The sequence below is a fragment of the Mixophyes fleayi genome, chromosome 5 (assembly GCF_038048845.1).
Source record: "Mixophyes fleayi isolate aMixFle1 chromosome 5, aMixFle1.hap1, whole genome shotgun sequence".
In the NCBI taxonomy this organism is placed as follows: domain Eukaryota; kingdom Metazoa; phylum Chordata; class Amphibia; order Anura; family Limnodynastidae; genus Mixophyes; species Mixophyes fleayi.
In genome coordinates, this window is record NC_134406.1 from 93,028,706 (window position 1) to 93,172,884 (window position 144,179).

The 144,179-nt window shown below is 39.4% G+C and overlaps 1 protein-coding gene across 2 annotated transcripts; it reads left to right on the forward strand.

The window, feature by feature from the left end:
• Positions 1-42,047: 42,047 nt before the first annotated feature.
• Positions 42,048-106,915, forward strand: SEPTIN7 (septin 7). 2 transcript variants are annotated; one of them, XM_075212552.1, is made up of 13 exons: positions 42,048-42,144; positions 70,044-70,150; positions 75,423-75,523; positions 75,821-75,955; positions 82,105-82,222; positions 84,212-84,304; positions 85,788-85,884; positions 92,615-92,666; positions 94,128-94,253; positions 100,574-100,594; positions 103,176-103,311; positions 103,740-103,879; positions 105,850-106,915. In XM_075212552.1, the coding sequence occupies exons 1-13, from the start codon at positions 42,135-42,137 to the stop codon at positions 105,887-105,889; spliced, it is 1,176 nt and encodes a 391-aa protein (XP_075068653.1). In that variant the 5' UTR covers positions 42,048-42,134; the 3' UTR covers positions 105,890-106,915. The 2 variants fall into 2 exon arrangements, with proteins under 2 accessions (XP_075068653.1, XP_075068654.1); XM_075212553.1 differs by lacking the exon at positions 100,574-100,594.
• The last annotated feature ends 37,264 nt before the right edge of the window (positions 106,916-144,179 follow it).

Here is a 144,179-nt window from a genome sequence, read left to right on the forward strand (position 1 = left end):
TTTAGGTGAATATCAAGAAGGTGAACTTAGAGACGAATTGGACTCCGCGATCCGAGATGATTTCAGAAGGGCAGCCATGGAGGCGTAAGATCTCCTTCACAAAGTGCTGAGCCAAAACCGCTGAGGAGGGTAGCCCAATCAAGGGAACAAAATGTGCCATTTTGGAAAAACAATCCACAATATCCGAGATGGAATTACATTTTTCGCTAGCAGGTACATCCGTGATGAAGTCCATAGAAATATGGGTCCAAGGCTTGGTGGGCAATGGGAGAGGAAACAAACCGCACACGTGGTTACAAAGTCCTTAACTTCAGACTGATACTTGGGCCACCAATCATGGCGAGAAATTAGCTCAAAGGTCTTCCGGGCTCCCAGATGTCCAGCAAAACGTGAGGCGTGAAACCAGATCAAGAGTCTCTTCCGTAGGTAACGAGGAACAAATGTTTTCCCAGGGAGAGGAGTGGAGGGAGTAGATAGTTTGACACACTTAGAATCCAGAATGGGACGTTCAAGGAAGTCCTCAGGTTCAGAGTTCTCAAAGGCTCGGGATAAGGCATCAGCTTTTTTATTCTTCAGACCAGGTTTGAAAGTGACATGAAGATTGAAGCGTGAAAAGAAGAGCGACCAGCCAGCTTTACGAGGATTTAAACACTGGGCAGACTGGAGATAAAGAAGATTTTTATGATCCGTGAAAACAGTGACAATGTGTCTGGCTCCTTCCAGAAGATAACGCCATTCACTCAAGGCTAGTTTTATGGCTAGAAGTTCCTTGTCGCCTATGGAGTAATTCCTTTCAGTTGGCAGAAATTTGCGGGAATAAAAAACACAAGGATGAAGTTTCCCTTGACTAGACCTTTGAGATAGAACAGTTCCTACCCCAATAGTAGACGCATCGACTTCAAGAATAAATGGGAGAGATAAGTCTAGTTGTTTCAAAATGGGGGCAGAAGAAAAGTCTTTTTTTTAGTAAAAAGAAGGCCTCAACAGACTCTGTACCCTGAGATAAATCGTCTATAGTAGTTGGTGAACCCAAGAAATTGCTGGATAGTCTTGAGGGTGTTGGGACATTATGACTCCCAGCAATTACCACTAACGAATGGAACAGCAAGCGGAGATCAGTGGCAGTACACTGGAAACAGGGCAGGTAGAACAGGTGAGTCGATTTGCACAAGCGCAGGACCGCCGCCAACATGACACCGGCGAGAAAAGCAAAGAATCTGGAGGAAGGTAGGCACGCCAGTCCTCGAGTGGTGGCCACAGGAGGCCAGCGTGTGACACTTACATTATAAAACATATGGTATCGTGGAAACAAACCCAAAAAAAAGAAAGAGTTTATGTAATCTGTAATACTGTAGGATTGGATTTAATGCAAAACTATTGTTAAAGTGGTGAATGCTTCTAATCCCTCCTATCTTTATTAGATGGGTTAACCAAGATAAATATCTCTACTGAAGACAGTATAATTAACTCTATACCCCTTTTATGTTGGTAGCACTGGAAATATTAAGAAAGTGGTCATTCATTCTCAAGGAAGGTCCCCTAATCGAAATCTAAGTTAAGGCCTTTGGGGTGGAGAGTTTGTAAGTCGCAGATCCACCTTGCCTCTTCCCTAGATATGTTTTTAATGTAATCCCTTCCCCTCCAATATCTGGAATTTTTTGATACCTATAAACTTGAGGGTGGTCGGATCATGATTATGGTAGACGGAGTAATGTTCTGAAACGCTATGTGTTTCTAATTGTTTTCTAATATTTCTGATGTGTTCTGAGATCCTCGTCTGCAGACTTAGTATTGTTCTGCCCACGTATTGGAGTCCACATGGACACTCTAACGTGTATATGACTCCTGCCGTTTAGAATCAGATTTTTTCTTTAATGGTGTATTCCTTTTTTGTGACAGGGGATCGGGACGTTTTAGTGGGCTTAGTTGTTCCACAACTAATGGTTTTACAGGCTAGGCAACAATTACAGTGGACAAATCAAGTAGCTTTTTCTTTGAGCCATGTCTCTGTTGTGGGATGTTTTTCTTGTGGTAGACAGCTGGACACTAAAATGTTTTTCAAATTGGGCGCTTTTTTGTATATAAATTATGGATTGTCAGGTAGTATTTTCGCGAGTTGGTCATCTTTTAAAAGGATGGGCCAATGTTTCCAAATGATATGCTTAAATTGTTTGTAGTTCTTGGTATATTGATTGATGACAGAAATCCTATTCTGTTCTGTGGGTCTCTCTTTGGGCTGAACCAGGGAGTCCCTTTCCATAACTACAGTCTCCAGAAAGGCTGAATTCACCGTAGTGGGGTCATATCAGTGAACCTCTCCTTAAGCTCTGTGGCCTGTTCCCTGAATACATTAAGTTCAGAACAATTCCTGCTTAAGTGCATAAATTGAGCTTTGGAAATGTTCTTTAGCCAGTTTTAGTGGTGTCCGCTGTATGCAGGTATAAAAGTATTGCAGTCTGCTTGCTTAATGAAGGTTTTGATTTTCAGATTCCTTCTTTCGGTACAAATTTCTAGGTCTAGAAATTCCATCTTTGATTTACTTTTATTGGCTGTAAAATGTAGGTGAAGATTGTTATGGTTGAGATATGCAATAAAAGCATCTAGATGTTCCTCAGTCCCCTTCCATATGCATAGGATATCATCTATGTACCTACGTCGTAGACAAATGTCTTCAATATGAGGGTTGTGCCAGATTGAGGTATCCTCCCAATGGGCCATAAATAAATTTGCATAACTGGGTGCGAATTTACAGCCCATTGCAGTGCCCCTCACTTGCTGGTAATATTGTCCATCGAACCAAAAATAATTATGGTTAAGGACAAATTTTATGGAATCCATGATGAACTTGATCTGGGTAGGGGGAAAATCAGATTGGTGAGTATGTTTTCAACATGTTTGCAACCTGCATCATGGTCAATCACTGTGTATAGAGATGATACATCACATGTTAAAGTATATTCATTATCCCAATTGAATTGATCGAGTGTGCGTAGAACGTCTGCAGTGTCTTTAAGGTAACTTGATTGTATGGTAACAAATGGTTGTAAGAGGTGTTCGATATATTCAGATAGATTGGTAGTCAGAGAGCTTATACCCAACACTATGGCCTTCCTGGAGGGTTTTTTAGGTCTTTGTGAATCTTGGGAAAACAATATACGACAGGGATTTTGGGATGTTTACAGTAGAGGTAGTCAAATTCTTGTTTTGTGATATTCCCCTCTGAGTACGCTTAACTTAAGAGGATCCCCAAATTGTTGTTAAATGTTGTGATCGGATCACATGTGACTTTGAGTAATTTGTAAGTTGACCTATCACTTAGTTGTGAGGCTAACTCTTTCTCATAATCTTTCCTGTTAAGGATGGTAATACCGCCCCCCTTGTCTGCAGGTTTGATAACCAGCTTCTTGTTTTCCTTTAGTTCTCTCAGTCCGGTAGTTTCAGCTTTGTAAGATTAGATTGATTGGGCTTTTGGGGGACTAGTTTGTATAGATCATCCTCCACCATTTTTTGGAAGGCCCCTTTCAGGTGGCTGGGGTAGAAGTTTGATTGTTTTTTCAGGCAAGTGTTTGTAAAGAGTATGATTGGTGTTGGAGGAACTGGTTCATTTCTTGTCATTCAGAAAGAATTCTGAAGCTGAAGTTAGGGCCAACACTCAGGAGCTCAGTACACAGGTGAGTGGTCAGGAAACAGTCAGCAATAGCAATGTTATGATCCAGATTTCAGGAAAGCAAAATAAATGCACGAGTGCAATAATCAGGCAAAGGCTGTACCAGCCTGATAGCTTTATATACTGGTTTGGGTGTGAAAATTACACAATGTAGAAGAAATATGTCTCAGTACTTGTGTCAGCACCAGTGCAGGGAAGGATGAAACCTACATGGAGCGCCGTCATCCCAAGGCCCAAGCATGTCATGTTTCCTACATCCTAGTCCTAATGCCATTTTACTAAAGCTCTGTGATAAATACTTGTCAGCCAGTCGCTTATAAGTACTGGCTCTGATTGCATAGGCAGAATGGACTGTAGGGATGTATGTTGCTGCAAACTGTGACACTACTACAGACTATAGACAGGCAACATCACATCATTCTTTATGAAACTAGTAGGCTTTGGAAAGCTGAAGGGGTTAAATTGCTAATGACCTTCCAGAATTTTGTGTATTTGATAGATTAGTATTGGGCTTTAGCTAGTCTTGTTTGCTTAGTGAATGTATTCTGCTTGTGTCTGTAATTGATACGATCATAAATAACGCCACTTCGTTTACATTTTTTCCAAAAGGCATCTCTAAAACTATAGCATTCTATGAGATCTGAAGTAACCCTGGGAAGGTCCGCTTTGCTGACTCTGGGCCTGAGTCAGAGGGACATGTATGCCCGTTTGCATTGTGTATCTTAGCATTTTTTGATATGGATGAAAAAGCGGTTTTATTTGCGGGTGGTCAGTGACAGGTGTAAGTAGAGGATGACAATGATGACTAATACCTGAACTAGCAAAACGCTTGTAATTAGAGGTTTGCAAATAATTTGCAGACACTTACTGAGACTTTAGTAGTTGCTCGGCCATAGATTAGAATTGGCAGAGCATGCTGAAGCAAAGATAAATAAATTATTTTGCTTTATACGAATGTTAGGAAGATGTTCTTGCTGTAATAGCGAGGTAATTCAAGTTTAAATAATGCTACATATACAATTTGTTCGGAAAAACCTCACCAGGCATAAATAACTAATTGCTACCTCCGAATTTGTTGCAATAAAACTGTTCTAGAGAGCCATACATGTTCTAGAAGGGTGCCCTAAAAACATTAATTTAGGAATCTAAGTTTAGAAAGGAAAGAATGTGTGTCTCAGAGGCATTCTGAGGTAGCTATTGGTAAAATTTAACTTTTATTAAATATATATTAAAAAGATTGGAAAAAAGAGCAAAATAATAAAAACAGTGAAAACAAAGTGAAAATAAAATAAATGTGTTCTGTGATCTTAAAAATTCTAAATAAATTGCATAGCCTCACTATAATCCAGAGAATTATTATTCAGCTGAACCTATATAGGATTTATTAGTATAAAGTATAAACTTATCTGTGGAGATCTGCATAGCAAACGTAATCAGTACTGATTAATATATTGTTGCATCTATCAGAATCTCCTTGGTCTCAAGAAAATAAATTGCCAAATAAATGAAATAGTATAGCTTAATACCCAAATAAGTTTCTGAGAGAAATAATTTCTATATAGAAAAACCCAAGACCAAAATTAGGACTCAAAATATGCTTAGATATCAGAGAGTTCCTTCTTCCTTTTTATAGATAGTTAAATCCAAAAAATTAACAGATGTCTTGCTAATTTCAGATGTTAGTCTGAGATTCAAATCATTGGTATTTAGGATGGTAGTAAAGGCAATTACGCTTTATTCTTAGAAGTTCTCCTTGCGCCCCCGCGTCCCGGCCGTCGTCATGAGGCAACGGTCGGGACGCTCTCTGGTTAGAGCGCCGCGTCCCGGCATCTAGGGCATCCGGACGCGCGCGCAAAGTAAATTAAGTTATTGCCCAGTTGGGTTGTTCACTCCCCCTGCTGCTCAGGACATTTTCTATTGGGCCACATCTGTATATAAGGCAGGAAGGGGCAAGCCCTCCCTGCCTGCTATTCTTCGTTTGATTACCGTTACTGACCCTTGTCTGGATATTGCCTTTGTGGATTGCCTGTGACCCTTGACCTCTTGCCTGGATTCTGACTCTTCCTATTTGCCTGTGACCCTGACCCCTTAGCCTGGACCTCGACACTGCTACTTTACCTGTGACCTTTAGACTCTGGCCTGGACCTAGACGCTGTCATTGCCGGCTACATATATACCTTGCCGGGACATTCACTCCACCTCTGTATTACATCAGCGCTACATTCTCAGGTATCAGCTCCTACTACTAGAGTAAAAGACCTGGGGGCATCAGAGTACCTGTGAGCGCATCTAGCTCTATGGGAAAAGCGGTTCCTATAGGCAAAGACCTCTGAAGCGGTTCTAGGAGCTGATGCCTGGGGCGTGAGCCGTAACAAAAGCTAAGACGTCCGTCTCAGAAAGGGTCAGAGACCCAATTTACCCAACAAGAAGTCAAAAGAGGGACAATCTCAAACTAAGGATGATAGGCACTTTTTGTGCCGAATGGCAACAGCTTCTAACAATATTCCAAAGACATTGGCATATTTTACTATCAGATAGGGATCTTAAGGGCAATCTAGATGAACGGATACTCATTAGTTGGAGAAGAGCAAAAAATGTAAAGGATAGTACATAGTCACCTTCAAAAGAATTCTTAATCTCTTGCAAGACCATAGGGTTTTTTTCCAACGTGGTACATGCAGAGCATGTCAATATATGATCCCTACCAAAACATATTAAGATAAATAGGACATGGTATGGAAAATCAAAGACTTCTTAAACTGTAATTCTTCAGGGGTTATTTGTTGTCTCTCCTGACCCTGTTCTAAGATCTACATAAGAATGACTACTAGACTTTAAAAAACGTCTACTCGATCATGTGAATAATATTAGAAGTGGAGCTAAGGACCAAGAAAAATTTAAAACACTAACTACAGTTGACAAACATTTTTTGTTTTATCACAACAGTAATCCCAAAGATTTGCAAGCCTTTGCCATGGAAAAAAAATAATTTTGGGATTAGAGGAGGTGATGTACAGAAATAATTACTGAAAAGGGAGACTAGGAAAATATTCCAGATGGGGAGCATGATCCCATGAGGTCCTAATGACTATAATAGTTATATGGCTTTTCTCTAAATCAAGTCATTGTAATATTTCTGACTACCTATCTCCCTTTATCCCTCCGCTTCCCCTTATAATTATCAATAATAGGTATCTATGATGTCTAGACTCTCTGAATTCATCTCTGATTTTGTGTTGATGACTACATTTCTCCAATTCTTAGAAGAAGTTAGAATGGCTCATATATTTTGATTTACCTATGTGGTAAGGATAAGGCGAATTTATTATGTCCTGAGGAAATGTCTTCCCCTAATCTGCCTTGGTAGCAGTATTTAGTCCTGATTTGACTTAATCTATATCAGTGTATCGCATGCTGTACAATAAGGACTCGTCGTGGTGATCATTCTTTCTTCAAATTATTTGTTTTATAAATCCAGACCAAAAATATCTACATAGATGTAGACAATATGCCATTCAGTTAGAGTGGATGATATACTTACCTTCTAATTCAATATATCCTCTTATAAGATACATCCCTTGGGATGTGCTCTGATGTGACTTAGTAATGTAATTATCAACATCCACCTTACATCTTAACAGATCATGAATTTGTATTAACATCAATTGTATATTTGTGTCTGCCAACAATTCGTGAAATTGGCACTCAATGATGTTTGAGTATATGTTTATTTTCTTGCTAATTAATTATATCATTGTTGTAATATGATACAATTATCATCGACAGGATAAATCTGGTTATTTTCAATCCTAATGATATATCAGTACATCAGCAGTTTAAGTAACATACTTATCCATTGCTCACAAAATCTTCGTATACTCGTCTTAAATGTGACTTTAATGGGAATAGTAGTATCATCTTAATACCTTATGAAGCGTGATGGTTGGATTTATATTCTAGCACTTCAAATTTATATGCATTCATTCATCTAGTAACAATTATTATTATTATTATCATTTATTTGTTGGGTTCCACAAGGTTTCCGCAGCGCCGTACACAGTACAAACAGTAGTACAAAACAGGGTGACAAAGTACAGAACAATAAACACAAAGTACCAATGCAAAAACAGGCACGAAAGGGAGCCAGTGAAGCAGGGGGAGAGAAGAGAGGGGCCAGGGGAGAGAGGGAGAATGAAAAGAGTGGATGAGGGGTTAGCTGGCTGGTTGGTAGGCTTTAAGGAACAGGTGGGTTTTAAGTGCCCGTTTGAAGGAGCACAGGTTGGGAGAGAGACGGATGGATGGAGCGAGGGAGGTCATTCCAGTGCAGGGGGGCAGCTCGGGAGAAGTCCTGGATTCTAGAGTGGGAAGAGGTGATCAGAGTGGAGGAGAGGCGACGGTCATTGGCTGAGCGCAGGGAGCGGGCCGAAGTGTAAGTGGTGAGGAGGCTAGAAATATAGGGGGCAGTAGACTGGGAAAGAGCTTTATAAGTGGTGGTGAGGAGTTTGAAAAGGATCATGTAGGGGAAGGGGAGCCAGTGTAGGGCGTGGTAGAGAGGGGAGGTTGAGGAATGGCGACGTGAGAGAAAGATGAGTTGAGCAGCCACATTGAGAACGGAGCGGAGGGGGGCAAGATGGGAGAGGGGGAGGCCAGTGAGAAGGTTGCAGTAATCGAGGCGGGAGATGATGAGAGTGGATGATTGTTTTGGTGGCATCTTGAGAGAAAGGGCCGGATGCGGGCGATGTTGCGCAGTTGGAAACGACAGGCTTATGCAAGGGATTGGATATGGGTGGCAAATAAGAGAGAGGAGTCAAGAGTGACACCCAGGCATCAGAGTTGGGTGACAGAGGAGATGGTAGTGTTATTGACGACGATAGAGAGGTTGTGATGGGAGGGGAGTCTGGCGGGAGGAAAGACAATAAGTTCAGTTTTAGAGATATTGATGTTGAATGAAACAATGTTGAACAATGAATGAAAATATATTTTTTAATTCGTGAATCTATATTGCCAATAGGGGATAGTTAAGGGCTGTTCACGTGGTAGGAGTTTATTTTGATTGGCTATGGTAAATGTCAATCACTCTGATTTCGGAGTATGTTTGCCATAGGTTCGGACACTGAATCTTATAATATGGTCTGTTGGCCCGTAGTGACATACAGGAGTCCTACTGCTCCAACTATAACTTGGATTTTTATTTAATGTCACTAGTTAGCTCTCTATATTGTAACATTCAAACTATACAAACTCTTCATATCACACTATAGGTCTAATGCCACTGTTGGATGAATAACTAAATCATATGGCAGATGACATATTTGTTTATTTAATAAAAGGTTTAATAATCTATTTATGTTTTTGATTTTGCATTAATTAACAATGATATTGGTTAGGGAAGTTTGTATGGGAGGATCGTAATTGGTTATGATGAATGTCGGCCACTATGACATCATGGCATGACTCTCATTGGTGACATATTGAGTGTCGTTATATGACACGCCTACTCTCCATACTATATAAGAGCTGTCAATTTACCTGTCACTTTGCCTTAAAAAAACCTAGGAGCTTTTGCCGTCTCGCCTCACTATATCTTGAAGCTATTACTCCCTCCCTGAATCGCTCCCCAGTTTGTAATTAGGCAGGGCAATACACAAAATCCTGCTATCTTATGGGGTGGCATCCACGGACTCTCTGATATCTAAGCATATTTTGAGTCCTAATTTTGGCCTTGGGTTTTTCTATTTGGAAATTATTTCTCTCAGAAACTTATTTGGGTATTAAGCTATACTATTTCATTTATTTGCCAATTTATTTTCTTGAGACCAAGGAGATTCTGATAGATACAAGAATATATTAATCAGTACTGATTACGTTTGCTATGCAGAGCTCCACAGATAAATTTATACTGTGTTGACCAATAAATCCTATATAGGTCCAGCTGAATAATCTCTGGATTATAGTGAGGCTATGCAATTTATTTTGCATTTTTAAGATCACAGAACACATTTTATTTTCACTTTGCTTTCACTGTTTTTATTATTTCACTCTTTTTTCCAATCTTTTTAATATATATTTAATAAAAGTTAAATTTTAACAATAGCTATCTCGGAGTGCCTGTGAAACACACATTCTATCCTTTCTAAATTTTTGTAAATGTTTGCAAATTGGATGTGTCTGAGGTGTGTGCCTGTTAATGCTAAATTATATAATGTTGCAGCTGTCCATTCACATTGATATTCCCATTTGGACAAATGTAGGAAAGAAGATTCTGATTTAATTTTAATTTGTAGCTGTACATAAGTACAACTTACATTGAAAAGGTGATTTTCACATTTATTAATAACACTGTCAAGACACTGTTTCCATTTGTATATATGACATATCATTACATTATTGTGTACAAGTAGGGTAGAGCAGCTTTAGCATTTACTACCAACACTGTCATGTCTTATCTCTACGCTTTCTCTGTTATTGACAGGCAAAAGCATACACACATTACTCCAGATATACAGCTGTTGCGAATGCTAATGATGTAACAATGGGAGGCATCTAGAGTTGTGTAAATTCACCTGTCATATGTGCTTCTTCTCCTCCATACATTTGGTGTACAATTACAACCAACTCTAAAAAAAGCATCTAGTTGTTCATATGTAGATGGACTAGAGAGGATATTTAAGAGTATAAAATGTAAGCAATTCCAAACACATTCTTTGACTTGTCTTTAGTATGTGTAGAATACACAGGAATAGCTATAGATGCACTATTTTGTGGATCAACCAAGTTTCTCTTATGCCATAACCTTAGTCCACATAATTTCAGTAGGAGACTACGATTATTTACATGGACAACAAACAGCATTTTAGGGAGTTAGAAACGTAGGTGTATATTTACTAAACTGTGGATTTGAAAAAGTGGAGATGTTACCTATAGCAACCAGTCAGATTCTAGCTATTGTTTTGTAGAATGTACTAAAATAGAATTTGATTGGTTGCTATAGGCAACATCTCCACTTTTTTCAAAATCGCAGTTTAGTAAATATACCCCTTAGTGTAAAAAAATGGTTTAGAGCTGGTTTGTGAGCATGGTACAGTGCAGTGGTTCTTAAACTTCTCAGTTTGAGGCACCCTTAGGGTCTCCATAATTTTTTCAAGATCCCCTTAAGTCAAAATATTTACCAGGTAGTCCCATTTTTTAAGTAGTTGGGTCAAAATAATGTAATAAGTATTTAGCTCTACCCACAATAGTGTTGCCACAGTATTGCTGTATATGTCCTAAGTATACCCCCTAGTGATAGCTCTCCTACATCTGCAAGTTACTGATCAACTAAATTTATGAGCGCCTATCGATACCTACATTAACCAGCACTTATCTCACGCAATACCTAAAAACAGCGGCCTTATGTGTTAAAATTTATCTCATTCCCAAGCAGCTCCCTTAAAGGAGTGACAAGTTGTTCTTAAAGCACAATAAAAAGATCTAGAAGTGTTCATGGAACAAGATTTTTTTTTTAATTCAATGACTTTTAAAACATATTTAAAAAGCTATAAAAAATGTCATAAAAAATATGCACATATATTCATATTGTGATGTACATCTATAAGTATAAGGTAAAGGTGGTAATAGTTATTGGTAAAGGAAGGAAAATTACATGTACAAAAAGGCTGTTTAAATAAATGCAGAAGAATATATATCTCCATCACACTGTGCCCCTTCATTATCAATTTTGTTCCTCCATCATTACACTGTGCCCCTTCATTATCAATTTTGTTCCTCCATCATTACACTGTGCCCCTTCATTATCAATTTTGTTCCTCCATCATTACACTGTGCCCCTTCAAAAAATCAAACTGTGCGCTTCACAATTTCACCATGTGCCCCTTCAAAAAAAAAATAGCTTTCCTTGTCTTACACTGCCCCTTTCATTTTCTTACCTTTTACTTGCCTTCTTTCTTTTGTGTTCTCCTCGGTCTTCTTTTCATCTGGCTTCTCACTGTGCCGCTCTTCACTGAAAATGTTGGGCGTGATGACGCCACAACACTTATGGGACCGGCGGACAAACAAGCAGGGCCGTCTTTCCCATCGGGCACAATGGGCAGGTGCCCGGGGGCCCTGCAGCCCAGGGGGGCCCATTGGAGGCAGCAAAAAAAAAAACAACTTGAAAAAAAAGAAAATACTTACCTTGCGGTCAGCTGGCGATATGGCTCCCTCCATGGTCTCCTCCTCCGTCGCGCTCGCAGTGCATGTAGGGCGTGACGTCATCACACCCGCCCGACATCCATTGCGGAGCACGACGGAGGAGGAGACCATGGAGGGAGCCGGATCGCCAGCTGACCGCAAGGTATTTTCTTCTTTTTTTCAGGTTTTTTTTGCTGCCTCCGACGGTCCCCCCTGGGCTGCAGGGCCCATATATATAATCATTATTTTTTTTTTGTATATATAGGGGCCCCGGTGCACTGCTGTGCCCGGGGGCCCAAGATGTTCTTAAGAGGGCCCTGCAAACAAGGGATGTCAGGTAGAGGGGAGTGCTTACCCCACCCAAGCTGCGGGACCTCTGTGTGATCTCCATGGCACCCCAGGGAGCTGCAACGCACAGTTTGGGAATCACTGGTATAGTGCATACTTACCAACTTTTTGGTCTTACCCTCCAGGAGATCCCAGAGAGGAGATGGAAGTGGGAAGGAAGGAAGGGTGAATCTTGTCATCTTGCCCCCAACTCCACGATGCAGTGACACAAAAGCGTCATCTTAATGCGGGGGAGGGACCAAAATGACGCGATTCACAGAGAATCGCGTAATGGAGGCTCCCATCCTGTGCACCACTAGAAATGCCTGCTCTACTAGGAGAACTACACAGAATTTGGGAGCCTGTTGTACATTCCAGGAGAGTGGGCAAGTATGGTATAGTGTTGATACCAGGGCCGGCCGACACTTCATGGATTCCTGCACCTCTGCTGTGCGACGGACGAGGGCTCCTCTGCTCCCTCCCCCTTATCTTGTGCAGTGTGCCCTGCAATGTGGACACAGTTTTTACAGTTTCTATTTTTTTTTCTGACTAGGGAGGGGTGTCGTGATTTTCGCGGGAGGGGGGTGCGCGAATTTTTGCACGGGAGTCGCGGGGGTGCCGCGACTTTTGCAGGGGGTATGCGGATTTTCGCACGGGGGGGGGGGGGGCGCGATTCTCGCGGGGGGTTCTGGAGCAGGGTTTCTGGGGCAGGGTTTTCACCAGTGTGGGAGAGCCAGGGGGGAGCTGGTGCTGGAAGAGGGTGAGAACCATGAAGGAAGAGGGTGAGAACCATGGAGGAAGGGGGTGCTGGAAGAGGGTGAGAGCCAGGGGGGAAGGAAGAGGGTGAGAACCATGGAGGAAGGGGGTGCTGGAAGAGGGCGAGAGCAAGGGGGGAAGGAAGAGAGTGAGAACCATGGAGGAAGGGGGTGCTGGAAGACTGGAAGAGGGTGAGAGCCAGGGGGAAGGTAGAGGGTGAGAACCATGGAGGAAGGAGGTTCTGGAAGAGGGTGAGAGCAAGGGGGGAAGGAAGAGGGTGAGAACCATGGAGGAAGAGGGGGCTGGAAGAGGGTGAGAGCAAGGGGGGGGAGGAAGAGGGTGAGAACCATGGAGGAAGGGGGTGCTGGAAGAGGGTGAGAGCAAGGGGGTGAGGAAGAGGGTGAGAGCAAGGGGGGAATGAAGAGGGTGAGAACCATGGAGGAAGGGGGTGCTTGAAGAGGGTGAGAGCAAGGGGGGAAGGAAGAGGGTGAGAGCAAGGGGGGAATGAAGAGGGTGAGAACCATGGAGGAAGGGGATGCTGGAAGAGGGTGAGAGCCAGGGGGGAAGGAAGAGGATGAGAACCATGGAGGAAGGGGGTGCTGGAAGAGGGTGAGAACCATGGGGGAAGGAAGAGAGTGAGAACCATGGAGAAAGGGGGTGCTGGAAGAGGGTGAGAGCCGGGGGGGGAGTGGGTGCTGGAAGAGGGTGAGAACCATGGAGGAAGGGGATGCTGGAAGAGGGTGAGAGCCAGGGGGGAAGGAAGAGGATGAGAACCATGGAGGAAGGGGGTGCTGGAAGAGGGTGAGAACCATGGAGGAAGGGGGTGCTGGAAGAGGGTGAGAGCCAGGGGGGAAGGAAGAGGGTGAGAACCATGGAGAAAGGGGGTGCTGCAAGAGGGTGAGAGCCAGGGGGAAAGGAAGAGGGTGAGAACCATGGAGGAAGGGGGTGCTGGAAGAGGGTGAGAGCAAGGGGGGAAGGAAGAGGGTGAGAACCATGGAGGAAGGGGGTGCGAGCAAGGGGGGGAGCGGGTGCTGTAAGAGGGTGAGAACCATGGAGGAAGGGGATGCTGGAAGAGGATGAGAGCAAGGGGGGAAGGAAGAGGATGAGAACCATGAAGGAAGGGGGTGCTTGAAGAGGGTGAGAGCAAGGGGGGAAGGAAGAGGGTGAGAACCATGGAGGAAGGGGGTGTTGGAAGAGGGTGAGAGCCAGGGGGGGAGTGGGTGCTGGAAGAGGGTGAAAGCCAGGGGGGGAGTGGGTGCTGGAAAAGGGTGAGAGCCATGGAGGAAGGGGATGCTGGAAGAGGGTGAGAGCCAGGGGGGAAGGAAGAGGGTAAGAACCATGGAGGAAGGGGGTGGTGGAAGAGGGTGAGAGCAAGGGGGGGAAGGAAGAGGGTGAGAACCATGGAGAAAGGGGGTGTTGGAAGAGGGTGAGAGCCAGGGGGGGAGTGGGTGCTGGAAGAGGGTGAGAACCATGGAGGAAGGGGATGCTGGAAGAGGGTGAGAGCCAGGGGGGAAGGAAGAGGATGAGAACCATGGAGGAAGGGGGTGCTGGAAGAGGGTGAGAGCAAGGGGGGAAGGTAGAGGGTGAGAACCATGGAGGAAGGGGGTGCTGGAAGAGGGTGAGAGCAAGGGGGGAAGGAAGAGGGTGAGAACCATGGAGAAAGGGGGTGTTGGAAGAGGGTGAGAGCCAGGGGGGGAGTGGGTGCTGGAAGAGGGTGAGAGCCAGGGGGGAAGGAAGAGGATGAGAACCATGGAGAAAGGGGGTGCTGGAAGAGGGTGAGAGCCAGGGGGGAAGGAAGAGGGTGAGAACCATGGAGGAAGGGGGTGCTGGAAGAGGGTGAGAGCCAGGGGGGAAGGGGTTGCTGGAATAGGGGTGAGAGAGCCAGGAGGGAAGGGGGTACTGGAATAGGGGTGAGAGAGCCAGAGGTAAAGGGAGTGCAGGAAGAGGGGTGATAGCCAGGGGGGAAGGGGGTGCAGGGAGTAAAGTGAGAGAAACAAAGGAGAAGATGGTGCAGGGGCATAGGTAAAAGAAAGTGTAAAGAAAGAGACATCTTAAGAATGGGAATGTCAGGCAAGCAGCCATCATAAAACACAAGTAGTAATGAAGAATGGGAATGCACAGAGGGGACAAGAAAAAGAAAATAAAGAAAATAAAAAATCAAGCCTTCATACTTCATTCACTTATATTTTCCATACCCCCACTTCTAAATTTCCACTTTGACCACTGCCCTCGATCCCTGCTCCCGACTGGCTGTGTGAGCTGACAGCTGCAGATTCCTCATTGCCCAGCGTGCCCAGTAGGAATACAGAACACAGGATGCCATAATCAGGGAAGTTCATATTTTTTCTCATGTGCAATGTGTTTTAACCATCCTTTGTTGAACTAGGGGCACTACTGTGTATCCAATGATGTTTAAAACACTGTGCATTGCTCATTATTGCGCTGTAATTTTCTTGCATATTTATCTGTACAGAGACTTTTAATTAAGAGGAAAAAACACTGTTTGTCATAAATTTTATCTGTGATTGTGTCAATATATCTATTTTTGTTTGCATTGTAAATGGTGTATTAAGCTGCTCCTGGGACTCACACTCTAGTATCTGATATGCTGTACCAATTTTTATTTGTAAATTAGTTTTTTGTCTGGGCAATACTGTATGGCATGTTATTTGGGGGCACTATTGTGGCATAATACTGTATGGTATATGATTTGTGGGCACTACTGCATGGCTAAATATGAATTGAGGGTAATATTATGTGGCATATGACCTGGGGGCACTACGGTGTGGCATAATATGAACTTCTGCCAAAGTCAAGTCTCTCATTGTTGAATATGACGGGGGCCCAAAGAAGTTGCTGTACTGGGTCCCAAAATTCCTCTTTTCAGCCCTGCCTGTGAGTCAAGGGGGTTAGATGTCTCCAGGTAAATAATCTAAATGTTTCCTATCTAATCAAACTGATGGATCACATCCAATTATCTCTCACCCACCTCCTCTATCCCCCTTAATTAATATACTGTGTTATTTAAAATGAATAGAAAGGACGCATAACCAGTTACAGTAGTATAAAAAAATATTTTTCTCTGACATTTTTCTGTAGTTGGAAATACTTTTAATGCAGCCGCGTAGGTTCAAATGATCATTCAATAGTTATGTTTTTTCTGATATATTTGTTAGAGTTTTATATCATGTGGAATGATTCATGAAAATTCTGCCATTACTATTTAATTGAGGGAAAAGGATACCTGTTACCTATATGTGTGTAAGTATTCTGTTGTTGCTATTTTGTGGGAGATTTGAAAAAAGCAAAACATTGGTTTCCTACAGTGGCGCCTGTATAATTGGTGGTATTGCTGCAGTATGGGGTGGCGTGGTGGTGGCAATGTTGTAGTGTGTTTGGGGTTTAGTATTGCTAATAAGTATGATAGGGTATTGCTGTAATGTGAGGATGATGTCAGTTGCTGTAATGTGGGGGGTGATGCTGGTTGCTGTAATGTGGGGGTGATGCTGGTTGCTGTAATGTGGGGAAGGGGGGTAATGCTGGTTGCTGTGATGTGGGTGGGTATCGATGTAGTAGGAGTGTGTGTGGGGGGTTATTTATTACTGTAATTTGGGTACTAATAATGTAATGTCATGGTATTTATTGATGTAATAATGTAATATGGGTGCTAATAATGTAATGTTGAGGGTCATTTGGAGAAATAAATACCCCCCCCCACACACACTCATACTACATCATGTTGTACTGCACCAGCAACGCACACTGCGCCAGCATCAGTGTACAACAATATAGTGCATGGAGCCCACAAGAGGTGGGCCTGTGTGCTTTAAATGCCAGGGCTGATTTTTAGTCCCAGTCCGGCCCTGGTTAATACCTATGATTTACAACTTGCAGGCACAGTGTTATGAAACAGTCTGCTATCACAGTAGCACTAGTATAAGGAAAACATCAGAGAATACAGTAATGTTAATCTGACTGTAGCAACAGCAGTGTGTCTTATAACAGTTGTGAATGTGAGTTACAATTGCCGGATACTACTGGCTCCTGGCTAATGCAGTTGGGATACCGTTTGTGCAGCAGTACAAATTGGCATAATTTGTGAATAGGAGAAACATACTGGGGCGTATTCAATTGTCCGCGGGTTTGAGCGCGGAAAAAACTAATACCGTTAATACGGTAATCTCTCGCTGGATTTCGGGAGCTGCGAGCTGAAATCCAGCGAGTAAATTACTGTATTAACGGTTTTTCCGCGCAGGATTACCGTAATAACGGTAATCCTGCACAGTCCGCGTGATTTTCGGCAATCCCGCCGACAATTGAATACCCCCCACTGTGTGTTGTCTCATCAGACTAGCATATTGTTTGTGGAGGTACAGGATTTTAAATTCGAAGTACTGATGTGTATAGAATTGTCAGTATTGCTTTACAATGTATATTTTGTGATATGGCAATCAGTTTATTATCCACTCTCAGCTACATTTTCTCATCTCATGTCTCAGCTCTGCCCTTTCTCACTAGATTATAATCATTCTCACAAGCAGGGCCCTGCCTATCCTTTGTTTGCATGTCAGCATTCATTATTTATTGTGTCTACCTTGTATGTCTCTGTTCTAAGTATGCTCTTTCACCCACTATCTGGCACCTGGGAGTACCATGATGATACAAATTAAGAACAATAATGTTAATGTACTGTAACTTATATAGATATACATCTATTTCATAAATGTATCCACTTATCGGAACACCCCCCACCTCCTGGAAATGTTTGTCTGCCCTGGACTTTTTGCAAAATTGTTTACCCCTTCAAGATCCTCGATTACCCCCTGCCCCCAGAGTATATTTTTAACAGCATCTTCAATGTGCCTCAGACACTGAAAATATTATCATTAGTGGAGGTCCTGAAGCTTTAAATCAGGGGTGTCCAACCTTTTAGCTTCCCTGGGCCACATTGGAAGGCGACAAGTTGTTTTGGGCCGCACATAAAATACACTAACACTAATGATAGCTGATCATCCAAAAAAACCATAGAAAACATTACTAATGCTCCTTGTTGTTGCTCAGTGCTTCAATGACATGCTAATGGCTTCTGTCAAACATCAAGTGATATTGTTACAACATTTTATGAAGGGCTTCAATACAGCAGTCATTAAGACAGGAAGATAAGGTCCGTGATGCTCCAGGACCAGGTGAGTTTATGCACTGGTCAGTGTCCCTTGAAATAATAAAAAAAAAACAAAAAAACCCTTAACTTACCTTTAAATCGGCTTGTTCTCTGATCCTCTTCTCTTATTTTTTCTGTTTCACTGCTGCTGATAGTTCACGCGGGTGACTCCTATGTGCTGTGCTCCGCAATGGATGTTGGACGTGATGATGTCACGCCCGACATTCACTGTGAGCGCCGCACGGAGGAGGAGACCAGGGAGGGACCGCGTGACCACAAGGTAAGTATTTTCTTATCTTTTTTTGCAGGTTTTTTTTTCATTAACAGCACTGCCCCCTTGCCACAACCAAAACTCCTGCTGGGCCACATTTACAGGCATGCTGGGCCGCATGCGGCCCGCGGGTTGGAAAACCCTGCTTTAAATGACCTGACACTACTGCATGGTATAAGTACCTCATAAACAGTCTGCCTGATGCATAGCTGGTTTAATTAATTGATCTGAAATACATTTAGAGATTTACACAGGATAAGCTATGTTACCAGTAAAATGACTTATTTCCATTTTATCACAATATGGGATTTGTCCCAAAGATACCTTCTGACGTCATATGCAAATGTAGTTTAAGTTTTTTAGAACCAAACAAAACAATGAAATAAATTAGTCCAGGTCGGTATTTAAAACAAACACATACATTACATGCTGCATGATTGCTTTGATGTATTCTGCTGCTGATGCTGTCCATACAGGTCATGCATCTGGACTAGCAACATAATATCCAAGAGATGTGAATGGTTGCACAACACATTACTATAGCCCAGTCGTCTGACCTGGCTGTTCTGTTCATCAATTGATTTCCTATTTATAACAAAACAAAATGAATACGGACACAAATAACCCAATTGATTGGAGGTGCCTGGGGCTGCTTACTATATCTTTGCCTAAGGTAATCTTTTGTCCTACTTGCAGTAACAAACACTAGCTCTCATAACATCAGGTTAATCAGTCTAAATATATGAGTTAATTCTAGTAACAAATAGTTCTATGGACAAAAATTTTTTTTATTCTGAAAATCATTTGCCTAAAACCCATCTGGCAAACACATTCAGCAGCATAACTGACTTTTTAGAGGCCTGTGACTCATTATTAGGCCTGTGGACAGCACCGTAGCGAAACCTACAACTTGTACCCCTGTATACTTGGTGCTTTTGTCCAGAGCTGCTACCAGAAACTGCGGGGCCCAATACAAATGTACCAGGCTGGGCCCCCTCCTCCCTTCTCTACCCCACCCCCATTTTTAAATCATCCTTTACCCAACACCTGCCTTCCTAGATTTCTTCAGTCATCCCCAGTCCCCGATTCTATCTATCCCTTGCAGTAGCTTACTTAACTAACTGCTTCTTCTTGCTGTCTCCTTACGGCTCCTCTCTATTGACAGTGATGTGACTTTATTTATTAATTAGCATCTCAGTAGAAGCTGCTGCTTAGAAATGGAGCCCTTTACCTCCCTTAATTCACTGCAGAGTTCCCCTTCCTCCAATAGATTTGTTTGGACCCCACACTGCTGATCATCATCATCATTTATTTATATAGCGCCACTGATTCCGCAGCGCTGTACAGAGAACACACTCACATCGGTCCCTGCCCCATTGGGGCTTACAGTCTAAATTTTCTAACACACACAGAGACAGAGAAAGAGTAGGGTCAATTTGTTAGCAGCCAATTAACCTACCAGTATGTTTTTGGATTGTGGGAGGAAACCCACGCAAACACAGGGAGAACATACAAACTCCTCACAGATAAGGCCATGGTCGGGAATTGAACTCATGACCCCAGTGCTGTAAGGCAGAGGTGCTAACCACTACCCCACACTGCTGATGGCGCCCCATACTACTGTACTCCCTCGATGACAGTCCTGCTTCTGTCTACATAAAGCAAACACACCCACAATGACCTGGTTTTCCATCACACTGTAGGCAGCCTTGTGGCCCTACAGTTATTGTGGAACAAAGCATATGCTTGGGATAAGCACAGCAGTGACACTGTTGGGGCCATGAGTTTGTTTCTGACAAGACACAGGTAGTTTGTATGTTCTCCCTGTGTATTTGTGGGTTTCCTACTACAGTGGAAAAACATATGGGTAGGTTAATTGGTTTCTGACAAAAATGCCTAGTCTGTGTGTGTGGTAAGGAATTTAGACAGAAAGTATGCACCAATATGAATGATACTGTACTACACTCTGTGTCGGTTGGTGCTATATAAATAAATAATAACATAAATGAATGGCCTGTAAATGCTAGAGGGCATAACGTTTTCATGCTGGGATTTGTAGTTACACAACAGCTAAACAAAACAGCCACAAGCTACCAGGCCTTGCACATGTGGTAATACAGCAAGGTAGCTGTGTCTCTGAAGGTGAGGTTGTTATAGTGTACAAAGGAAACCACAGAGACCATCACTGCAGTGTGCCTCTGCTGGATGCAAGGGATCACACTCCTCTTATCCATAATCGTTAACGTGTAAGTCACAGCACAAAAATAAAGAGGTTGATAGCAGTAATCCGATCTTGTATCATCACAAAGAACAGCACTGACTGTGCCGCTAGACAACCGCACTGGAAGACATGTTATTCATATGCAGGATGTCCACGTCACATCGTATAGCCTCCATTTTGTTAAGTACCAAAGCAGCAGCTTTCGTGATGTCACTGCGTCAGTCGTGCGCCACCTATTGAGCGTTCTCTATACGCAGCCTATCCTTTCAATCTGGGCGGAAGAGTCACGCGTAGTCACCCCTCACGCCAGTAACCCCCCTCCCCCCCCGCTTTGGAAACGGGGCGTAGAGATTCCATAGCAAGTGTCCCTCCCACCTTGTGACGTCAGAGTGTGGGCAGAAGTCGCAGTTTCCTTGCCGTCCGTAGACGTAGCGCGCACGGCAACGTCCCGGGGCTGTGTCAGTTAGACAGAAAGAGAAAGAGTGTACGGAGACGCGCACAAGGCGAGGTAACGGCTGTACAGCACCACAAGCACCATGGGTGAGTCTCACATCCAGCCCGTGCATCTGCTGGGAGGCTGGAGGGAGTGTGTGCTGGGAGGCCGGGCTGAGGCCCCGCTGTATGCTGCTGGAGGGAGAGAATGATGGACGGAAAAAGAGGCCCCGTAGGAATAGAGGAGGGGGAGCTGGGCAGCAGTGCTGCTAACTGAGGTCTGAGTGATGGGAGAGGGCTTCTGTACAGGGGCTGTAGTAGGGAAGAAGTACTAGGGCCTGCCCGTCCTGACAGTGGGATTGTGTGGGAATATCAGGCACTGTGGTGAATAACATGATATGATGACAGTTCTGAAGTATATATTAATGGCTCTGTAGAATAGTTTGTGTTAACCCCATGTGTTCTTCCATATCGGTGGGTATATAATGTGGGGTTAGCACCCCTTATTGTAGATCTAAGCTGTATATAATTGACTGGGTTATGTTTACTTAAGTTTGAATGGTCTGTTTGTAAACTGGTTATAGAATGGGAAGATGAGGGATGGTAATGAACACTTGTAGTATTGCATGCAAAATATTGTCATGTTGAGTGGTTAGTTTTTTCCACTCCCACGGCAGACACTCTCTTACCAGCTCTTTATATTATTAGAGAACTGAATGTGTGTAACAAAATGGAAAATGACAGGTTTATACTATAGCTACATGCATTGGTATTTACATTGTTTAATATTTTCAGAACTTGTATAGTAGTTGTAGGCACACAAGTTGTGTTCTTGGATGGTGACATATTAGTGTGCTGTGTTTTTCTTTTCATGTGGGTAGTTCAATTTCCAGATTACATTTTCATTTTATTCACAAGTGTATGTAGTTTGGCAAAATATGGAACTTTCAAATAAATAGTCTAGATTTCCAAAAATGTTATTTTTTTTGCATAGGAAGTCTAAATTTAAATATTATTCATTACTTGAACCTAGTAGAACACAGCATGGACATGGAAGGATCCTGACTTTTGTGTAGTGAATAGGTGGCTATTTTGAACTGTGGAAATCTTAGACTCTATCAAACTAACATCCTTAGAAGCTACTGTGTTATTGTGAAGTTTAATAAATAATCAGGTAACCTAATACCAACTTTAATGGCTATTTGCAATAAACAATGATGTTAGAGCTGCTGTAAAAGCCTGTTTTTTAGGTTTTTGGTTTGCTTAGAGTTTAGATCTTGTAATATAGCAAACTGCACTTTGCAGTAAAAATAATTTTATGCCATGCTTTCATTTGGCCTCATAGCATGAAAAAGGAATTGAAGCTTACAGGATATCATCATCATTTAGTTATATAGCGCCAACATATTCCGTAGCGCTTTACAATTGAGGACAAACATAGTAAACTAATAAACAAACTGGGTAAAACAGACAAAATGGTGAGAAGGCCCTGCTCGCAAGCTTACAATCTATGGGATATTAAACACAGTGGTGGTGGATTAAAACTATTTCTACAAATAGGGTGTTTTCATTTGACTAGAAGCCATGGTACTGTATTATGTGGGCGGCAATAAAAGTACAATTAAGACTAATGCTTTTTGCTTCAAGTTCAAATCTCCCTCTGGTGTAGTTGGCAACATCCATGGCAAATGCATCTTTACCCTCTATACAGTATGGACCTGAAAAGCAACATTTTCTGTTTTTGGTGCATCCTGCCCCCCAGTCAGTATATAGGCATACATCTACTGCTCCAAATTTATCATGGACAAGTATATCAGTATTTTCTATGTTGTGTCATGCGCATTTACAAAAATGCCCCTGAATATGTGAAACTTAACCAAAGGATTTGGGAAGGGAAGTTTTGTTTCTTTGGAGTTTTTTTTTTTTTTTTTAAATTTCTCTATGCTGGGCAGGATTTAAGAAAGAGACTCCTCCCTGTCATTGTCAGGGATGTCTGCTTCTGCAAAGGCTGTCAGAGACCAGCATTTATCTAATTTATGTCCGGAGGGCCGGATAGCTGGTCTCCTGCCGGAAAGGCAGAAGAAGAGACCTTCATGTGGGAGGAAATGGAGGAACAGGGTTTAGAAGGTGAACTTTTATTATATTTTGTTACCCAATGAAATACGATGGCAGTTTACTCTGTTTTTTTTTTTTTTTTTTATTTAATGGTCTTGTTTGCTTTTCAGTTCATTTAAATTTAAATACTTTTTTGTGGTTATATGTAGCTGAGAATAAATAAAACAGTATTTTCTTTTCTTAGCTGTGTTAATATGTTTGGTGGATGTAGGCGATATATAAACCAACATTCACACAATGTTTGCAATATTGGCATTGGAAAGCTGTTTTAGTTTTTTTTAATTACGTTGAAACTATGGCAACAATCTCTTGCATTAGCCAAATTACAGTTGAAGGCAAATTGTTCTGAAAATAATGCAAACTAAGAGATGGCTATAGATGATGCATTTTATTTGTCATTTTCATTTTAAAAGCAGCTTAGGATACTTTTGGTGATGCTTTATGAATACATAGTAGCAGAAAGAGTTTTGTGTTGATAACTGATAAGCAGTTCACGCTAGTGAAAATTCAAATCGGGTCATGTGGATTGGCTACTCGCTTGATTTTTAGTTACGTGATCTTGAGGTTAATCTCCTAACGCAGATTGCATGTTTTGCAACTGGTTGTTCCGTATGTGCTCACTACAGAAGTGTTTTCTAATCGTTTTGTTGTGCGATAATATTTAGTTGCGCAGTGCCGCATTTTAGTCTCCTGGCATGAACTTCAGGCAACTGTTCTAATCAAGAGTATCCTAAGATGAGCGATTAATTGGTCAGTCAGGAGATCGTAAGGAATTCTGGGCAGGAAATTGTCACTGAAATAAAGCATACAGGAAAGATTTTCCCTTTGGATGATTAACCTCATGAGAGCACATCATCATTTAAAGACATGGGATTGCCTTTTATTAAGAAAAATGAGATTCTGAAAGATAATTGTATGGAATACTTGTAATTTGCTCCTGCCATATAATATTCCAGTCATTTTAATTGTTGATTCCTGGTAGCCCTGTCTACACTCTTTAGAATGTCTTTAAATTGCAAAATTGTTGTCATTCAACATAAGTGCAGATTATATTTGTATGTTGTAATTTTGTGCGTAGCTTTTTGTAGCCAAAATGAGCCTAATTTTTGTTATATTTGCAGAGGATTAGAAAAAGTAGTAACAGATAACCTTTTGGCACCCCTACATGAACAATCTATATTGTAGGGAGTTCTAACAGCTAAAACCTGTACAATTAAAAGATTGTATGGTAATTTCATAAAATCTTTCAATAGTAAAACTGCAAAAAGTCATTGGGACAAACCGGGCACAAAATGTTTCAGTTCATGTTTCAGTATTTGTCCACAATGTCTCTATGCCTCCTTCAGTCCCTACAGTGTAAAATATAGAGCTTTAAAACAGAAGGTTAAGCTGGGTACACATTTATGCAATTTCTGTAACAATTTCACCAATAATTGAAAGTCCTAATGAGCATGCCGATTCATGCGTACGCACCTACACAATTTATCTTCTGATCTGTGATCATCATCTGCTGAGAAGATTGTACACACTGTACTGATATATGCCTAGGCTGCTGTTTGCGAGTCCATACACACTTCCACATTTGACCGACATCATTCCGTAGTTGATCGTGATATTTAGGAAGTTTTAGAAAACCAAATCAACAGATGCTGATGTGTTTTGGTACAATAAAACATGATAGTGGGAGCTTACACACTCTTGCAGTATCTGGACAAACACTCAAGAATCGTGTGATCTGCACGATAATTCCATAGATGTGTACCCAGCTTCACACTGCATTATTTTTTTAAGGTGTCCTGTGATTGCACATCTTTTTAATATACTGTTTGAAGATCTAGGTGTACACACACATTGTAATAAGCAGTGGTATTTTGTTTGAATAAAGAAAGTGTAAATGAAACACATTGTACCATGATGTAATGCATGTTATCCATTGCTACAGACAGCGTGATGTATGTAGCTGTACCACATAAACTCGCGCTAAATCCAGCATAAAATCCAATAATTGTTTGACTCCTCAAATACATTATCATGTTGTCTTCTGTGTTAAATTATCTTCTGAAAGTGATAGTATTGAAGTGTATGCATTGTAATAAAGCCATTAAAGTCCAAGCATCTTACAGCCGTCCCACATTGCAAACAAGGGGCAAATCTAAATTGTTGCATGTGATGAAATACAATTATTCCGTCAGAAACAAAACACAAAAAAGCATGCGTGGACAGCAAATGCATCTATGAAACGTTGGGTTGTTTGTTGCGCAAAAGGGTCCTGGACTTAATGCTGGGTTTATGTATGTTTCCATGTAAGGAACAGCACTCTTATTTCACGTTTCATGGTTATCCTGAAGCAAATGGCTTTTTGTTACATTGTATCTTGGAGGAGGGAGCTCTTGTTGTGCAGAGATAGCAGAAGCCTGTTTCTCCTCATAACTGCCCAGCCCTGAAACTTGAGTTGTTACTGATAGATGAGTTCCCATGAATTCTTACTCTCCTCTTGGTCTGACATAAGGAGGCGGTCTCATGGCATAGACTTATTGTTCACACATCTGGGATAAATGAAAGCGCCAGTGTACATTTTGTTTGGATTTAACCATGTAATACTACACTTTTGTACTGTGCTTGTTACCTGTGAAACTGTGCTTTGCAGTTACCATATTACCATATTAGGCATTTAACATGCACATCATTTAGCAGGAAGTAAGCCTATCAACCACTGCAGTATTCTTTCCACTAGTATTTACTTATTAATCAGCAGCTTTAAAATATGTTTCAACTGCACTAGAATTTCATAATGTAAGTTTGATTGGTTGTTCTCAATTTAGTTGTAACTTCAAATGTATTTGAAACAATATGTAGAGTTCTGTTTGCTTTTGAGAATTGCATTTTGGATTTATAGTTCTCACTTTTGACTCAATGCATATTGTACAGCGCGACAGACTATAGTGCCACTTTAAGGATGGTATAATAATAATAGTAACTTTTCTTACTGACATAATTTATGGTATCTTGTGACTGTCTGTTTGTAATAGCATTTTATTATGCCTAATTCAGCCACCACCCCCTCTGTCTCTTCCCCTGTCTCCTAGAAGTGTGTCCAGTCATGCGTCAGGCATTTCCTCTTCCGATTTTCCTGTTTTATCATATTTTTTTTTTTCTTTCTGGCTTGCCCAGTATATGTAATATGTTTCTTTCTTCACAGAACACTGCATGCAAACCTGAGATATATAGGGGACAAAAAATAGTTTCTGCTTTACCTCCGTTTAAATCACGTGAACAGAAATAGGCTTCTGCAATGTGGTCTATCAGCCCACAAGCATGCTATCTTAACATGTTCCTTACCAAGTTAGATTTTATAGTGTAACCGTTTAATTTCTTACTGTATAGGTAAGAAGCATCAAAAACGGGAAAGAAAATTGTGTTGCTTTAATATATTTTTTAGATTTTCTTTAGTGACTAGAAAGAGTACAGTTTTAGGTAATTTCTTAATATATCTTTTTGCAATGCAGAAGTTGTGAGCTTTGTAAATGTAGTTTTAATTCTGATTTTTGAAACTGCTCTTTGTGCTGGAGGAACAATCAGAGCTTGTCTTGCCAGATGTCCACATGTAGAAGAACCAGTGCAGAGCTAGCTGGAGATATGCGACAAGCTAGTAATTGTGAGGGTGGGGGGGAAAAAAAGGCATACATTCCTTACATTTTATGGTATCCTGCTTTTATTAAAGAATGTATACATGTGTCTCGTAACACATGACTGTGAATGTTCCCACTGTGACATGGCTTGATGTAATTATGTTGCTTTATTAGCTCTCTGACACTGGCTTGAGATACACTTTTTGAATTTGCTATCTTAAATGTGTATTCAGTATGTGATTTGTGCCTCATACCCACTAGTGTCCATTTCATGCATTGTTCTAGCTTTATTAATGCTAGTAAAATGGGGTCTGATAATGGAATTCATTGTTTCCAATAACCCCATATCGCACATAATCAACACGGTGGCTAAGTGGTTAGCACTTCTGCCTCACAGCGCTGTGGTCATGAGTTAAATTCCCGACCATTGCCTTATCTGTGAGGAGTTTGTATGTTCTCCCCGTGTTTGCGTGGGATTCCTTGGGGTGCTCCGGTTTTCTCCCACACTCCAAAACTATACTAGTAGGTTAATTGGCTGCTAACAAAATTGACCCTAGTGTGTGTGTGTGTCTCTCTCTCTCTCTCTCTCTCTCTCTCTCTCTCTCTCTCTCTCTCTCTCTCTCTCTCTCTCTCTCTCTCTCTCTCTCTCTCACAGCAGGGACTGATGTAAATGTTGATGATGGTGATTGTGTTTTTCCCATTGCTAACAAATGCATGCACTTGAATTTATCAATTTGGGGAATTCTCTTGAACGTGTGCAAAACTGACGTTTGCGCTTGACTTGTCGTTTCACTGGCATTTGTAATTGTGTTTTTAATGCAAAACCAATGTCAGTGATTATAAGGCCGTAGTCATTAAAGATCCGTGAATAAATTCATGGCAAGTAGCTATATTTGAGGTCTTACACAATTTGTGTTTGCGTGGGTTTCCTCCGGGTGCTCCGTTTTCCTCCCATACTCCAAAAACAAACTGGTAGGTTAATTGGCATCTAACAAATTGACCCTAGTCTGTGTGCCTGTCTGTGTGTGTGTGTGTTTTTGTGTGTTAGGGAATTTAGACTGTAAGTCCCAATGGGGCAGGGACTGACGTGAGTGAGTTCTCTGTACAGCGCTGCGGAATTAGTCGCGCTATATAAATTGTAATAATAATACTGACTTCTTTTAGTGCTGCCCATATTAATTAAATATTTTAGTATTTATGGAAAAAGCCAAATGTAAAAAATAATCTTTGCAAACAAAATTCTGTCAACAAGTGTTCAATAGTCTCTTTAAGTTCCTATATATAATGTGTATTTACCTGATTTGTGACTACAAAACTCACCAGTCTCAGTCTTGACAGAAAAGAAATCATGGGGTAAATGTATCAATCTCTGGTTTTGTCAACTTGCGGGAGTTCGGCGAGATGACAGCTTAAATTTAAAGCGGCGCTGCCTTGTAAATTACCCTTTACAAGGCAGCGCAGCTTTAAATTTAAGCTGTCATCTCGCCGAACTCCCGCGAGTTGACAAAACCAGAGATTGATACATTTACCCCCATATGTGATCTTTCTCAGTGACTGTTGTGCAGAAAATTTCAGATGAATTTTTAAATGTTCTACTTTACAACTTATTTTTATAATGGTAATATTTTTGCCAGAACTGTACAAAATGACAGGTGTTAATGCACGTGAAAAAGGTGATGTTGCATAAAGCAACCAATAGGACACTAGCATTCATTGTGTACATTGCTATCGAAACAGAAGAGAATCTGGTTGTTTACACCTTTTTTGTGCACCTATTTTCATAAATGTCCCAATTTATGTAGTGTGAAAACACAGATCAGCAGAAATCGGAAAGAGGACTCTACTTAGTGTCTTTATTTTTTGGGGTACAAATCTGTTTTTTGTAAGTTTATCTTTATAGACTAAAGTGATAAACTGCAACAGGCTTTCATCTTTGAGATTCCACAGCTATTTACAATTTGATAAAATCATAGGGTTTTGTTATTGATACTGGATGTATATGTTGATATTGTCCATGTGCTACTATCAAGTGGCTTCTAGTCTATTAGAAGCATGTTTGCAATGATATAATGGTCCCAATGTGTCAGTGGTTTTATAGTTTGCTAATTCAATGTCATAGGGCAGAAGACTACCATATAAATGATTACAGCTGCTTCTCTAGTCTGTTAAACAAGTGGCAAAATTATAAGAGTATTCAAAATAACAGATCCAGTAAACTAGGCAGAATGTAGATTCTTTGTCATTCTTGTCAGTATGGCTAATGATGTTGGTCAGCATATGACATATTTAGAATGGCTTTTCCAGTTTGCTCAGTATGGCAACACTAGAAACACTTGATTTCTAGTACCAGGCTAATTACAAACTCAATTAGCCCATTTAAAAACAGAATAAAAATGAAAGTATCTGCTTGTAAATGGAAAGGTGACATAGAATGATACTTTATTAGTATATGAAAAGACATTCATTGAGTGTGTAACTTTATTGAATTGCAAAGACATGTTGAAATGTTCTAAATATAAAGAAAAATATTGTGTTAAGTTGCACATTTTTTTTAGAAATAAAATCTTTATGTATCTTTACCTACATAGTTTATGTATAGAAGATCTTCACAGCAGATAATTTGGTGTGGGATTTGCAGACTGTTTTGATGTTATAAGTACAGAGCGTATAATGCTGCACACAAGACCACACAGCACATGATTTAATCCCTGGGTTAATGCAGTGTTCTGTGATAGTGAAGCCACAGCTCCACCTCTTAGAAATATAGTCTTCAGAAACACATTCTGCTAGAGCAAAGTTTCCCCAAACATTCATCTATATTTTTTAATATCGTATGTATTGCATTGTATTGACACATTTAAAACTTTTTAGACTCCTGTTGCTTTTAGATGTACAATGTAACATTGTAATGCATCTATCTATGTATACTAGATTAATAACAAATGCTTTGATTATGTATATTACCATTGCAAACTATGGTTCCTTGATCACATGTGGACTCTGTCTTATACTTTTATCATCTACAGTCATGGCCAAAAGTTTTGAGAATGACATAAATATTGGTTTCCACAAAGATTGCTGCTTCAGTGTTTCTATAACTTTTTGCCAGACGTTGCTATGGTATACTGAAGTAAAATTACAAGCATTTTTTAAGTGTCAAAGGTTTTTATTAACAATTATATTAAGTTTATACAGAGTCAATATTTGCAATGTTAACCCTTCTTTTTAAAGACCCCTGCAATTCACCCTGGCTTGCTGTCAATCGACTTCTGGGCCACATACTGACCGATGGCCGCCCATTTTTGCCTAATCAATGCTTGGAGTTTGTCAGATTTTGTGGGTTTTTGTTTGTCCACCCGTCTCTTGAGGATTGACCACAAGTTCTTAATGGGATTAAGGTCTGGGGAGTTTCCTGGCCATGGACCCAAAATTTCAATGTTTTGATCCCCAAAACACTTATTTATCACTTTTGCCTCATGGCAAGGTGCTCCATCATGCATGAAAAGGCATTGTGCATCACCAAACTGTTCTTGGATGGTTGGGAGAAGTTGCTCTCGGGGGATGTTTTGGTACCATTCTTTATTCATGGCTGTGCAATAGTGAAAAACAGCACTATTTCTATTAAAAATCTCACTCCAATGTAGTAGTGATCTGGAGGTGCACACTCCAGATTAAATCCTTATTGGTTAAACAAAAGAGCTGGGAATGTCCAGTTGAAATAACTGTGAAGAATAAACTTTGGTATAAATCCCAATACTGACTGAAGGATGCCAATCGTACAGTCTGCAATCAAACACTGTTCCAAAGAAACGGGTCAACACTGCAAATATTGAGTCTCTGCATAAACTTAATGTAATTGTCAATAAAAGCCTTTGACACTTATGAAATGCTAGTAATTTTACTTCAGTATACCATAGCAACCTCTGACAAAAAGGTCTCAAAACACTGAAGCAGCAAACTTTGTGAAAACCAATATTTGTGTCATTCTAAAAACTTTTGGCCATGACTGTATATAAGATATCGCCATGGCTTGGATCTTGTTAGGCGTTATGGGGATTTCAGCCATGAGCAAAGATTTTCTCTTAGCTAGGAATAATGTCTGTAAGCTGATATGTACAATGTGTCTTCGTTGGTTATTACTATGCACACATAATGAAAATATACACCTGAAATAGCACAGTAACAGTATTTCTAACTAACCTGTGTCCAGCATGCCCTCTGTCTTATAACTCTGTAGAAGCAGACATCTACTGCTGGTCAAAGGGGTGGAGCTTCTGTATTCTGCATCACTCTAGAACTGGCAATGTGGATATTGCGTGCATCATCATAGATCTGAGTTATATGTTTCCATTCTTCTGGGTTTTGCACAGGTTCATGACCAGAGAGCTTGGCAGAAAATGTGCCCACACACACACATCGTATTACTATTTAGTATATGCCTATTCATATTTAGTAGCAATGGACTTTTTTTTCTTTTTTTTTAAGAAATGTAGTTATAATTGCCTAATGAAATTATGTGCCGCTTACTGTATTGTAGAGATTAGGGACTGCTTTTCCAGTATGTGTCACTTCAAATTGGTAACGTTGGATTTCTATAAAAGCCCTATAAGCTTTGCAGTAAATCATTAAAATTCCCATTTAGCATCAGTATAAAGCTCTAGGAAAACAGATATTTATTTCCCCTAACTGTATTATTTCCTATAACACTTTTATCATTCTCTGTTTCACTAAAATAATTCCGGACTAACTGCCTTCATCTGCAGCGGTGATTCTTAACTTTTTTTGCGGCTGGCATCACTTTAACTCTCAAAATAATTTGTCGCACCTCCTTGAAAGTATGTTCAGGAAACATAAATTTAGTGCAAAATACTTTTAAATACATGTATATTCAAATTCAGCTTAAAATGTCAACAAAGCCTCAATTCTCAATTACTATTTTGCTGTTGCTTATTAATAATATACATAAAGCAGACTTTTTTTATTTTTAGAAATAGCCACACTGTTGTGATCACTTGTAGGCAGTTTCTGTCTTTTATTTGTACATGCATAAGAGGTGAAAATCCCATCTCACATAGGTAAGTGGTGGCAGAAGGGTATCCGTATCTACAATGCTGCCTTTGGCAGTAGTGGAAATGGTGGGAACTGAGCACACCAGAATTATTCAGAGGTCATATTTTTCAGTCTCTAAGGGGCATATTCAATTCTCTGCGCTTTCTGCCGCGGAAAAACTATTACCGTTATTACGGTAATAGTAAGCTGGATTTCAGCTCGCCGCTCAGGGAGCCGCGAGCTGAAATACAGTGAGAAAAGTACCGTAATAACGATATTTATGCGCACTATTACCGTAATGACGGTAAAAGTGCGCGCGGTGCGTTAAATTTGGCTGTAATGCCAACAATTGAACATGCCCCTAGATGTTCATTTATTTTCTGTTAAAAATCTACCATGACCACTTTGCACTTCAAGAAGTGTTGTCTGACTCCCCTGGTTAAAGTTATTGAGGCTTTTCTCACCCCTGTGCTGAGCTTATTTTGTTGCTTTCTGGTCACATTCCAGCATCAATTTCAGTAGTACCCACACCATGTTGCTTTCAGAAGACTGAATTATCAGAACCATTATGTTTGCTTATACCGCATCACACGGCAAAGGCAAGCTACCCAAAATGGACAAAAAAGGTTGTTGTTTTTTTTTGCAAGAAGGTGAACTGAAAGCAAATGTGTGTTGTTTTTCTTTTTCTAACCCACACCACCAAAATACTTTATGGTTCTTGATTTGGTATCAATCCACATTTTCCATAATAAAGATGTTTTTATTTTCATAATAAAATATGCACTTGAAATTGATAATGCTGTATTGTTTTTTTTTGCTACTTTGCATCTTTTTTTCTGACATGCATGCAATGTGTAGGAATAAAATGACAGCCTAACAAGGTGTACCATTTTTACCAAAATGGTTTTACCATTTTGAAAACTAGACAACCTATCGCATTAAATGAGGGTAGCTCTGTTTTTATTTTGAAGCCACGATGGTGGAGATCTGAGCATTAGATCTTTTTAAACTTTTCTAATGCTCTCTTTAGTGTAGGGTGTTTTAGATTTCAGATCACCAAACAATTAATACTAATGGGCAAATCATTTGAGAGAGGGACTCCCCTCTTTCAAATGAGGGTAACCCTGAGTCTGTGGGCGCCAAGATTGGGGAGGCGGTGTTAGTCACTTCTTCCATTCCATGGATCTTTACAATTGTCTGTAGTCCAGTGGCTGACAGAGCTTAATGACGTCATCGTGGCTCTCCCACTACCATGCTCTCATCGGCAGTTACTTCTAGGTCAACCCTCCATTTGAATCTATGCAGTGCTAAGGACGAGTGGGGCTGTTAAGGTATATTTTGAGAAGTACTCCCACTCTCGTCCTTCACACGTGTTTGCAACATTTTTATATAGATATCTATATATAGATATATACAATATCTCTATCTCTCCCTCTCTCACACAGATGTCAAGCCTTTATAATATGAAACTACACACACACTGTTGGCCATTCCCGTAGTACGCATGTGGATGTCAAATTTTTATCAGATATGGACAATTCCCAGATAGCCAGTGTACCTTAAAAAACAAAGAAAGAAAGAAAAGGGGTCTGCCACCTTAATGCCCAATTATGTATGAGTAATGAGTGGCGTAAGGTTAGCTCTCTCCAGGTCAGGATCTAGCGTTTATCCACTTAAAAGAGGCTTGTCTGGCTTCAGTTACTGGAGATATTGAATTTAGGGGTTTGGCATATGGAGATGCGAGAGGTTCGGTTGGTTGAAATATTCCACAAAGTCAAAACCTGAGTGTTTTCTTTGTTGTTTAGGTGGTACATGTTTTTTTCAATGCGTACTATGAACCAAATGCAAGACTCAAGGGGGGAATTCAATTGGCTGCGTTACTGGTAAAAGTAACGCGGCCTGCGCTTTATTACTGTTATTAAATTATAATGGCAACAGCTTTAATGCCACGCTAATTCAGGGGAAAATCGTATTCCCCCCCCCCCCCCCCCCCCCCCAAAGATTGAAATGTGTGTAAGAGAAAGGGGTGGTGTATCTCGCTGCTTCCAGGACTTTGCAGCATAATTTGTATATTTATGTGCATTTCCATTGTGTTGAAGTGTGTGTATAGAAATATATAGATATAGAGATTGTTTGTATTATGTTTATTAATTTTGCGTCTTCATCCTTTCGAGTGTGCCTAGCTTGTATCAATGCAGTTATAAACTTGCATTCATCTTAATGTGAGCGCTTTGTAAATGCGATGAGATACATTTGATAAGTTTAAATGTATTTCCACTTCAGTTTAGCTTGAATGAGATGACAGTTTTACAAATGTATGATAAATCAATGCATTGCATTTATGTATGCTTTAAGTTTTTACTTTGTGTTTTAACTTTCTAGATAAGAGCATTGCAAATGACCATCTTAAAATATGTTTCCCTTAATGCTATGCAGACTCGTAAGTTTTTATTTCTGGTGTACTTTTACTACTTTTTCTATGTAGCAAGCACATTGTTTATTTCTCACATTTTTAGCTGTTCCCAGAGATTCAATTTAGAGGCTTTCCTGTCAGCAGGTTTTACAAGATATTAGTTGCTATTCCAAGTCATCAACTCTAATTAGCGCTTGATACCTTTTCTACTGTCAACTGGTGTGACACGTGACAGAAAAGATTACTGTAGAATAGGGCTTACCGGCTGTCTTGGAGAACTCTGCATGAAAGTAAAACAAATTTCAGTGCAATTTTTTCCCCATGTATTTTCAGTGCTTGTAGTTGCTTCCCAAATAAAATTGTGCATTCACAAAATGCTGGTTTCCTGTTTCATATGGCTGTGTATGACCTCACCTCCAGAATATGTCATTGTAGTCAGGGTTAGCTATGAATGGAGAAAACATGAAAAGAAAAGGAAATGAGAGCTTTTTGCAGTGCTCAGCCTTCTGAACAACACTTTTTGTAATAGATTTTAGCAGTAAATGTTATAGACTAATTTATGTTACTTTATGCAAAATGTCCTCTTCAGTATGTTAAGAGTATGCTGTATTAGGAAACAGGCTACTTTAAAAAGCCCATGGCTTCCTTGCAGAATGCATTTTCCATGATCTTATTCAATCCTCTCAGCTCTCCCCATTTTTTTTTTTAAGGTGTTTTTGTTTAAAGTCACAGCATTTAAAGCAAAAGCCAGTACCTGTTGCAATCAAAATATGTTGTTTTACTTTTGACAGTACTTCACAGCTCCTGAGTCAGACATCCCTCTTATTGCAAACAATGTACAGCATTCTTAATATACATTCAGTGGCTCCTTTATTAGGTACACCAGCTCGTTAATGCAAATATCTAATCAGCCAATCATGTGGCAGCATTTTGATGCATGCAGACATAGTCAAGAAGTACAGTTTTTATTCAGACCAAGCACCAGAATTGGGAAGAAATGTGATAGAACTGATTTTGACTATGGAATGATTGATGGTGTCACATGAGGTGGTTTAAGTATATAATGAACTGCTGATCTCTTGGTATTTTCACACACAGCAGTCCATGAAGTTTGCAGAGAATGGTGCACCATCATCCAGTGAGTGGCAGTTCTCTGGGTGAGAATGCCTTGTTAATGAGGTCAGAGGAGAATTGCCAGACTGATTGAAGCTGACAGGAAGGCGTCAATAACTCAAATAACTATATAGTACAACAGTAGTATGCAGAAGAGTATCTGTGAATGCCCAGCGCACCGAACCTTAAAGTGGATGGGCAACAGAAGATCACACAGTGTTCTAGTCCTGTCAGCTAAGAACATGAAACTGAGGCTACAGTGTGCACAGGCTCACCAATACTGGTGAAGATTGGAAAATAATCACTTGGTCTGATGAAACTCAATTTCTGCTGTGATATGCTTATGGTATGGTCTTAATTTGGGGTAAACAACATGAATCCATGGATCCATCCAGCTTTGAGTCAACAGTGCCTGCAGGTGGTGGTGTAATTGTGTGTGAAATGTTTTCTTAGCAGACATGAGCCCCGTTATTACCAATTGAGCATCTTTTTTTTTATTTTTATTTTTTACGTATTTATTTATACATTGCAGAAAATAACAGCACATAACAGTAATAGTTCACATAGAACATACATAACGGAGCAGCAATATAAGAAAGTTTTCAGTGTGTATAAGAGCATAAACAATCATTAGGGAAAAGACAGGCAAATTGAGCATCTTTTAAATGCCATAGTCTACCTGAGCCTTACAGTTGATCAAGTGCATATTTTTATGACCACTTCCAGAAGAAGGATCACATACCATGTCAGAAAGCACATGTCCTCTCAAGCTGGTTACCTGGACATGACAATGAGTCAAGTGTACTCAAACTCCACAGCCACCAGCTCTCAATCCAATAGAGCACCTTTGGGATGTGTTGAACCGAGATATTCACAGCATGAATGTGCAACCATCACATCTGCAGCAACTACATGATCAGCATTGTGTCAACATGGACTAGGATCTCTAAGGAATGTTTCCAGCACTTTGTTGAACCCATGCCACAAAGAAATTGGGCTGTTCTAAGGGTATAGGTATGTCCTACCCAGTACTAGAAAGGTGGGCCTAATAAAGTATATTCTCATTACCTTTTATTATCGAATACTTAAAAAACAAAACAAAAAAACCACTGACATTACACTGACAGTACATTGAGGAGATCATTACACAAACAAATCGCATACAATGTAATGAAGCTTATGGTAAAGATGACTCTGCTCAACTGAGCTTACAATATAATAGGTGTGGTTAACACTTTATACTTAAGGTAGGGGATTGATATAAACTTGGTGGCAGCAGTACTTTTTCTAGGAGTGAATGTTTGTAATAGATGTCAAGGGCACTCGAACTCCAAATTAATCAGTGTCTGTTGCAGTTTCAGTGCTGTAAATATGGACTGCACTGAATGCAAAATGATCTTCACTGCTAACTTGTTCTTGAGCTATTAAGAGTGGAAGAGCCGTTAAACATTGGTGCTCCTTGAATCTGTCCCAACACCTAGCAGTAAAACGCTTCATGCGAAGCAGGTCCCCCTACTCCCAAGGTTTAATCTTCTATAGATACATAAACATGGTTTCTGGTTTTTTTTTGTGTGAACACAACAGCGGTTGGATGCAATAATGTTTCTCTGATTATTGCTGTCCTTTTTCCTGTCAATGTGAAATACTCATTCAATATTGTGTTAATTTAAAAAAAACCCTGCCACAATAACCTAGGAAAATATTTTCCTAACACCCCCACTCCCCTGGGGGGGTGCTACATGCAGTAATACAGATCAGAAACTCAGTAAATATCCCGTCTTTAAATATAGGGGGGCATATTGGCAGGACATCCTGTTTTGTGACTTGTTGCCACCCCCCACCCCCTTCTCCTCTTTTCCCAGCCAGGGCAGTGAGAGAAGGGTGGAATAACAGCAGCACAGTCTGCGGCTAGGGGCTGGTGACAGGTTGGAAAAATAATTTCTTAGGTGTTAGTGTGGCTTTAAAATCTGCAAATGAATATTGAAGGATAAGCTAGAGGACCAATCATAAGCTGAGAGAAACTGAGAAGACCCAAGAATAACTGCTTCATGGATCTGCCTCTGGGTCTTTGGCTAGTGGAGGGAGGACCCTGGAAAAATATTTTACTAGATGTTAATGCAGTTTTAAATGGACAGAGTATGTATTTTTAAACTAGTTGATATGTAGATGTTTTGCCTGAAATGTTTGTATGTTCATAGTTGGCAACCTCTTCATATACTGATATTACACTAACAATAGGTGTGTGTGTCGGGTATTAGAATAGAGTACGAAGTGGAGAAAATTCAATGGCATTACAAGTTTTAATCAAAATTTTCAGAATGCAAATAGTTGGATTTAGAATATCAGTTCAACTGTTGAAGAATAAAATCATTGAACTAGCATTGTCTCTAAAGGTTAGTGATTGCCTTTAGCAAAATTACTACAAAGTCAAATTTACAGGCCTTATGTAATAGCAAAGTCCAATTTTAGTGGAAATTGTAGCTTTCCTCTCTGGATACTGCTGCCCAGATTGGGTACAAAATAAGGTGTAATATTCATCTATATATATTTTTTTTTTTTTTGTTAATTTACATTTTATAAAAGCAATCAGTTTAGTGCTGTTTTTAATGATCTTCAATATCAAAGCTGCACTGCCAATTAGGGTGGAAAAAAACACTGCCCACTCCTCAGTCCTATAGGATGCGCCTTCCCCCAACCATCTTGATGGTTGATGGAATTAATGGACACCCTTTTAGTATCCATCCTTTTGTAGAAAACAGGTGAAGTTGTTAAATGGTCAGAATAGAGTGTGTGTATGTATGTATATATTGATGTATATGTGTGTGTTTAAGTATGTATGTGTATGTATAATGTATAAAATATATATATTTTTAATGTGTGTGTTTCTTTTGTAATGGCCTTTAAAACGATGTGCAGATAAACATGTTATGGTACAATGAGAGCAGTCTCATAAATGCTAATGTTGTACAATGGCTGTGTCATTCTCCATACATACAGAACAGAGAGATGAGACTGCTATGAATTTCTTTTCTATACAGAGGAATCTTTACACAAAACACATTCATTTACCTGCCTGTGATGATTTTTTTGGAAAATGTTTTAGGTAGTTGGTGAGATTGTGCAATTCTATTGTAATGGTGATCGTTTGTTCCCAGCCCCATTGGCTCCTCTATATAACCCTCATCATAGAAAAGGGTGAGTTTTGTATGGGTGTTTTTGACAGGATTGATTTTTCTTTAATTAAGTAGGAAATGACATAAAAGGTGGGAAGGAGATAATTGCAGTTACTTGTTGACGTTTAAAACCGTTAACCCCTTTTAAGTCATTCATAGGATAGTTTTTCTCCTGAACAAAAAATGTTTTGACTATTGTAATTTGTTTGGTCATATAGCTGTACTAGTCCAGTTTTCAGTGCTTTGTAAAGGCTATTGGTTCCCTGAACAGAAATGTGTAATAAAACGTATTGTTATGAAAATGGGCTTGGTTAACACATGTGGTGTCCCCTCAGGTGTGAGTCAAACTTCAATATCCAGATGAGAATAAAAACCTGACTGCTCTACTAGCAAAAAACTAGTGGAGGCCAAGCCTAAAATGTATGAATGAATGTAGATAATACTGAATATTTCTGGAAGGACTTTTTAAGTATTTCAGTGTGATGCAGAGTGCCCTTGTGTAGAGAGCTGGCATCATAGGGAATTGTTTAAGGGCACCAGTTTATTCAACTGCACTATAAATATATTGATTATATTCTAAATGTACATGTACATATAACTAACATTGTTTTTGTTTTTTCTCCCTCTCCTTACATGTTCTCATTTCTTACAACTGGATCATTTACCACACCACTTGGACATCCACTAAACCTCTGATGCTGGAAATGTATTATTTACAAAGTAGCTGTAAGTATCCCTCTTATGCATGACTGTATTATTATATATTTATCAAAGATTGTCCTCTGTCTTCATAAGTATCCTGAATCTCTAACCGATCTATTACATCTGTATACAGGTGTTACGCACATTTATTCTGTACATCATGTTCTCCTATTAAGGCTTGCTGTTCTAGCTGCCCACATTTCGTTTGTCAGTATGACCAGATTGATCAACCATTGTATTATGTATGGACTTCAAAATAATTGTTATGTATTAGCAAAGTCCTCTTGATCTAGGATTTCTTGGAATCCAGGTTAACAATGACATCTATTACTGCGTGTGCGGTTAGTGCATTGCAACTGTTTGGCACTGATCCGAATGACCCGATCAGTTTGACCATCCATGGGTTGGGCAAATTATGCACTGAGCCAGTTGTTTGGTTTACAGAATGAGTAGATTGCAACATATGGGCACCATTAATGCCAACATTAAAGAAAAACTTCGCAACTTTTTCTATGGGGCTGACTCAATTAGCCAGGAGGTTCTGTACTAAACTTGCATTTGTGTTACCAAGTGATGTTTTAGGCAATGATCTTTATTTTTGCTCACTCGTTATAGCAACATTTACAGTTTTCATTACCAAAATTGCGGGTAATGTGAAAGAAACATATCTCTGATGTTACTATGCAAAATAGCGGCTAAATGGATCACCCCCAGTGAATGTTGTCCTTGGCAATTTGTTTTATTTTTTTATTTTTTTTATTTTTTTCCTAATATGCTTTTGTTCTACGCTCTTTAAGCATAGATGAAATACTTTTAGATGAGATTTTTCAAACTATACGCACAGCTGTTTGACAGAATCTCTATGCAGGAGTTGCGCATATAGTTTGTGCCCAAGAAATGGATTGCAATACTCCTTTCAGTGGGTCTCTTAAACATTCTAAAGGGTAATTCCACACAAAACAATAGCTGGAATTAGGTGACCTAAAGTAAAATACAGCTTTTACTTATCAGAGTCCTGTGGATCCAACAGGGTCCCATATATTTGTAACAGTCCGAACGGGAATTCTTCTGGCAGTCCTTTTGTGGTTGGCTAAGCACATTCACATGAATGGTAAGTTCACTGGAGAGAGGAGTTTTAACAACCTGAACCAGACCATTACATACATTGCTGGATCCACTGATCCATCTCATAAAACTTTGTATTTCTAGCTTGGGTGGAGCTAGCCTTTAGGTGACATTCCTCATGCCCAAGCGTGTTTTAGTATGGAATCTGATGTTAAAGTACATTGTTCTTTTATATTTTAATAGCTATAGGTGTTGTCAGTAATACAATCATTAAAATTTACACACAAGTGTGTTTTGCTCAGCGTATATTTGTATTTTGACAGGATCAGTGGTAACATGAGCTTGAGTTTATAAAATGTAAAAGTACTAGGAAAATGCAGTCATACTGGTTATGTGTTTATATGTTAAATGGACTGAGTCTTGACAAAAAGTATTTGTGTAATTTAGTTCCAATGTCTGGGTAAATAGGGCTCTTAGCCTATGGTCATGATATATCGATGTTGGAAGGTGGGAATGGTGCCCTCACTTGCCACATTTAATGGGCCCACAGATGGCCCAGTGATCCACGGAGTAGACAGGAACTGACTGATTTGCTTTCTGCTCTCAAAAATGTCAGTTCTGGGTGGTTGCTAGTGACATTTTCAGAATTTTCTTTGATTACTTTTGGTGTGTAGTCTGAATCTAATACCAGGTTACATGGAAACTTCTTCTAGAGCCAAATACCACTCTTGCATATAGTGTTTGTCTGCAACAGAGATTCATCACACCCTTTTCTTGCTCTAAAGAGTTTCTCAAATTTAGAATATTTGGATTGGTGTTATTTGGATTTACCCCAGCTCAGTGAATCTACCTCCGTCATTGTATGTGATATTCGTGTATTCTGCGTGACCTGAGGTAAAAATGTATTTGTCACAGAATGAAGGTCACCCCAAAATTGTGCAAAAGGTGCGAACCATATGTCACATTCACCCATCCACAGTCCTACCCTACTTCCATGTTTAAAGAACCAGGAATGTAATGCTTAAATTTTAGCCTGACATTCTACATCTCTTATGTTAAAAGTAAAGTATTACCCCTATAGCTTTATTTGTTCTTTAAGGATTGTGCTTAATTTAGGGATGAGGGTAAAAAAGAAAATTACAACTAAAGTGTAGACCTGTATCCCAAGATTCTATAAAGATGTCAGTATATGTACAATGTGTACATATTTGGTATCTCCATACTGAGGAAAACAAGCATGTTGACTAACACATTGGAGGTCTTTCTAGTTTTTTACATTTTATATCTATTTTTTAGGATTGCACCAGCCATTCATGAAGTTCTTAAAACAAAGTACATGCAAACAAAATTAAATGATTGGTTGACAGCTGTTTCAAAGCCCTATTTTGGGACCCTGATAAAATATATTAAGTTTATATTATATAAAGTAGAACACCTGACAGTCCCTTTAATTGATTTTGCAAAGATAACACTTTTAGTTAAAGGGCATCTTGACCTGCATTTGTACTGTGGATTTATTGCATTCTTTAGTTAAGGGACATCTCCACCAATAGTTGAACAGCTTTCACAGAGTTCTGTTGTAAAGTTATGGATAATTTACTACTCAAACCCTGAGATCTGCAGTTGTGGGGTGATTTAGAGTTGAAAGTAAAGCATTCACTTGAGGTATTTGTAACACTAAGAACAAGACCGTGCCTTATAGTTTAAGTAAATAAATAGTGTGCTCCAATTGAATAAAATAAACTTTGCTAACAGTTTATTCTCTGTATTGAATACAGCAACAGAAGAACCTTGAAGGATATGTGGGATTTGCCAATCTGCCAAATCAAGTATACAGGAAGTCTGTGAAGAGAGGCTTTGAATTCACACTTATGGTAGTAGGTGAGTTATTGCATCTTTTAATATAAATTGAATATCTATTTTTACAGTTTCATAAAGGTTGTGCTTTGTATAATCTATTCCTTCTGAATCCTGATGGTGGTGGTTTTTTATTGAAGTTGAAAGGCTAACTCCAGAAGGTTCTTCTCATTTTCCCCTTGCTTACTGGCATGAAACAAGTGGTTTTCTACAGTTACTGTGCTTTTCTGGAAAGCCGCACAGTACACTTGTCTTCATCAAAACCACATAAAAATGCTTAGTGCTTTTAAAGCACTTTTGGCAAATTCCAGCAGTAATAAAAGTGCCACTGAACATATTTTAGTTTCAAAATATTTTCCTGCAGTTTCTATTTGAAGTTACAAACTTAAACAAAACTAAAATATAAATACTGATGGTATTTGTTATGTTTCTATATCATTCTCCATAAGGGAAACCTGTCACCCGGTGCCCTGATCCCCCTGGCTGTACTTTTACCCCTTCCATACATAGACATTGTGGTAGAATTGTTTTATTATTCAAACAATTAAATAAAGTCAACTTTACTAAACAGAAGCAGAGGGTAGAAATGAAATCTGTTCTGTAGTATGCGTATCAACCTGGTGAGAGTTCATCCATTACATTTGATGATTGTACATTGTTCTCTCCATTCAGGATCTCTAATCAGGTAATATCCGTTTTGTAAACTTTGACTGTAAAGAGTTTGCATGTTCACTAGTGGAATTAATTACTCTGAAAAACATCTAAAAGCAGTGATGTTTACTTGACTTGAATATGCCAACTTGCAGTTCTGCTGTTGGTGAATGTCTCCACTTGAAAGGTCTGAAGCTGTAATCCATGTTGGATGCCAAATTTAAACATGATTATAAAGCTATTTATCACCTTACCACTGTGGAATGAAACAAATTATTTTGAGCTATTCACCATCCTAGGTGTTGCGTTAGTGATTTGTTTGGTGCAGATAAATGGCGCCTATGAGATGCCTGCATTTATTTGACTTGGCGGTTAACCAATTAATACTTTTGCTTTAGTTTCAAAACCACCGACTAGATCATCTTCTAGTATGCGGACTGTGACAGTTATTACACCAATGTAATCTCTATTTCTGTGATTCTTTTTTAGCATAAAGATAAAAGCGAAGGTGGATATTCATGTTGACGAGCATTATCGGTAAAACTGCCGTAATAGTGCATATGGAAATCATTTATTTTTTCCTTGAATTATTTCACATTTCAAAACTATTTTGTAACCGTATCTATTTGGTTTTATTTAATCTATATTTTCTAAATATTGCACGCATTGTTTAGAATAAAAATTTAATAGACCACCTATATTTAATGTGTGACCTGCATCTCTCTAGATCAAAGTGCAGTGGCAAGAGATATGTTCATTGCAAATCTAGGTCACATTCTAGAGTTTGGAAAAAAATTAGTTTTATGTAAGGAAAACATGATGGCAGTGATTATTTCATTTTTGTTGTATATTTGGTTAATTATGTGTGGATTTCATACGTTCTTTCTGCTTCATTGAAAGAGAGTTGAAAGCCCTGGTTTTAGTTTAATAGTTTCAAAATATAATCAAATTATGCTGAAATATACCTTGCTGTAACTAGGATAAGTAGTATTTTGTACACAAGTAGGTGAATAGCGTATGCTGCTTCCAAATGGTACTTGTACAAGCAGCCTTTATCATCTGAAATAACAGATTTCATATGTGTTATTGATTCAGAGAGAAAATTGCCTGTTTATCCTGTACCCTAGCAGCTTGGGTACTAATTTATGTTGCAGACTTTTGAAATAATATTTTAGTTTTGTCCCAAAAATTATTTTGGTCAATTTTTGTGGTCTTGAGACATATGAGGCCTTTTAAGTAAAGTAATCCAGAAGTCAGTTTATTTTCTTGTCTCTGAAGAGAAGCTCACAGACTGACCCAGATTTCAGTTAATAAATTGGTTCAGTGTTTTACTTTTTCCATCCTCTTAAAAAATGTTTTTAATAGAATATGAAATTAGCAAATAATCTTTTTTTAGTCTATAAAAAGATAGCAAGTGGTTCATGTGCTAACAGTTGAAACTAAAAAGACACAACACCTTTTCTGCAACCTGAATTCTTGTACTATGTAAAAAGCAGAAGCAAATCCTGCACACCAAAACAGAACGAGTATATATCCTGACCCCCCTCCCCCTCCCCCAAAAGGCGTCCTTTGTGAAAATATATATATATTTCTTTCTCGGCAAGAAGATTGTAGATAGAATATATTTTCTGAAGCATAGTCCAAAGAAGTAGTTTGACCTGTGAGTGATTTTTTAGCTCTTGGGGTGCATAATGGGCATACCAAGGAATTACATGAGGTGCTTTGTTGCTTGTTGAATTGTTGCTGAAATACAGAGAAATGCTACATACATTTTGTGAAAATATGAAAGGGCTTGTAGGAAGAAATCTCTACACATTACAAATAGAAATGCACTTAATGTTCTGTGCATTTCAATAATAAGCACTGAACAAACACATTTTTTTTTTTTAAAAAGTATATTCATTTTTTTAGTTGGGTGGGGGGGGGGGGGGAAGTACACCCTCTTTACAGTAGAGTTTTAACATAAGTACATACAGTAATTGTCAATGAACTGCACCTCACTAAGTCCTAACATTTTAATTATTCTAATACCATGCTAAGTAGCCCATGACAGATTGTAGTTTCTCATTATTCATCAAAAATAAGGAGACAGAATGGAAGCTGCTGTATGTATTCACTTTTTCTTAATGACTAGCATTGCTGTTCCAAAAGTCTCTCTGTGTATGGTACCCCCCACTCGCTCCCTCCCCCTACCATGTGTATAAAAACAAGTCTAGTTTGAAATGGCGTTGGCAAACAGAGACCCATATGGTTCAGCTTGTGGCCCCCCTCTCCTTCCCCACATCCGTTCATAAACTGTAGTAGAGATCTGCTTTACAAACATGACACTGTGCAGTGTACTGTTGTCTCTATAAAGAGTTCGATGTTAAGATGTTGCTCACAAACGTAGCAGCATTGATGATGATCTTCTCATATAAGTGGTTTTCCAGCACTGTAAACAGTGACCCATAAAGCAGGAAATACTTGTGGGGCTTGCATGGATCATGGACCTGATACTGGTACAAAAGAATAATCTAGACAAAAACATTATTCGAGATGTAGATATATATATATATATATATATATATATATATATATATATATATATATATATATATATATATATATTTTGTTTTATTAAGTTGAATAATATATGAAGCATGTCTATACATAACTAAGTCTGACCATCATGCTCTTTCACGGTTATGTGGGAGCTGCATCTCTAATTAAACGAGCAGGCAATGACATCTAGGCAGACCTACTTTTCAGAAATGCACAGACTGGATTGGCTGATTATTATATGAGGGCGAGTCCATTGATTTCAAAGCAACTCAGTTTTGGCTTTTTGGCTGTCCGCTATGATGAAAAGGTTGGAGAATTTGGAGCAGTCTACGATGTGGCGTGAATGTAATACTTTTTAATCTGACAGACCACTGAAGTTCTGTTAACACTGAGCAATGTATATTACCCTCATGGTTCATATACATGGTTGTTCTAGTGGTTTTTAAACATTCTATAAAATCGCTCTTAAGAATGATATGGGAGTTGTCCCAAAATAAATGCCATAAACATAAGCTAATAATATAATTTCTAATTAATCACTTTATACAATCCAATGAAAACCCAATTTCTATCTTTTCAATTATGGGGAATCTCTCATTCTCCTACTGGTGTATGAAAGCCAACACAGCTGGATTAATGGAGTTAGTCCTGAACAGAGTGGCAAGATGTCAGTTTGAAGTTTGCATGCAGCTAGGTCTCCTGGCTTTTGCTTTCCAGCTGTAGCATAAGACATTTTAAAGCCTCCTGATTTTAACTGGTTTATGGCTGTCAAAAAGTGGTCTGTGCTACCATTTCACTATGTACTGCACACTTTTCGGGTCTACAAAAACCCTGTACTAAATATACACGAATGATTCAATGAGGAGAGCATCAACACCATCAAGTATGCGTCGCTTGCTGTAGAAATGTACCGGTAGCTTTCAAATTTAGGATTCTAGCCTCAATTCAGATACGGTATTGTGATCAATTTTGAAACCATATATTTTTAAAAGATTAACCAACTATAAAAATAATTGCCACATTAAATATTTTGTTTGAGTTTAGTCTGAAGATATATTCTTTCAAAGATTATAAAGACAAATTACACTAAAAATGGAGTTTTGACTTGGAGCTTACGAAGATGGTTTGTTTGCCTTAATGGTCCAGATCTGCAGTCCTCTTCTACCACTTGTCTGATTCAAACAGGGAGAGTTGTTGTTGATGCTCTTTCCTGTGAACTATCCATTCATATGAATGGAAACCTCACCAGTAAAATTTTATTAAATCTTCATTAGCGTCAGCTACAAAACCTCCATGCACTAATCTTGATGTTTATTCGGTTTCTCCTGTATACATCCTTACTATATGACATCACTGGCTTGTCACTAGTTCAGAGACTTTCACCTCTTAAAACAAGCGCAAAGCATGTTGAAACTTGTAGTTAGTTGGGTACTGCCCACTCAGCAGGGATCCAGTTCATATTAAAATATCTATTGGAGAAGCAGATATGAGCCAAAACAAACTTAATAACAAGCATGGAGGTTAATCAAAACAGGCACACAAATAGCTATTATCAGAGACCTAAATTGAAATTATGGATAATCATAGAGATCTCCTTTAACATAATCCCTTTGTTGGATTCTCCAAGAGTTGTGGACCTGTTTGTATTCTTCAAGCAACTTTTGGATTGGGTTTTCTATGCAAACTAGTGCTGATGTTATACTTCCCCAACTTTTTGTTTTGTATTCTTTATCTTCAGGATTGTAAAAAGAGAATATTAAGTTAATGTCATTTTATTTGGTACTTCCTTTTGATCTTGGTTCCATGGTTAGCAGCAGTATTATAGTAAGGATTCTAAAGAATGTAGAATAATACTGCAGCTTCTGTGATTTGAAATCAAGTCATTGTAGCACAATTGGAAGTAAAGTGCGATCATCCAAGTAAAGGTTAAAAACTATTTGTTTCTTGGCATAACTCATTCCCCATCCCCCAAGCTCTTTTAGTTTGGTCTGGGAAGCTTCCTGTGTTTTTCATTCAAACAACAAGAGCTTGAAGCCAAGGAACTGAATATTGTGTTTGAATTGCCTGAGTACTAGAATCCTAATTTCTTAGGTTTTCCACAAAATGCAAAACTGGGCATTACCTGCTTTGGTTATGTAATTTGACATTAAGCGATTAGGATCTTTTGTATTGGCTTTCCTGGAAGTACATTAAAACAACTTATTTTGGGGCGTTTCATGAAAAATGTAATACATTCAGGACTGCCAGTTTAGTAAGCCCTTGGCCCACTTCCTAAGGCCACATATGACAAATATCTTAAATTACTTGTCATAGATTATTTTTTCCCATATTACTTTTATTAGCAGGTCTGGCTGTTCAAAAAATAAGGAACTGAAGTGCCAAAATAAACTATTGCATGATGTGTAGTAAATTAGGGATGTTAATAACTAAAATAACTTGTTTGTTTTTTTGTGTATGTTTGTGTTTATGTTTTGTTTTTTGTTTTTTGTTTTTATAAGACTTCATTCATTTTTTTAGTCTATAATAGAAACAAATACTATATTTGTTATGGGATATTAACTTAACCTGTGAATGTGCTAAACCACAATACTATTCACAAAAGTCAAATATTAAGTAAAAAATGTAAATGACAGCAGCAGCCATATGTTTAGCATTCTTGGGGGGGAAGTGTATTAAGGAGCGATTTTTGCAAAATGCTATTTGATTTGCCTTTAAACACATTGCAGTTTTAAATTTAGCTGTCAAAGTCGACGAATATAGGTGATTTGCAAAAATCGCTCCTTAATATATTTACCACTTGTTATTTATTAATAAAGTGGTAACATCTCAAGTAGTGCTGTACAAAGTAAGCAGTACAGGGCATTTTAACAACTACAGAATTGTAATATTTAAACAAAGTTGTTTATGCTACTAGTGTTCGTATGGTAAATAGTTTCTATAGGAAATTCTTAATCTTTGTCTTTCCATGGCCTAATATTGCTCGTAGGTTTCTGTAAAAGTATAATATTAATGCATTAATCTGTGAAAGAGCATAGATTGTACTAAGTTGGAAGCAAAGGATCTATCTATTCATAACCACTGCTATTTGTCTTTAACAGCTGTTTGTTAATGTAGTATTTTTGTTTCCATCTCGCTGCTTTTGCTTCCATGTTATGACTGGCATCTTCACAATATTGCCTGGATGAGACACACCTAAAGTTGAAATGAAAGTAATCCTTAATTATGTGCCAAGGAAATATTCTCCCTTTTGGAAATACTTCCCCTTTTCTAATCTCTGATGAAACTGAAACCATTTGTCTGATGGACTAAGAAGCAACATGTGGTTTAAATTAAGTTGCGAACATTCCAAAAGAATAACTAGTGCATATCCATTTTGATTTATACCCACTTTGCAGTGTAGTAATCCATATGCACATCTATACTCCTTTCTTTATGCATGTGCATATAAAAGGATGTGTGTTTTGCTATTGCTTAAATTGAAATACCCATATTGTAATAGCAAGCTCTGTGCCCCATGTAGCAAATAAACTTCACAAAGCACGAGAGTCACAATGTTACTGTTCCTGGCTACATACTCCATACTATAATACTTCTGCTCAGATTTGATCTGTACAATATAAACATTATTTGCTCTAAAAAAAAAAAAAAGTGTTTTTTAAACATTTTTTTATGGAATTTGCTGGTGCTATATAAATTAATGTTGATGATAGCCAATGTGTATTCTGTCAGGTTATTTGGTTACAGGACAAATTATGTGAAGAATAATTGAACCTTGAATGCCTCAGCCTTTAGTTACTCAGTGCTGTACTTTTATGCAAAGTGTATATACACCAAGCAGTTTGCAAAACAAATTGTTTTAAATATATTATCTGCGCTTGTAAAATACTATAAAAACACCTTTCCTACCTATAATGATAGTGGTACCATTCCCAACATTGTGTTCTTAAATTTTAACTTTATTTGTAAAATTTAAGAACATGGCATACCCTGTTTCTGGTGCTTTAATAGGCGATACCAGCACTATAGATTTTATTGGTTAAAGTACATGGAAAATGACTCATTACTAAAGCAGGAGTTAGTTTTCTCACACTTTTTTTTTTTTTTTTTTTTTCCATTTTCCCAGTGCACATGTGTAAATGTGGTCTAGGTCAGACTATTACTGTGGCATAAGAAGTTTGCATTCTGTACTATACAAGTTGTATTGATCCCTTGTTTTGTTTTTGTAGAAGACTCCTTCTGTAAAGTTTTTTTGTTCTGCTCTTAGAGAGAACATATATCTTAATCTGAGATGGGGGCATGACCACCTTACCACGGGGCAGCACCAGATCTCTGGTGAATGCCCAGCCCTCATCTTTCTGCATCTCCTCCTATATTGTTTCTTTAGCTCTACTCACTGCTTCATAGCTCGGAGTCTGAATTAAATTAAGCTTGTTTACTTGGATTAACTACTGCTGGCAGTTTTTTAAAAACCTTTCTTCCATTAATTAGCCGCATAGTTTTCCTTTTACCATGGGGATCGCACATGTTTCTCTTGCACTGTATAAAGTCTGTAATAAACTCAAGGCAGGATATGCTGAATCTCTATCCTCTTTTAAACGTTCAAATTGAAGCCACTTCATTCAATAGAATCGGTGGTAAAACTGGCTGAGTTTTGGAAAGTATATTCCTTTAGGATTCATTTTTTTCTCCAATATGTGCACTATGTTTAGTGTTCATAGAAGAAAAAAAATTATAACATACAACCATTTTTGGATTGCATGCTCTTTGTGCAGCCTTGAAAACACCAGTGTATTGCTAACACTTCACCGCATTGTCTACTGGCATATCTACTCAGTAATGCTATGGAGTAAAAGTGTATTGAAGATGATGCCAAAGGCTACATCAACACAGACATCCCCATATATGTCTTCAGAGTGCTGGTGTCTTGTTACGGTGTCTGTTGGTTCACAGGGTTTCAGACACTTGAAAAATCACAGTTTTAGTGCACATTGCGATTGTCTGCCACAGTTTCCATCTGCTACATGGCATATGATGCTTGGCTTATTTTCCACAGTAAGACCCAATGTCTTCTGTAGGAAAAGGCAAACGAGTTTCTTTGCATAATAAAAAGTTAATTAAATTGAGCCACAAGTAGTAAATGCATTTGGGGACTTCTGATCAACTTAAGTTTTGCACATTTTTTAAATCTTTTTGTATAATATGAGTCCCATTTCTCTTAACTGTAGCCATTCAAGTAGGGGAATATATCTCAATTTGTATTACAATTTAAATATTTCTATGAAGTTTTTCTTGGAGATTATAAAAAAAAATGTAAAACAATTGAGCAAAATTTGAGGTTCTTAAAATGTTATGACTGTTACTTTTTGCCAGCATTTTCTTCAGGCTTCAGATATAAGGCTGTTATTTTAAAGCACTTAACATGCTGTGTCTCAGCCTATTAAATGTGCTGTGGCGCGTATAGTCCAAAAAATAATGTAAGTGAATGGACTTTTACATTCTCCTTTTGACAAGTGTTCACTTTGCATCAATTTCAATGTTACTTGCAGTGTTAAGAAGCATTAACACTTTGTAAAATACAGTGGAGTACTTGCTCTTATTCTAGTATATGGCACTCTTTGCTGCATGGAAGCTTTAGTGAACTTTCTACCAGCATTCTATTCTTGCAAGGACAAAGCACACATTTTTTTGTATGCTTTAACACATTTTCTGTTGTTCTGTACACTTTTGTAGCCTTTTACATACCTGAACACTTGTAGTTTTTTTTCTTTCTATTTTTCCTTTGTCTTGATTTTTACTTTTCCCAATATTAAAGGGCCATTCTGAAGCGGAAGGAAGGGAAAGGCATTCAGAGGAAAGGAATGTGAAACAAATGTTAACTCTTTGTAACAGTTAATGTGAAACATTTGCATCCACCACAGTCTACTGAAATCTGCTAAAAAAAAAAAAAAATATTTTTTTTTTTTTTTTTAATATTTATGCACTTTGAGACATTGTGCATATTCTTTAAAAAGAAGCAACATATTTAAGTAACTCAATATTTTTATAACCTTAAATTTTGAAAAAAAATCCATCTGACCATTTTGTAGATTGTATTTTTTGTTTCCACAGCTGCTAGGGAAGCAATTGGCAAACCCGGGCAGCTGCTGCTGGCAATCTGTTTCTAGCATGCCCAGCATGGCTAAACTGAAAGAGGGTAAAATAGGTGGAAGTCTTTAAGTGCCTGTAACAGACCGTTCCTGAATACTGTTTATGGGTGACTTCATTGTGCAATGTATCCCCTTGCATATTTTGGCAGTGGACCATAAGACTAACAACGTCAGCTGTTATGCTAATAGCATTGTCTTCATACATGTTTTAGGAGCTAGATGTCAAATATAAGCAAATTATTAGCCAAAGGGTAATTATCACACCCATAAGAGCTTTTACATCTCCATTAAATTATGTGCATTGCAGAGTTAATGCCTAATAATAATAATAATAATAATACATTCATGGGAAAATCACCAAATTATTAGAAATTACATTTGTTTCTCCCACCTTTTTATTTTAACATAATCAGGGTTTTAAATTTGCAAATACATTTTTACCTTATAAACATTTTGGATATAAAATCATTGTTCTATTTTCTACTCGTTTAAGAAACTGTAATGTTGGATTATTCAGCGTTTGTACCCAAAAGGTATAATGTATTAGTTGTTATGAAGGGCATTTAAGTAACCGCCATCCCCTCTTAAAAGAAAACCATATCACCTTCCTCTTCATACAGGTGCTTAGGCTGTCAGACGCTGTGGTTATTCTACAGGAGTAGCTGCATAACTAAACTCCTGCATGTTCCGACATTGGGCAGAATTATGTTGAACTGCAGGATGAATGGGTTCCAATTTTTAAATCCGCACTTTTTGAGCTCAAAGGGGGGCACATCCTAGCTCAACTCTAAATCCATGTAAACATAAAGCTAACCACTATTTGTGTGCTGCATGGAAAAGCAGATGGTAGGTTTCCTACATGCAACAACAAAAAAAGCATTTTTTTTTTTTAGAGAGAATATACTTTTTTTTAACATTTTGGGGTGTCCGTCGTGTGCTTGGCCTTTTCAGTCACACCCATTGCTAATGACTGTATAAAATCAAGCATACAGCCGTGTGATCTCTTTGGTCAAACATTACTGGTAAAATTGGATAACACTAAAGAGCTCATTAACCAACAAGTCCGTTTTTCATATCGCCAGAGCTGCATCGGTCAACTGTGAGTGGAAATGTCTAGAAGCAACACACAAACTTACAGAACAGAAGAGCTAAAAAATAGTCTGTCCTCGGTGGCAACACTCGCCACAGAGTTGCAAACAAATTCTGAAAGCAATGTTGGCACAAGAACTGTTCGTTGGACTTTTCATGAATTGGATTTCCATGGCTCAGCAGCTGCGCACAAGCCTCAGTTCACCATGCACAATGCTAAACTTTGACTGGAGTGGTGTAAAGCACCATTGGCGCAGTGGATAACGTTCGCCAACATTACAGGCTGACAGACTAATCTGGAGAATGCATTCTGCCAACCATAAAGTTTGGGGGAAGAGGAAGAATGGTCTGGGGCTGTTTTTCATGGTTTGGCCTGGGTCCCGTTATTCCAGTGAAAGGTCATCTTAATGCTACAGAATACAAACCCATTCTAGAGAATTGTGCTTTCAACTATGTGTCCGTTTGGAGAAGCCTCTTTCCTATTTCAGAATGACAATGCCTCCATGTACAAAATGTGGTCCATCAGAAAATGGTAACTTGGGTCCGGTGTAGAAGACTTGACTGGCCTGCACAAAGCACTGACATTAACCCTATAAACACCTTTGGGATAAATTGGAATGCTGACTGTAAGCCAAACCTTATTTTTCTCCAACATCCATACCTGATCCGAATAATGCTGAATGAATGCAAATGTTCTAAAATCTAATGTAAAGCCTTCCTTGAAGAGTGGAGGCTGTTAAAGCATCAAAAGAGGACCAACTCCATAATAATGCCCATAGTTTTAGGATGAGATGTTCTGGTGTCCATATACTTTTGGCCATGTAGTGTATCTTAAACATAAAATAGACATACTCCAACTTGCTCCAGATTGTGTGGCGGGAGCTGCATCTTTTGCACAATACACACTAATGATAACGGACGCTAGCACTAGCTAGCCGCTGTTTGATTTCACCTCTGAACTTATTAGGCGCTTTATGCAGTGATCATATATATTATAGGATTTTGTTGCCATATTTTAAAAATCATATCTTTTTGTTTCTTTCATTTGTATGCGAGAATGTGTATTATACTGCTATATTATGTGGATCTTAACAGAGAATGGGTTTTTTGTTATCAAAATAAATGGTAATAAATTATTCTTGTGTTTATGGCCTGGTTTCGTATGTAGCTGTGTATGTATGCATCATGTAAACTTGGCATGTATAGTACAGGTGCAGAACTGAGCATATCTTGAGATGCCTACCAGTCGGCATATGGACATAAATAAGCTATTTTTACAGGCTTTTTTGTGTGTGTAAATATATGGCAAACTCTGCATCAGGCCCAGTGTGTCCACCCATAACCTCAATATCACCTCTGTCACCAGCAGATTGGACAGGTGATGTGCTGGCCATCTATTGGGTACCTTTACATACATCAAGTACCATATGAAACTCTATTTGGGCTGTCCGACCTCCTCATGCTGCATGATGGACTATATTTATGAAAGGAAATTGCCTTTCATGAATCAAGAGCTACAAACTGTATTGCTTGCATTTTACTGCAGTACTGTGATATTTGTCTTTTGTGGACACAGTGAGGTGGAGTTGTTGGTTCATAAGTTTTGAGCCATTTATTTAGACCAATGTAGAAATCTCTGAGCATGGTTAGTTCTACACTGGCAGTTTCTTGAAACCGCTATAAAATAATTGCTTAGTAAACAGAAATTGTAACACATTGCTGGCGAACGCACTGCAGCAGTAGCTTTCTCCTGTTTTGTAGCCAACAATGCGATTACTATGTTAATACGAGCAGTACCATGTCTGTCTTTAACAATAACTTTGTTATAGGTAATGGATTAGTGACTTGATTGTGTGAGTCATTGCATCACGTTTCTGGAAAGAGATCTGTTGCAAGTTTGGCATGCAAATGTTTAAAGAAAAAAATAAAAAAAGCACCATGTTAACATGCTATTAAAGGAATTTTAAAACCCTGAATTTTCTCTCAAAGTAAACAGATCACAATAACCTGAGAGAAGCAGCTGACACATACACAAATGAACAGACAGAATTCTGTAAAACCATTAAAACTTCTCATGAACCCAGCAGAGCTCTCAGTAGATTGGTTGCAGTCATGGTTATGCAGAGTTAAGCTACAACACAAGCATGCTTCAAATTCCTTCTAAACCACAGGACATTCTCAGCAGAGAATGAGAAAGGTCCTTCTACTTGATCACACAAACAACCAAAGCCATTTTCATATTTTGCACTTTCTAGTTTTTTGTGCCAAGCACATGTCCTCCTTGAATTGGCACATAAGCTTTTATTCTGAGGATGCCAGCCATACACTTACTGAGCTGCAGCATCAGTTTTCAATTTGGTTACACATATGTAGCCAAATTGGACTATATTCGGCCGAACATCTGACTTTCCTTCAGTGTCCGTGGTGCCTTGTAGTGCTGTAGTTAAATTCTGACTGTACTTGCCAGCATAGCCAGTAAGGATCCAGTCCATTTTAATGGAATGATTAATGGGCAACTGAATCACTATGAAGTTATTTACACAGGGCCGCCATCGGATAGGGGGGGGGGGGGTTTTGGGGTGGTACGGGCAGTGCTAATGTAAGGGGCCTTGATTTGCCAGGGGGCAGTGAGCTTTTCTTCATCCTGATTAAGGGGGGGCAGGCACATTATCCAGGCCCCGCTCTTCCAGGTGGACCTGGCGCAAGGCCGTACCGAAGGCGGCACCTGTTTCGGGCTCCTACCTCATTCCATCTGTCTGGAAGCATCACCAGAGGAGTCAATAGGTTCTTACAAGGAGAGAAGATGAAGAAGAGAAGCAGGGGAAAGAAGCAACAGTTAGGAGAGGAGCCTGTAAGTAAATTACTAAGGCAGGGGTCTTAGAAAGCGCAGTACTTGATCTATTAAAAAAAGAAAAGAAAAATAAAGTAAGGGGTTTGGGGAGTGGGTGACATTTGGTATTTTTAAAGCAAGAGTGCAATTTCTGAAACAGACATCAACTTTCAATCAAAAGTTGTGCTGGTTATACCACAAATCAGATTAGAGGTTAGTTTTCAGTGAATTATTCATTTTAAAAAAGAAAATCACAGAAGGATTACTGTTGGGAGAATGTTCTGTGAGACTGTTCATTTATCAACCAGCGATATAAATGTCTTGCTTATGGCCTAGCAGAATTTGCACTGCACATAAGTCATAAAGTTATTGCTTTAGTAAATAAGAACTTGAATACCTCCTGCTAATGTTGCTTAAGTGCCTTATTTGTAAAAATTATGGGACTGGTTGGGAGAAATATGCTGGGGAAGGAATTTCCAGCTATTTATCATCAAACAGTGTTTAGAGGCAATTTCCAAATGAATGGTAAAGATCTGAGGGACATGTGGGCAGTTCCGAGCACCGTGGGCTCCACAGTTAACCGCTACATCCACCAGTCCCGAGTGGAAGGTTTGGGGTGGGGACCCCACCTTTTCATTTTTACTGGGCCCCACAATTTCTGATGGCAGCCCTATATATATACACTGCAGTATTGAAATTTTTATGTGTGGCCATCTTAATACTTTCGCTACCAGGGCCTTGGCGCAATTTTGCCCCTTGGGTGGCCCAGTTAGTTTGATATCTCGTTGGCTCATTTCTGAGAACACCCATCTTTAATTTTATATATAACTATATTCTGACTAACGTAGGAAAGCCAAGATTAAAGAAAATGTTCAATTTTTTTTCTATATGAAAAAGAAACATTACTCACCAAAGTACGTTTATACAGTCTGTTTTCAGTTCTCACAATAAAAAACCAAATATATCTTACATACAACCCAAATGTCCTTGCGATGGTAACAAATCTTCACGGAGCGGGGCAGTCACACAAGTGGAACTGCCCCACCAGAATCGGGACATTTTGCTACCGTTGCCTGTGTGTTTGAAGGGGATGGAAAGAGTTGGAGAGCAGCCGAGCACTGTCTTAAATTTACTCTGGCATGGAAATCCCAATCTAGAAATCCTGTGTTTGCAGGTGGATCCTGAAAACTTATTTATCACTTTTTTTTTTTTTTTTTTTTTTTTTTAAATCGACCTGTTTACTTATTATAGTTGCCAACTTTCAGTTGTTTCTATATTTGAGGATGTTCATTATCGGATGTCCCTTGGAGAATACTAATAACTTATTTAAACTAGCTTTTGTTTAAAATATTAATAATTCACTAGTAAATGATCCTACTTTTATGTGAGAGCAGACTGGTAAATTATATTTAGCCTGTAATCTTTTGTCTAGTAAATATTTGTAAGTGCTTTACTGTGAAATATAAAGGTAATGGGGTGTTACTGAATACACAAAGTGAACCTTGTTCCGGTTTTTTTTTTTTTTTTAAATCTTTTAATTGTACAACTATGAGTTCTATACCAGGGATGCTGGTATTCTAGAGAACTGAGCCCCACCTGCGCTGCAGTGGTTCTTGTCCCAGAGTGGATGATTGGGAGCAGTTTATTCAAGCAGACACCTAATGCTGCTTAAGAGCTTCTGTGTTCCATTACAGCAAAATAAAACCCGTGTAATGTGATTTATTTTCTATTTCGGTGTGGATGTTGGAATAAGTTTACTTTTGTATTTGATTGCCGTTTTGTTCAGTATCCTGTTTTTTAGTCTGCTTGGATTATAGACAGACTTCCTGACCCTATTAATTTTGGCCCTAAATGAATAATTTATAATATGATGGTACCATGCACAGTAATGATTAACAAATATTTTTATTAATCTGTTCAAGAACACATTAAAGTTCAGTTCTCAATCATTATCTGTTGCTACCACTCAACCTTTTGGCTTCTGACAGATCTTTCTCTTTTTATCTTGTTCTCCGTCTGGCTTCCTGCATGCCTCTATTGTGTATCATGAAATCCTGACCTTACTTGCAAATTCCGCAAAAGTAGTAAATCCTTTCCTCTAAGATCCAGAGTTGGCACCCTTGTAAATACTTTGATGCTACTGTTAACATTTTTATCGCCATCCTACTAAAATGTACCATGAAAGGAAAAAGCTTGAGAAGAACACACCCTGCCCACATACTATCCGATTATTCCCCCATTGTTCTTGAGAATCTGTCCTAATCTCGCTGGATTCTTCAGACATCATTGCCTAGCTAACTGAGCAGACAATTGGTTAATCCTTTCGCTACAGTTTATTTCTATCTTGTGGTCTGTATTTTTTAGCTTTTATTTTTGCCTATTTTCATCATTTCTTAGAATAAGTAACCACAACATACTTTGGATGTTAGAGGAATGGATGGCTACTTTGTGCCCTCAGGCATGGAAATGCTTTACACAACATTATGTATGGGGCCTTCCTTACAACATGTTCAGGAATTTTACTTTATTGTTTTGTAAAATATTTGTTGAAAAAAGTAAATACTGTCCAGGTTTAACTTACACTAGGTTATCAAAGCGGTAAATGAATAAATACAGGACAGAACTACAAGATATTTTGGTAATGCAACAGACACTTGTGACTGTATCACTTCTAAATAACTTATGGTATAAATTTATTTAAAGGAAATGGCGCAGGGAGCATATTTATATAATTGCCAATGCACATATTTTTGATATCTGTGTATATTTTGATATAGGAAATCGTTATTTCTGAGACCATGGTAGACAATTTGCTTTTTCTGTTTTAACCTTGCTAAAGGAAATGCCTTATTTCTGTCTGATATAATGAGCCTTTGTTTAGAAAGTGTTTGTGTATCATGATGTGGGGAAAAGACGTATTTGAGGTTTGTACCTTTCTTTGGGAATGTGTATTCTGCAACTGTCTGAAGAAAGTATTCATGTGAATTAGACCTTTTGATTTGCTAGATTTCCTGCATCTAAAAACAAGATGCAGGACATCACAGCGTTTCTAGAATTTCACAGATAAGTGTAAATATTGTTAGCTTTGCAATGCATGTAAATCCATGTTTGTGTAAACACATTGCATCCTGATTCTAAAAATTGCCTCTGTCCAAATCAGTATAAAAAGCACTGTCTTGTACACTGAGATGTATTATTCTGATGTTCCGTCTGACCTGACCACTGATGCCTTTAATTAGTGGAACTGTCCTTGTCAGGACACTTGAGCGAAATAAAACATCACTCTTTGCTTCAAGACCTGCTTGACAACTTCTTCAATATTGCTGTAATCCTGTGACCTGCAGATTAGACCCTAAATCTAATCCGTCCTCCAACTGTTTCTGAGGTTGGACCCAGTTCCCCAGTACCACCGCTCTGCCGCTACCCAGCAGCTTTGGCCAGTGTGATATTTCAGAAGGATCCATCCACAGCACCCTGACCCATAGTAAGCTGTCTGGGGTACTAGCACGGGGGTACACTAGCAGCGAAAGTTACTCAGAAGGAACATGGTTCTGGGCACGATAAAGGAGCCCAGTGGTGGCAGCAGACTCCTCCTACTGCGGCAGGAGGTGCATATTTGGAACAACGAAAGGGGACGGTGGCAAAGTAAGCCTAGCCGGTTCCCAGCAACACCAGACAGGGTGGCATAGGCGGTCCATCGTGTCACAACACTGTTATAACACATAGGAATATTAGACTTAATAAAGTGTAGCCAAGTGTCTGGATATCAATACAAATAATCCTTGAATTGCTAGTAGTATCCATAACAGTCAAAGAACAAACAAAGGTACATTCAAATAAATCAGGAAACATTTTATGTATTTCCCAGTAGTAAGATCAATATGATAGATACAACATTAAAACTGCCTGCCTAATACTGTGTAGATCCTCTTTGTGCCTCCTGCAGCTGACTCGTTGAGGCATGGACTCCACAAGACCTCTGAATGTTTCCTATGATGTTGGTTATGTGTGTGTGTTTGTATACACGTGTGTATATATTCAGTAGTAATAGTTCTTCTCATCTAGTGAAATAATTCAGACTTGTTATATAGAGGGAGTTTATCTCCAGTGTCTTTACCTAGTTTTTCCTGTTGCATGTTAGATAGAAGAACAGAAAGAAAACTATTGAAGAAAAAAGTTGTGGAAAGTGGATGAACGCCCTGAAGTGTCAAATGTATCTGGTACATAGATTGAAAGGGACAGATTTAGAACATTCGTTTTGTTTAGAATAAAAGGTCATTCAACTCCAAAAACCATGCAAATCTCACTGGATTAACATGTACAAATAATGCTGGCACATTTTCAGAGCTGTATTGTCCAGTGCCCAATAATATTCTGATAAAAATATACTGTATGTATTAACGGGTATGATGGCGAATGCAAAATGTGCACTGTCCGCTTCTATGTGTAGTCCTCTTATGACCACATTACCAGGCCCAGTGATGCTGGAGGTGATTTGGCCAGTGAGGGCTGAGCAGTAGCTCTTGCACACCCGCCTGGGTGTCCCAGGCAGAAACGTGTCGTTGCTCATTGATCGAAGTGGCAGAATTGGCGTTTGTGTTTCTAGCAGATTCAGTTTTTTTATATCCTTTTTTTTTCCCGGTGTTTCTTAAGTCTTTATTGAACAACATTACCTCACTGGTAATTATAACATATATAGTAGTATAATATATCCTAGTCTTACAAGCACACACGAATCCAAACTATTATTGTGTATGATACTGAATAGTAGAAAAACACGTTCAATTTACATGGCTCTTGACAGCCAATTTCCAGGTGACATGAATACTATTCAGTGTCTTCATGCTGCATTTTGCACCGTTTATAAGCCAGTGCTTCTAGGATAACTACAAGCAGTTTGTAAAAGTTATGCAAAGCAGTCCCCCTGCTACCATTATTTGCACTTTTAGGTTACCAAGTAGAATTGTACGTTAAGATCCAATTGGCTGTTTCTGTGCATACATATGAATTTGTATCCTTCACTATCTGAATATAATCATTAATATCACAGCCCTGACAAGACCACTTTCTGGCAAAGCTCTGCATATATGCACATATGTATTTTGGACATCCACACACAGACCACCGATCACACACTTGACTGATATTGCTAAGACAGGACTTAGTTTTAATGGTTTTAAATTGGACTCTTCGCACACCAGTATGTTTGCAATTAGATGAAAAACTGTAATGCATATTTATAAATGCGTCTACCACTGAATCCCCCCCCCCCCCATTGTTATGTTTGAGCAGTCCTGCAAGTGTTTACAATCCTATGGGAAAGGCATTTTGATTGATATATTTGTCCAGATTTTGTAATATTTTAAAATGTGCAGCGTTACTGAATGTATTTTCTTGTAACATACTTTTTCTTAAGTAGAAAAAAAACTCAATGAAGGATTTCTAACTAAAATGTGCCAAATATAGCATGAATTACTTCTGTTGCCGAATTCTGTTTTATTATACATATATTCAGTTGTTCAACACTGTTATATGCAGTCACAGCCTGGTTGTGGTAGTTTTTTTTTTATCTTTGCCCATTCAGCATCAGTTTCTGGTATACGATGATTGCAACTTTCATGCAGAGTTACTGGCAGGCTCTAGATATTATAAGCTGCTAAGACAGTTCAGTACATAATAGCCACTAGAATTGTCTTCATCTTGTTTTGCTATATTACACAGGACATGCATTAGAGCATAAAACCACAGCAGCTGAAATTAAATAGTCAAATGACGTGTAGAAGATGCCTGTTGGACACTGTCCTAAAGATCTTACAGTGGCCTCAGCTTCGGCAAACAAATGGAGGTGTAATAGTTTACTTTTTACCGAATGCTGTAATTTGAGTTGCTATGACATCAATGCCACTGCCATGTTCATGAATCTGCACAGTGCTTATCCGCAGAGCAATTCTGCCAGACTGTCAGGCGCGCTGTCTACTCTGTTAATGAAGCACGGATACCAAAGAGGGTATGGTGGACGTAGTTCATAAAGCCTCCGTAATCTAAACACAAGCTGGCTAACACTGAATTTTGCAAACATTTTGGCAGGTTTATGGACAGATCCGACAGTGCTGATAGTAAAGGCATGCGCAGGCTCTTGGTTTTAAGTAACAGAAGGGTCAGTGCATGCGCTGGAGGGGCCATAGTCGGTGGCCATTCCAGCTGATTCTTACCTCGACAGGTGTGGGTGGCTTACTTGAACTGGAAGTGTGTAGCTTGGCTGTGACGTATCGTTATGCACTGGAATGGAGCAAGCAGTGCCAAATGCAAGTCGTTATATTCACAAGCGTGAACACATATTACTATTAATAGAATGGGGTCGTTTTTATATACATGCGTTTGCATGCTCTGCACAGGCATTCAAAATACAGGTCAAACACCGTGTTTACACACACTATTTAATCTGCAGAATGACCAACTCTGGCAGTGAGATTGAATTGTAACTCTCATTGTGCACAGTGGCTAGCTAGAGACATCACAACTCTGTTTTGCAATGAGTTTTGGTTTATTTATTCCTCTTGACTTGGCCCAGTGGTCCTGAATCATAATGAAGAGGTGAGGTTTGAGCTAATCACAAGATGCTTAAAGATGTTTAGCTACAAATTTCAGAGTTTGAAGATATAGGTTGTGCAGTTTACAGCAACGTCACAACCAGATGCCACAGTCAGAAAGGATGATATTTATTGCAAGGAAAATCTTTATATAAAACTTTACTATCACTGATATTCAAACATGTAAAATTAATAAACATATATTTTTACTACTGAATGATTTTAACTGTACAACTCTAAACAAAATTGTATATGAAGATAGTGTTCCCAAAATTTAAATAAAAAAATGCACTGTTTTTCATTCATAATTTTTTTTTAAAAAAAAGACAAGACACCTAGACACCTGTACAATGCAGGTCTGTATATGTCTTTATTACAAAGCAGTGGTAAAATTTTGGGAGTTAATTGTTTGTGTTTCTTTGTTTTTTAACTTCTCTGGTCATCAGCACGGAATAGTTGTTGTCTGGTGTGAATATTGGATAGATGGTAGTGCCCATGAAATCCAATTCTGAATTCAAGGCATTTGATTTGGGATATTAAAAGTGGAAGATAAACCTATTTGGCTGTATTTATGCTCTTTAGTATTATCTCTTTATTATCAATATAGATATTTATGCATCTGTACTTTCTTGATTTGCTGCAGAAGAGAAGCAATTCTTGATTGCCAAATGAAAATATATTTTTGCTTTACAACTTTAAGAAATACGATATCTTGATGCAGTTTAAATGGACTTAGAAGAGTGCAAGAGAAAAGGCCTTGCCATGTCTAAATATCAGGGCATTAGCTTTTTAGCTGCCTGTAATCAGAAGCTTAGTTGACAAATAGAAACCTACTGAGAAAGGAGCCACATAATAGCGATTACCTTTTGAGCTTGATAACTGGTATGGTCATAGAAATCATAATCATGAACACTAGGTAGAGAACACTGTAGGGTGTGTACAATATGTGTGTGTGTAAAGTAGGCGTGATGTAAACTAGATTGTAAGTGCCTTCCAAATGTTAGCTACCATCTGTGTTGTTGAAAAATGCATTGCTACCTGACGCCCGAGATTTGTCCCGTTCTGGGACAATATGTCAAGTCAGATTTTTAATATCCATTTACCAATTGCTTACAAAGCTGCACTATACTCTCACTATTGGCAAATTACCCATTTTACAACAATCTCTATTGTAAATCTTTAATTTCTTTGCAGAACTTGATCATTTTCCTTTTTAATATGTAAAAGTAAAGAAGTATATTTCTAATTTGCATTGGCTTGAATAATGCAAAATGTAGGGCTACAATTGTTCTATAAACTTGCAGGATACACATAATATAAAAATAGTACAACTTTTCCACTAGATTACATTGCTAGTTTCATTTTATTATTATTTATTATTATTATGGTACAGTGCTCCACAGCTCCGTACAGTAGGGAAGACAAGGACATACATCAAACAATACATATGTAAGACGAGAACAGACAAGGCAGACAAAATGAATGGAAACATGAAAACAAATGGTACGAAGGACCCTGCACATTAGAGAGCTTACATTCTAAGGGGAAGAGGGCACAGCTGAAACGAGGAGCGAGTGTGCAGATTGGCATAGTTGTGGGGAGCAGCACGGGAGAAGTCTTGTTGGCGGTACTGAGAGGTGGTTATCGGGGACGAGACTAGGTGCAGGTCAGCGGTAGATCTTAGAGGACGGGAGGGAGAGTATTTTGATTTGAGATGTATGCAGGGGTATTGTTGAGGGCTTTGTAGGTAAGGGTAAGTAACTTGAATTTGATTCTGGAGGACACAGGAATCCAGTGTAGGGATTTCCAAAGTGGTGCAGCAGATGTGGAGCAGTGAGAGAGAAAGATCAGTCTTGCAGCAGCAATTAAAGTGAAGTGTGAATATATGGGTGTTAGGAATGCCAGATAGGAGGTTGCAATAGTCGACAGGAGATGAGAGAATGGATAAGAGTTTTGGTAGCATGTCGAGTAAGAAAAGGGCGTATTCTGGCAATGTTTTTAAGCACTGGGAGAGAGTCTGGATGTGAGGAATAAGGCAGAGGGCAGAGTCAAGTGTGACACCAAGGCAGTGGGCTTGGGAGACTGAGGAAATTGTGGTGTTTTTGAAAGTGAGGGGCACGTCAGGGCAGGTGGTGACTCTGGCAGGAGGGAAGATAATAAGCTTTGTTTTGGACATGTTGAGCTTTTAGGTAGCGTTGGGACATCCATGTGGAGACAGCAGAAATACAGTTGGTTATAAGAGAGCATACAAAAGGAGAGGTCAGGGGAAGAGAGATGTGAGTGTCATCAGTGTAAAGGTGGTATTGGAAGCCGATTGAGCAAGTTAGTGCCTCAAGAGAAGAGGTTTACATCGAAAAAAGTAAAGGGCCAAGAACATAATCTTGTGGGACCCCAACTGAACAGATAGTGGGAGTGGAGAGGAGTATGCGCCAGAGGTAGAAACACTAAAGGAGCGGTTCAATAGGTAGGAATGAACCAGGAAAGGCCAATGGATTGAAGGGTGTGTAGGAGAAGAGGGTGATCAAGAGTATCAAAAGCAGCAGAGGTGTCTAGGAGAATGAGTATGTAAAAATCAGTATTAGATTTTGCAGTAAGAAGATCATTGGTCACTTTTGTGAGAGCAGTTTCAGTGAAATGTTGGGGGCGGAAGCCTGATTGTAGAGAGTTGAGAATGGTATGAGAGGAGAGAAATTGAGACACGTGTTTGTACACTAATCGCTCAAGTAGCTTGGAGACAAAGGGGAGGAGAGAAAAAGGGCGGTAGTTGGAGAGAGAAGCTGGATCGAGAGATGGTTAGTTTAGAATAGGTGAGATGAGCGCGTGTTTAAAGGAAAATGTAAATGTGTCCATGTAGAGAGACAGGTTGAAGAGGTGAGTTAGAGGTAGGCATGGAGGAGAGGGAGTGGAGACGTTGGGAGGGAACTGGGTCGAGTGGACAGGTTGTAGAGTGAGATGATAAAATGAGTGCAGAGACTTCGTCTTTAGTTACTGGAGAGAATTAATTAAAGGTGGATTTGGGAGTTTAGCTAAAGGTGGGTAAAGTGAGTGAACTGAGTGGAATTTGGAATGAGGAAATATCTTGTGGATTGGTGTCAATTTTGTCTTTGAAATAGGTGACACAATCATGGGCAGTGAAGGAGGAGGTGGTGCTGATGGGCAGATAAGGGAGTTGAAGGTGGCAAAGATGCGAGTTGGGTTAGAAAACTAGGTAGATATTAGAGATTTGAAGAATGTTTGTTTTCAATTAAAAGGGCTGAAGTGAGTGTTTTGTTATAGAAAGAAGCAGCCTGTTTAGGACAGGACAATGCAGTCATTGGAGAAAATAGTTGTTTTAGTGAAAATGAGAAGTGGATTGGGTTAAGAGTAATTAGGTTTTGTTGTGTATGTGTGTGTTTAGGTGCAGGAGGAGGGGCATGAGGTGAGGCTGAAGGAAAGGAGGTTATGGTCGGAGAGTGGGAATGCTAAATTAGAGATGGAACAGTTCATGTGTACAGACTAGTGAGGAGGGAAGTAGTGAAGGGGAAACCATAATTGGGGAGGGAGGAACTGGATGATGGAGTAAGAAAGGGAGTTTGGAGAGAAGTATGGTGACCGTAAATGGGAGAGACTGTAATTTGAGTAGGTGCATGATGGAGAGATGTGAATGAATGTGTATTGGTTAGGGTAGGTAATGAGAGAGTAGAAAGGAACAATTTATCCAAAGTGTGGGACAGTGGAAGAGGTGAAGGATACTGGCTGGGGTTAATGGAGTAGGTAGTTTCTGCCGTTCTGACACGACGAGGTCCAGGAGGATCCTAATAGTTGGGTGCAGAGGGACTTGCAGCCAAACAGATGGTAACAGAGATCACAACTGAGCTCAGTGAGTAGCTGAACAGATGTTGAAACAGCAAAGGCAATTGAGCTCTGTAGGTCCCACAACTGGACAGAGATGGTAGTTCTGTAGATCCTAAAACAGCCTTGTTTTTCCAGATTCACTGGACACTTTCCTTTCCCATCTTGAATACTTTTGGGAGGACTTCCATGGGTTGATGTGTCTTGGCTGCTAAGCATATTTCCTTATGCTTGGCATTCTGTCTTTGTCCCCACCTTAGCAACCAAACACAAGCATTGGCTTTAAAAATGCGTTATTCAGCATTGTCCACAGCGGATGTGGTTGAATAATTCTTATGGAGACAAATATTTTAAGGATGTGTTTTCTAAGCTACTTGCCAGTGACCTGTCATGCAGTCATTTAATAAAAGGGAGCTTTTGACTTCCGAATAAAATGTTTGATATATTTTGTTTCTTAAGAAGATCTTATTTGGCACAGCCTGTATGCAAGTGTTCCACTTAGTCTAAACGCCACTGTTGCCTGTCTTGTATGGTAAGCACAGTTGTGCTGTAATGCCATTTTATATAGCATTATATGCCATCACTATTTCAACTTTATTTACTGGATTTCAATTTGAAAAATGATATTACGTTATCCTGTTGACTGTTATAAACTTTCTTTGCAGCATGCTAACACACTTATGACGAGGTATACATTGAAAACTTTGACATTATTTTATGAAAGGCTGCAGTTTTTGATGTTTACAATATGTTGAGAAGAACCCTCTTAAGAATTGGAGTGCAAAACTTCTAATCACCTTTTGTCTTACTACATCTACATCCTGTTGAGGTGTCTGGATATCACACATTCTATATATGTACTAGAATATTAGAAGATGATGTGGGGATAGATTTTACATCCATTAGTGATACCAGTATTCTACAACAAATATCTGTATGACCAAAATCAGAATTTGAACCATGTGTAAGAAGTCTTCCCAAAATATCTTATACTGTACTGGTGTGTGTGTGTGTGTGTGTGTGTGTGTGTGTGTGTGTGTGTGTGTGCGCGCGCGCGCGTGTGTGTGCTCCCCCTCCCTCCCCCGTAGTCTTTGTTCTGACTCATCTGCCAATATATAATGTTTTGTGCTACCTCTGCAATACAAGGTATATCACTTGCAGAATGCCAGCAAATGCTTCAATGCCAGATCATCCAAAATAAATATTGTCCACAGGCTCTAATAGAGCAGTGTTCACTATGGGGACTGAATGCTTGTTTCAAATCGTAAAGTGACAATTTGTCAACATGGCAAGTAATGGGCCAACCATTATTATACCCAGCAACATGGATCCTTAAAAACTGCATTTATAAAACAGAGAATATGTAACTGGACTAATTACATGATATATTAAGGAGCAACCAATTTATTTAAAAAAATAAAAAAATGTCCCTAAAGGACCTTGCACTAATCCTACAACAGATCTCACCTGTTAGAAGAAATATGCTAAACACTTCCAATATTGTTCTGAAAGAGTAGGTCTAAGTATGGATGATCATTTTGTAGGAATCTGTAATGGCCTGCAGCTTTACAAGGCTCTGCAGGTGTATGGCAAACTGAACTCCTAAACACTGCTTATAGTATGGACGTTTTTTACAGTGATTAGAGTGGGTTATCTTTACACCCCAGGCTGAATTGTAAAATAGACACTTCATATATCTGAGCAGCAGATAGGATAATTGTACAGATCTTGTGCATCATTCATGACTTTTTTAGAACAATGTTTTGTACCTTCCTCTACTGAAATTCAAGCCATGGGACCCCAGTGGTCGTAAAAAATTTAAACTTGTCAATCATTATTACCACTGCTTACATGTCCATTAACCTTGCTGAGGCAATCTCTAAAGAAGGGTAAGTGGTGTAGTCAAATTCCAAATGATCATTATCCATCCCTCAGGCGAAGTAAGGAGGTGAAATCAAACAGAGTTTTTGTAATTAAATGAAGTGAAACAAAAATGCAAGATCAGATGCTATTTCCACCTCTCCCCTTATGCATGTAGATTGCTGACCTATAACTTGTTAAAAGCATAACCCCACTTTTGGTGTAAAGTTTACTTTTTCCGACCACGCCCCAGCAAAGGTCAGAAACTCCGGGCTTAATAGTATGCTCTTGAATGCATCCAGGCAAACCCTGGAAACCTTTGTTCTTACCAAATTGATTATTTGTGTGCAAAATAAAATTTTTTATTTTTTTTTTGCTTCATTTAGAAAAAGTGTCACAAGTTCTATCAATACCTACAGCTACAAAGGCATGGCTAATGGGGTTAAGTTGTCTGTTGCCTAATCTCCCAGTGTATTGTAATAGTCTATCTTGTCTCCATTCCCTGCTCAGTTTTTTTTGTCCACTTCTGATTCTTGTTTGTTTTGCTGACACAGAAGTGTGGGCAACACATATATACAGCACTGATAAGCGTGTACTATATACTTAAACATTTGTAGTTGTGGGAATTACTCTAATAGCTCAGTAATGCTAGTAAAGCATTTTTACTAATTAATAGTAATAGTTTATCATGTATTTAGAAGAGTTGATGTAAATGCTCTGTAAATAGCCAATTGTTCACTCTTGGTGTTTATTTTGTATAGTTAAACACAATTATGTATATTGGTGCTGGGTTCATTTTCTTATCTACCTTAGAATAAACAGTAGATGTATAATCCTGAATTGCAGAAGAATACTAGCTAGATAAACATTTACCTTTGCCAGAGTGAAGTTACCATTACCATCATAGTGGGGGCTTCCCTCACCAATAATTAACCCATATAGGTTGCAACATAAAACCGTGAATCATCAGTTTCATTTTCTACAAATGTTTTGCATTTGTATCTAGTGGAACAATTATTATTTTCTTAGATTTAAATGCTTTTTGGCTTGAATAGGTGTGTATATATACATTTGTGGTGGAAAGTTTGAGAATCATTTTAAAATATTCTGCATATGTGACCTTATATATTTTCAGACAATCAGGTGTGAGTTTGGGTGGCCCTGCCCTATTTAAAACTTAGTCTTCACTACCATCTGGTCTTGACCACACAGATTTGTGAACACATGTCATGCCTCTGTTAATGGAGATTTTTGAGGACCTCCAGATAGTTTTCAGTGCTCATCAATCTGGAAAAGGTGATTTACAAAGACTTTGTGCTTCACCATTCTGCTGTCATTCAGGTAATGTACAAATGGAGAAAATTCCACACCATTGCTGCTCCTCCCCGGGAGCAAGGTGTGTAGTATTCCCAGAGGCCACAGAGTGCCCCAGGGTAACATCAAAGGATCTGCAGGCCTCTAGTGAACTGGCTAATGTCCACCTGGCAAACAACGAACCAGAATAGTGTGTAAGGGAGGCAAGCAAGGAGAAAACCACTTCTTTCCAAGAAGAATATTGCAGAATACTACTGGAAGAATGTTTTGTGGACACATGAATCTAAAATCGAACTTTTTGTTCTTAAATGAGAAACATTGTTTTTTGGGAAAGCTAAACACTGCATTCCAACATGAAAACTTCTTCTGAATAGTAAAACACAGTGGTGGCAGTAGAATATCCTAATTTCTGGCAACATTTGTTTGTGATCAGGTTAGGTAGTGCTGTTCCCTTTTGTATGTAGCAGGCAATAATGGACTAGATCAGGCCTGTCCAACCTGCGGCCCTCCAGGTGTTGTGGAACTACAAGCCCCAGCATGCTTTGCTGGTAGACAACCAGTTGATAGCTGGAAGGGCATGCTGGGACTTGTAGTTTCACAACATCTGGAGGGCCGCAGGTTGGACAAGCCTGGACTAGATCATAATAGAACAGTTTATATAGGCAGGTTACAAGTAACCATATCTCGCCTACATTACTTCCTTGTTTACCTATATTTCCCGAGTGATTACATTTGTTCTGCTATATGTGTTAGTTAACCCTTCCATATCGGTAACAATGGCACAGTTTTTAATAGCTTCTATGTAAGTTGCATTTTACCTTTTGATTTTAATACTTATTAAATTGATGAGGGCAAATTGTTCATCATGCTGCCAATGCTTTTATCATAGACTGGTGGAATTCAGCTTTCTTCTGTTTCATATACAATTGGAGAACCATTATTCATTTAAATGTTTTAATCTTTTAAAATTGTTTGGTTTGCTTGTTTGTTTTTTAATCTTTTTTTTGTTTCTTTTGTTTCTTCCCACAATGTGTTACCCATTAACAAACACATTTATTTTTCTGTTGATAGGTGAATCTGGTCTGGGAAAGTCAACTCTCATTAATTCTCTCTTCTTAACGGATTTATATGCCCCAGATTACCCTGGTCCATCACACAGAATAAAAAAAACTGTTCAGGTATGTTGAGAAAAATAAACAGAGGGTGCAGTGCAATATTTGGAGACAAGTCAATGGCAGTTTAAATGTATCATGTTTTTACAATTTACATGATAAGAATGACTAAGAATGTTATCTGGTATTCCACTTTTTTCAGACCATAATTTTGCAAATTTTTCTGTGTCATTATTTTTTCAGACAACAGTCTGAACATGAACGTATGCTGGTTGGGCATATTGTGGAATGTGACATTGGACAGACTAATAGATCACAATTGTTCTTTGTTTTACCTATGTTTACCTGTAATGTATTTTGTTTTGTCTGTTTACATTCTTTAGCATAATGTATCTAATTATCTACTATATAGGTGTTCTCTTGGGGGGAAGGTATGTTTGGGGTGTGCATAAGAGAAAAATATTGTTGTGGGAATGTTTTAGTTGACCTATGCTAGATATTGTTTCTAAGAAATGAAACAATATAGTAAGGGGAAGTAATTTAGAAAAAATACCCATTTAAGATGCATTAATAGTAAAAGAAATAAAACACCAAAAGTGGTCTTGTCCTTAAAATATTTTGATACAAATTAAATAAGTCTTTAATCAAGCTGAGAAATAGCTGTATGTGGTTGAGAAATGTGAACTACTTTCATTTAGAAATGTTACAGCATAAAAATTTCAGTGTGAAAATCTATTTGCAAAATGTAGCTGGGCACAACATATTATGATTTCATATTGGACATTTGTGTAATCAAATCTGTCCATAGTTAAATGTTACAGACAAATATAGTTGGCAAAAGCTTACAAGACTCTATACCCGATAAGTAAAGCAGTTTACATTATCACTCATTTGTTTATTATGAAGTAATGGGACTTTCCTTTGGCCTTATTAGCAGTACATGCACAACTTATTGCAAAATACTTTCTAAAGAAGACCAACCACATTCTTAGAGGCATATTCACCCGAACATCGCACATCTGGAGGCACTCAGCCAATAATTGAATATGCACCTTTGTACTCCAAACAAACAAAAATATGACATGCAATTGCTTGTAATATATGGCAAACTTTGGTTTCTGTTGTGGTTATTGAACATTTATTTCAGGTAAAGGAAGGAGCAGGGAGGTGTTGTCAGTAAACATCTGAGTGCGCCCCCTTATTTCTCATTTTGCATTGTAAGGCTGGTGACTGCCTCTAAATACAGGAGAGCCCAGCAGTACTCCTGTCACCACACGCTTGACATGAATGGGCTGTGGTGGATCCTAATCTTAGCATGCATCACATTCCAAGTACATATATGGAAAAATGCTATACACTCTTTAATCAGATGCAATAGTGGTTTGATCGAGTACTGACAGCGCTCCAAAAGATCTACTACCCAATATGTACACACTAGGAAAGGTTCCCTTCCTCCTATACACAACAACAGTATTATAATATCAGCTGTGTACATACATAAGGTACCAATCTATGGTCTCAACAGAGATGGAACATTCTTACTTCAAACATATATGTAAATAGTAATGCAAATCAACAATATACGTACATTAGGCATCAAATTATGTCCCAAAAGAAAGTGGAACGTCCCTTCTTCGATACATCGGTATTAAGTCAGCTCATTCTCATGGCTAAAACTTAAAAAGGTGAGTATTAAACTTTTCTTAGATTTGTTTCACCACTGAGGACACTTTTCAGTTTGAGCTGATATTTTTGGCAATAATTTAAGAGCAGATCACTTGATTGTGACCATTCAACGTGCCCATAATTGTAGCAATAAAATTACTAGGTGATCAAAATTTTTAATCTTGGATGATCATATTTCTGAATGATTTGTATTACACAAAGTAATTTAAATATAAGATCTCCTCTAATTGCATTGTGATAAACTGTGTGAGGGCACATTGAAGGGATTTATTTGGGGATTAACGCCAGCTTAATTCAAAAAATTAGTTTGGCAGCAAAAATTGTATTTTGTCCATTATTTGATATCCTAAATGAGAAAAAAAAATATACATCCTATAAACAGATATACTCATGTGCAGCACACAGAGGATATAATGACCAAATTACAATTTTATATTTTCCATGTGATCTATTAGTGTGTTGTTGTTTCCCCCCCTTTTTTTAGGTCGTGGGGCTCTTTAAAGTGGTATCGCTGTGTAGTTTTCCCAAATGTACCCAGGAAGTATGATCTGACCCCACCCTCTGCTGTTTAGGTTAGGCATTTAGGACTCCTTCATTGTCCCACGCTGTATAAAAACATATGTGCTAATACTACATTCCCCATAAGACCTTTTTCGTAAGTGATGTGTGTTTGGGGCCACAAATAGATCTTTAAAACGGATGGAAGTGACCTGCCTTAGAAGTGCATGGGAAAGCAGCCATTTGGAGTGGATCTGCTGAGAAAAGTTTGAAATTCCAGGACTCGAGCTAATTTGTTTTTCATGAGCCTCCTGGGAATTCCAGCTACAGCAGATGATGGGATACAGTCGAAAGTTTAACCATGAACGACACTGTTTTACAGTTATGTTTTCTTGGATTATTTCCAGATGTTTTACTGCATGTTTGACCATGTATGGACACAAAATGCTATAGGCCACAATATTCAAATAGATTGTGAGAGAGCTTGAGAAATCCCGCCCTACCTCTCCCTCCCACATTCTGTAAATTAGTCTGATGGTTTACATGTGTCCGTGGCTAGTAAACAATGCTTCTTGATGTTGTAATATCTATCCACCCAAAAAAGCAACATAAAAAACATTTATATTTTAAAAAAATTTCATCAATAGGCTGAACAAAAGAGTAAATTATTTTTAATTAAAAGCCGAGCTTATCCTTATGTTTGAAAGTCTACACAGACATGGGAATTATCATTTTCAACAGATAAGCTTTTGCCTACCTATGGCTGATAACCACTGCAACGTTTCTGCAAGAAATGTGAAGGGGGGAGGATTAACATCTGTATTGCTGGGTCCTTAAAACATATTGTTAAACAATTGATGTTGAACTGCTGTCTGCGTGCCTTTGTTCTATTGCTCTGCTGCTCCTCTAAAATATATCTCGAGTGATATAATGCTTTGGTTAATATTCCCCATGTGTAGCCAACTTCTTTACATGGGAGCTGCCATATTGATCTTGCATACATAAATTATGATGAGTACAAGCGGTGCATATATATAGATATATAACAATATTGTTTTGAAAATACAAACATTTTAAAAACATATGCTAAAATGTTATTAAAAAGTGAATATACAATAGTATTACTTTACTAACTAGTTAAACAAATGTATTAAAATGTATAGCACATTCCCAAATGTATTAAAACATATGGGGGTTTATGCAAAGTGGGACATATGCCATTTTTTTTAGCATCTCTAATGTGAAATTGCTGATGCATATACCCAGAAAGTGGGCGCACCCATATGCCCTTGTACTTTCACAATTCTGGCACTTACGCACTTCAGCACCTGGAGTGGAAAGTGGCGTTCTAATGTTAGCATAGTACTGTAAAGACGTATTCACGCAATTGCTGCTCATGCAAACCTACAGTAATACAGATCTATACGACGGTTGAGTGGCATATCCTATAGGGCCGGTGCAAATATTCGCTGATGATATGATGATATGTACAGCTCAGCATATAGGCAGTAACTGTGCTATTTTTTAGTGGTAGTTTGGGGGGTTGGGAGTTCCAGAAGAATATTTTATTCCATGTCACCGACTTTGGAAGAAGCTGCTGATCTTTTTATCTACCATCACTATAGATAAAACTATAACTTTAAAAATATACTTGAATTCCTGTAAAAACAATTCAAGGTTTTCATTTGATTCTTATTGATATGGTGAATTTTTTTTTATTATTTTTTTGTATGCTTGTGTTTTTGAAAGCTTTTTCAGCCTTTTGCTGCGTTGGTGTATTTTCAAGAAGGAAATATTGCAAAATTGCATAAATTTTTTTTGGGTTTATTTAACCACTATTTACAAAATTGAGACCTATTTATTTAACAAAAAGTACTTTAATACCAAACATAGAAATGTATGCTTAAAATACTTAATTTAGTACACTTTGCATGCAAATTTAACATGGCAACATTTGGTCAACATTCTAAAACCGCTTATGTAAATAAATAGCACAAGAGTAAAGCACAGTTTCTATATCCACTTTATACTTAAGGCAGCTTTCCTCCTTCCTGCACATTTAGGCTGGGTAGACACTACACACTATAGGAGTGGAAGGACATCATTCCATAGCTGAACGAAATTTATAGTTCTGTTGAGCAATCAAATGAAACGATGATCAGTACTTTGGAACAACTTCTATTCATCGTTTATGTATACACACTAATGCGATATTGGCCCAAATGGTCATTTATTGCTCGATTTGACCCAGTAGTTGGATGAAAAAACCTGTAGTGTGTACCCAGCCTTAGAGAGTAAACCTTTTCTCACCAAGGTCAAGATTCATTTATTTTTTAAATCGAAACACACTGACCCACTAGCCAATATATCTTAAATACAGTAAGTCATATATCCGTGGCATTTTAGAGAGATCAATAATAAAAACGATCCCTATCTTTAAGAGTGCTTGGCATTGTTAACTTATAGACATTTTGCAATGTCTGTTAAAATGGGTATTTTATCAGCACAATGACTTTCTGAGAGGTGTAGAGAGACATTTGCTTAGAATATCATCATTTTCAAGAGTGACATTACTGCTTTTATAGCTGGGTAGCATGTATACATTATTTTGATGCCCATAGATTGTATGGCAGTATATTGAGACAAATGATTTTGGGGGAGGACAAGCATTGGCAATAAGGGTACTTGGTCATGGGTAAGTAGTAGCTTAATTGGTCTGGTTTGTTAAATCGGTTCTATACACGAGGATATGTTTTGTGAATAGCAGTGAGTGGTCCACAATAAGCCGACCTAGCCTGCGGCAGACAAAAGTAAAAAGTATGAAATTCACACTCGCAGTTCTCAGACTCTGGGAGGTTTAATAGAACATATTTTTTGTGTAAACATGTCTTATTACAGTAGTTTACAGAATGCTTAACCAATATGAACATAGGAACCAGGGACCAACAGACTTTATAGAGTTCAGGAATGCAATGCAACCATGAAGTTATAAGAAAGTGCCCAGTAATGCTGGGGGCCAACTGTGAAGTATTGTAGGCATTTGGACAGTCGTGATTTTCTTCATTCTTTTGAAGTATGCATAATTTCAGTTCCAGTGAGATTGCTCCATATTCTAACAGAATTTTTGTAACTATGTTCGCATTTGTTTTTTCAGGTTGAGCAGTCAAAGGTTCTAATCAAAGAAGGTGGAGTCCAGCTGCTGCTGACGATAGTAGACACTCCTGGGTTTGGTGATGCAGTGGATAATAGTAACTGGTAATTTGTTACACCTTTATTTCAGAAGAAGCTTGCTTAGTGAATAGATCCAATAGCCTAGCCACTATGTAAAGAAACAATACCTATTACAATTAGTGCGTTTGTTTCACAACATGAGTGTTATATGGATTAAATGATATTTTAATAATGGTCGTCTTTTGTTCATCTTAAAGGTAGACATGCAAAATTATTGTATATGTAAGTTTTATCAACTATTATTCTTTTACAATAAGACTATGATTAACCATTTTGTTCTAGTAAGAGCTCTTAATACTGAACTGTTTGTTCATCCACCAGTTGGCAGCCAGTTATTGACTACATTGACAGTAAATTTGAAGACTACCTTAATGCAGAATCACGCGTGAACAGACGTCAGATGCCAGACAACCGTGTGCAGTGCTGCTTGTACTTCATCGCTCCTTCAGGCCATGGGTTAGTGTTTGGAATGCATTTTCCTGACTTTTCCATACCAGACTAACAGAGCTGATCCAAATATGTGCTTTTGGGGGGTTTTGTTTGTCATTGAAAGTGAACAAGTATCTTGGTCGTCCAGGATGTATCCAGTTTATTTGCCAAACAGATCATCCAAATGTTCACATTAGCACAAAATATTTCAGCAGATGAGTGTGCTGATCTTGTGGGAACCAGTACCTTGTCCACTTGTGTAGTTATGTTAAGGATGTGACAGGGACAGTGTCATGATGTGTGGTAGGGATTGTAAGCAAGCACATAATACAGGTAGAATTAGATTGCGGAGGGAGAAAAACTTCATTACTGTTCTAAAACTGGAAGCTCAAAGTTAAGCTGGGTTCACACTACAGAAATTTCGACCAACTTTTTATGCCGAGCAATTTTACATGCGACCTATGGTCCGATCGCTCGGTTCATGGACTGCATACACACTACCCATGTTTAGGACGATAAAGGGAAGAGCGGACGTCCCTTTAGCGACTTTTTACAGCCATGTTGTCGTGAGCAATGACTGTAATTTCGTACTCACTGTTGTGGATCAGTCGGATATTTATACACACTACACAGCGGAAACGAGATTGGAACGAAAATATTAAACGGTACGAGAAATCAAATGAGGCGACAATTGTCCATTTGGGCAGTCTTTCGACCATCGTGTCACTGCACACACTGACCCGACTTTTGAACGAGCCGGGTCGTATGTCGGCTGTTTGAGCCGATTATTGGACGAAAACAGTGTAGTGTGTACCTAGCTTTAGTAGTAGTTTAGAACTTCATAAAGCCTTAATGGAAATATTTATCTCCGTCTCGGATTAGTATAAAATAATCTCTGAAGAAGGAGAATGCAGTTAGTAAAATAATGTAATAGGAAAGCTTAAAAGTGGCCTTTTTATATTGGTTGTAAAGAAAGGAGACATCCTAGAGTATGCTGCCTCTAGTACTGTAAAATTATTTTGACAGTACTTTAGTATTTAATATACCTATTGATAATTGTATTTCAGTATTGTGCTGTAAAGTAATTGTATGTCTGTTTTGCCTAGTTATAAAAAGAATTATGAAAATATGTTCATATTGTGACACTCTCTCTGTGAGAACATCTATATAAACAAACATGTAAGGAACGTTGGCTGACCTTACAGTTTTAGATTGCAAACATTTCCACATTCCTTTTTCAAGAATGGGATAATAATTTTCTAACTAGTGAGCTCTTGAGGGCAAAGATAGCTTCTGAAGTCCGTTTTACAAAAGAAAACCAACTACTCTATAGCCATATTATTCACTCTAAACCATGTTGATAATTCTGACTACTTCCCTCTAAAGCTCTGTTTTCAATTGTAGTCATTTTGAAGACTCGTGTTTGTTAAATATTACCGTAAATAAATAGTCAATAAGGTCCCACTGGCTTGGCGACACTGGGGGCTCTGGTTATCTTCAGCATTATTCACGAGCACATTGCTTTCACACTGGAGCTGGACTACAGTTGAATGGACTGAAGCTGTCTGAAGAATGCAGTGGGCGTAACGGTTTCTATAGACAGCGTTGCATAAATTTTTAGAGATATTGTGGAAGATATGGACTTCAATGAAGTACTGTTTACACTTGTTGTCCCTTTCACATTTGAGTAATAAAATTATTGGAAAGATTAATGTATATCCTGGTATATTTCACTACCATTAGAATAATCAATACAAAATACAGTCCCACTGCATAAATACAAGGTTCTCACCAAATTGAAGAGTTGATAGACCTCTTAAAACAAAAGTGCAGGCTTCGTCTAGGTACACACTGAAGCGTTTTCGTCCAATAATAGAGCAAATCAGCCAATATACGACCGTTTGGTCGGAAGTCTGGTCAGTGTGTCCAGTGACACGGTGGTCGAAAGTTGTGCCAAAGTGTCGATTGTTGGCTCATTTGGTTGGTTGTACTGTTTAATATTTTCAGACCAGTCCACCTAACGATCATGTAGTGTGTATAATTTTCCGATTGATTCATGACCAAATGCCGATAGTTCCTTGAACTGCGACTCCTTTGGGGACGTGTGTAAGTTCATTTCTGATGCCTGTACCAGTCCTACGTGGTCTGGTGTTCGCACGTCACTCATTTTGTAATTGGGTGCTTCTAGTGGTAAAGCTATAGTTTTTTTTGTTCTTTTTTATTAGGTTTGGGGTTGTTACTATTGAACATGCTCTGTCCCTTATTTAAATTTCTGGGGATATCGTTACATGGTCGTTTAGGTGTGTACAAATTTTTGCTCACGAAAATATGGCGATGAAAAGTCGCTTCCTGAACAGTCAGTATTTCGTTAATGATCTAAAACGTGACTAGTGTGTATGCGTTAATGGTCCAAGCGGTCGAAGGGAAAGTCTGTGTAGATAACACGTCTGTTAGAAGATTCTTCAGTGTGTGCCTAGCGTTAGTGAGTGCAGCACCTGCACCTTTATTCCCATTAAGTAAGTATGAGTATGCTGTTCAGGACTTAACAACATGGCATGGGGTTCTGCAAAATAATATACCATTTCCTAATGTAACAGTAATGTAGATGCTGTTGTATCTGTTCCTTGTATTGTAGTGCCAGTTTCTTGCAACTCTGGTTAATATGGGGACGCTATCTGTAGCTGCGCGACATTATAAAAATGATTTTATCAATATGAAACTGCATCTGTCTGGCCTAAATCTAGATCACTTTCACTATATGGACTGCATAAATAGTCAGATCCCCAATAAACCTTGATTGGAACCTGGGGTTTTCTAGGTAAGGGGTTTTATGTTCAGTCCATTGTTTTGATAGAGTGTAAACACTTTTATTAAACAGTGTATTTTGATAAGGACATTCACAAAGCACCAAAATAAATAGCAGTTTACCCTTATACATACAGTGTGCTGATGGTTGTTGGACTCTTTAATACTATTGGCAGCATCTTCTTATTGCAATGCTCAGAGCCGTAACTTTCAATTCTAACGCCTGGGGCGAGAAAGACAAATGTCGCCCCCGTTGCCCTCAATTTTAACCAAATGAACCTAAAACATTTCTGCAATGCGCCCTGGGCGGTCGCCTCTATTGCGCAGCCCTAGTTACGGCCCTGGCAATGCTTCTGATTGCATTTCACTCGCTGACTTGTGTGTGACCAAAGCATTGCACAGCAGTAACTGTTTATGGTTTTTCCCCCTTCTGTTCAGGACTTTATCGTTTGCTAATATCTATAATGTCTCTTTTTATCTACTTTACAACTGAATCCTCCATTTGGGCATTGCTAAGTTTTGGAATAAATTATCCTCGCCTTATGTTTGTAAAATCATGTTTAATGACTAGTTGTGTATTTAAATGCAAACTGTTCATCTGTCATCAAGTCATTTAGACAAAATGCTGTTCCCTGCAGTATACTTCATTTGGCTTAAAGTGCACCTGTCACTGACGCACAGTGGTGGCAGCAATTTTGTAGGAAGTACCATCAGACACTGATTTTTGAATCAGGAAAGCGGTAGTAGATTTTGACCAATTGAAGGTTATTTCTAATCCCAGTGGATTACACAAATGGCACCCTCAGGTAAATAAAACACAGCATTTTATTTTAACATATCAAATGATACACAGTACTAAAAAGTATCAAGTTTTGGGAGGCGTTATTACGTTATCATTGCTTGTTTAGTAGACTCAAGTGACTTGATATAATTTGAAACTTTTTTCCTGCTGATATAATTGCAGCAATCTTCTTTACTCTACTTGTATGCCATTAGTCGTCTTGCTACTTGAAGCATTTGTTTTGGTTTTCTGATCTTGATTTTGTGAAGTCTTTGTATAATAAGATTTGTTTTCCTCTAATAAGCTTTCCTTTTGCTACATTATATAATAGAATCTGTGTGGTAGCATTGAACATAAATCCATTCTATTTATAGACATTGGCTGCAGACATTAGCTGCAGACATTGCATGCGGTTAACTTGTTGGATTTGCATCATGTCTGTTCTCAAAATTTTATTTCAGTAGTAAGCATCAAGCAGTGGGAGCACAAAAATAATCTCTTTACCACTCAAGTAGTGCTTGTGAATGTATGTTTAAAAACTTCATGTCCCATTCTCAAATTTTAAACATGGCATTAATGTTTCACACCGCAATGGTGTGAACAAGACCTGTTTTTTAAGTCTGTTTCAGACTTTGGTTATCTGGTGAAAAACTAACGGCGAATAGGTATCAACGAGCCCTAAAAGTCATACTACAGCTTTAAGGTTTTTTTTATTACTATTATTATTATTACTGTACAGGTCTGGAATGCCAGCTCTTATAAATGTATCATTTACATTCCTACCACAGGAAGCTGCAAGACAGAAATCTACTTTTGTGTTAGACTCTTCTATTTGCATGGCGGTTTAAGCTAGAGAATTTGAAGTGCTTTCCTGTGTTCTCTGTAACCAATATCCTGTTTTGTATCGGCTCTTGTGATCACATATTCTTCCTTTAGACTGTTACTGGATTATTCCATGAACTCCATGATGTTGCTTTTGTGCTTGTTGCATTGAAAATCTGGTTAAGTTCCATATGTTAATTTAAACAGTTTTTGTGTTGATTCTACTGATTAGTTTTTATGGGTTATTATTCTGCTAATGTATCTGGTAGTTAAACACAGCTCCCAAAGTTTACCAGTAGTTAAAGAATGCCAACAAGTTAAATTGTACAAAGACTTTTTAAATTAATGTTTACATTGAGAAAATAAGCTAACCTAGAGACAATGAAATGAAGAATCGGGGTAATACTAAACATTGGATTTTACTTCCCTATATCATAGCAAAATGTAAATATCTTGGCTTCCCAAAATATGTTCTAGTCAAATGAGCAGTTACATTTACATATTTTCCTTTGAGATTGTATTGTTACAAGGCTTGACTAGAAATATGTGGCAGTTTTGGAGATTCTTAATTTGTAGATTCAATATCTCACCATACACCCAGCTATTCCCCGCGTTCATTTGTTAAAACCTTACAGGCTTCCTGAAAATGACTTTTCTTTAAAAACGTAATTTCTTTATTTTCATAAACAAATCTAATTTAAACACTAAAGGTGCCCATAAAGGCTGCAATTTAGATTGATGTTCAGTTAAGACTCCTCTTATAGGGTACAATTATTGCAATTGAAAAAAAAAAAAACAAGCGGATCATGTGTGTTCATCGCACAAGTTTCCACAGAAATCCAAAACTACTTCATCATAAGTTTTTCTGGATTGTATATCTTTTGGTCCCATGATCACTGAATATTATAACCAGTTTACTTAGGTGAGATATGTAATATAAGAAAATGTCACTGAACTTCATTGATGTTCAGGACCAGTTGCCACGAAGGTTCCAAACAGGAGAGTTTTTTCATCATGTTCATTGCTGGCTTTTATTCAAACTCCTAGCAGCATTGTCAAGGTCCCTCCCAAGTAGGCTCCCAATTTGAATGAATGGTAAGCTTCTAGAGGAAGGGGGGCTTGACAGTGCTTTTAAAAAGTTTGTAAAAAATCCTGTCCTGAGTAGGAGAAAGGATCTAAGCAAGAGAAGCAGAATGGCATCTTATATTTCACCTGTAAGCTGAAGATTGTCATTGCAATAATACATCTTTGGGCAGTAACATTTAAGACATGACACCAATATGAAATAAAAAATATCTGGATGATAGATTATTTTCACATAATGCTCACTTTTCTTAAGTTTAAATTTGAAATGGTGCAATGGGACATTTGCAATGTCCATCTTTTCTCTTTGCTCTTGAAATAAAATTAGATGTTTCTGGCTGTCTCACTTGACTACTAGAAGATATGGTTGAATGTAGCCTTTTATGCAATGAGCATTCATCTTTAATGAGAGTAATCAGAACACTTTTGGATGTCCTTCTGTGGAGGAGTGTTTGTGAAGCTCTGAATGCCTTTAATAGCAATATCAAGAGCCTCAGGCTGAAAGTGCTTGTCCAATAAATGAGCATTGATCTATCCAGACATGTTTGAGTAATTTCCTGTCACATCTCCCCTCTGGTTTGTCCCACATTTGGAGCTCAAAGAGTCATTATTATTGTTCCCTAAAAGTGAATTAATTGAATCCTTTGTTTTACATACTTTTTTTTTTTTTGCTTTTTAATTTTAGATTGAAACCGCTGGACATTGAGTTTATGAAACGTTTGCATGAAAAAGTCAATATCATTCCTCTCATTGCAAAAGCTGATACCCTCACACCAGAAGAATGCCAGCAGTTTAAAAAACAGGTGAGACTAAATCAGCCTAATATTTCATTTGAGGAAATGCAACTCCTTGTATAGTTTGATTAAACCAATGACAAAACGGAGACAAGTCTTGACATTCCCAGCATAAGTATTCATTTACTGCATTCCTTCCTAATAGATGTTCAACACCACCATCAAGGTACATACGAAAAATTAAAATGATGAGCTCAAAACTGCATAATCTAATGTATGTCTATTGCTAATCTGTTTAGAATACAAAGTAGTGGCATATTACAACAAAAGCACACACATTAAACTAAACTATCTAGGTTTTTGAACTTTGGGAGCAAATACCTCCACACAGAGAATGTCCTGGATGGGATTGCCCCATGGCGCCAGCACTGTAAGGTTTGCAATACTAGCCACTTTGCCACTGTACTGTCTGGGTACAATCTCTGGCCCATGGTATTTTTTTTGTTTCCCTGATGTTGATGGATCAAATGCGTCGGAGTTGGTGCCAGTAAGACTGAAATGTATTTGCCTGGCTTTAAAAGCTTCAGGATGAATAATTTGTGTTTCAATTCTCCTCTTCTGTACAGCGCAACATATATCACGGTCTCATTAGTTCAATCCAATGCATTGTTGTACTGTGATTAATATCTGATCGTTTTACTTTGAAGTTACACTCAATGATTGTGTGTTGAGTAATCATTTTCTTTTTTCGCTCTGAATTCCCCACCTTTAATACACCTGGCATTATGCTCGATCATTAAAAGCAAAGTGCTTTGCATTAGTTACAAACTGTAAAGACAGCTGAAAATGCTATTCTAAATTATACCCTTTTTTTGATTACCAAAGCAGGTTACTTGCCTGGTATGCACTCATGTAAATGAACAGGACTGAAAGGAACTGTGGCAAATTAACAGAAATTATATTTTACTGTAAACTATTGAATGCGTAAAGCCTTATGTAAAACATCATTCAAATGTAATGTCCTGCCTTTTAAAGGAAATGTGATATACAGTGCAGAATTCAGATTCTCTTTTATAAACTCCCTTTTGCCCATCATTTGATATCTGTCAAGTTGCGTCCATTTAGCGGAGCTTTGAATTTATTCCGTCGTCCTGGCTGGTGGACTGTGCACTGTATCTATTGCCCCAAAGTGAATTTGAACTAATTGTTCATGAGTTTATTGATGAGATGATGAATTATGTTATTGATATGGCAACGTTGTTGTTAGTCAGGGTCTGCCCATTTGGAGTCCACTTGAAATTTGACGCTAACAATTTCCGGTCTAGGCTAATTTATTAGGCCTTTTCTAGGATAGATTATATTGGACTTTTATTCCTCCTCGTATGATGTGTAAACTCTTCCAGTCTTGCCATGTGTTCACTAAATTAGTGGCCTTTCACTGTTTGTTCTGAGTTACTAGGCATATTCGGTTGTAACGCGGCTTACACACTCTTACCGTTATTATGATAGTGCGAGTAATTACCGTTATTACGGTACCTTTAACGCCAGCTCCTGGAGCTGCCAGCTGAAATCCGGGTTAGGATTACTGTAATAACGATAATACTTTCAACGCTGCGTTAATGTAGAGAGTAACCCTGACAATTGAATACGCCCCATAGTTAGGGAAATAAGTTCTTGTGTAGTGATGAGGTGAACAAAGAAATGGTAGATGTTTTTGTTTTAAATGATATGGGCTGTTTTGTTTTTTTGTTGTTTTTTTTTTTTGATAGTTTGCTCAAGTCTTCAAGCTAGCAATATGGGAATATAAAACCAGCATTCTAGTCATATAAAACGAGATCCACTGGCTTTCAGCAGAACCTAGTAAGTAATAGGTATAGAAAGGAACTTTTCTTACTCACCTGGACAAATCCTTGTGCTGTGAATTAGCTTTTCAACTAGGGGCCCAATGAGCAAAACATGCTGTATGACTAAGTGCTGATTCAGAATGACTGTCATCCTTAATGTTGGTTTGTTTTTTTAAACTGGTGTTTCCTTTATTTTTATTTTTTTGTATTGCAGATAATGAAAGAAATCCAGGAACACAAAATCAAGATCTATGAATTTCCAGAAACAGATGATGAAGAAGAAAATAAATTGGTGAAAAAAATAAAGGTTTGCATTAGAATTAAGTACATGTTTATTATAGCTACTTAACAGTGCATGTTTTCCATATGTCTTTGCTGGAGCACAGGTGTACTCATTACTGACTGACACATTTTGAAAGATCCACAGTTGGTCCTAATTATATCACTGGTCACCTGGAAAACCTGCACTGTTAGGGGCACCTGAGGACTTGGGAAACACTGACACAAGGTTTAATGATTTTACCTTATTGTCAAAACCACAGTTACGTCGTTATATGATGAAATAGTTCAGGTTTTCCCAACCTTTTTTATACTGGGAACCCCCTACAGATTTCCCTCCCCCCCTGTGAACCTTGAAATGTCTCACAGCGCTTCACCACAAACACACGGTGGTTTTGTTTTTTCTTGATGCCCAGTATATGTAAATCCAATTTTGATGTAATCATTGCCATATTTTATTTTCTTCCATTTTGAGAGATTGTTTGTTAGTCAAAAATATGATTTTGGAGGAGGAGTTAGTAATTCATCACATGGCTGATCAGATTCAGAAGTTACTGCAGTGTGTGTGATTCAAGGCCAACATTTTTTTACTTCCCTTGTTTAACCAACGATTATTTGTCAATTCTAGCCAGAAAGAGGTGATTAGTTATCTTTCTTTATATTTGTTGTTAACTAGATAGGAAAAATGTTTTTATTTTTGTTGAAAAGTGTACCTTGTCTGGTTAGTGAAAGCATGCACTTCAGAAGGAGGCTGTGAAAGAAATGAGTGGCCCTGAAAAAAATGCTGCAAAGAATAAACTCCAATGTAGTACAGTAAAGTTTCATATCTCCAGATACTGTAGGACTACAAGTACCTTGCTAGCTACACAAAAAGTGACAGGAAGTGTTAAAATGATCAGAATGGCCTGACTCCCTGGCTGGACTTGATATGTCACCTGACAAGTAGATCCTTCCATTTGACAATAAGAACAAAAGTGAAGCCACTAGATTACTTCAAGTACTCCTAGGGGTTCCTGAACCCCTGGTTGGGAATCACTGAATTAGTTAATACTGGGTGTTTTTTATATTTAAAGAAATGGTTATTCTCCACAGTTTAATATTTTGGTTTATTCAAACATACCTTTTTAATGGTATTAGTGCAATTGTTTGCCACAGTCCCTATAAATAATATATCATACTTTTCAACTGTCAGAATTTTGTCCTGACTGGTGGAACTATCACTGGGTATGTCCTCTGTTTCATGTTCAGTCATGGCCTTTTTCCTTTCATGTCATACCCTTGTACGGCCCTGGTTGGTAGGTGTATTGGTGGCAGGAGTGTTGGCAGTTGGTGTGAGAGATTAGCCCAAGCTGAAACAATGCATTAGGTCCCTAAAGACTTTTTTAGCCAATGCACAGAACACAAATTAATCCACTAGGTCTATTAACTTGACCTTCATCTTTATTTTATTGGTGAGGTACCTCAATTACTTTCACCTATTCATGCAATAAGTTGTTTGTTTTGTCATTTAGGACCGTTTACCTCTTGCTGTGGTGGGTAGTAACACTACCATAGAAGTGAATGGCAAACGAGTAAGAGGAAGGCAGTATCCATGGGGAGTTGCAGAAGGTAATACAATACAAAAACCATCAAAGATGCATCCATTATGTTTGTTTTTTGTCTCTTATTTAGTTCCAGTATCTGCAATCTGCACACTACATTTCACTTGTGCTGTTGAACTAGAGTTTTTGAGTCTTTTTTTCCAAAGATATTCACATCCAAAATTTTTATTGTAACTTTCAACACAGAGAGCAGAGTAAAGTTTAAATTCCTGGCATAAGATCTTGTTTTTTTGGTTTTGTTTTGTTTTTTTAATGAATCTTCATTTTATTGTATATCATATTGCTTACTGGCTTGTAGTACAGTTTTTCTGTTATATTTATGGTATAAATGTTTTGGTATTAACTTCATGACCATTTCTGAGGTGAACACTCCGGATAAAATAAGTAAAATAAATGTGTTTATCTGCAGTTAGTAGTTGTAGCTCTTCTGAATGTAAAGTAACCTGCGGTTTGGATTTAGTGGTCCTCCAAAGAAAAATATGCAGATTTGGTGTACATATGAATTACAGAAAACACAAATCAGTGAACCTGTTCTTAGGTTTTGCATAACAAAATAAATATATATATATATATAATTACACATCATTGTAATGCATAGTTTTGAAAGCCAGGAATTACAGTAGTCAATATATCTTTTGATTTTAGTTTTCTGCCCCTTCTCCGGGGTAATCTACAGTTGTGAGTGTTAATCGCACATGTGAATATTCTAGAACACTGTAGCCCTTTTTCCTTATTGTATAGTCCTTCTCTCACTCCTTAAACAGGAAAAAGCCATGACAATATCCAACGTCATGAATTGGCAATAAAACAAGGAAACACACTTAACTTATAAAAGCTAATGTGTATGTTATACAAAAACTGATGTGCTTTATGAATGATGCAGGCAGCTTTGGTAGAGAATATTGTTTCTTGTGTGACAGAAAATCACTCTACTTTATGTGCAGGCAACTAGTTGTGTTCAAAAGGCTAAAATATACATCCACACAAAGCTCCAGTGTCACATGTTCAGTAACATGATTGTATGTGCCTGGAAATTTCTGGTGCTTCATTGCTTTTCATTGTGTATTGTATGTATGTATGTATGTATGTATGTTTGTTTGTATGTATGTGTGCATGTGTGTGTATGTATGTATGTATATATATATGTGTGTGTGTGTGTGTGTGTGTGTGTGTATTATACACTTTTTTTTATTTAGCCTACTGAAATATTCAGTGTAGAGGGAAAAAACTGAAAGCTTGGACAGTTTGAACAGCGGAAGTACTTTGGCTCTTTGATGGCAGGAAGCATAGCTTTGGCATGGAAAATCAAACATCTGCACTGGAAAAAGAATTGTCTTTGATACTTTTTGTTTCATAAAGTAATATTCTGTTTTCTTAGGACTAAAATGATCTTTACACACCTATGCAATTTTACTTCAGATGCAATTTCTGTGATGATTTCACTAATGATCGAAAATACTTTTGAACATGCCGATTCATGTGTACACACCTACACAATTTACCTTTAAGATATGTGATCTTCATCTCTCATACCCATCTGCTGAAAAGATCATGACTCTACCTATCTGCCTACGCTGCTGGCCATGAGTGTATACATACTTCCACGTTTGCTGAACATAGTTGTTCATGATGTATAGCAAGTTTAGAGAACCAAATCAACAAATGCGATGTGTTTTGGTACAACAAAACATGACCATGAGAGCGTACATACACTTGCAAACAAAGAAATGGTTGTGAGTCATGTAATCTGCGACATAATTGCTTAGATGTGTCCCAATCTTAAGACTCTTGCTAACATAAGGTCTTACTTGGGAGGTGGGATCTTGTCTTTTGTTATTCAGTACAAACTAGTTCCCTCCCTTCTATCCCATTTTATCGTGTTTTGAATTATGCAAGTTTCGAGTATTAGTTATGCATTCTATTATATATATATTTTTCAGATAGATATATATAGATATATAGTTGTCGAATTATGCTGGTATATGGTTGTATGCCGTAACGCCACTTCTCAATAATTTACACACACACAGATTTTGGAAGGGTCATGTTAATTTATCATCTGAATTAAGCAATTTGTACATCTTAAAATGTGAGCATACAGTCAGTGACTAGCGGATATGCTGGGACTGTAGCTCAACTATACATGGTGAGACACAGGCTTCCAAAGCCTGGTCTGTCTTGGAGTGAAAAGCTATGTACTTCAGTGCAGTTTTACATACACCGATCAGTCACAACATTAACATTGAATAACATTGATTGTCATATTAATGACACCTGCCAAGGAGTAGCATATATTAGGAAGCAAGTGAACAGTCCGTTCTTGAAGTTCATGTGTTGAAAGCAGGAAAAATGTGCAAGCATAAGGATCTGAGCAACAGAGTACAGTCAATGGGCAAGCTATAATGTTACATAGGCAAGTGTAAGGATCTGAGCGACTTTGACAATGCCCGAATTGTGATAGATAACCGGTTTAGAACATCTCCAAAATGGCACGTCATGTTGGGATTGTACCTACCCTAAGTGGTCCAAGGAAGGACTAACAGTGACAGAATCAAAGGGTGCCCAAAGCTCATTGATGCATGGGAAGTGAAGGCTAAACCATCTGGTACAATCCCCCAGAAAATCTACTGTAGCACAAATTGCTGAAAAAGTTAATGATGGTTATGATAGAAGCATGTCAAGACACACAGCGCATTGCGGCTTGCTGTACATGTGCAGACTGGTCAGAGTGCTCGCGCTGACCCTTGTCCGCCGCCAAAAGCCTTTACAATGGGCATGTAAGCACGGAACTTGACCATGAAGAAACGGAAGAAGGTGGCTTGGTCAGATGAAGCGCGTCCATCGTGTGGATGGCTGGGTGCTTGTGTATCGTTTAACTGGGGAAGAGTTGGCACCAGGATCCACTATGGAAAGAAGGCAGGCCAACGGAGGCAGTGTAATGCTCTGGGCAATGTTTTGCTCGGATACCTGGGGACCTGGCATTCATATGGGTGTTAGTTTGACATCAGTGGCGCACGCAGGGGGGGTTTCTTTTTCTCCAGAAACCCCTCCCCTCAGCGAACCAACGGAACTGTACAGCAGCCGCGGCGCTGTCAAAGAAGCGTCCGCGGCAGTGCTATATTTTAGTATAATACAGCACTGCCGCGGATGCTGCTTGACAGCGCCGCGGCTGCTGTAGAATTCAGACTCGCCGAAATGGAGCTGTTGCGCAGCTCCCTCTCGCAATATTTTTTTTTTCCTAGGGGGGGGCGGAAACCCCCTCTTCTAAATCCTGCGTTCGCCCCTGGACATGTACCACCTACCTAAACATTGTTACAAACCAAGTACACCTCATTATGGCAACAGTATTCCCTGATGGCAGTGGCTGCTTTCAGCAAGATATTGAGCCCTCCCACACTGCAAAAATTGTTCAGGACTGGTTTGAGGAACAGGTCAAAGAGTTCAAGGTGTTGACTTGGCTTCCAAATTCCCCAGAGCTCAATCCAATCGAGCATCTGTGTGATGTGCTTTAAAAACAAGTACGAGCCATGGAGGCCTCACTTTGCAACTTACAGGACTTGATGTATCTTCTGCTAATGTCTTGGTGCCAGTTACCACAGGACACCTTCAAAGGTCTTGTGGAGTCCACGCCTCAACAGGGCAGAGCTATTTTGTCTGCAAAAGGAGGACCTACACAGTATTATGCAGGTGGTTTTGATGTTGTGGCTGATCAGTGTATATCAATTGTGCATTGCCCTGCTCTTAAAATATGGACATATCAATTGCTACAAAGATCATGCCTTTTCTGCTTGCTACATTTCTTCTACTTGCAGGCAAATACGGAGCACAACTATTTTTTGTCATCAGAACAGACAATGCTTTAGCCAATAAATCGCTAATTTCAGGTTCACTGAAGCTGAATGCACATTGCATCAATGTTAAACCTCCCACTGGTTCAAACTTGTATAAAAAGTATAAATTGTATTTTCACAGCAGCAGAAGGGGATCATGTAATGTAAGTATGTACAGTGCAAAAAACTAGTTGGATTCCTCACAACAAAAACTATCACAGCATACCACAGAGTTCATCATCTTATATCTCCCCCAGGTAGTTGGCAACAGACAGACTCCCCCTATAAATGATGTGCACATAACGTTATCAATTGATCTCAGTTTCCTTAGAATGTTTTCTTCTTGGAAAGCTGTGTTATTGTAAGTCTAAGAATCCAGGTGGTTTGTTGCTGTACCCCAGCCTGAAATGATTGAGTGGAGCAGATGTGTTATACTGTGCTAACTGTTAACTTAATTGTTAAAATTGTGTTTCACTTTCACAATTTTGAAATGTTTGTTTATTTTTTTGGCACATCTTTTAAGTAGTAGTTTAATTGTAAGCTCATTAATTTTTCTTTTTTACAAAGCAATTGCAGGTGTCAAAATAATAAGATTAATTCTTGTAGTTCTCCGTAAGTCTGGTGACTGGAAAAATAGCTTTCGTCACAAATACATCGTTTTCCAAGATATCTTTAGTAATCAGAACTACACTCTGAGCAAGAGGGTACATGGGAAGTTGCATGACTGTTGTCACACTTTTGCAATGGGCATTCTAGTACATGTAACAGGACCCCTAGTAGCAGAAACTGGGCATAATCATGAAATGTGTACATTATGCTTAAAACACATGTCCACATTTTGTTTTATTGAATAAGTAAACAATAGACCCAACAAACATAAGGGGCGTATTCAATTGTCTGCGTTACTCGCAAAAGTAACGCGGCTTGCACACTATTACCGTTATTGCGGTAATAGTGCACGTAATTACCGTTATTACGGTACATTTAACGCTGGCTTAGAATTACCGTAATACCGGTAATACTCTTAACGCCGCGTTACTTTTGCGAGTAACATGGACAATTGAATATGCCCCAAGGTCTTTTTTTACCAGTGAAATTGCATGGTATTGTGTATTAAATTTAATAAGTTAAAACTTTTACAGCACTTGACATATCGTTTAAGATTTAGGCATATATACCGTTTATCATTAGTATCATGTATGTATTATAAGATGAATGTGTGGTTTTATAGAATCCCTTTTACAAAGGTGTTACAAAGTCAGTGAGCTATACTCTGCAAGCACAGAGCCATTGGTTTTGTAACAAATTTCTGGGGCATGATATGCCATCATTAAGATTGTAGACTTGTCTAAAATCCTGAAATGAGGTAGAGGGCATAAAGGGAGACGAGTGGTCTGACATGATTCATCAGGTAGCATCTGTGTGTAGAATATTTATAACCACTGTAAGTACAAGCTCATAATGTGTTCCTAGCCTGTACAGATGGTTGGCATAACCGGTCTAGCATATGTGTTGCCCCATGCTAGCCTGAATTAAAGAGACTCCATCCCATATTTTTATTTTCCCTTTGAATTTGTCTGATGTAAAAATATACTTGGTACAGAACTTAATTGCTAGTAAGTTTGTTTGCTGTACAGTTGCTTTAATCTCTCTTCTCTTCCCTATATATCTATTATTTCCCCCCAGTGCTAGTCTGTTGATGTTATGGGATAGCCTAACAAAACAATAGCGTGTGGGTGTGGCCTAGGGGCGAGGGGTTTGTGACATTGGGGACAGGATATCACGTCATAAGAACTTCCTCGGTTTGCTCAGTATGCACATACATTCTCCTGTGCTGAGCACAATTAGCCAAAGAAGACTTGAGGCATTCTAACTTCAAATGTTTTTTTTAGCTTATTTATGCCTAGTACAGGGAAAAGAATGTTATGTAAATTATCTCTTTGTGCAGACTATAAACAAGCACAGTGAGTTGTCCGACACCATACATTAATGCTCAGTGACAGCCACGTGTAGATGTGACTTACAAATGAAATCTGTATATGTAATATCACAAAATTAGTAAACCTGTCTATAACTCAACTACATAAAACAGAGATCAATAGAGTTTACCATTTTGTAATGGAGCGGTTTGTCCAGCATTGCACATACAGAAGCAAACATTGGGCTAGGCCAGTGTTGGCTAACCTGTGACACTCCAGGTGTTGTGAAACTACAAGTCCCAGCATACCCTTCCAGCAATAGGCTGCTATATATTGGCAAAGCATGCTGGGACTTGTAGTTTCACAACACCTGGAGTGTCACAGGTTAGCCAACACTGGGCTAGGCCATTGTGAAACATGTTATTTGTCCTTGATTCTTCAGACATAGTTGTGGTGTTTTTAAAATCCTTATTATTTTTAAGAGTTAAACGTGTAGCATTCATTTTATTGTTGGGCATGTTTACTATGTGTGGTTAGTAAATGACATTGTCACCTCATGTGGGATCAGACAAGCCTGTATTGTCTGCACTAGCACAATGTGTCTCTTTCAGTAATGTATCCATCTCTGGTGGTGCAAGGCTAATTTTTGACCCATATAAATGCCCGTTTCTTTCTGATTAGTAGGCTGCATTGTTTGTTTTGTTTTTTTGTATGGCTCGTCAATATGCTGTATAACAAACAAGTTTACTTTGGGTTTTTTTTTTTATTTTGCTTTTCTTTCTGTTATGACAAGGTTTTCTTTATCTAGGATACTCTGACTACATGTTTAAGCAATGCATTTGTTACGTTTGAACTTTTGTGTACTGAAAGGTGATACTGTTAATATCCAGTAGATGTTGAAGGCATGTGAATTCCATTTGGTTATAGCTGTTGCTTTTCATCATTCTTTTTGTACTGATCTAATCTTTTCCATTTTTTCTTTTAACAGTTGAAAACAGTGAGCACTGTGATTTCACTATTCTGCGGAACATGTTGATAAGGTAAACGGACCCGACATGATAAATTGCTGATGCAGCATTGTTTGGTACTGCGATTTCAACTTTGAAGTGTGTGTTAATATAAAATGCGATGATGATATGATGGTACACATACAGAGACTTTACACAACTTTTATACGTTTGCTGTCATTTATTGACTTCATATATGCATTAATGGCAAGGATCAAGAAATCACAATTCCTTAAACATTTTCAGAAGAAGGCAAAACAAAAATCACCAGAGTGGCAGGTGACCATTATACCTTGCAAGGGGAAGGGAAAAAATATTTCTTGCATGGTAGTGATTTGGTTAATTCTGTGGATCAATCATACACATTATGCTGTTTATAACAAGATAATATTTTTCAGCGTTCAGCCACCATATATAATCATCACCATTTATTTATATAGCGCCACTAATTCCGCATGGCGCTGTACAGAGAACTCATTCACATCAGTCCCTGCCCCATTGGGGCTTACAGTCTAAATTCCCTAACATATACACACACACAGACAGACACAGACTAGGGTCAATTTGTTAGCAGCCAATTAACCTACCAGCATATTTTTTGGAGTGTGGGAGGAAACCGGAGCACCCGGAGGAAACCCACACAAACACGGGGAGAACATACAAACTCCTCACAGATAATGTGGTGTGCAGCCACCACCACCACCAAGGCCACAGTTTTTAATGACAGCGGATAAACTGTGTGGCCATTGCTGGTGCTTGCTGGGTATTTGTGCTAGTTTTGCAGCATGGTGGAAATGTGTGATGTGTTAAACACTGCAGGATACATACTACCATTATAATGCCACACATTTTACTATTTTTGTACACTTTGCCACACAAAAATGTTTTTTAATTTGCTGGCACCTATGTTGTGGCCATGATCCCAAAATTGTGAGACATTTGTCTAGATTAATATGCCGATGTAAAACTGTAACTCCTGTCACCTTGACTATAAGAAATTTATTTTTCTGTAACACTGTTAATTATTGGTTGCTTCTAACAGTGCACTTCCTGTTTGAAACCCAATTGTGTTTTCTGGCTGTCAGTGATTGTCCATCTGTGTGGATTATGCAAATTAAGTTTTTTTGCAGCAATTACAGGTGTATAGTCATGTATAATAGTTTGGTTTGCATTTACCACTCTCCCAGCACATACGGGGGATCAGACAACCATCTGTAAATTACTACAGGGTTACTTTTATTTCTGATTTTTCAAGACCAATTGTTCAAGTTGATGCTTTCAGTTTAACCAAGATATCGGTATAATACGGAGACAATTTTCATCCATGAGTGAAGAAAAAACCTTTTATGTTGTGATTACATATAAATGTTTTCTAAAGAGCACAAGATAACGTCTAAAATCTGCAATAATTATAAACCTAATTAATCCAAGAAATGAAACCTGAGGCTAAATGTGTTATTCAGATCATGTCTTGCCTTATTTATTCTTCATTAGAACTCACATGCAAGATTTGAAGGATGTCACCAATAATGTACATTATGAGAACTACAGGAGCAGAAAATTGGCCGCTGTGACTTACAATGGTGTGGATAACAACAAAAATAAAGGACAACTAACAAAGTAAGTGTCTGCCACAGTGTACAGTGACATCACTGGCTTTTCTCTTCTGGTTTAACATCTATCCATTTCTTTCCATTCCATTTCTCACTTTGTGCCATGATATGTTTCACATATTCTCTTTTCTGGTCTGTCATTCCATCTACCATCATTGCATCTGACACCACCATTTTCATGCAGACATATGATGCATTCTGTGTGCGATAGATCAGTGTAGGTTTTGAACCTAGTTTGACTTCTGTCATTTATGCTGCTGTGTAGTGTTTCATTTATAGCTAAATGCTAAAATAAGTGGCTTCAGAAAAGATGTAGCAAGAGTGGAGATGGATACAGAGCTCTACTCTCCTAAGCCGTTGTTGCAGTAAAAATGAATTTACACCAATGACTTCAGACCTAGTAATACCCCATTCATACTGCACCAAAAACCCGGGTTTTTGCAGAGGCACGCTGGAAAAACCCGGGTCTTGGTGCAGTATGAATAGTCCAACCACAAAATCCCGGGTCTAAAATCCCGGGATTTAGCGAGGGGTAATTCCCGTGTTGGACCCCGCTAGCCTGCAGTATGAATGGTGTAACCCGTGTAATTCCCGGGTCTCACCATTCATATTGTAAAAAAAAAAAATTGAGGTAAAAAAAAAAAAGATTTTAATTAATAAAAAATTACATAAGAAATGTTTACTTAACTTATTTTCAGCCAGCGGTGTCTCCGGTGCGTTGCCGGCTGTCAGGGGGACCTCTGGGTACTAAAATGACGTCATTTCTAATGGACTAGAAATGACGTCATTTTAGTACCCAGAGGTCCCCCTGACAGCAGGCAACGCACCGGAGACACCGCTGGCTGAAAATAAGTTAAGTAAACATTTCTTATGTAATTTTTTTTTAATTAAAATCTTTTTTAACACTTTTTTTTTTCTAAAACCCGGGTCGGGCAGGTGCAGTATGAACCCGCCCGACCCGGGAATCTTGTTATCTTTACTGCCCTGTGCCCCGGCAATATCCCGGGTTAACTACCCGGGATATTGCCGGGGCGGCAGTATGAAAGTGGTATAACACATAGGCAGGATTAGTTGTTTGGATGCACACAGTGCTGAAGGAATGTATACTAGTAGGTCTGCAATGAAAAGGAATGTGCAGCACAGGCTGATGGTTAGCTTTCTCTGTAGTACAATATCTGTTTTTGATCTGGGTTGAGGCTAGACAGTTCAGGATGGTGTTGGCGTAGGAGTGATTAGATTCTCTGATTTTGTGCATACAGTGCCACCTACTGGCTTACTGAAGGAAACTGTACTACAATATTTAACTTGTGCTCTAGCAATTCAGTAGTGGTTCTGTGACGCATATTAAATCAGAATGCACCAATTAGACCGTGTTTTAATCTTCTCATAGATTACATGTTATTCTTTAGCGGTTGTAATCATGGGTGACATTGTATCTGAAATATAAAGCATACTTCATTTAACAGTTGACTATTTTCAAAGTACTTTGTGAATGATTGGAAATATATTGCTGTAAACTGAGTTTGTAATTATGTAGATTAGTTTGTGAACAAGTAGCTTGTGTATTTCTGTTTTCTTTTATATTTATATTACATTAAAATAAAATTGATTTATTATGGAGGGCTTGCTACCGTGAGTGCACACTTGTAGGTTTTGTCTAAATAGCCCAATTGCTTTAGATAATCATCTGTCCTGGTTAGCCGATGCTGATAATTAACCAATTGGATTGTCAGTCAAATTGATGACCAAAATAGTATCATATGTGGCCAGTTTAAGATATCCTACATATTGTTATTTTGAGAGCAAATATAGGTTCTAGGCCATTTTCAGAAAATTAGAAGCACCAATATTATTGAGAGGAACGGCTTCTAAACACCTGCAGCTGCTCATCTTTTGTATTTTGCACCAAAGCAAATACAAACTAGACTTGGGTGTGGATATATATTCTGTTTAGTATATTCAAAAGGAATATTATATCGATTATCTTTTATTTATAAGGCTCGACAAAAGGTCCGCTTTGGCGTACATGACATATACAGAACGCAATGATCCATAACACTTTGCATGATACATGAAAAACAAAATACAAAGAACAGACATACTGAATAAACAAAGAATATACAGATAACATGGGAATGCAGATCATATTATTTTACGGGGCAGTGAAGTGAGAGTGATGGTAATGTCCAGCATGAAGTAGGCCTGAGCTCAAGAAAACATGGCTTAGGGAAGCAGGTCAAGAGGAAAACAGGGTGATGGAATAGTAGAAGGAGAACACAAAGAAAGAGGGCCCTGCTTGTCAGAGTTTACATCCTAAAGGAATACTATGTTTTTATAGCAAACATTTTGTAGCCTCGCTAGTATTTGGCATCACTCTAGGTGTCACAGGTGTCGGTTTGCCCTAAACATGAAACACTAAAAGGCAATATGTAGCTTTTACTTTAGTTTTTTTTTATATCCCTTCTGCTGTACAGAATAATTATCAAGGCCGTTTTACTAGTATTTGATTACAGTTTGTCTGGTGCATTATTTTGAATATCTGTGTATGTCTTGTATTGCATAGTGTAAATGTATACAGGGTATTCTACATCTCAGCCTGACATAAGTTTAGGGCCTGACTCATTAGGGCGTGCAAAATTAGCACATTGGGAGGTTTGTTTGTGTTTGTTTTTTTTTTAAACTGCAAGTGGATCTGAAGAAAAGTCTTGTTGCGTACGGGTCTATTTATGTTCTCTGCTTATATGGAACTTTCCATATTGAGGCAAACACAACTAGCTGCAGAGTACGAATAAAACATTTGTGGAATATAAGGTGCATTTTAACGGCTGCTCATGATTGCAAACACATGTTCTAGCATGCATGTGCGACTGTCCTTATGATCACTTAACACTTACACCTGACCTGTACCTGAAGCATGTCATACTAATGAAAAACACCTACCTTTTGATATGCACAAAGCTTGAATCGGACGCTGCTGCTCCCCATTCCGCCCATGAAATCATAGGCTGTCCGAAATGTTCTTTGCGTTCAAAGATGAATTGGTGGTTGTTGCGCTCACTGGCGTATAGTTTATTTCTGGCCATACGTGGAGCAATTCAATGCAAAATACGGCATGTATTGGCATTTACATTCCTTAATGAATCAGGCCCTTAGTGTACAGTTCTATAGCAATACATATACATGTTTCAAATATAATCAAATAATATTTTGAACACTTGCAGTCAATAGTAGTTACTCTACATGCTGTATAAGCTGATCAGGTGAACTGAAGTGATTTACATCTAGCACAGTGAACTAGAGAATGGATTAATTGGAAACTGTCGAAATAAGGGACTGTTGGCAACTATTAAAGTCATGAATAATTTTACCCATTGCCTCTGCTTTCACTACTTGTTTTCTCTTATGAGCTAGAGCTATATTGCTTTTCTCAAAAGAATTCTGATTTCCCCATGGATCGCTGATGTTTGTAACCTTGACATAGTGGTCTTTTCCTAAATATGTATATTTTTTTTTTAGATTTTTTTATAAGGCATTTGGAAGAATTTAATCATCAATTCTGTGTGCAGAGCTGCAAATGCCACAGTGCTAGACAGTTAGTACAAATGACACAAAATACACAATTACATAAAACAGAACAGGTACATATGTGGTTAGTAAATGAAGTACAGACATGAGACAGAGTAGAGTACCCTGCTTGTGAGAGCTTACAATCTAAAGGTAGTGGGGAACACTGAGACCATATGAAATAGGGGACAGGATTGGATGTGGCAAGTAAGGTGTGCAATGGGAGTTGCCTCAGGTGTGGGTAGGATAGGTTATACTGAAGATGTGGGTTTTGAGAGAGTGCTTGAAAGGTTGAAGAGAGACTGGTCAGATGGGCTATTGAGCGAAGGAGTAGTCTTTTAAGCTGACGTGAGAGGTGGTTATCTAGGGTTTGGGAGAGACATAGGTCAGAAGCAGAGCAGATGGGTCGAGCCAGAGTGAATGTCATGAGGAGATCAGAGATTTATGGACAGGAGATACTGGTAAGGGCTTTGTAGCTGAGGGTGAGCAGTTTGAAATAAATTTTTGAGGAAATGAGGAGACCGTGTAGGGATTTGCAGAGTGGTGTGGAAAATGAAGAAAGACGAGAGGAAGATCAGTCTAGCTGCAGCATTTAGGACAGATTGTAGAGGGGGTAGGTGGGTGCAGTATTCAAGGTGGGAGATAATTAAAGAATAGATCAGGGTTGTGGTAACATCCTGGGTGAGAAAAGGGTATATTTTGTTAATCTTGTGAGGGAGGAAGTGACAAGAATACATAAGGCATTGGATGAGTGTGTCTATGATGACACTAAGCTAAGGGGGGGGGATTCAATTGACGAACTACACGACCTGCGCTCTTTTACCATCACTGTGGTTATAGTGTGTATTATTACTGTTAGTAATATTTGCATTAAAATTCCGTACTAATAGTAATGGTGTGCGATCCGCGTTGTTCAGTCAATTGAACTCCCCCCTTGGAAGGGGAAAGATGATGAGCTGAAATTTTGGACATGCCGAGTTTGAGGTAGCTTTGAGATGTCCAGGTAGAGATAGCACTGAAGCAGTTGGACATACGGAACAGGAGAGATGAGAGGTAGATCAGAGTGCCATCCGGGTAGGGGTGCTAGTTTAGGCCAAAGGAGGATGATATGAGTTCATAGAGAGAAGAGGTGAAAAGCAGAGGACCGAGCACATAGCCATGTGCAACGCCAACAGATATGGGAAAGGAAGGATAGCATGAGTTTGGAGTAGACACACTGAAGCAGTTATCAGAGAGATGGAAAGTGAACTAGACAGAACACTGCAGTGGAGGCAAAGGCAGTGAAGGATGTCAGAGGAGAGGGTGGTTAAAGGTGGCAGAGGTCAAGGAGTAGGGAGAACTGACTCTTCACCATAAGATAAGATCATTAGTCACTATGGGGAGCGGAGTCTCAATGGAAAATAAATTCACAATGATTTGCATATATATTTCATAGGTTGATATTTTCACTGCACATCTTTGTAGATGGTTTTGTTTGTTTTTGTCCTATATACTAAAGAGTATTAATGGAGGTTTGGTAGTTAATCTCTGATATCAATATATATGTATGTCCAGAATTATTCATATTGGCATGAAAAACAATAAAGATTTATTGGATTCTGTTCTGGACTGACTGCACTGTATGTGGCCAAATTAGCCGCCAATCAGGTCATTCTGCAGTGAAGGACAAATGTCCTGATCTTGCATGGGTCTAGACTTCACTATGTATACATTATTGCCCTTTACGGTGATTACTTATTCCTGTAGCACAATTTTTATGCAGTGCTCAATTTCTTAATCAGTTGTGCTTACATTTTAGCCTTTTACTCAGATTTAGTGACTAGACTGAAGTTACATGGATTCAAGAGCTGGATTTGTACCAAACCTTCTTGTACATCACTGGTACACAATTAGTTCTTTAAACATTGCATTTCTCCTTTAAATGATATGACTGAGTGGAGTGAAAAGCAATTCTTGATAGTTATGGGGTTCAGGTTTTATCTGGAAACTTTGTAGTTAAGCACTAGCATTATATAAAATATCTTTATGTACCAATATACATTTCTGTAGGTTGGAAATGCTTAAAGCAGAATGTTTACTTATAACATTCTACAGGTTTTAGGACTTCTATCCTAAAGCTAGCCACATATGCAATAAGGCAGATATAGCAGTGTGTGGCCCCTAAAATAAGACAGATTATAATGAGCTCAAAATAGGTTGGTTTATTATTGGGCATGTTGGCAAATGCAGATGGCATATCTGCTATCTTTTGACCACACTATTAGGCCCCAGTGATGTCAGAAGGCTTCCGGCTTGTTTGCCAATACACCAAACATCTGTGTCTTATCCAATCTGGCAACCTATGTGTGTATACCAACATCAAGATCGGCCCGTTGTTTAGCTAGCCTAGTTCCGTCCCTCACCGCCCCAACTACATAGAGATTTAATCACTATTAACTTGTGAATGTTAAGTGAATTAAATTTTCTAAAAGCATGTCTAAAGATAGAGCTATGACCAATGCACTGCTGCACATATTAATTCACCAGTTAATTGTCTATTTTCCTTTTGCAACTCAAACTAATTAATCTATAGACACTATTTGGCTGTTTTCTCAAACTTTATAATCTGCTTTTAAGACTGACCTTCCTCATCTTTACGCACTCTTTGAATTCCTAGATGCTGAAATAAAGCTTGTCTTTAATTGATTAATTTTGATTGGCTTAATTTTCCTTTAGTTTAAGCATGCTAAGTCCTTGTATTTTTTGTTTGTTTTTGTTTTTTAGACTTGACACAGTTGAAGGCATGTAAGTGGTCTTTTTAAATTTTCCAATCACATACATCGATCTATATTTATATAAATTTATTTTGCCCATATAATTGTTCTATGTTAATAAGTAAGTAAGTGGTCAGTAAATAAGTAATGTAATCAAGATAAAATAAGATTGTGACTTCTTTAAAGAAGCTAGGAAAATTTTCACTAACAGGAAATGTAAATATTAAGACAACAATTAATACATTTGATAAATGCAACCGGAAAATAAATTACTGTTCTTTGAATTGTGTGACCAACTTCAGAGCTTATTTTAAGAGGCATAATCAATTAGAATTTGCACCCGAGATTACAGGCGGCTGCACTGGTCCCAGTACCTCAACATTGCGGATTCCTGTGCACACCCACGGAAATCCGTGATCTTGTGATACCGTAATGACACTTTACACATGCAGCCGCACATAATTGCGGACACGAATGCTAATTGAATATGCCCGTAAGTATCAGATTTCTCTACTATTTAGCGTCTACTCATATAAAAATACTAGAGATTTTGACTCAAAGATGGAATATTGTGCAACATAAACTGACAGTAGACCGCATTTAACAGTATGATAGTGGCCAGCGCCAATTCTTTTTTCCTACCATGCCCACAAATAAAAAGTTCCAGATTATAAAAAAATACAGCCCTACTGCAGTGTACAGAGAATTGGCCCAGCAGAAAAAGTATCCAAGCGTTGCTGATTTGTCTGACTTGCATGGCAGGTTATGTGTTTATGTGAAAGTTAATTTAAGTGTACTTTGGTTCAATGACAATATTTTAAATATATTAAAAATATTGCATTTTCTAAAGGAATAGGGTTTCAGGAGTGACTTTTCAGCTCTGATATGATTATTTTGCAGCAACAACAGTGTCTGGATATCGGGTGTAATTTCAATTACAAGTGTAATTTGCCTTTCTTTAGTTTTTTTTTGTTTTTCTTTTAAAAAGGATTTAAGGTTTTCCGGTTTGGGTTTTTTCTATAATGTGGCTTAAATCTTGTAAAAGACGTTTAAAAAGGACCCTTGTTTTTCCCCACACTGCTCCTAGATGTACACTGATCTTCATTAAATTGTTTAGCAATATTCCTTATAGTAACTGTACTTAGATGATGAGCTTGTCATTGTACATGCCAGTATTGCAGTGCAGCAGAGATCATTTGTTTTGCCTGTTTTGTTGTTGGAAGTCTGTTACAGGATAAGAGATCCAGTAATTGTATATAAATTGTTAGTGATATCTGTAATGAAGGTTTTGGAACATTCTTTTGTGAGTATCATATCTGTTTGGGGACATATTTAATGAGCCATGACAAGTGCTTGTCTTCAGAAGCAAGCTTTCTATAGTTTCTGTATACGTTTATATACCATCAAATAGATAAAACACTATTTTTGTTCTACGACATGCTATATAGAATAACCTAAACATTAGAGTTTCCATTATGAGATTTAAAAAAAGTTCTCGCTCCTTAGCAGTTAACTCATATTTTTTATATGTCCAATATTATCCAACAATGTCGGCTTAATAGTTTTTTTTTTCAAGGCTCTGTATTTGTTAAAATGAATCCCTGACTTCACTTTAGGTTTTGGGGGTTTTTTTTGCAGCTAGGGTTTTTTTTTTTGTTTTAGCTTTAACAAATTGAGATTTACATTATATAATACAGCAAAAAATATTAAGCATTTTAAATATTTGGAATCATGTGTTCTTAAATCAGCTAGTCTAATGGTGAATATGACTCGTCCTTAAGGAGAAAAACATTTGAATGTGACCATCACTGTATATTGAGATCTACATGGAATCATTTAAAATTATTAAAAAAATATATATATATATATGCCTAAACTGTTTGATGTCAACACAAGTACTACAGGATTATTTGTCCTGATTTGCAAATGGTAAAAAAATTGTAATAAACATACTCATACATTACATTAAACATACATTAAAAATGAGCATCTTTAAATAACAGCAATAAATTGGCTGTAATCGTTTTAAACATAGGTCACATTTATGTTATTTACCCTGTTGTTTCAGATAGCTTAGAACTTTAGGGACAATATCTATCATCATATTGTATAAACCCATATCAGGGATGTGATGGGCCAGAACCAGATTGTATGCATCTTTATTTCTCCTTAATTAAGGTTTTAACTCTCTGTCCCAGAAGCAGTTGCATTTATAGAGAAATAATTATGAAGATATGTATCTGTAATGGAAAATGTCCATTTCATAATAAGACCCACACCACTGCTAACTTGTTGAGTTACTACCTACTAGATCTATGAACTGGCCTTCTCCGGCTTTACTCTTTATAACTGAGAAGTACATTATAATGAGCACCTGATCTGGATTGTGTATTATATTTTATACTGTAGTGCTGTGCTGATCTTATTTAGAAACCGTTTAGTTTGTCTCTCATTGGTAATCCCTGAAGTCGGCTGAAACAGTCTACAAATACATCGCCATTCCATTCACAATCATTTTTTCTTTCAGTATTTCAAAACTATTATTTTTGTATTGTCTATTATTTGCCCATGATCTCCGTTAATGCTAAGTAACCGCGTTTCATATGTTCTAGGAGCCCCCTTGCTCAGATGGAAGAAGAGAGAAGGGAACATGTGGCAAAGATGAAGAAAATGGAGATGGAAATGGAACAAGTGTTTGAGATGAAAGTTAAAGAAAAAGTGCAGAAGCTCAAGGATTCGGAAGCAGAAGTAATGACATATTTTTTGGGTGGTGGAGGGGGGGGGGGGGGGGGTATTTAATAGATGGTCCATTCATAATGTTGTAAAAATGTGAGTATAATTAGAATGTTTCTAATAACTGTTTATAAGGAAATAAAACTTGCATGGATTTTTGTTTTGCACATTTTTATAAACTTTTTACTTGTTACAAGAGGAAACAGCATAGGAAAGAATAAATAAAAACAGACTATTTTAAGACAACAAGATGTCTCCTCTTATTTTAAAATTTTATACTAGAAGGGAGGGCTAGGAAAGAAGCAGGGAACGGGGGGGGGGGGTTGTTTTGCGCATTTTTAACACTATTAAGCATCTAGATTAATTTTTTTGTTGCTTTTTATGTAATATTTTGAGGGTACAATACATGGCCATTTACATATGTAATGCATCTGTTTTCTCAGCTCCAACGACGTCATGAGCAGATGAAAAAGAACCTTGAGGCTCAGCACAAAGAGTTGGAAGAAAAGCGGCGTCAGTTTGAGGAAGAGAAGTTGAACTGGGAAACTCAGCAACGCATACTGGAACAGCAGAATTCTTCCAGGTACTGAGCCTTGCCTCACAGTAGCACTGCTTTTTATATAGGACTGTATGTATTTAGAAAACGTATTAATGCAACTTGTTTGGCATTGCCTTGAAAGTAAAGGCCACATACTGGTTGGATTAAAGATGAGTTTTAATCAGCTGTCTATTATAGTGCCCTATTATCTAACTGTGTATGCATTCAATCACACTGCATAAAAAATACAACAAAACACACAAATTAATGATGGGTTATCTAAATTGACGTATTAGATCTGTCAGATTTGAATAAGAGAGATGCAACATCTAAATGTTGTCATAACGATGTAGCTATAAATGGAACCCATGGTTTCAGTGTTAAATTTTAAGTCATAGTCGCCATGGCAACAAACTGAACAATTTTATATAAGGTAAATATTTCTATCTGAAGTTAAGCTAATATGTCAGTCTAAGGATTCATAGACTACCTTAGTAGATATCTATCTAAAAAAAAGCCTATTACGTTATATGAAACTTTTATTTAAAATTAGTTGTATAAAAAATGTTTTAATTAAACTTTGCAGTATTTTTTTCCCCTTTCAATCTAAAACTATATATTTAGCTTAACACACAGTGCATTTTATTTAGAATACTTGGGTGCATTACATATCTGTGGTTTTTCTCCTTCTTTCTCCATGCTGTCCCTGCCGCTATGGTCAATGGGCGTTCCTACATAATCAAAATATTCCTAATGAGAGAAAAAAGTACCCTAAGTGTGTATTTTTTCTAGACTTTAAAATATATATTACATAGCCAAAAATATGTGGACACCTGAGCATCACTTTTATTTGTACTTGTTGAACATCTCCTGCCAAAACAATGACTTTTGCTACTATAACGGCCTCTACTCTTTGGAGAAGGCTTTCCATTATAATTTGGAAAATGGATGAGGGGATTCCCATCCATTCAACCACAACAGCATTAGTGAGGTTGGGCCATAAGGCAGTCAATGCTCCAAATCATCCCGGAGGTGATGAGTTGGGATGAGGTCAGGGCTCTGTTCAGGTCAGTCAAGTTCTTCCCCAACAATCTCCAAAGACCTTTTTATTTTTGTTTTGTTTTAGTTTTTGTTTTTTATGGCCTCTGTTTCTGCAAGGTGGCATTGTCATGCAGAACAGGAAAGGGCTGTCTCAAAACTGTTGCCACAAAGTTAGAAGCACAGAATTCTCTCGAATTTCATTGTATGCTGTAGTATTCAGATTTCCCTTGACTGGCACTAAGGGGTCCAGGCCAAATCATGAAAAGTGCCACAGACCATTTTTTCTTCCTCAACAAAATTTTACAGTTGGCAGTACACATTCAGGCAGGAAGCGTTCTCCTGGCATCCTCCAAACCCAGATTCGTTCATCAGACTGCCAGATGCTGGAGCGTGATTCTTCACTTCAGAGAATGTGTTCCCACTGCTCCAGAGTCCAATGGCGGTGCAGCCATGTAACGTATATTTGATAGATTTCCTTAAACCTTTTATAAATGAAGTCATGAAAGATATATATGTGTCACAGGGTTGTAGCCTATTGTCTACTTTAGAGAAGTTATCTGTTGCAACTCTCCATCCACTACTCACAAAAGCCTCTGGTGTGTCTGTGAGCCATGCAGAAAGATTGAGGCATGTGTGGCATTTGACTAGGATCACAGCAGACTTTGGTATTCTGTCTTCATCTACTGCTAGTTTGTGTACCCAGTTGTGACGTGTTGGTGTCTAGAACAATGTTTAGCCAATACAATCATCAGAATATTCACAGCAGCACAAACTTATTTCAGGAGAGGTGTGTGCTGTTTTTGTTTTCCCCGGCATAACAGAGTAATATGATATAAGATTTGTCACACTGATGCAGCTTAATATGGTATCAAACAAACGCCATATAAAACACATGTCATTTTTTCTTGCAGATTGGGTATAGTATTTGTGTGTGTTATGTACATACATACATATTTTCTTTCTTATTTTCATAGGACTTTGGAGAAAAATAAGAAGAAAGGGAAGATCTTTTAAGACATTTGTTGACCACCATACTCTGTATCAGTTGCCAACTTGCCAGCCCAGACATCAGTGTTTGTTGGAGCCATTCAGCCACTTTTGAAACCAGTTGCATCCATTAATGTTGGATTAAACGGCATGACCTTTTTTTTTTATTATTAATCTTAATTAAGATTAAGATGCCTTGAATTGTTTGAGATTTTTTGCATACTTGGAGAACTATACACTGCAAGTAACCGCTCCCCTTCTCTTCTCTCTTTCTCTTTTTAACTGATGTCTTCATTTTAAAATCAAGAAAAGCATTTTACTGTTGTATAACCGTGGTCTGGTGGCTGGTAGCAGGATATTCCACAATACAAGGACTCTGGCTTACAATGAAGATAAAAATGCCATACTTTTGTTGCATCTTCTAACTTGCGCACATGTAATACAAAACTTCCATGCATACGGTTTCTTGTAATCTACATTTTTTCCCTATTTTGACACTTCCATTGTTTAAAGTACACATGGGAATTATAGGCTTACAGTGCACAGATGGCTTTTTTATTTTATTTCCTTTTTTTTATTTTTCCCAAGAACCAACCTCTTGTTTGGGTAATACCTAAAATATATGCTCTTTTCCATTTAGTACCTTTATCCAAAAGAGTCTAATTATTGCTTCCTTTTGTAATAACATAACATTAGATATTTTTTTTCCAAATATCAGTCTTACTGAATTAAAGTATCTTATTCCTTTGCAGTAGGCACCAGAGAGTAAAAGTTCTTTTATTTTTGTTTTCCGTCTCTTTAAATACTTCCCTAAGTTTTGTGGTAATGCAGCAGGAATGATGCATTTATAGGTCACTTCTAGATAAAATTTACCAAACATTCTGTTCCTACATTATTGTGCAGTCTATTTTATGTTTTGCTAGAAATGGGAATCATGGTCTCACAATGAGAGGAACATCACAATTTTGCATTTAGCTGTATTCATATACTGCATTTCTGTAATTTTTTTTGTTTGTATTGTACAGTCACATAATAAACAATGTTGTGATGTAATACTGCAAGTGATTTGTCTTCCCTCTTACTTCAAGTCTTCTACATTGTCATGCTAGGTTTACTGATCACTGTATTATTAAAGAGAGCCTTGTGCATCTGTAAAATATGGGGGTTACCTCTTGTAGGGGTTATGTATGGGAATACATTTGTTCAGATGTACTAACACAATGAGAAGCAATTTTTTTCTCAACTATGTCATTAGCTTCATACTAGATGGATACAGTTATTTTTCTAAACAATAAAAGAAGCTAAAGACTTGTTGTCTTAAGGTGTAAAAGGTAGACCATTCATTGTTTACATAGTTCTTATTTAAGAAAAATTATAGCATATAGTCTGTGTGTTTGGCATGCTTTTGTATGCATGTAGAGCACTTTTATGCTCCCAGTATAGATTGAATGGCAATCCTGTACAGCTCCTCCTGGAAGATCAGATATCCCTATATTCCCAGTAGAGTCTATATAATCACTGAATTGTTCTAGTATTGCAACTTCCAAAAAGAAGGTTGAGCACAACTTGCAATACTGTCAGAATGTTAGCTATTAGTAGGTAAAAGTAACAGCTGCAAAAGAATAGCAATAGTACTCTTTAACTGTCCATATCTGTCTGCATGCTTTTTCCTTGTAACAGACGCCTACACAGATCGGCTGTGTAGGCTTGCATATGAAATGCATGATAGTACAGAAATGTTATTGCAATACACATTCACCCTCTCCATCTCACAAGATGGTAGAAAGATAACAATTTTCACCACAAGTCTGTGTCGATCCAGTTGCACACATCACATTCAAGTTATTGTACTGATCAGATTCATTTCTAAATTGAGAGTAAAAAAGTGCACACCTAAGAAAAAGCCTGTATGAAATCTGAAAGAATAATTATTTTGCTGGCTTACAAAAATCTGCTCCTTAATAGCGGTAACTGGACCCCTAAAATAGAACAGCAATGGCAATCAAACAAGGAGTGCTGATTATATATAATACTTAAGTGAATCAATCGCATTAAATTAAAAGGTTGATTTATCACACAAACTGCAGCACTGCTTTGGTGTCCAAGAGCCTGCATGGACCGTTGTGCCCAATGGTTCTATTAAAGTAATTTTATCGTTTTCAAGTAAGCATTGCCCAAGCGATTGTATTGTGTTTCCAAAGCACAAAGTAATTTATTTTAACAGATGTAAAATTTAGCAGTTAAATACATAATTATAATACAGTACAGCCAATACCAAAATATAAATACATACCGCTGCGTTCGCTTGCGCTAGCTGCGCTCCCTCTGGTACCGGCACACAGTACTTCACTCCAGAATACTGTGGTCAGAGAATGACTGAGGCCAGTGAGAGCTTATATTATATACACTCGGTGTTACAGTGAGAACAATGCAGATGGTGTGGCTTGCTTCTATTGGTCCAGGTATCAGGAAGGTCTAGAGTGCTGCAGGTCATAGGCCAGTTCAAACCAAAATATCCAAAGGTGGGGGTCATCTCTCCAGGGGTTATGCTCTGACTTTCCCGCCAAGAATCCAGTTACAACTAGTCTATTAGCATTTTATAGTCAGTATTTCTTTAAACATTTATTCCCTAACATTGCTAACTAGAGTATGCAATGTGCGATCTCTTCAGCGAAGCAACCGGACAACTGCTGATGAATAGGGGATTAAAATGATACCAGACATGACACGTTTCCTGTAACCTGAATCTTAAATAACACTAAAATGTACATATAATCATAATATATAAACTAATAATAAACTACATACTATCTGCTCACAAATCACTGTCGAATGAAATCAATATAAATATGAAATATATAAATAACTAAATGTAGTGCGAGTGTGTGCGTGCGTATTTTACTGCGTGATCGCGCCAAGCCCTGTGTAGCGTGGTATACTGAGTGCAATCGCACGATAAAACAATATTAACTAATATACTATCGCTCATCCAATTATACGACTTTGACAGTTCCTATTGAGGTGGGGGTGTTTTAGAGAAGGTAGCCCTCACTAGGCACTGGTTAGCAGGAAGTGATTGGTGGTAGCTTCTAATATAGAGCTTTGGGTTGGTTAAGTGTGATTTTTCACACTGACTGCTGGGTCTCTGTTTCCGATCTGTCATGTCTGACAAGTGATGATGGCTTTTTATACTTGTATAATGTTATTCTAAGTTGCCTAGTGGACAGTCAGGTACAAATGCCTTATATACAGCCTTCCAGGTTGACGGCTGACTGTCACACACCAGCAATTTGCACCGCTGTTTTAGCAAAACCAGCTTGGGCTAAATCCCTGATTGTCTGTTTTTATGCTCCTGCAACTTCCTGCATGTGCATAGAAGGTAAGTGACAAACTGTACATTTACCTCCTTTGCAGAATCTGAGGCGTGTCCATGCACCTGAGTGTGCTCGGTCAGGGGTAGTCAAGTCCCTCAGCAGTGCCTCTAGACCCTTTCTAAGTCAGTGCAGATCTTGTTAAAGTTTTCTCTACTTTAGAGCGGATTCTGAAGACGTTCAGGGGCTAGGTCCTGCAAACATCAGGGTTTGGTCTTTGTTCCAACCTGGTGAGGGTCTGATTTCTGAGTGCTCCTCGCAAGAAGAGTAAGGCGGCTGAAAAATTGAAGAATCGGACATGGAGTCTGTGTGTTTTGACGCCTGCAAAATGATACGAGGTGGATGATCTAGTGTGGGTAGCGCCACAAGCACTACACATCCAGGACAGTGATGAGTCAGCTGAGTCTCACAATACACTGTTGAAAGTGAAGTAATTGCTTTATTTTCCTTCTTCTCAGCAATTGAATAATTTGCTTTGCAAGGCATGGACTAAACTTGAACTGAAGTTTCAGATAACATGTAAATTTCAAACCCTTTATCCCTTGCCCATTGGGGATACAGATATATGGGAAAATCCATCTAAGGTGAAATACTATATAGCGATATTGTGTAAGACCACCAATATTCTGGTTCCAAGAGCTGCAGCACCTAAGGATAGCATAGATAGGAAAATTGAGACCATTAAGTATTTATGTAGCAGTGAGGACCTCGCTGAGACACATTTCTACTTCAGCTTCTGTCAACAAGGCTGTGGAAAAGTAGTCAGAGCAAATCTTGAAGGGTGTGCAGTTAGGGTGGACTACGTTGGAATTAATGATGTTTGTTGAGTTTCTGAATATCTGGGGGATGTGGGTCCTATTGGGGCTAGAACTGTGGCTTTGGTAGTCTCCGCACACCAAACACAGGCCCAAGGCTTAGCAGATGGATCCAGAGTCATTCCCTTTTTCTGTTGAAGTTTTATTCTGGATGTTCACTTCTCTGGTGATTGAAGGATAAAAACCTGATCATTTGATTCCTTCGGCGAAGATGCACCTGCACATTTTCAAAAAGCTAAAGGAAATTTCACAGCGCTCCACAAAGTCCTGGCCACCTTTATCCAGGCATACTATTAACCTTCTCGAGACAATATTAAATCCAAAATATTTAAAAGTGTTGGATGCTCTTACTCCATCAGACCACAATGATTATAATTGCATCTTTATCCACTTTAATGAAATAATGTAATATGCATATAAATCAATGTCCTGTATGTTTTATAAAGTTTATGATACAAAGAAGTATGATTCTGTCCAACTAGAAATCCTTGCATATTCTGAGTGTGTGGATAGATAGGTAGATAGATAATGTAGATTTAAGTTCTTGGAAGTGCATTTTATTTACTTTCTGACACCAAAGTATAGTTGATATTTTGGACTTTTTTGCAAGACAATCAAATAGAGAGAAATGTGAAACTTGTACCATACATCATTACCACTCCCTTTAAATAACTTTGGTGTGCCACTGCCGCCGACTCATTGTTTACTCACACCTGGAAACTCTCAACACGTCCACCCAAAGCCTATTTCCAAGGTGCGTTCTATACTGGAATGCACACTAGACTTCCTGATTGAATTCAGGAAGTATCGCATAATGCAAGCCCATGTGTTCCACAGTGAGACACAGGCTGCAGATGATCTAAACACAAATTTATCCAATCAGATTATTATGTTGTGAGTTTGGTCTGTGCATAATGATAGTGGCTGGATAATCCAATGATCTGTGAACATTACTGGTGATAAAATATTTGTTTGCTAATGTTATATGTATAAGTGATGTAATATGTTGTGCTCCTAATTTAGTTGTCTACCATGGTAAACTTTCGGCATGTATGCATTTGTGTTTGTGTGTTTTACAAGATAGATAGGGCTTCCTTTTGGTAGCATTAGAGATCTGTCAAATCTCTGTTTTTCTGGGACAGTGAATGCTTACCTTATGTTTACAGTCAGGGCCATCTTAACAACATTATTGGCCCCTGGGCAAAGCAGTGCACTGGGGCCCCTACATATAGATATAGATATAGAGAGAGATATAGATATAGAGAGCGATATAGATATAGAGAAAGAGATAGATGTACTTGCTCAGTGACCCTTGAAGGTTTATTTTTTTGCAGGTTTTTTCTTTTGCAGGATTATTTATTCTAATTAAGAGCCCTGCCTTTGGGGCCCCCTTGCCTGTGTTGCCCCCGGGCACCTGCGTCATTACGTCACAGGGGGTGGGTCCAAAATGACACCATTTTTGGTGCCCCACCCCCTCACACCCACCTCCCCCGGCAGGCTCCCAGAAGACAGTTCCATCAAGTTGGTAAGTATATGCTACATATGCTACAGCCAGATTGCAAAGGTAAAAATTGCTTAGTGGGCTGTATGATCCAGTCACACAGCAATGTTGGCGAAAGTGCTGTTGTCCTGTAGGAACTGTTTAAAGGGTGGTGGTAATTATGGTACCCTAGGGAAGTTGAGGGTGTTTGAGGAATTTTTGTAAGCTTGCCCGAAGAGGTGAGTTTTCAGAGAACGCTTGAAGGTTTGAAGACTAGAGGAAAGCTGCTGCTTGCAGAGTAGATTGTATGGGTGAAAGTCTGATTCAGGGAAGACCAGTAAGGATTTAATTGCAATAGTCAAAGTAGGAGATGATGAGTTCATGAATTAGTATTTGCAGTGTTGGTGTCTTGTGAGATTTGTGCATATTCTGGAAATGTGTTTTTTTTAGATGTTTGCAATATAATTTAGATATAGATTTTATGTGGGGAACAAAGGATAGTTCTCAGTCACAGCTAGGTAGCAAGCTTGGGGTGTAGGATTTATTGTCATGTCAAGAGAAATAGAAATGTCTGGTAGGTAACTTCTGTTAGCCGGAGGGAATATTAATAACATATTCTGCTTCAGTAGCAAGATTATTTTTTTTTGTTGAAAATCAACTCCATGCTACGAGACTGTACTGATTAGTATGATTCCAGAGCAGCATGGAATCCCACCTACCATTATTAAACAGCACTCAATCTGGTCAGCAGAGAGTGGTGGATGGGTGAGAAACATTATCAAAACTGTTTCATGGAATACCGGTACTTGCCTCATTCCACATTTGGGTGGAATTTTGCAGGATTGGCCTTAGTTGTTCTGCACAAACTCTCCCAGCCACACCACAGAGCAGAATGAATTGACACCATTGTTCCAGCTCTATAATAGATTGTAATTTCTGCAGAATGCGGAATTTACATATACAGTGTGTAATGATGGCATAGCAAAACTGGAACTTGAAGATTGCATCACCTGAACTTTGCACCTTTTCGAATTGGTTTGCTGCATCATGAGATTAGATGATGATGATGAAAGGCATTTCAACAAATCAATTTATTTATATAGCGCCACTAATTCTGCAGCACTGTACAGAGAACTCATTCACATCAGTCCCTGCCCCATTGGAGCTTACAATCTAAATCCCCAAACATATATACACACACACACACACAGACAGAGAGACTCTAAGGGCAATTTAATAGCTGCCAATTAAACTACCTGTATGTTTTTGGAGTGTGGGAGGAAACCAGAGCACCCAGGCAAAGACAGGGAGAACATACAAACTCCACACAGATAAGGCCATGGTCAGGAATTGAACTCATGACCCCAGTGCTTTAAGGCAGAAGTGCTAACCACTAAGCCACCATGCTGCCTATGCCTTTGTTCTCCATCATCATCATCTGTTCCTTGTCTGATGAAGTCAAATATGAATTATAATATAATCAGGTAAAGGACACCCTCTCTGCTCCCTGCACATAGAAATACTGTAGCTAAATGTTCCAAGATGCTAATAGACTCTACTCTGCTTGGTTGAATCAATACCGCAATCAGATACTTGCAAAATAGTTTGAATTTTGTTATAATCTACTAACCAGGAGATCTAAATGGGTGAAGAAGCACCTGATCATCAATTCTACATGTTCCAAACTACGTTTATATCTTTCAAATCTCAACATGAAACTTTGTAGCCAAGAATAAATTGGCATCTAAAACTTGCTCCTTAATCTTTCAGACTTCCACGCTGCATAGAAAGCTAAGATCCATGATAAACCACCAGGGGGCAGCAAAGGAAAATAAAATATTTCTGTGTGCGTTTTTTTTTCCTATTCTGCACCATTGTAAAGCAGTGGTTCCCAAAGTTTTTCAATTCGCGGCACCCTTAGAGTCTCCATAATTGTTTCAAGGCACCCCTCCAAAAGAATTACCGAGCAGTCCTGTTTAAAAAGTAGTTGCGTCAAAATAAACGTAATAAGTATTTTGGTCAGGACAGAAATATTTATTTAGTTGTATGCAAAAATACTACACATAAATCCAAGGGAAAAGAATATTTTGATATATTTTTTAAAATTGTATTTCTGTCTAAGAATAATATACAGCTAACTCACACTTTGCCCTCCTTCATATCCACTCACTCTGCCGCCCCTGCATCCACACCCTGTGCCCCCTCTGCGTCCCCTCACTCTGCCCTCTCTGCATCCCTGGGGCCTGGAATAGAAAAAACAAAACAAAAAGGAAAAAACTTACCAATCCGATGGCGCCCGGGACCCAGCACCCAGCAATAAACAAACAAACCAGAAGCTTATTTACATGATGGTGATGTGAGTCTTTCTACACACAGAAAAAAATGAACAGATCATAAAAATTACATTCGACAGAGGTCAAAATACATAGGGTAATTGAATATGAAGTTGTAACAATGCTAAATCGATGGAACCAGGAGTTTTTTATACTATGATTCTTACCATCAGTAGTTCCACAATGGCAGAAGGTTGATAGCTGGCCTATAATATTCTGCATGTCCCTCAAGGATCATAGAAGCCTATAACACAAGTCTACAAAGACAGGAAGAAATCAGATAGATACTGTCAGGATTTGAACGTGGAACTTCTGCCTCTGGAGACTGTGGTTCTGCTGAGTCAGCTATTCCCGCTGCCATTACTCTGTATTCTAGCTCCACCCTCTGATTTATAAGCCTTGCCTGTTCCGGTCCTCCTTGCCAGATTATTGTGCTCCTGCCAGTAATCTAGTTCCTGCTGCATCCTACCTCCAGCTATCCATTATTTGTGTACCAATTTCGGATTGTCCTCAACTAAGCCTCTGCCTGAAACCTTTGCCTTATTTGCTTCTCTGTGTACCAAACCTGGCTGCCTTTGAATAATCCTATATTAACTAACCTTTAGAGGCCAGCTCTCCTTTTTGCCACTGGACTCCAATCCAGTCTCCAGACCCTTACACATGCATAACATTGCTGGCAGAAAGCTACACAAGCGATTAATATTAGACATAAGGACTGTTTACTGTGGTGTATGTATTTAGGACATTGAATTCAAATAGATTTGGAACTGTGATTACAACTTTTGGGATTGATATTAACCTGTTTGGATATTACAATGCAAACAGTTGTATCAACATGCTTTGTATTTTGTACTAAAGAAATACAGTTTACATAGTCAGAAAATTTGAGTCAAATAAGCGGAGTATAGATAAAATATACCATCGGAGAATATACATTGTTAATATAGAAATTCTTGACTACACCTATCAGTGAAGCATTTTGTTTAGGGAGCCATCTGGGGGAAAAAAATCAATCCCATTACCTCCAAATGTGCAGGACATATATCTCCTATAGTTTATAACTCAACAAAGATTGGTGCTCATTTCAATAACATAAAAGTAGGGGTTGGGAGTTATTAAATCCAGATCAGATAAATGTTTCCTCTTACTGTACATATATTAGAGATGGTCACTGACCCCCGTGTTTTGGTTTTGGATTCGGTTTTGGATCTGGATTACCGTCGTGTTTTGGTTTTGGTTTTGGTTTTGCAAAACCGCCATTGCGTGTTTTGGTTTTGGTTTTGGTTTTGTTTGGTTTTGTTTTGCTATTTTTTGGGAAAATCCATGTTTTTGGGCCTAAATTAACCCAATTTAGTGCTCCAACTGTTTTAGAGACAAGTAATCTAATTGTTGAGGTAATAAATCATCCAAAAAAACAGTTTAATTCTTCGTTGGTAGGCCTATTCTACACACAAAACAGATTGTCTTCCTCTCCATCTATGCATATTGGCAATGCAGCCATCGTCTTTGAATGTATATTACACCCTACACTTATAGTTAAATATGTAAAGAAATGGAAAAAGCCAGTTTGGTTTCTGTCTCTCAAGGCCCCCCTCCACTTGTATAAAATAGCAAAAAATTCAGCCATTATAGACTGTACAATATTAATTGACATGGAGAAAGCCAGTTTGGTTTCTGTCTCTCTAGGCCCCCCTCCACTTGTATAAAATACTAAAAAATTCAGCCATTATAGACTGTACAATATTAATTGACATGGAGAAAGACAGTTTGGGGTCACTCTGTCTCTCTAGGCCCCCCTCCACTTGTATAAAATACCAAAAAATTCAGCCATTATAGACTGTACAATATTAATTGACATGGAGAAAGCCAGTTTGGTTTCTGTCTCTCTAGGCCCCCCTCCACTTGTATAAAATACTAAAAAATTCAGCCATTATAGACTGTACAATATTAATTGACATGGAGAAAGACAGTTTGGGGTCACTCTGTCTCTCTAGGCCCCCCTCCACTTGTATAAAATACCAAAAAATTCAGCCATTATAGACTGTACAATATTAATTGACATGGAGAAAGCCAGTTTGGTTTCTGTCTCTCTAGGCCCCCCTCCACTTGTATAAAATACTAAAAAATTCAGCCATTATAGACTGTACAATATTAATTGACATGGAGAAAGACAGTTTGGGGTCACTCTGTCTCTCTAGGCCCCCCTCCACTTGTATAAAATACCAAAAAATTCAGCCATTATAGACTGTACAATATTAATTGACATGGAGAAAGCCAGTTTGGTTTCTGTCTCTCTAGGCCCCCCTCCACTTGTATAAAATACTAAAAAATTCAGCCATTATAGACTGTACAATATTAATTGACATGGAGAAAGACAGTTTGGGGTCACTCTGTCTCTCTAGGCCCCCCTCCACTTGTATAAAATACCAAAAAATTCAGCCATTATAGACTGTACAATATTAATTGACATGGAGAAAGCCAGTTTGGTTTCTGTCTCTCTAGGCCCCCCTCCACTTGTATAAAATACTAAAAAATTCAGCCATTATAGACTGTACAATATTATGAAAAATGGACAAAGCCAGTTTAGGGTCACTCTGTCTATGACACCCTACCCTTAAGGATAAATTGCCCTAACAGCAGCCTTTCAAGATGGTATGTGATATGGAAATGCCACAAGTCCCTTTCCTCTTTGGGGGTAGATTGCACCCTACACTTACATAGAAAGTTTTAAAAAGATGTTATCGGCATCATCTTCAGCTTCATCCTCACCCTCATCAGTGTGTACGTCATCATCACAGACTATCAATTCATCGCCGCTTGAATCCGCCATTAGAGAACAGTCAGTGCTTGGATGTCTTGGATGGTGAAGGCCTTCCTCGTGGAAGATGTAGTTCATTTTTATAAACATCATTTTCTCCACATTTTTGGGAAGTAACCTTCTACGGCGATCACTGACTAAGTTCCCTGCTGTGCTGAACACTCGTTCAGAGTACACACTGGAGGGTGGGCAGCTTAGGTATTGCAAAGCAAGTTTGTACATGGGTTTCCAAATGGCCTGCTTTTCTTCCCAGTAAGGAAAGGGACTGTCTGACATTTCCATATCAACTACCTCTTGAAAGTAATCCTCCACCATCCTTTGCATGTTTATACTCATATTGGATGGACTTATGGGCAAAGTGACACTTTTTTTTGAAAAATCCTTCAAACCAGCCCAGATGTTAAATTGTTCTCGTCTGCCCCCTGTGTCTTCCCTGCTTCTTTTTTGGAAATTTAATTTTTTACGAGCAACAGCTTGAGAAAGTGAAGGAGGACACGTCGTCAAGCCGAGGCCCAGTTCAGCGGCCAACTTGCTGAGCAATAGCTCCTTGCAAAAGTTCACATCTCGCTCATTTACAAGTAAAGACTCAATGTAGGTTTTAAACCTTGGATCAAGCACAGTGGCCAAAACGTACTGATCCGAGTTCAAGATCTTAATAACTCGAGGATCATTGTGAAGCGAATTAAGTACTTGATCGACAAGGCCAACATACTTTGCTGAATTGCTTGCTTTCAGCTCCTCCTTCATTTTCTCAAGCTGCTTTTCCAATAGTCTAATTAAAGGAATGACTTGGCTCAAACTAGCAGAGTCTGCACTGACCTCACATGTCACAACTTCAAATGGTTTCAGCACCTTGCACAGCACTGAAAGGATTCCCCACTGTGCAAGAGTGAAATACATCCCCCCTCCTTTCCCAATGTCATGACTTGTGCAATATGCTTGGATGGCTTTGCGCTGTTCCTCCATCCTCTGAAGCATGTACAGGGTGGAATTCCACCGAGTTACCACCTCTTGCTTAAGTTGGTGGCAGGGCAAGTTAAACTGCTCTTGGAGCTGCTGTAATCTCCTACATGCTGTGGCTGAATGCCTGAAATGGCCTGAAATTTTACGGGCCACCGAAAGCATCTCCTGCACCTCACGGTTATTTCGTAGGAAGCTCTGCACCACCAAGTTGATGGTGTGAGCAAAACAGGGAATATGTTGGAAATCACCCAGCTGTAATGCTCGCACTATATTGTTGGCGTTATCTGAAATGACATACCCTGGGGAGAGTCCGAGTGGTATAAGCCATGCATCAATCACATCTCTCAGTTTGCGTAACAAATTGTCAGCCGTATGCCTGTTAGTGAAGCCGGTGATACAAAGAGTGGCCTGCCTGTGACAAATGTTACGTAGTGGTGTACATGCTGCTGCTGTTCCTGCTGGTGAAGGTGAATGACCAACCCAGTGGGCTGTCAGTCATATAGTCTTTGGTTTGGCCACTTCCACTTGTCCACATATCTGTGGTTAAGTGAACAGTGGGCAGAATGGCATTTTTCAGCGCAATCTCTACATTTTTACACACTTTTTGGTATAGTTGTGGAATAGCTTTACGGGAGAAATGGTGTCGCGATGGAATTCTGTAACGCGGACACAAAACCTCAATTAACTGTGAAAAACCAGCTGCGTTTATTGTGGAGATTGGACGCAGATCTAACACTAACATTGCAGCCATGGCGTCTGTGATTCGCTTGGCGACTGGGTGACTGCTGTCATATTTGCTTCCCCTCGCAAATGATTGTTTCACAGTTAATTGCTGAAATGTAGGACTGCTCATTTTATTCACCTGCCTCTGGGATGACGATTCACCCCCAGCAGCAGCAACAGCAGCAGCAGGACTAACGCTTTCTTCAGAGGAATCAATAATAGTGCCGGAGTCATCCAGCCTTAAGTGGGATGCCGGGCTAACTCCGAGCGCTACTGAGGATATTGATGAGGATGGTGTGGTGGGTGTATTTTGTAGCCGTCGGTATGTCGGTGAGCGGAGGGTCTTAGCTGATGAGGGAGTGCTTGTATTCTTTTGGGAAGAACTTTCAGCTTTTCCCAACACTTTGCCATGAACTCTCGTTAAATGGCGTAACATAGACGAGGTTCCAAGATGGTTAAGGTCCCTCCCTCGACTGACTGTGGCTTCACATACACTACAAATGGCTATACAATTGTTGTCTGGATTTGGGTAGAAATAATTCCACACATAAGAAGTGGATTTTTTTGTTTTATGCCCAGGCATGACAATGGCCTTTTTCTTGTCACGTGCCAGAACTGCTGCCACTGGTGCAGGACTTACACAAACAACCTCATCCTCATCAACATCCTCATTAGCGCCCTCGTCGCCTACACAAATCTCCCCCTCATCCTCTTCTAATTCCAAAGTGGCATCCTCAATTTGGGTATCACCGGCTACACTCGGGCTATTAAGGCACACATCAGCAGAATGCTCACGATTAGACATCCCACTGTTGGATGGACTCTCCACAGGGATTGTTGTCATTTGTGAATCAGAGCAAATATTCTCCTGTAATGCCTCACTGGTATCTTGCAGCTCAGCTTTGACGCGTAACAGTAGTTGTGCACCAATTGTAGCCTGGGTAACTTTTTGGGATCTGCCACTAATAGCCAAAGGTGAAGGCCTCATTCTCTCTTTGCCACTGCGTGTGTAGAATGGCATGCTTGCAATTTTTTTTTTATCGTCACTTAACTTTTGCTCAGTTACACTTCTTTTTCGCTTCAATACAGTAAATTTTTTTTTGGTTTTTGTTTTTTGCACTAATTTGAAAACACTCTGTTGTTTGACATCGCCTTGGCCAGATGACGTACTGGGAACACTAACATCAGGACTGGTGACAGAACCTGGTTGCTCATTTAGATCATATGTGGACTGCTTTGAATCCATTCTGAGCGCAAACCACTGAGGAGTGCTAAAAATTATTGAGTAGATACTGCTGACAGATATGACTTTTGACAGCCAGAAATATTAATGCACAATTAGGGAGGACACCCCAAAAACACTGAGGAGTGCTAAAAATTATTGAGTAGATACTGCTGACAGATATGACTTTTGACAGCCAGAAATATTAATGCACAATTAGGGAGGACACCCCAAAAACACTGAGGAGTGCTAAAAATTATTGAGTAGATACTGCTGACAGATATGACTTTTGACAGCCAGAAATATTAATGCACAATTAGGGAGGACACCCCAAAAACACTGAGGTGTGCTACAAATTATTGAGTAGATACTGCTGACAGATATGACTTTTGACAGCCAGAAATATTAATGCACAATTAGGGAGGACACCCCAAAAACACTGAGGAGTGCTAAAAATTATTGAGTAGATACTGCTGACAGATATGACTTTTGACAGCCAGAAATATTAATGCACAATTAGGGAGGACACCCCAAAAACACTGAGGAGTGCTAAAAATTATTGAGTAGATACTGCTGACAGATATGACTTTTGACAGCCAGAAATATTAGTGCACAATTAGGGAGGACACCCCAAAAACACTGAGGAATGCTAAAAATTATTGAGTAGATACTGCTGACAGATATGACTTTTGACAGCCAGAAATATTAATGCACAATTAGGGAGGACACCCCAAAAACACTGAGGTGTGCTACAAATTATTGAGTAGATACTGCTGACAGATATGACTTTTGACAGCCAGAAATATTAATGCACAATTAGGGAGGACACCCCAAAAACACTGAGGTGTGCTACAAATTATTGAGTAGATACTGCTGACAGATATGACTTTTGACAGCCAGAAATATTAATGCACAATTAGGGAGGACACCCCAAAAACACTGAGGAGTGCTAAAAATTATTGAGTAGATACTGCTGACAGATATGACTTTTGACAGCCAGAAATATTAATGCACAATTAGGGAGGACACCCCAAAAACACTGAGGAGTGCTAAAAATTATTGAGTAGATACTGCTGACAGATATGACTTTTGACAGCCAGAAATATTAATGCACAATTAGGGAGGACACCCCAAAAACACTGAGGAGTGCTAAAAATTATTGAGTAGATACTGCTGACAGATATGACTTTTGACAGCCAGAAATATTAATGCACAATTAGGGAGGACACCCCAAAAACACTGAGGAGTGCTAAAAATTATTGAGTAGATACTGCTGACAGATATGACTTTTGACAGCCAGAAATATTAATGCACAATTAGGGAGGACACCCCAAAAACACTGAGGAGTGCTAAAAATTATTGAGTAGATACTGCTGACAGATATGACTTTTGACAGCCAGAAATATTAATGCACAATTAGGGAGGACACCCCAAAAACACTGAGGAGTGCTAAAAATTATTGAGTAGATACTGCTGACAGATATGACTTTTGACAGCCAGAAATATTAATGCACAATTAGGGAGGACACCCCAAAAACACTGAGGTGTGCTACAAATTATTTAGTAGATACTGCTGACAGATATGACTTTTGACAGCCAGAAATATTAATGCACAATTATGGGGGACACCCCAAAAGCGCTGGGGAGTGCCAAATATGAAGAAAAAATAATAAACCTCTATCCTCCTCTCTGCACTAGCGATTTTGGTTAGAGCAATTGCAAGAACAATATGGTATTCTCTGTCCCTGCTCTAATTAGCCTATGACTACACCCTGCTCTCTCCCTCTGTCAAATGGCGATGGATTGCTGTGGAGGCGTGTATTTATAAAGTTGAAGTATCGCGAGAACCGAGTCCCGAGATCCGACGACGTCACAATGACGTTCGGCCTCGATTTGGATTCGGAATGGGCGGGAGAGTACCGAGCTGCTCAGCTCGGTACTCGGATACCCAAAGTTCGGGTGGGTTCGGTTCTCGGAGAACCGGACCCGCCCATCTCTAACATATATGTTTATATACCGTGGGGACATGTTGTATTCACCTCATGTACGAATTGATACGTTGCCCTACTGTTTCCTATCCATATAACGCTCCTTATAACTCATGAACACATGCTCATTGATGTAAATTTGCATGCTCATTGTATCACTTTTGATATAAGAGATCATTATTTCAGGCAGTAACAGAGTGGGACCCTTCTGCTGTTTTTGGTCGATGCTCAGTAGATATTCCTGGTTTTCAGCCCATTTTAGATACCCTTTGCATTGCAGCTTTGCAGTGGTCATTGTCATACTTGCCAACTCTCCCGGAATGTCCGGGAGACTCCCGCATTTTGCGAGAGTCTCCCAGGCGAGTGTGGCAATCTCCCGAATTCTGCCCACTTCACTAGGAAGTGCCAGAATTAGATCCCAAATGCCGCGATTCCCAGTGAATCGCGGCATTTGACCCCGCCCCCGCTGTCAAATGATGCGTGTGCGTCATGACGCCACAGGGGGCAGGGCCAAAATGACGCGATTTTGGCCGTCCCGCCCCCCTCACGCCCTCCTCCACTGGCTGGCTCCCGGAAGGGAGCTGAAGAAAGTCTGCAAGAACGGTCATTGTTTGTTACCACTCTGCAATCTCTGAGCTCTGCTTCTGTACCCTCTGTGTTATTCTGGATACCTGAGCTTTGGCTAAACCTCTGATGTTACTTCCATTATACCTGACTACGGCTTGTTATTTACTTGCTTTTGTGGGCAAGCCAGCTACTCCAACCTTGTTTCCTGCGCAATCTATTTGCTAGTATTCCCAGGGTGTTCCTGGGTCTACTGTAGCTACAGTTTGTTTCCAGTCCTGCTATTACTCAGCCTGATCACTTGCAACAGTTACCCCAGCCCTGTTTACTGCTCAGAGTATTTCAGCTGTTTCCAGTGTATTCCTGTATTTCACCGACCTGGCTCAACAACACCTTCAGTCTGCCTTGGCTCATCAGAAGACCTAGGGCTAGATTTACTAAGCTGCAGGTTTGAAAAAGTGGGGATGTTGCCTATAGCAACCAATCAGATTATAGCTGTAATTGTGTAGAAGGTACTAAATAAATGAAAGCTAGAATCTGATTGGTTGCTATAGGCAACATCACCACTTTTTCAAGCCCGCACCTTAGTAAATCTAGTCCCTAATATTGTTACGAAGGAAAAAAAGCAAAGGTTTGCCACTTTGCCTAAGAAAGATCTTGCCCTGGAAATCACCACTCTGTATAAACTTCCAGCCTAATAAAAAGGTTCCTTTTTATGGTTAGATATTTACATTACGCCACCATTGTCCCTGACAAGAATCAGCTGCAGAATACTGTCCTTTTAAACATGCTTACAGCATATGTAGGTCATTTGTAACTATCCAGCAAGAAAGTCAAGAGAATTTTCTCTCCATCCACTTAAAGAATGTGTCAAAATCACTAAGCTGGTGAGTTGAGCTTCATGGGGGATAAAAGTGTGAGAAAGATAAATGGAGGAGCAATGAGAACAAATGACAGAAGAACCAAGAAAAGCAGACTGAGACAAACAAAGGGGTTAACCTAAGATGAACATCAGACAAGCAATGTTTCGGGAGTCAGAGCAGTGGGCTACCAAGATCCGGTAACATAGAGTGGGTAACCAAACAAAGCAAAAGTTCATAACCATTTAAACAAGCAAACAGTTGACAGAGATTAGCATTGAAAAGGTTAACAGATTAGGACTAAACACAGAAGATGATCATAGTAAGGCTAGGCACACACAACAGTGTTTACAGCTGATTATCGGGTCAATCGAACGATAAACGACTGATAGTAGTGTGTACCCTGGAAAAATGAATGATTATCCTTCCAAACGGGCGGATCTAGACGTAATTTTTAGGAGGGGGGGCGATTTTGCATAATCACGCCCCTCCTTCATTCTGATTGGCTAGCCCAGTGGTTCCCAAACTTTCTCAGCTCGAGGCACCCTTAGGGTCACCATAATTTTTCCAAGCACCCCTAAGCAAAAATAATTACCGGGTAGTCCCGTTTTTTAAGTAGTTGGGTCAAAATGACGTAAGATGTATTTAGACCCCTTCACCATCACATTGTGCCCCTTTATCATATCACTCTGTGTCCCCCTCTTCGCCATCTCACTCTGACCCCCCTTCAGCGTCTCTCTCGGTCCCCCTCCTTCAGCATCTCTCTCTATCCCCTCCTTTAGTGTCTCTCTGCCCTCCTCCTTCAGCGTCTCTCTGTCCCCCTCCTTCAGTGTCTCTCTGCCCTCCTCTTTCAGTGTCTCTCTCTGCCCTCCTCTTTCAGTGTCTCTCTCTGTCCCCCTCCTTCAGTGTCTCTCTCTGTCCCCCTCCTTCAGTGTCTCTCTCTGTCCCCCTCCTTCAGTGTCTCTCTCTGTCCCCCTCCTTCAGTGTCTCTCTCTGTCCCCCTCCTTCAGTGTCTCTCTCTGTCCCCCTCCTTCAGTGTCTCTCTGTCCCCCTCCTTCAGTGTCTCTCTGTCCCCCTCCTTCAGTGTCTCTCTGTCCCCCTCCTTCAGCGTCTCTCTGTCCCCCTCCTTCAGCGTCTCTCTCTGTCCCCCTTCAGCGTCTCTCTCTGTCCCCCTTCAGCGTCTCTCTCTGTCCCCCTTCAGCGTCTCTCTCTGTCCCCCTTCAGCGTCTCTCTCTGTCCCCCTTCAGCGTCTCTCTCTGTCCCCCTTCAGCGTCTCTCTCTGTCCCCCTTCAGCGTCTCTCTCTGTCCCCCTTCAGCGTCTCTCTCTGTCCCCCTTCAGCGTCTCTCTCTGTCCCCCTTCAGCGTCTCTCTCTGTCCCCCTTCAGCGTCTCTCTCTGTCCCCCTTCAGCGTCTCTCTCTGTCCCCCTTCAGCCTCTCTCTCTGTCCCCCTTCAGCCTCTCTCTCTGTCCCCCTTCAGCCTCTCTCTGTCCCCCTTCAGCCTTTCTCTGTCCCCCTTCAGCCTTTCTCTGTCCCCCTTCAGCCTTTCTCTGTCCCCCTTCAGCCTCTCTCTGTCCCCCTTCAGTGTCTCTCTGTCCCCCTTCAGCCTGTGTCCCCCTTCAGCCTCTCTCTGTCCCCCTTCAGCCTCTGTCACCCTTCAGCCTCTCTCTGTCCCCCTTCAGCCTCTCTCTCTGTCCCCCTTCAGCCTCTCTCTCTGTCCCCCTTCAGCCTCTCTCTCTGTCCCCCTTCAGCCTCTCTCTCTGTCCCCCTTCAGCCTCTCTCTCTGTCCCCCTTCAGCCTCTCTCTCTGTCCCCCTTCAGCGTCTCTCTCTGTCCCCCTTCAGCGTCTCTCTCTGTCCCCCTTCAGCGTCTCTCTCTGTCCCCCTTCAGCGTCTCTCTCTGTCCCCCTTCAGCGTCTCTCTCTGTCCCCCTTCAGCCTCTCTCTCTGTCCCCCTTCAGCGTCTCTCTCTGTCCCCCTTCAGCGTCTCTCTCTGTCCCCCTTCAGCGTCTCTCTCTGTCCCCCTTCAGCGTCTCTCTCTGTCCCCCTTCAGCGTCTCTCTCTGTCCCCCTTCAGCGTCTCTCTCTGTCCCCCTTCAGCGTCTCTCTCTGTCCCCCTTCAGCGTCTCTCTCTGTCCCCCTTCAGCGTCTCTCTCTGTCCCCCTTCAGCGTCTCTCTCTGTCCCCCTTCAGCGTCTCTCTCTGTCCCCCTTCAGCGTCTCTCTCTGTCCCCCTTCAGCGTCTATCTTTCCCCCTTCAGCGTCTATCTTTCCCCTTCAGCGTCTATCTGTCCCCTTCAGCGTCTATCTGTCCCCTTCAGCGTCTCTCTGTCCCCTTCAGCGTCTCTCTCTGTCCCCTTCAGCGTGTCTCTCTCTGTCCCCTTCAGCGTGTCTCTCTCTGTCCCCTTCAGCGTGTCTCTCTCTGTCCCCTTCAGCGTGTCTCTCTCTGTCCCCTTCAGCGTGTCTCTCTCTGTCCCCTTCAGCGTGTCTCTCAGTGCCCCCCTTCACTTACCTTCTTCCCTGACGTCTTCTCTGCTGCCGCTCACTGAGACTGCCGGACGTGATGAGGTCACGCCCCCGGCAGTCAGTGAGGAGGAGGATCCGGCGCTGGATGATGGGTAAGTTGTTTTTTGTTTTTTTTGTGTTTTCTATTTTCTTTTTTTTTTCTAGGCGATCGCGGCACCCCTGTGACAGCGCCGCGACACCCCAGGGAGCCGCGGCGCACAGTTTGGGAACCGCCGGGCTTGCCCCATAAAACCCCACCCCCCACCTGCGATTTCCCCCCTCCACATGTTTTGATCGGCGTCTTGAACCCAAACGTAAATGACTTGTGCTGCTAGGGGGGGCGACTTGAAAATATTGTTCAACAATGGAATGATGTTGTTCCAATCCTGCAGTGTGTATGCACTCACGATCAGGATCTCCATAGAGTTTACAGTGTCATGATCTTTTCAGCCGATGGTTATAACAGATGAAAAGCACAGATCTGAAGGTAAATCTTGTAAAACGTGTATAGTGTGTACACATGAATCGGCATGCTGATCAGGACTTTTTTATTTTATCAGTTGGTAAAATCGTTATATAACACATCGGGAGAAAATTTCTGTAGTGTGTACGTAGCCTAACCAGAGGAAGAGACCAGGGAATTAAATAAAAGACACAAAGCATTGGACAAAATGCACTTATACAAAGAGATAAACCAGTTTGAGGCTGAAACCAGGAGAAAATCACATGATACACTGTAACATAGTAACATAGTTGATGAGGTTGAAAAAAGACACCAGTCCATCAAGTTCAACCTATTTTGGATCTCCTGCGATCCTGCACTTATATTTGAAATTAATCCAGAGTAGGCAACAGCCCATCTGTTTCAATTTTGAAAATCCCCCCAGACTCAATATTGCAATCCAATTTTTCACCCTATATCCACTACTATCCTTTATTTTAAATTAACGGTTGTATCCCTGGATATACCTTTCCGCTAAAAATTTGTCTAACCCTTTCTTAAACATATCTATTGAATCTGCCATCACAACCTTCCCTGGCAATGAATTCCATATCTTGACTGCCCTTACTGTAAAGAACCCCTTCCTTTGCTGGTTGTGAAATTTCCTCTCCTCTAACCTTAGGGGATGACCACGTGTCCTGTGTATGGTCCTTGGGGTAAAAAGTTCCCATGAAAGCTCTCTGTATTGACCCCTAATGTATTTGTACATAGTAATCATATCTCCCCTTAGACGCCTCTTTTCTAAAGTAAACATACCTAAACTGGCTAACCTTTCCTCATAACTTAATGACTCCATACCCTTTATCAATTTTTCGCCCTTCTCTGAACCCTTATAGTTCCAAATTATCTTTTTTATAGAGTGGTGCCCAGAACTGTACTGCATATTCAAGATGAGGTCTTACCAACGATTTATACAGTGGCAAAATTACACTGTGTTCCCTTGCATCTATGCCCCTTTTTATGCATGCCAATACTTTGTTTGCCCTTGCAGCTGCTGCTTGACATTGAGCACTATTGCTAAGTCTACTGTCTACGAGCACTCCCAAAACCTTTTCCATTATAGATTCTCCCAAATTAATTCCATTTAATTTATAGATTGCGTTCTTGTTTTTGATCCCTGAATGCATAACCTTACATTTATCTGTGTTAAACCTCATATTCCATTTAGCCGCCCAATCCTCCAGTTTATTTAAGTCCCTCTGTAGAGAAGCTACATCTTGCTCTGATTTTATTACCTTACAGAGTTTAGTGTCATCTGCAAAAATAGAAACTTTACTCTCTAAACCATCACCAAGGTCATTAATAAATATATTAAAAAGGAGTGGTCCCAGCACGGAACCTTGAGGTACTCCACTTAAGACCTTTGACCAATTAGAAAATGTTCCATTTATCACAACTCTCTGTTCCCTATTCTCTAACCAGTTTTCGATCCAAGTACAAATTTTGATTTCTAGACCCAGTTCCCTTATTTTGTAAACCAACTTCTTGTGTGGCACTGTATCAAAGGCCTTTGCAAAATCTAAGTAGACCACATCTACTGTCCTACCCTGGTCTAAGTTCCCACTAACTTCCTCGTAGAAACTAATTAGATTAGTTTGACATGACCTATCCCTCACAAATCCATGTTGATTCCCACTAATAATTTTATTGCGTACCAAGTAATCCTGAATACTGTCCCTTAAAATACCTTCCAGTAGTTTCCCCACTATTGATGTCAGGCTTACAGGTCTATATTTCTCTGGTTGTGATCTCGTCCCCTTTTTAAACAATGGCACCACATCTGCTATTCGCCAATCCCTTGGTACTGAGCCTGATGAGATTGAATCTCTGAAAATTAAGAATAGCGGTCTAGCTATTTCCGAGTTTAACTCCATAAGGACCCTTGGGTGTATGCCATCTGGACCTGGAGCTTTATTTATCTTAATATTCTTCAGTCGCCTTTGGACTTCTTCCTCTGACAACCAAGTATTAATTAATGGCATGGTTTCATTTCCATTTTTATGTATTACTCCTGCCATTTGTTCCTCTCTGGTAAATACTGAAGAAAAGAACGTGTTTAATATCTCTGCTTTTTCCTTAGTATCATTTATCAATTCACCCATCTCACTTCTTAGGGGTCCTATATTATCTTTTTTAATCCTTCTGCCATTTATATACTCAAAAAACTTTTTGGGGTTTGTCTTACTTTCTTTTGCAACGTGCCTTTCATTTTCTAATTTAGCCAATCTAATTTCCTTTTTGCATGTTTTATTACATTCCTTGTACCTATGGAAGGACTCCTCTGACCCTTCAGACTTAAACAATTTAAATGCACGCTTCTTCCTTTGCATTTCTTCCCTTACCTTTTTATTTAGCCACATTGGTTTAGACTTAATTCTTTTACATTTATTTCCCATAGGAATGAACTTATACATGTATGTTTCCAACAACATTTTAAAGACAGCCCACATTTCTTCCGTATTTTTTCCTTCAAAGGCTTTGTCCCAGTCTATGCTCTTTATAGACTCCTTTAGCATATTAAAATTTGCCTTTTTAAAGTTTAAAGTCCTAGTTGATCCCTTATACTGTTGTTTCTGGAAACTAATTTCAAATGAGACCATATTATGATCACTGTTTCCCAAGTGCTCCTTTACTTGAATATTTGATATTACGTCTACATTGTTTGTTATTACTAGGTCCAGTATAGTCCGGTTCCTAGTTGGTTCCTCAACTAATTGGGACATGTAATGGTCTTTTAGCGTGCTCAGAAACCTATTTCCCCTAGCTGTACCGCAGGTCTCAATACTCCAATCAATGTCCGGATAATTAAAATCCCCCATAATTAAAATTTGACCTAGTTGTGTAGCCTTTTCAATTTGCTGTAGAAGTTGGGCTTCCTCAATCGTACTAATATCTGGCGGTTTATAGCATATCCCTATCAGAAACTTCTCTGAACTTTTTCCTCCGCTGGATATTTCCACCCACAATGCCTCTATATTATCACCAATATTCTCGTATATAACTTCCTGAATACTTGGTTTTAATTCTGGCTTAATATAAAGACATACTCCTCCTCCCCTTTTATTTACCCTATCCCTCCTGAAGAGAGAATAGCCTTCCAAGTTGACTGCCCAGTCATGTGTATCATCCCACCAGGTCTCAGTAATACCTATAATATCATACTGCTCATTCATTGCTACTAGTTCTAACTCCCCCATTTTACCTGTCAGGCTTCTTGCATTTGCAAGCATACACTTAAGTCTATTGCCTCCCTTAGGTATTTCTTTTTGCTTTAAAAAGGGCCGCTCCTTATCGGCTATGCTTCCCTTTCCCCCCTCTCCACCCCCTTTACTCTTGTTAAATTCCTCCTTACTACTCTCAATGTCTATCCCATAAATACTTGCTTGCCCCTCCCCCCCGGAGCCTAGTTTAAAATCTCCTCCAACCTTCTAACCATCCTCTCCCCTAGCACTGCAGCCCCCTCCTCATTCAGGTGCAATCCATCACGACAATAAAGATGGCAACTGACCGAGAAATCAGCCCAGTGCTCTAAGAATCCAAAACCCTCCTTCCTACACCAATCTTTTAGCCACACATTAACCTCCCTAATCTCCCGCTGCCTCCCTGGACTAGCGCGTGGCACAGGTAGTATTTCCGAAAATACTACCTTGGATGTCCTTGCCTTAAGTTTGCGACCTATGTCCCTGAAATCATTCTTTAGGACACCCCTTCTTCCTCTAACTCGGTCATTGGTGCCAACATGCACCAAAACCGCTGGGTCATTCCCAGCCCCTCCCAACAATCTGTCCACCCGATCCGCAGTATGCCGAGCCCGAGCACCCGGGAGACAACACACTGTTCGGCATGCACGGTCCCAGGTAACAGATTGCCCTATCTACCTTCCTAATAATTGAATCCCCTACCACCACAATCTGCCTGGGTCCCTGAATAACTTTGGTCCCCTCTGTGCTGGAGAGACCATTCCCCTGGTTGCTAGAGGAAGCAGTCTCATCCAACTCTACCAATTCTGAACTGCCTTCCACAGTATCTTCATCCAATCTGGCAAATCTGCTGGGATTGCCTAGCTCAAAACTGGCCTGCCTCTTCCTCCCTCTGCTACCCCTAGTAACTGTTACCCAGCTGCCTACCTGTGCATCCTTCTCTGTCTCTGCTCCACCCTGCTCAGATAACGCATCAACGGTGAGCTGTAAACTCTGCTCCAGGTTGGCAATGTCTCTCAATGTTGCAATGGTCTGCTTTAGATCAGTTACCTGGGCTTCCAAAGAGACCAATTTCTCACATTTCTCACAGAGGTATAAACCTTGGAACACTTGCTCCAAGTGTGCACCACCATTACAGACAGTTGACTATACTTTCTAGCTAGTGGACCATTACAACCTAGAGTTGACACCTGGGCAGGGCTGGACTAAGAGAATGGAGCCCCCCCGAGTGCTTACCTCCATCCGTCACTGTAGTCCGTCCGCGGCGCGCAGTAATCTAAATCCCCTCCCCCTTCCTGGAGGCCAATCTCTAAATTTTAGTGTCATCATGACATGAAAACCAAGCCATTCCTTCCTTTATTTTGGCACTGTTTTCTTCTGAGAGGCAGGGCTTCCAGCTGGTAGATTAAAAATAACTTAAAATGTACTGAGCAGAAGCATCATCATCATCATTTATTTATATAGCACCACTGATTTCGCAGCGTTGTACAGAGAACGCATTCACATCAGTCCCTGCCCCATTGGAGCTTACAGTCTAAATTCCCTAATATAGACACACACTCAGAGACAGACAGGGAGACAGACAGAGATGGAGAGACTAGGGTCAATTTTTGACAGCAGCCAATTAACCTACCAGTATGTTTTTGGAGTGTGGGAGGAAACCGGAGCACCCGGAGGAAACCCACGCAAACACAGGGAGAACATAGAAACTCCACACAGATAAGGCCATGATCGGGAATCGAACTCATGACCCCAGTGCTGTGAGAAGCATAGGAAGGATCTAAAGTTGAGCCAAGTAGACACCATTTATAAAAAAATGAAAATATTATGAACAGGACACAACCTACATATAGTAAAAAAAAAAAGTAAATTTCTTGTTAATAGAATATGTTTCCCATTTATATATATTTCCCCAATTCTGTGATTTTTTAACTTTTAGCTCATATGCCGTGACACAGCATTTCTTTAGTGTTGCAATGTCCACAAACACTTTGGACATTTTCTTGGAAAACTAACGATACTATCATGAAACCACACATACAGTTTGGGATTACTCTGTACAAAGGATTCTGGGTCATTGGGGATAACAACCAGACAGAGTATGTCCTAACTGTCTCTTTGTACAATAGCTGTACAGAGTTCATATGATGTAAAAAGTCATCTATGATGCACCCAATTGTATTGTATATTCACTCTCTAATTTTGTCAGTTCCTTTGTTTTATTTACTTTTAATTCTGCTGCAAAACATACAGCCAAGCTAGTGTAAAAACAGGACATTCCCAACTGCTAAGTATTCTCCTTTGAATGGATGTTTGGTTCGCAGCTAAAACTTTGCCAAGTCACCTGGAAGCCGATTGGATGGTACTTTCTTCAGGATAACATGGACGTATCAAATTTGTTTTTACTTAGCGATTACGTCTAGAAAAAAAGACTTACAAACAAATTAAAGTACAGAACTGGTGTTTATGGAGCTGAAACGTCCATACACATTTCCCCACAATATATTGTATTTGTGAATATTCCAGTGCCAAAGGGGTTACTGCAGAGCACGACTGGAATTAGTATGCACTGAACTGCTGCAGAACTGCCACCAAAGTAGCAGTGTGAATAAAGTCTGATAAGAAGAAAGGGAGAATTTCCATCTCAATGGCAAGTCCCTGCCACCTAAGTCTAGAAGCATTGCATAAATGTATGAATGTTTATTTTTTTTCCTTGCACTTTAATGTTGAACAAGCTGAGTGGAAATGAGGGTTGTTCTTATATAAATGGAACGACCACATATGGATGTAAGCATTACGCAGTTGGTAGCCATTTTCATGTAGAAGTTAATTTTGCAGGCTGCTGAGTTCATTACAAGATCTCCTGCTGAATATTGTACTTCAAGATAAGATAGTAATGTTGTGGAGCACTGAGACTGCTTGGGGCCTGTCCTTCGCATAAATTTGTAGCGCTCAAAAAAATGTTTACCTGATTTAAAGTGCACTAGCATGCTTGTAAATACAATGTTTTGATCCAGACAAACCTATCATCATCATCATTTATTTATATAGCGCCAACATATTCCGTAGCGCTTTACAATTGGGGACAAACATAGTAAACTAATAAACAAACTGGGTAAAACAGAGAAAGAGGTGAGAAGGCTCTGCTCACAAGCTTACAATCTATTGGGAACCTACATTTTTAATTCATTATTAATTGTTTAATTATTAATCCCAATGCAGCGCGTCTCTATTTATATGTGGTAACTAACATGTGGTAAAGTCCGTCACACCACTGAAACTAGGCTGTGCATGCGATCAGGCCACAGTCAAGCTGCACCACAGAGACAGCTCGCTTCAGCACTGATATTTGAACGATCCCTTTATAGGTAAAAATGTAAAGATGATTGTAAAAGTTATTTTCTGCTTATGAAAAACACCTATAAATCCTTACATAGTGGTTTAAAGATATGTTATCTGATCTTTTTAGGGTGGTTTACCCAGTGTGTTAGCATCTACTGTGTTGTTTTCTCTTTTGTGTCTATGTAGACCAGTGTTGGCTAACCTGTGACACTCCAGGTGTTGTGAAACTACAAGTCCCAGCATACTCTTCCAGCAATAAGCTGCTATATATTGGCAAAGCATGCTGGGACTTGTAGTTTCACAACACCTCGAGTGTCACAGGTTAGCCAACAATGATGTAGACCAACATGTAGAACCTTCAGTCAGAGCCATTTGTTCCATAAGGTGAGGTGAGAATCTCATTTCAGTCATCAGCTATATAGGGGCAACATAGATAAGGTCCTCATCTCTCCCCGCAGCCCCAGGCCTTCTCTTACTTTCCCTAACTCTCTGCTCACCACACTCTCTGGGTGCAGGATGAAGTCCAGTGCCACACCAATCATTTGAGCTTCATCCCAAAGAGATTGCATTAGCAGCACTGTCACTGCCAGCATGAGTAGGAGTACAGGCGGGAGATGACCAGTACACAAGCAGGAAGGGAAGGGTGTTTGGTAGAGATGGCAAAATGTTAAAAACTGTCCAAGTCAATCCGCATTGGGTTTGAAATTTGACACAATTCCCTGGTGGAGTTTTGTCTGTACAGAATTCGCCCTATAATTTTTGTTCCATATGGAATGCCAATGCTACCCTGACCATACTATACAGTAGCTGTCCTCCCACTGTCATAAACAATAATTTCAGCAAAATACACATTACAAATAGAGTGTGAAAAGACTGTTCAGCAGATTGGGGAAGCAAAAGCAAAATTCAAAGACTGAGTGTATCTCTGGAACAACGTACATCTGCAAATGTTTCTTCTGCAAAATTTGATTTGCTTGACATTTTGTGTAGTGTTGGGGATCCTTACTGACATGCTCTACTGTCCCTTGATAATTTCCTCCTCACCTGACCAGATTCTGACCAAGTCAGAAATCTTTAGTTTTTCACAGCTACTGATTTTTTCTGTTCATATTTCTGCCTCCAGCCTGCACCAAAACTGGATCATCTCACAAAAATCATGATGAGAGGAAATACCTGGAGGAGGCCAACAGACATTTTAATTATTAGTGCTATGTTCAATTGGCAAGTTAGAAATGGTGAAACTGCTCTGAAATATGTAATAACCAAAGGTTATTCCCAATATTTGCATGCTGGTCAGTGAACCTGTTCAAGCAGCTATGACAAGGAATACTGACTTCTGTTCCAGATAAATAAACATGCCATCGTTTGCTCCGTCAGGGACTCGTCCACTGTACCCTGTATGATTACAATCACCACAGTGCATCTAACAGTAACGGTAGATTTATGTTGAAATAGATAAACACTAACAGCAAAATTAATGATCCCTTTCATTTTTTTTAAGCACATGACGAAAACATTTTTGGGCGAGTAACTTTCTGCTGACGGATAAATTAAAGTACGACATTGCAGTGCAGGAACGTTTTTTCAATTAACTGCATTAATACAATGTAGCTCATTGCAGTGAGACATCAGGTGGGGTCTCGCCACTACTAACTACAGTACAGCTGCTTTCCTACGCTCTGGCCAATCAGACAGCAATAAAGCAAATCGCATGTCATGCTGTAAGAAAGAAGAAGATCCCTCCAGGGTTTAGGTGAGCAATAAAGTGTCCATTTTAATAAAGTACGTTTTTTCACGATGTGTATGTGTTTATTTTACTGTATTGTTTATAGGGGCATTATAGGTGCTTTGGAAAAACCCTATTTCTTTCAGCATGGGGCTGTTTTCTTCTGGGGTGGGTGCTGCATTTTTTTAGCTGGACCAGTTTCCCTTTGGGATTTTGAACATACTTGCCAACTTCCGGGATAGCTCCAAAGCTGGCACATCCTGGGGGTGTGCCCTCGCAACTCGACTCAACATGCCCCCTATCAAACTATACCAATTTCGCCCTATTAAAGTAGGGAGCGGGGCCAGAATAACACGATTAGCCCCACCCACTTTGCTAATGAAGATGTGAGAGGTTGCCCTGCTCAAAAATTCGGGAGTCTCCCAGAGATTCCGGGACAGTAGGCAACTATGATTTTGACATAGGGACCCCATGATGTTATAATGTCCCCAGTCCAGCCTGGCATAGCCTAGTACTGGTAACAGCTTTTTCAGGGACTCCACACTGTTTCCCCCCAATTTTGCAGTTACTAGACTAGGCTGTCAGTGCTGGAGCTGGGAACACTTTTTTTTAAAAAAAATAAATACATTTATTTTTAGTTTGAAAAAAAATTATTGTAATTATTGTATTGTAATTATTGTAAAATAATTTAAAATAGTTAATCTAGTTATCTAGTACATTTTGTGTAATATTAAGGAGGGTAAAATAATCATAGGACTTCTGCCTATTTATCAAAGCCCCATTCTGGCAACGACTATCACAGTAGCCTTCATCAGAGGCCTCCAGCAATGCTTCTTCATGGGAAGGCTGATTTATCTTGCACATTGGCAGTACAATCTAAATGAGAGGGATGGGGACAGGGACGGGCTGGGCCGGGGGGAAGAAGGGCATCGGTCCCCCGGGCCGCTCAGTTTAACCACTGTTAGGAAATTTGGAAAGCGATTAAAATATAGCACTAATTATCTCTGCTTCTTTATGTGCTTCTAGGGAGACAACAGCATTTTGTTATGCACATTTTGGTTCTTTAATTCCCTGTGTGTCTTGGAACTTACAAACATACTTGTGCTATAAATACACTTACACTATGATAACCAAACTGTTAGCATAATATAAATGTCTAATGCTACATTACATCCTGAAGTCCTGTAAGTGCATCCTGTTTCTTTATGATGTACATTATTTTGAACACCACCAGAGCATTTCTCCTACTTGCAACAACTCTTGCTTTCTTCTATTTTGGTTCTAAGTAATACATATTTACATATTTACAAACAACTACACAGATACAGTATAGCGCTTACCTCAAATGTCCATAAGTTCGTATGAGTTTTACACCTTTATACTCTGCCTAGAGTGCAGGCAACTGCCAGTATCCAATATACCGGGTGGTAAGTACGTAGAAATATCTGATGAAGTCTATGATTTAAACGAAACACGTTGAGGCCATTGTGATATTTGAACTTTTGGTGTACTCCTGGTGATCCTCATGTGAAGCAGCATGGTTGGGACCAACACACTTTGGATTCTAACTACATCTCCAAGGCTGGAGATGTAGTTAGAGTCCAAAGTGTGTTGGGGTTGTCGAAGTCAGCAAATTGGATAAAGTCATTTCAATTAAAGTCTAGCGAACTTGGTTGTCTTTGTCTGAATAGATGTGAACGGTACGCTACGACGTACCAGGGCACGCTGCGGCGTGAAAGGGCGTACGCATCCACTACACGTGGCAGCAACAGTAATTGTTTTTTTACCATACATTCGCACAAACACGCATACTTATAAAATAGTACACATTAATGGTAGTTGCAACACATAGTCAGTTATGTCAAAATATAGTAGTATTTATATGTTATATCAGAGTTACATGCATATTAGTGAAATACACAGAACGGGTTGAAGGAATCACATCATGAGTGGTATCATAATGAACCTTGTTACATATCCTACTGTTTGGTTCACTCTGCGAGGGAATCGTAGAGTGCATACACAAGTTATGAATGATAGGGAATTATGAACTACTTAAGACTAAGGAATCTTGGCGGGAAGAGCAGAGCATACCCCCTGCAGAGATGACCCCCTCCTTTGGATTCCTTAGGATGAACCAGCCAATGATTGACAACCCCTTGGACATTCCTGAGACCTGGACCAATAGATGCAAGCTATACCATCTTCATTGTATTACTGTATTTGATTGTGTATATAAGCAGCAGCTTGTGATCCAGTGTGCAGACATCTTGTCCTCAGACTTCAGAATTGAATGACTGCACTGGATCCAGAGCGCCTGCGATAAGTAACGGCTGTATTTACTATTACTTCGCTTGAGCATATTATTCTACTTATTGCGAATAAATCTTTGTGCGTTGGAAACACAAATCGAGGTTCGACAATCGTTATTGGTTAGCGACAATACGCACATAACAATTTGGGGGCTCGTGAGCTTTGGAGGTTTCATTGCGGATGATACGCAAGACCAACAGATTTCGGTTCCTCAACAAAGGGTGGAGACGCGTCATAAACGGGTAAGAACGCATTGTGTTCAAAACCTGAATTTTACTCTGTGTTGTGAAACCGAATGTCCGTTTTGCATTATCTAGGGCACGCTAACTAGAACCTAGGGACAAAAGAGAAAACTGTTTCTTTTTTCTGTCATTGTGCGTTTTAACTGTATTGCATTGCTTAGCGTATATGTATTTCCTGCTGTGCGTACGCGAACTTCCGGTAGATTTGCCACGTGGTTAAACAATCGTTTTGATAGTTATTATACATGTATAGTATAATTACTTGTGAAAGCCTCTGAGATATTATTACTGTTGTTGGGAACTTTTGATTTTCTGCGCAGAAAAGGTGTATAGTGTGTGATGTTGTAACGTAGATACACTGTTCATTATTCATTGTGCTCAGTTGCTGTCTGACGAGGAGGATTGCCCAACTGAAGGACGGTATACAGGGCAGGTATACCGAATGCGAAAACTGGGTTTTCGCAAAGTGCTACCAATAGATCGCAAGGTTTGCTAATAATTAGTATTGGTAGGCAGTGCGATCTAACCGCATCTTTAGTGCGAATTGGTGAAGCAGCTAGGAGGAATTATATTGGAAAGGCTGGTTGATTGTATCGACTTTGTTCTCCCAGTTATAATAAACTCAACAGATTTTTGTGGTTGAGCCAGGGTATCGAGGAGCTGATAGCCCTTGGGGCCCACAGTGATATTTCTGTATTAGGGATCCTCGCCTGGTGCGAGAAAAGCGAGTGAACGTGGCTAAAGGAAATACGTTCACCGAGCATTAGAGATCTCTAGCTGTGATTGTAGCAACAGAGTTGGAATTGTTAGCCGGAAGGAACAGAGCATTGCGGTGTGTCTGTGTTCCGGGTAAAAGGTATATTGTTCAACATGGGTGCTAAACATACGCTAGAGATGGTCAGTGTACTGCCTAAGGAAGGCCCTATTGGTTCAGCGAGGTTTCTCATGTGTAAGAAATATGGTGCATACGCAACTGTGTATTGTGACACGTGGGTCAAGATGACCAAAGATTGTGATAGGCCTTTCCCAACAATAGGAAGTTTTAACGCAGAGGTACTAAATACTGTAAAAGATAAAGTATGGTTGATCAAGTCAACGAAAAAGAGAAATAGACATAATGATTGTTTAAAATTATGGCAAATGGAAGGTAACACGTGGCAGAGCAGCGAATGCAAACCGGAAGTAGGCGTGGCGAAAAGCGCACGCAAGGCAGATGTAACCGTTGAGAAGCGTGGCGAACTCAGCGCAAGCGCGCCCCCGCCACCTTATGTGGCGGGAGGGGTAAGTACAGCCGTTGTTAAAACTGAAACAAGAAAAATTGCTAAGTTGTATCCTGTTTTAAGCCAGTTTAAATCAAGTGTATCTGAAAATGAAGATGAACCCACTGTGATTTCGGCCATTGCCCATGCTGTTAGTGTACTAGAGGCTCAGCGCAAGTATGAGAAAATGGCTGAGATAGGTGAGAGTAGCGTGATCACTAGGAGTGAAAGCATTCTAAATCTAGAACCAGCAAATCCTGTAGTGTCCCCTGAAGTCAGTGCACCAGAGGGTGCGTACCCAGTCCGCACAATATCGGTTCCCAATGGGAAACCGGATAAGGATGGTGTAGTTCCTTTAAGAAATGTTACAATGCATTGTCCCTGGACTAGATCAGCATTACGTTCGATTATGACTGAATTCCCAGATCCTAGAAAAGAGTTGGCTAAGTGTCAGAAATTTGTTAAAGACTTAGGAAATGCCCACGAACCAACCAAAAAGGATTGGCGTGTAGTGTTGAGGGCGTGTCTTCCTCCCAATACTAACATACAAAAATTCATTGAAGATTGTTTGTTGGAGGAAGATGACACCTTGACTGATGAGATTAACCAAAAGAATATAGAACAAATTGTCAAACACTTAGCCATCTATTTTCCAGTAGTAGTAAATTGGAGTAAGATTTTCACCATTAAACAAAAGGATAGTGAAACAGCAGCAGATTACTTCACTAGAGCTATAGCAGCGATAACACGGTTTACTGGGATATCCAACATAAGTGAGGACCCACATCACAGAGAGGTAGCTGTAGGAGTACTGATGGATGGCATTAGAGAAAATTTAAAGACGAGAGTACAAACCACATTACCTAATTGGAGAGGCGTCACGGTAGATTCTCTTAGGGAGTCTGCTGTGGAGCATGACAAAAACCTTTTTAGAAAAAGGGAAGAGAAAAGTGATAGGTTAATGACGGTAAGTATACAGGCTCTAGAAGGGGTGCATACACGACCACCAGCATACAACCCATATAACAAGAAACCTAAAGTGATCAGGTGTTTCAACTGTAACGAGGAAGGACATTACATGAGAGATTGTAAAAAGGAAAGACTCATTACACAGAGGGGAGGGTCACATAGATATCCTCCAAGGAGGGATTCACATAGACTAGAAGACTATCATCTACCCGCGCATATTAAAGCAGCAAATGCTGCGCGGGAAATCAATAGTCAGTGCTAGGGGTCAGGTCATACCTGTAGTCTACAGCCAGTGAGGTTAACTGAGTCAGAGTGAAGAACCAACAATGATAGTTGACATAGCTGGTAGGAAACAAACCTTTCTCGTAGATACAGGGGCGGCCCGATCTGTTATAACCTCTCCTTTCAATCTACAGGTGACCAGTAAAACCATTCCAGCTATGGGGGTAATGGGAAAAGTGTTACATTATCCTCTAACTAAACCCGCTGAAGTTACTATCGGGCCTCTGCATACTAAGCATTCGTTTCTCTTGGCTGCAGCGGCTCCTACTAACTTGCTAGGGAGAGACTTGCTATGTAAAATGGGATGTGTCATATACTGTACTTCAGATGGTGTGTTCCTAGATATACCCGAGAAGGTCGCACATGAGGTACAGGATATATTGGACACCCCTCAAAGGTTAATGTTACACTCTCCTGTTATAGAACAAAGTCCATCTCAAGTAAAGGGGATGTTGCTGGAAATACCAGGTTCCCTATGGACCAGAGATGGACAGGACACTGGACTGATGGCAAACGTAGCCCCTGTCATGGTCAATCTAAAAAGTGGTAGGATAGCTCCAAAAATCCCACAGTATCCATTAAAACCGGAGGTGGAACTAGGGGTATATCCTGTTATTGAGAGGCTGTTACAACAAGGGATTTTAATTCGTACAGCCAGTACAGCAAATAGTCCCATTTTCCCTGTGAAGAAGAATGGGGGGAGGGGCTATAGATTAGTCCAGGACTTAAGGGGAATTAATAAAGTTGTTGAGAGCCAATTCCCCGTAGTGCCGAATCCAGCTGTCATCCTCATGCAGATTCCACCGTCTGCTAGTCATTTTACTGTCATTGATCTATGTTCTGCTTTCTTCTCAGTCCCTCTTCACCCTGACTGCCAATACCTTTTTGCATTCTCCTACAGGGGAGTGCAATACACATGGACCAGACTACCCCAGGGGTTCATTGACAGCCCCAGTATTTTCTCCCAAGCCTTACATGACTGTTTGCAATCCTTTCAACCCCACAATGGGTCTGTTCTAATTCAATATGTGGACGATTTGTTGTTGTGCTCTGATTCTTTTATGTCATGTTTACATGATACTAAATTGTTGTTGCTTCATCTTTCACAAACAGGGCACAAGGTGGCAAAGGATAAATTACAGCCATGTCAGACTAAGGTCAAATACTTAGGACACTGCCTCACTAAGGGGCTAAGACACCTGACAACCGACAGAATTGAGGCCATACAACACATGACTCTGCCGCAGAGCCAGAAGCAGATTCATACTTTCTTAGGGATGTGTGGATACTGTAGATCCTGGATCCCAGGTTTTTCTATTCTGGCATTACCATTGCAGGAGCTAGTCTCTTCCTCAAAGCCAGAACGTGTTGTACACACAGAAGAGTCAGAGCAAGCGTTCTTTAATCTTAAAGATAGTCTGACGAGAGCACCTGCATTGGGAATACCTGATTATGAAAAGCCTTTTGAGCTAGTTTGTACAGAAGCTGATGGTTGTGCAGCAGGTGTCCTCGCACAGAAACATGGTGACGCTAGCAGACCGGTAGCATACTACAGTGCACAATTAGACAATGTGGCAAGATCACTCCCAACATGTCTCAGAAGTGTAGCAGCAACGGCTCTTCTGGTGAGTAAGAGCGAGGACGTAGTATTAGGACATAATTCAACTATCTATACACCCCATGCTGTATCAGCTCTGTTAAATTCAGCCCAAACCAGACATGTTTCTTCAGCTAGATTCACAAAGTGGGAACTAGCCCTGATGGCACCCTCAAACATCACCATCAAACGATGTAGGACCTTAAATCCAGCTACATACCTTCCGTATGTGTCTCTAGAGACACAAAGGGTGGGAGGTGAGGAGACCCTGGTTGATGATGAGTTAGGCAAGAATACTGACACGCATGACTGTATGGAACACCTGAATCAGACCTTTACTGCAAGGTCCGACATACGTGACATCCCTTTAGAAAATGTAGATTTTACGTTTTATACAGACGGAAGTTGCCATAGACAGACAGAGACAGGAGAGCTATGTACTGGTTACGCTGTTGTAGACGATCAGGATGTGATAGAAGCTGAACCTCTTGGCCCACCTCACTCAACCCAGGTGGCGGAACTAGTAGCACTAAGGAGAGCGTGTGAATTGGCAGAGGGTAAATCAGCCAATATATATACTGACTCTAGGTACGCCTTCGGGGTAGTGCACGATTTTGGGGCCCTTTGGCGTCTTAGAAACTTCGCGACAGCAGAAGGTACACCAGTGGCACACTCACAACACATAAAAGGACTTCTGACAGCGATACAGTTACCCAGAATGGTAGCCATCATAAAGTGCAAAGCCCATACCTTTGAAGAAGACCCAGTGTCATTGGGCAACAACAGGGCAGACGAAGCTGCTAAATGGGCAGCAGGGCAACCTATGACTGTATCGACCGAGACTATGATAGTTTTTCAGACATTAGACATGCAGAAATTAATTGAAATGCAAGATTTGTGTTTCCTGCAGGAAAAGGCGGTCTGGAAGGCGAAGGGATGTGGTCAAGAGTCCTCAGGACTCTGGAGGGATGGACAAGGTAAGCCTGTAGCTCCCCAAACATACTATCCAAGCCTGGCTGAAGCAGCACACGGCCTGACTCACCTGCGTAAAGAAGGTATGTGCAAACTGGTGAGAGCATAGTGGTGTGCTCCCGGATTTTCCTCTCAGGCTGGTAAGAAAGCAATGTCATGTCTTACTTGTTTGAGGAAAAATGTTGGGAAAACTATTCCAACTGAGCCATCCCACATCCCTCCTACAGACGGACCTTTCCAGGTAATACAAATTGACTATATCCAATTACCACCGTGCAGGAATCTAAAGTATGTGTTAGTGTGTATTGATGTGTTTTCCGGTTGGGTAGAAGCATATCCGGCAGCCACTAATACTGCTGTGTTCACTGCAAAGAAAATTGTACAAGACTTTATATGTAGGTTCGGTATCCCTAGAATCATTGAAAGTGATAGGGGTACCCATTTTACTGGTGATATCTTCCAAAATATGTGTAAACTCATGGGAATCAGTAGCAGACTTCACACCCCTTACCGACCACAAGCCAGTGGTAAGGTGGAGAGAGTAAACGGTACTATCAAGAACAAACTAGGTAAGATAATGGCTGAAACTGGGTTGGCATGGCCTGAGGCTTTGCCATTGGTCCTCCATAGAATTCGAACCACTCCTAGACCTCCTCTTAATCTGTCCCCCTTTGAGATACTGTTCGGACGACAACCTCATTTGATCGTGAGTCCACAAGACGACTTGAAGTGTAATAATGAAGTGACTGTACAATATCTTATAAGAATGAGTAGACAGCTAAAACAACAACAACAAAAACTAAAAATGCTGTCACCTGGTATGCCAGAAACGAAATGATATGATGTTGAACCTGGAGACTATGTTATGATCCGCAATTTCTTACGTTCAGGTTGTTTAGCAGACCGTTGGAAAGGCCCGTACCAAGTGCTGCTGACCAGTACTACATCACTGAAGGTTGCAGAGAGAGACACTTGGGTCCATTCCACCCACTGCAGGAGAGTCCATAATCCAGAGAAAGTGCAGGATAAAACTAAGACCGACGACACAGAGCTGTCACTTGTGAGCCTGTTCCGGGAGACCTAAAGCCTGCAGTCGAGACACCTGAACCAGAGACGTTGCCTCAGAACTATCTTTCCAGCGATGGAGTGGCGGTTTTTGTTTTTCTTTTTTTCCAGGATTTTCCTTGTTTTTACTCTTTCTAGGACATTCTATTTTTGTGATGGAGGACGGAGAAGAGTTCTGGGAGTGATACGGATGAAATGGAGGCAGAAGAAAAGTTAATAGGATACTCAGAGCAGCCCATTATCAAACTTGGTCCAGGGGTTATGGAAAGGTCTGCTAGCTCAGGAACTCGGAGGCAGTGTGAGGGGCTATTGTCTGACAAGTATTGTATCTGCAAGTTCTGCGACTCCCTAGTTGAAGAGAGATGCATCCAACGATGCCAGTCCCCCAGTACTCTGAATATAGGCGGGCATCCTTTGGAGGATTATCACTCCCTGGTGGGTAAGGTGCTAAACCAAACCGAGTGTTGGGTGTGCTCTCACGTGCCTCAAGGGCAGCATAATATAGGACTAGTGCCATTCCCTCTAAACATATCTGAAGTACTCAAATTGAGGGGTGGGAGGCCCATAGACGGGAGGTACAATAACACTAGGTCCCCTAGTCTGACGCTTCGACAATACTCCATAGGCAGATCTTTGCTGTGCCTAAACATATCTCATGCAAAGCGCCTGAAGAATTGGGAGGCTGACCTATCAGATCAGACAATGGCTCGCCACACACATTTTAGAGGGAGACTCACAAGGTCACTACTAGGCAGGAATGTTGATGGAAGTCACAGATTAGGGCGTATAACCAAACATAAGAAGGTATCCATTGGAAAAGTCTCTACAGATAAATGTAAAAATGTCATTAATGCCGACACATGTCTCGAACAAATGGAGACACTGGGCATGGGTAGTTTTATCAAAACTCTGTGTGATATAATTCATGGGCATACTGCTCCTTATGTTCTCCCTGATGATGTGTATTTTGTTTGTGGGAGGAAAGCTTATTCCTGGGTGACTCCGAGTTCAAAGGGCTTGTGTTTCTTAGCTAAACTGGTTCCTGAAATCATGACTATTACTCATGAAGAAATGGTTGGTATTCACAAGACTACATCACCACCATACATACACACACAGTATGAACACCGTGGCAAGAGAAATATGATTCCTGGTGAGGAACCCATAGCTACAAAATTGATTAGTGAAACTGCTGATTTCCAAGTTATGGTTGCT

Coding starts and splice junctions, on each gene's coding strand:
- SEPTIN7 (XM_075212552.1), top strand. Junction 75,956..82,104: donor ATCGCTCCTTCAGGCCATGG/GTTAGTGTTTGG, acceptor TTTTAATTTTAG/ATTGAAACCGCTGGACATTG. Junction 84,305..85,787: donor AATTGGTGAAAAAAATAAAG/GTTTGCATTAGA, acceptor TTTGTCATTTAG/GACCGTTTACCTCTTGCTGT.